At 36.0% G+C, this 144,179-nt stretch overlaps 4 protein-coding genes and 1 long non-coding RNA gene across 7 annotated transcripts; 3 read left to right on the top strand and 2 right to left on the bottom strand.

The window, feature by feature from the left end:
* Positions 1-12,466: 12,466 nt before the first annotated feature.
* Positions 12,467-28,653, bottom strand: LOC127876828 (diphthine methyl ester synthase-like). Its single transcript, XM_052422306.1, has 8 exons — positions 28,394-28,653; positions 20,790-20,850; positions 20,102-20,165; positions 19,669-19,777; positions 18,718-18,838; positions 18,323-18,362; positions 12,951-13,063; positions 12,467-12,690 (listed from the first exon to the last, which is right to left on the bottom strand). The coding sequence occupies exons 1-8, from the start codon at positions 28,526-28,528 to the stop codon at positions 12,470-12,472; spliced, it is 864 nt and encodes a 287-aa protein (XP_052278266.1). The 5' UTR covers positions 28,529-28,653; the 3' UTR covers positions 12,467-12,469.
* A 3,384-nt stretch (positions 28,654-32,037) lies between these two features.
* On the top strand, positions 32,038-63,424 carry LOC127876827 (ubiquitin-protein ligase E3C-like). 2 transcript variants are annotated; one of them, XM_052422304.1, is made up of 21 exons: positions 32,038-32,232; positions 35,578-35,631; positions 35,957-36,031; positions 37,510-37,644; positions 40,291-40,403; positions 41,663-41,796; positions 42,302-42,455; positions 45,494-45,759; positions 46,815-46,951; positions 47,833-48,008; positions 48,434-48,520; positions 48,831-48,985; positions 49,142-49,353; positions 49,608-49,712; positions 50,127-50,300; positions 50,943-51,084; positions 53,044-53,294; positions 54,507-54,722; positions 58,711-58,809; positions 60,530-60,817; positions 61,712-63,424. In XM_052422304.1, the coding sequence occupies exons 1-21, from the start codon at positions 32,167-32,169 to the stop codon at positions 61,880-61,882; spliced, it is 3,210 nt and encodes a 1,069-aa protein (XP_052278264.1). In that variant the 5' UTR covers positions 32,038-32,166; the 3' UTR covers positions 61,883-63,424. The 2 variants fall into 2 exon arrangements, with proteins under 2 accessions (XP_052278264.1, XP_052278265.1); XM_052422305.1 differs by lacking the exon at positions 32,038-32,232 and adding an exon at positions 32,361-32,422.
* A 3,644-nt stretch (positions 63,425-67,068) lies between these two features.
* Positions 67,069-100,093, bottom strand: LOC127877955 (probable lysosomal cobalamin transporter). Its single transcript, XM_052424282.1, has 15 exons — positions 99,924-100,093; positions 92,858-93,034; positions 92,375-92,438; positions 91,962-92,056; positions 82,453-82,520; positions 81,877-81,968; positions 80,903-80,976; positions 76,686-76,811; positions 74,317-74,531; positions 73,890-73,995; positions 72,456-72,560; positions 71,820-71,963; positions 70,444-70,513; positions 70,033-70,136; positions 67,069-67,727 (listed from the first exon to the last, which is right to left on the bottom strand). The coding sequence occupies exons 1-15, from the start codon at positions 99,987-99,989 to the stop codon at positions 67,611-67,613; spliced, it is 1,623 nt and encodes a 540-aa protein (XP_052280242.1). The 5' UTR covers positions 99,990-100,093; the 3' UTR covers positions 67,069-67,610.
* Positions 100,094-100,179: 86 nt separating this feature from the next.
* On the top strand, positions 100,180-126,644 carry LOC127875948 (DNA primase large subunit-like). 2 transcript variants are annotated; one of them, XM_052420718.1, is made up of 12 exons: positions 100,181-100,414; positions 107,074-107,183; positions 108,290-108,381; positions 108,612-108,732; positions 110,094-110,186; positions 111,176-111,313; positions 114,297-114,440; positions 117,689-117,871; positions 121,169-121,295; positions 121,793-121,875; positions 124,052-124,208; positions 125,200-126,644. In XM_052420718.1, the coding sequence occupies exons 1-12, from the start codon at positions 100,261-100,263 to the stop codon at positions 125,358-125,360; spliced, it is 1,563 nt and encodes a 520-aa protein (XP_052276678.1). In that variant the 5' UTR covers positions 100,181-100,260; the 3' UTR covers positions 125,361-126,644. The 2 variants fall into 2 exon arrangements, with proteins under 2 accessions (XP_052276679.1, XP_052276678.1); XM_052420719.1 differs by lacking the exon at positions 111,176-111,313 and having other exon boundaries at positions 100,180-100,414.
* A 1,099-nt stretch (positions 126,645-127,743) lies between these two features.
* Positions 127,744-129,138, top strand: LOC127875949 (uncharacterized). Its single transcript, XR_008047525.1, has 2 exons — positions 127,744-128,090; positions 128,375-129,138. It is a non-coding gene; the product is annotated as an uncharacterized LOC127875949 (long non-coding RNA).
* The last annotated feature ends 15,041 nt before the right edge of the window (positions 129,139-144,179 follow it).

Genomic DNA, 144,179 nt, shown 5'->3' with positions numbered 1-144,179 from the left:
ACTACTACTACTACTACTACTACTACTAACAACAACAACAACTACGATTGATCATATGTGCTTTAAAACTGTATTGAGCTATTTCACATAAATCTTCAAAAGTCATCATAGCCTTGTTATGCCTTTTTCGCTTCTTAATTATTACATAAATCCTTCTTGAGTGGTTCTATGTACATGTATGTCTATAATTGTTCAAATTCTGTCTGAATAATTAAGGCAATTTGATCCAGTTTTAATATTCAGTTTCATTAAATCAAATTAAAAGCATTACTCCTTTGAGTCATTATCAATAAAATGTAAGATATACTGCGTTTATTCGACAATGTGTATTTGCTATGTTTTTGATTGGCGCTCAACTGAATGTGGAAATAATTTGTAATAAGAACAGTACTTTGAACGGTGTTTTTTCAAGATGCAAACGATAAAGTAGTTGAAGTGGATCGCACAGCGTCACCATGTATTATAAACGGCTTGCATAATATGCCAAATTTACAATGCGGATGCAAAATTGACTCTCATGCAGCTTGCAATATGTATTCGGCGGAAGAGGAACATGGTTGTAATGAATTGAGGTGCTGTGGTTTTAAAGACACAGTTGTCAGTTAAAGTGAATACGTTGAAGTGTGTTTCTCAGGTATCATTCACTCATTTATATAAAGTCTTTCCGACTTTGATTTTCTTCAAGTTCCTCAAGTTGCATACTAAAATGGATATATGTTTATTTTATTACAGCGTGTATCTCCATAGCACTAATTTATAACAACAGCACGGCAATATGACATACTGCACATACAAACATTTCAATTTAAATTAGTTTTACTACCAATAAGATTTCGATCTTTAAAAAAATAAACTTCATAAAATATATATATTGGTTTGTTTTGGTTCATTTTCCTCAAATCATCTATTTTGCTCTAGTTTGCATCCGATATTTGAATAGTTATATAATACTTAAATTGCAACGTGTTCCAACTAATTGCTGTTTGAATAGATTGTAATGCATTTAAGCTTTTTATAATTAAATGTTGTTTTTTTGTTTAATATATTATGGCCTAAATCGTGTGAAATACGTTTTGTTATTTTATTTAATTTACCCGTATATTTGTGTCTTTTTTAATTATTAATTTTGTTTCTTGCATTGCTTCTCTTAACCTTACTATTGATTAGCCAAGTTTGATGTTTAGTGAGTAGGGTAAACATGATTTAACATCATATTGCATCTGCCGTTCGCAGGGAGCACGTACATTTGTTTTTGTCTATGTTCGTGTTTGTCGTGTGTTTTTGTCATGTGGCTAATTGTTAGGCCATTAGTCACTTGCTATACAAATGGAACGCGCAGTTTAATCTAGAATGCTTCTCCTGCTGATGCATTTTGCTTATAAATTAATTCACTCAACTAGATATAAATTACGAATTTTTAACTTAAAGTTATGATCATATATTTTCAAAGCATTTGTTACTTGTTGTTTCTAACTTGCAGGAAACCAAAGTTTACACACGGATTTTGCGACCGTAAAATGTTCAGATATTGAAAGGACACCAGAGGTCATGTACTGGACCGTTGAAGATATGGCTTTAAGTAGCAATGATGACGAAATCGTGATAACGAAATTTGATCTGTTTAACATAAGTGTGATTAACGATCTAATCACAAAAGAAGATAATCGATCAATTGTTGTGTGCAAGTTAGAAGAAAATAACAGCGAAGAGTGGAGCACAACATTGATACGTAAGCGTATGTCTCAATGTGTGTTGTTTATCGATCTATTTTCCACACAATTTGTTTTAAAAAGATCTTCAGCCAGACTCATTTGTTGTATTATATTAAGATAATAAATGATTACGTATTGCACGTTTTCAGTTCTTAAGACGGCATGTGTCGAAGAACTGTTATACAAACAGTAATCTTCATCATCAATAAATCGTTCGTGTCCAACAATGAAAGGTAATCCAGCGATCACTCGAAAATTACTAAGAGTATAGCGATCCTGAATGTCCTTCAGTAAAAATAAAATCCACTGTCAACGTAACGCTTTGCGATGCTGTAAATAGGGATGATATGGGGGCAAGACTTTCGTAGGAAATAATATTGGTTCCTTCAAATTAGAGCTCCTTAGTGAGCATGTTTGCTTGTTATAAGTATTTAGAGCCTATAACCCATTTTCTTCCGACATATTGTTCAATGAAATGTGATGTGTTCATTAACGTCTTACATACGACTATCGCGACACGATTCAGAACATAAATATACGGTTGGAGAAACGATGTATTATATTTACAGATCCAGCGATTGTGCGAGACTTTTATATAGCTGAATTTAGAAACCAAGTAAATATTTCACTGAATGAAGCAAGAAAAGTTACGTTAATATGTGAAGGGAGCGGCAATCCTCCCCCAACAGTGACACTTGTGTCCAAAATCGTCCTATTTTAACATTAGTTCTTCACATTTGCGATACACACTAGAGCATACCTCACGTCATGATACCGGCGAGTATCTATGTATTACTTCTAATGGGCTTGGTAACAATAGTAAATCAATGTATGTGGATATCATAATAAAAGGTAAATATAACTTTTTATCTATGCCTATTTCTGATGATATGACCTATTAACAAGAAATAATGATATTACAAGCAATACACATATTCATAATACATACATAAAATGCAATAACCAAAATTCGCTAGTAAAATACGTCGGTGAGAAGCAACAATCGAGAGTTATATGCAAAATATTCGTTTTGAATATGCCACCCACATATAATAATCGCGTAGTCCATCTGTCTCTATGTGTGTCCGTCGGTCCGCCAGTCTGTCCTCGCCTGTGCCACATATCTCAGGTAGTGTTGCACGGATACAATGAAACTTCAGATAAGGTTATTAAGCAAGGAAAGTGTACAGTACAAAGACCATAGCCCTCTCTTCGGGATTGACAAATGAATTGATTTTAGTCATTTTACATGAACGAAAAAAAACTCGCTTAGTGTTGAATATGTTTCTATGAAAATTAGATTCAGTTATAGAAGACATTTAGTGCAATTGCAGCGTATAAACACCATAATTCACATCAGTATTTTTTTAGTAATTGTCATTTCTGTGATATGCCAAAGTCATTATCTTTTTTTAATGCGGATAATAACTCAAGAAGTATATTAAAGGGATTATACATAGTACGATGACCATCCCTTTGCCTTTATTATTTATCGACCAATTGCCGGCCAAAAATCAATATTTTGTGCGGAGTATTACTCCCCTCCTATTAAAGGCATTTGTGCAAATATTTTTTTATTGCCAAAGGACATTGAGTGTTTTTGCCCATGGCTTGAGGGTATAGTATGTTTCTCGTGTATGGCATAACTCTGCAAGTGTTGAATGTATTTAAACGAATCGTACTATAATTATAAATGGCTTATAGAAAATTTCAAAGTAAACGAACCACAACTCTCACACTAAGTATTTACAGAGTTTCTGCACTTTTTAAATGTCCGGAACATACATTCACGCGTTTTTTTTTAAATTTGTTACTTTTTCCGTTTTGGAATATTACACAATAAGTATAAAAGGGAATCTATAAAAAAAAATAGATAATGATAATACCGTTCAGATTACAAATATCATAACACTTTTATTCAATACTTTAGAGTTTGTTTTCATATTCTTAATTTGATATAAAAATGTGCCTTTTCCCATACTCGGAAGCTTAAGACTCAACGTTTATGTCGAAACTATACATGCTTGTATCTGACACTTACAGCAGTAATTATTTGTTTGTGTTCATTTTTTTATCTGCGTACTTTGAACGGTTCTTCGTTGTAAAGACAATGGTGATGCGAGTTACTCTATTCCCTCATCATTATATAACTACTTGAATTTTTAATAATATTGAATGTTTTTTGTGTATCGCAACATGTTACCAGGTGAAGAAGGGTCATCGTTTATAACCATTCCTATCTGTGTTGCAAGCGCCATCCTGATAATGATTGTTGCGATGTGTCTGATACGACGTCGCTGTATTGCTTAAGATTCGGCAAATTAAAGGTATTGTTTTGTTTAGCGTCAATTCTGTAGCAGTGCACTGTTTAATAATTTTAACAAATATCCAGTATTGACACTTATATAAACAAAGCGAATTAGTAATGAGTGAGAAAACATTGTTTAATAAACGTTGAAGGACATTCTATTTTTATTTGAGATATGTGAATTTAATAGTTATTAAATTATTGCACCAAATGTTTATATATAATTGGTATGGTGCGATATTGCAAGCTGCATGTTCATACTTTTAAATTTCAGTAAAATACATTTAAAAAACATCATTGTTTTTCAGATGCAGCCATTGAAATGTATGTACTTTAAATTAAAATAATTTAAGTTTTGTGCAGTATTTTTGAATACTTAGTTACAGTTTTTATTATATTTATTGATGTTTATATATATTATTTTGATAATTCTTGAATAAATAAAAATAGATATACCAGCCGTTTTAATTTGTTTTGTTTAGAGCTACTGTAGAAGCAGTTAATTTGCCAAGCAGTTCTCGTGTCAATAACGGTTAATTTGTACATTCGACGGCCGAAATCATTACCGGTCATTTAACATATAAATTTGTAATAAACACGCTTGAATTTCACAATTTATGGACATGCAATATTCGATATAACAAAAACGTAACGTACACGATAATTTTTGTTTTGCCATGTGCTTAGATTGTACTTATTGTGGTTTACTTTCCATTTGAGTTTCTTTGATATTCTGTATACTGTGTATTTGTCATAGCACCTTAGGTTTCGCTCTGTTTATGCTAGGCACCGGTAATGAAGAAGTATTTGGAAATACAACGCACCAACGAGTAAACATATCGATCCAACGTGTTCGCAAAACGCGTGGATTTTGTAATGAAGCGTATGTTAACTATAACCCTTGTCATGGAAAGAAGGATAACACAGGTAATGGTAACAACATTTATTTCTAATGCTTTTCACAAGTATGATTATTTCCTATATCTCCTCTATCTTTAAAAGTCTATATAAAGTGCTGATACCGGTATATTCACTTATGTTTTACAAGAATATCGTCGGATGAAAAAAAATGCTTTAAGTCTAAAAATTGTTAATGAATGGCTCGCAAAACAGTTCTCCTTTCCACTTAGTAAACGCATAACACGAAGCACAGGCTTTGGTGTAGCATATCGATATAAAATAGATTATTTTGTTCAAAAAGTATTTTGGGTAAAATTGGTTCAATCAATTTGAGTACAATTAACGCATACAGCGCATTCATTATCTGAAATTGATTTCAAGTGATAAGTTGTGTTATAATTGTTGAATGCTGCAAACAAGACTTAGTAAATATTAACATGAATATGGTTATTATAATAATATACAGACCCTCTTCCTTGATAAAACATATTGGGATACTAGTGTTATCAAGTACAGAATATGAAACTAAAATCTTAAATAGCTGTCAGTCAATGCCACTTGTTGTGAATGTATGGCCCGTCTATCTTTAATAAAAATCGTCTAACGAGTACGCTTACATGTATTTGAATTACAGGAAACACTCTTGATGGTAAGGATGGGAATAGACAATTAGTCACGATTGCAATCCATGGTCAAGGAATTTCAGGATTTTGTAACGAGGCATATGCTGATTGGGTCGAGACTTCACCATCACACAATGGCGATTTGCATAGGAAAGGTATTGCGAAAATCGTTTATTTACGGTTGGTAAAATATTATTTAATAATTATGTAAATGTGAGGGATTTTGATAAAATGTTCCATTTGCATTTTGTTGCGTAAGCATCTGTCATTTCTATTGGGTCAATAATATGCAAATTATGTATAATTTGTTTAGACGTATCCTTACGGATTTGTTCTGGTCTATTTCAGGTAGCTACAAAAACAAGCAAGGGTATTACTTTCTTTGACCATATATCGCGGTAAATAAGAAATCAATTAACCACTGCTACTGCTGCTGCTGCTGCTGCTACTGCTACTGCTACTACTACGACTACGACTACTACTACTACTACTACTACTACTACTACTATTACTACTGCTGCTACTGCTGCTACTACTACTACTGCTACTACTCCTACTACTACTTCTACTACTACTAGTACTACTACTACTACTACTACTACAACTACTATTATTACTACTACTACTACTATTACTACGCCCAAAACTAATGACTGCATTTTATCACATATTTCAGTGACGTATCTGGACATCTTCAAATATAGATTGGAGAATGCACGTACGGTGTTTTCATTAAACAAGCACGCACGACAACAGGTTAATACATTTTCATAATAATCGCAAAGAAATCTACACAACATTAGATTTGTTTAGGTTGAAAATGCAATCGTTCACTTATAGTAGTTGCTATTTGAAACACAATTATAACTGTTTTGTTTGAAAATGTACAGTTAATGTTAATGAAACTTATATTTATACAACGAATCATATATTGTAATTCAAATTAGAGTGTCTGAAAATTGGTAGCCAGTGTCCAAAATAACATTTTGGTACAAGCTAACACAACAGTAAAAGTTTTTTGTACTTATTGATTAGGTGAGTTCCGATTTGCCATTACTCGTTATTATGCATTTCAACTATCTTTATATTCCGTGTCTAAATTTTGACGTATTCTCCGACTTCTATAGATGTCATAACAAATACCCATATATGTACTTTTGCAGACTATTCTCGTCATCGTGCTATTGGGTGCGTACACTAAAATTTTACTGACATGGACTCGAATATGCTTAATCAGTGAAATTAGACACACATTGCAATAAAAAAAAACTTTAACTTAAAATGTTACATACTATGTTTTGGAGAAATCAGTAAGAACAAGCCTATGCCTTGTGAAATTTAACAAGTATTTTAATGACTTAATGTGCCGTTTTTCAGGAGTAACAAATACGGAACCGATGCTAATAAAGACTGCGTTTACAGTGTGGCAAAAGCGATCAATGAATGAGTAAAGACTAATAAAGAAATGAATCGAGCGTCAGGGATGACGGATGGTGCCTTTAATATATGTTTGTTTAATGTACTTGTTTTGGTTGTATTTGTTTCTGTCAATTGAATAAAGTTGTTCTGTAATTACTTGTTTAAACGGTTGCTCGTTAAAAACGAAAATTAAATTTACTTGAGAATGTTTTTGAAAGAGTGTCTTCGAAGTTCTTCTAAACCACAACAATGGGCTAATTGTGAATTATAATTATATCAATACTATTAAAATGTTTTACGATTTATTAACTGTGAAGACTTTATTAATGTACATATGCAAATTCACATAGATTTAGCAAACAATGCAATGCTGAAATCATGTCGTTAATGCTTCAATAGGGATGTGTCTGTATCTATTACTTTATTTTTCATAAAGGCTAAGATCGAATCATGTACTTCCGAGATCTTGGTCACAAGGTCAAATCTGACAACATCTTGCTACCACTCTAGAAGTCACATTTATGACTCAATCATGAGAAAATCTTGTCACAATGCTTATATTATAATGCACTTCAATATTCGAACGCAAACATCGATATTCCTTATGATATTCTTGTTTTCACGATTTGTTTATGCCAAATTTTCATCCTTCGTTTCGCTGCAACAGGCGAAATATATGTTCGCAACACCATTAAGCATTTGAAGGCCAAAGTTCTGAGTAAAAAGTCTTTTGGGTCAAAATGCATATAAACCAGCTCTCAGTGGTTGAATATAGATCACTGTCGTGACCTTCCGTTGACAATACGAAAATATATGTGTAACTTAAACGTGAATATTGAAGTCTCAGAGTCCAAGAAATTTAAAAGATTGATCAACTCCGACAACGCATTTTTGCCCAACTCATTAAGTATCAACCCCATACGATTGAACGCTCTCAATCACTTATCAGTTCTTCCGTTTGTATAACATTCACAAGATGTCCTTTCCAACTCTGTCTTGAAACTCGCCACCACAGTATTGATATATGCGTCATATCTGGCTCTATAAAGCAGGGACCTTTACAAACAAAGGGACCGTGCAACCTCGTGATGTTCTATAAAATCACGCGCAAAATACAGGTGGGGGAGAATTCCATATTTTTTATAAAGTGAACGCTTATTGAAACGATCATACGCCAAATTTTATCGAGCGCATTTGATTTTGCTTACATTTCAGAACTTTTTTTTAAATTAACTAATGTTGTTTGATTAAAAAAATGTCGTTTTTTAAAGCATATAATATCAATTGGTCGTGATGAGATGCGGTATACTTAATCTTTGGGCCCAATCCACGACCCCTCTGATTGAGATTATATTGATAATTAGTTTTGACAAGCTGACCTGGTCCGATCGGATTTCACAAAAAGGCGCATTTTCAAACGACAGGCCTTTTAATTTAACTTAACTTCACAAGATGCTACCTAAGATGAAGGAGGCCAGAGCCAAAGACAAGCGGTTGTGGATCGCGTTCGACACCCCCTCTTCGTCGACGGGGAGGGGGGGGGCAAGCCGCGATTAGGAAGACGACGGGTAAGAAATCGGCATTCTTTCTGTACTCACAACTTTGTAAAACATGTATACGCATATTTCAATAAACAAAACTGACAATAAGAAAAGATTATACAGCTTATTTAGTATATATACGGTATACAAGTTGTGAAACACTTGTAAAACAAAATTATACATATAGACATTTTGCTCTGTAGACAAGTTTGATAATTTAAAAGAGGCCACGTCAAAGTGATGAACTGTCCTTTCATGAAGAGTTAACATTGGCATATCTCAATAGCAGTACAAAATCGTACCGACGTGACGCATGGAGCCATTTTTACAATATAAAGCAATTAATGTCGTGTTATATGTCAGCTACGCCTACGAGTACACATTTAATGCTTTAATAATAGTCATGGTTATACAAGATGGTTTGTTTTATGTATTGTCAATTGCTGTTAAAGAATTAAGTTTCCGGTATAGCAAAGATCTATAAAAGAAAACAATAACTCTTCGGCTGATTAAGCACGGCGGAGAGGCAACAACTGCAGCAATGACGACACTATTTCAGAAATCTGGGAGGAAAACAAGTGGCCCAAGGAGTGGAACCAGTCTCTGATCATCCCCCTACCGGAAAAGGGCAACCTCAACCTTTGCGAAAAATACCGAACAATAAGGCACAATCAGACATCCCAGCAAAGGCATGCAAGGCTTCATCTGCAACTGATTAAAAACGTAAGGCCGAGAAACTGCTGGAAAAATAGTAGGCTAGATTCAGAGCTGGGCGAAGCACACTGAGACAGATCTTCAATTAGAGAGTCATCATTAGGAACACATGCAAAACCAACGTGAGCTTTTTTCACCACTTCATCGACTTAAAGAAAGCTTTTGACCATGTGTGGCATGATGGCCTATGACATATTCTGAGAGGCTTCAGCATTGACGAAGGGCTGGTGAAGTAATCCAACAACTTTACGGAAACACTAGCAGCGTGATACTTTTCAATAGACAGAAGGGTGACTTCTACAGGGGGCGTCCTTCAGGGATGTCTGCTCTCCCCCGACCTGTTTAACCTTTCCTTGAGAAGATAATGGTGAGACCCTCCAAGACCACAACACCTCTATCTCCATTGTTTGCAGACCCATCTCCTACTTGAAATTCTCTGATGATATTCACCTCATATGTTGCACCAGCAGTAAACTCCGTGACCTCACCAACAGACTCTATGAAAGGGAAGGACCGTACTGGATGGAGGTCAGCACGGAAAAATTGAAGATCATGGTGAACAGCACAACAACACCAATAGAGACATTACCATTGTCGCATAATTGGTGTATATTAGATAATAATACATGCCCTGGTTTACGTCAGTATGGCCGAAACTCATTAATTTGTTGACAGTAGAGGCACGGGTTCAGTCCGTTTAAAGTGTAGATCATGACAGGATTACTAGGTTAATAGATGTTTGTTTCCTTGTCGGTACAATTACCTTGCCCGTATGTGCATTGCAACAAATTGGTTTGACCCATCAAATTGACATGTTTATGTAACGATACATGTATATAAGCTATGCGTTTTGGACACTAAAGACAATAAGGATTTAACACATAGGAGAAGCGCTAGAGGTTTATCTTCAGAACCCAACCCAAGGTGGGGTGGGTGGAGTCCTATCAGGATGGATTTGAACGGATTTTGTCACGCCTTGGAAACGTATTTTGTTACTCGGAGAACTACATGGACTTATTGCATTAACAACTGATTTAAAAAATTATATGGACTTGAAAACTTTATGTGAACAACTGAATAAAGAGCAAAGAACTATCCATCGAGGTTATTTATATATGTGTCGCTACTACGGCACACCATGAACGGGAAGAAGCTTTAAGAAGTGACCCGAATAAGAATTGCCGTAGTGACTGTAGGGCCAGAGTAGGTTGTAGACAAGCAGCGCCATCAGCTTCCCCACCAAGTACAGGCTCTACAAGTCCGTCATACCCTCCATCCTACTATACAATTTTGAGACCTGGACGCTTCACGTGGACACAGAATGCAGAATACAGGCATTAGAACACAAGTGTGTCTTAAGACTGCTCTGCATCGCCTGCATACAGCACATGTCCAACGAGTGCGTCCGTAACGTGAGAGCAACACTTGTTTGCCTACATGAGCGCATCCAGGCGACCATCAAACGCTGAAAGCTCGCTTGGTTTTGACACGTCACCATCCACGACTAATGTAAAAGGTAAATCAAATAGGTGCTATTTATTAGTTTTGATAAAACCCTACTTATTAGTCTAGCTCAACTGTGTTGAAACCAAAGAAAAAATGAGACGGTATATAAAGTTTGTTTTCTGGAAATAATAAGTACATGGCATCTTGTTTTAAAGATCCTGACAATGTCTTTATTAAACATCGCACAACAAAGTAACGATAGATGTTTAAATACTAAGCATCAAACAATAACACATTCATGTCTGTAATTGTTTTCATTTTCTTGCGATCTTGCATGTGTCCATTACAAAACTAAAAGGGCTGTAGCTGTAAAAATTGTATGTAAGTGAAATGTGTTGCATAGTTATTTCAAGAAAATGTTCACGGTGTAAGCGTTCCAAGTTAAAATATACTTTACTTATTACAACGTGAACAACAAACAAATCAATTCAGTGCTACTTTAAGACAAGAGTAGTTGGGAGTTCATAGACAAATTTTGTTGTTTTTGTTGAAGTGTGTTTGGAACAAATCTCATGACAACTTCTTGATGAGTTCAAACAAGTTGTTTTTTTTAAAGATATTCGGCTTATATCCTTACTTTGAAGGTAGAAAAAGGTAAAAGTAGAGGTAAGGGTATAAAGGTAGATCTTAATTTTAGTTTAGTTATTGAATTCAAAACAAATGTTTAACAATTGTTTTGTTCTTTTTTTCACTTAAAAGTCGCATATCCACCACATGAAATGTGTGTCATGAAGTGCACGTACATGTATATTAAACCACATTACAGTGTTCGTACTACATGTGATCACATCATATGTGTCTTAACAAGGCGTATTATGAATTTATTTCTTCGTCATCAAAATATTTGATATTTTATTAAGATGCAGTTTCCTTTCCAAACATTCAAATAACACTGTTACATCCGCGTAATGCAAAAATTGGTCTTATGGCATATGCGGCCAGCATAGCTCAAGCTCAGTCTGCGCACTTCCGCAGTCTGGTCAGTGGCCATGCTTTCCACTATCAAAAGCACGTACGGTTTCGTGGTATCTTCTTAGTATGCATATCCGGAAGACTCTGAAGGCTGAAATGGAGTTACATTGGCATTATACATGTATTGCATAAGTCCCATTTTCGCATGATGCGGGTCTTTAAAAATCTCATTGCATCCTGTAAATGGACCAACACACCACAATACTTTCGGATAGAAAATTGAAGTCACGCTGTGTTATTTATAGCAAACTGGCTATTCTGACTTGTAGGAAAGATATTCAGACAGACTGACCGCGTGTGTCACACATGTGTGGCTAGATAATCAAACAATTTCCCTTTTATCATGGGCACTTCAGTATTTCGGTAGTTTTCTCTCACAATGCAACACAATTCGCATTTACAAATAGGATTTCTCTCCCTAAAATTCGTGTTATTTGATATCTTTAAAGCAGTACTTTGTTATCAAGATGAGGAATTCCGTCTTCCCCTGACGATTTACTGACCCAGCAATGACCCTTGGGTTGGATTCATCGGTAATGCATAAATTGTAACTAGTCCAAATAGTGCAGAGTGTAGTCCGGATTTCCCAACACTGATTAGTGTTACATCCCATACTACAAAGACGCGGTGATGTTGCCAATATTCCAGGGGATTATGCTTAAATCAGCCAATAGAATAAATGGTGTGTATTCATTAAGGTCTGCTGGCGTTATGTAAAGGTGCATTTACGGTGAAAAGCTGGGTTAAACAGCTACATAGGAAAAACACAAATTTTTAAGTATACAGTTTATTCAATATATCTATAACACACTGGTCAGTCGTGAACAGTTTGAGCATGTCCAGTTCGAGGGGGTGCATTTGACCAGGGATGACAAGTGAGTGAAGTGGACCCCCGAGGTCACATGAAACGATGCTCTTCAAGGTGGAGGTACAGATGGTCTGCGTCTCCGCTCCAACCCTCGCTACGCCTACACAGATACTGTCCTCATTTAGACCTGTACCAAGAAATGTTTGTTATTTTGACACATTAAAATATGTATTATTTCATCAAAGATTTGCATATCCATGTAGCTTATCATGTTTTGGCTGATAAATCAAGTTACACAAAAAATTGATGTACAAATTGAATAAAGGTATTCATTACAAATCTGACAATATTTTCCTTTTATTTTTAAGTTCAATACACACAATACAAAACATATAAACTACTTTTATCAATTATATAATATTGATAATGTAATGAAGTAATGCATACGTATATCTGCCTCTGGCACATTCTGTGATCGTCTGTTGTCGACGATTTCCAGTAGTTGCTCAGCTGCTTGTTTCACAGACATGTAGCGAGGAGGCTCAAATATCTTACGACCTCTAAAATAGCGGTTGGAATACATGTACATTATTGAGACCTGTACACGGCCGTTAATCACGCGCGCCACCTCTTTTTTGAGATGCATTAATAAATGAGCCAATGCAACTTCAGAGGTGGCGCTCAGGCCAGGATGTTTTGAAATTTAACGGATAAGTTAACAGGGTGATTAGGTTTAATATGATTTTCAAGACATTTCGCAGTATTTTAACAAATCGGCCAATGTAGTGCGATTCAGCGATTATAAATTCATCTAAAAATGTACAGAAACATTCAATCACAACCCATTTCAAAAAGTGAGGACCATTATAGACCAATTCATTGTTATTGTTTTGATTCCGAATTTTCGCGCATGCGCGCTGCGCTGGTAGGCAAAAGCACTGGGTACAGTAACGATAAACACTATGTCATATAAATAACGGCACGTGTTTAGTCAATATATCGAAAACATTAACAACAACATCATAACACCTAAATACTATTAAAGATATTGCATTTTTAATGTCAATATTGTTTAATTAATACATGTATTCTTATCTATAAAAAAATATATACTCGTTAGTCATTAGCATCAAGGTAAAGGTGGTCTGAAGACTAAACACCGACAATTTCACAAAACAAAGCTATGCATTAGCCGTTGTATTTCTTGCAGAAGGACTTCAAAAATTACAAAAAATAATAAAGCATCCCATTATATAATTATAATTATCAATTGTATGAGTATGAAAGTGTGGTAAAAAAAAATGAGTGAAAGAAAAGGGGTGCATTAAAATCTGACATACCGGTACAACAAAGCCCTATTAAAAGCGTAGTGCATGACAGTATTTAAATGTTATGATCATTTTCTTTTAAATTGGATGATTTGTTTTTAAGGTGAATAACACTATAGCTGAATCGAAATATACAACTGAAAAACACAACTTCACATGATGCAAATTAACCTGTGAATTCATGTATATTGAAATTCCTTTACAAGTGTATATGAGTGACATAGAGGATATTTGTTGGATCCGGTGGATTATCGATTTTAATTCACGAGTGATCATAGAAAATAATATTTTCACGAGTGGCGCAGCCACGAGTGAAAATATATGTTTTCTATGATCACGAGTGAATTAAAGTCGATAATCCACCGAATCCAACAAATTTTCTTTTTATTTAATGCATTTTTCACAGTTTATATACATTGTTCAAGAGTTTAACTAACGAATTTTGCTGGGATAATGACGTCATTTCGTCAAAAAAATGACGTCATTTCACAGTAAACAATGAAAATTATCGATAATTCTCACTGATAATTTTCACTGTTTGAAACAGTGAAATTATCAGTTTTAATTCACTGATATTTCTCTATAAACCACCGGAAAGCATTAAATAAAAATATCTCACATGTTATAATATATATCTACATTGTTTTTTATTTTTCGTAAATATTATTTACCCCGGTAGTCATACGTAATTTCTTGTTTTCATGATGTCGTTTGTGCATGGCCGTAACATTCAATCTTCAAACGGAATGACGTAGTTTTCATTAACCGGTACCCGCTAAATACGTTTAATGATTATATAGAGGATATTTGTTGGATTCGGTGGATTATCGATTTTAATTCACGAGTGATCATAGAAAATAATATTTTCACGAGTGGCGCAGCCACGAGTGAAAATATATATTTTCTATGATCACGAGTGAATTAAAATCGATAATCCACTGAATCCAACAAATTTTCTTTTTATTTTATGCTTTTTTTCACAGTTTATATACATTGTTATAGTGTTCAACTAAAGAATTTCGCTGGGAAAATGACGTCATTTCGTCAAAAAAATGACGTCATTTCACAGTAAACAATGAAAATTATCGATAATTCTCACTGATAATTTTCACTGTTTGAAACAGTGAAATTATCAGTTTTAATTCACTGATATTTCTCTATAAACCACCGGAAAGCATTAAATAAATGTACATTTACCATTTATTAAATACGTTTTGTTATAAATTATTGGCAAACAGGCTAGTATCTTCAAAGCGTACATTTTCTGTTAATATATACTGGACAAATTATTTTATTATTTTTTTACGATATGTAGCAAATCTAATTGAACAGTTGAACTTTGGCGGTATATTACTCAACCCCAAATAACTGCTCAATACTACTAGAAAGAGAAGACATGGTGGTATCATCAATTGTGTTTAATGACCAGACTTTCATATACCACCTGTGGTCAGGGACCTATTGTTTGTATAGGTCCCTGCTGTAGTTTATGACACTTTGCTGTTAGTTAAGTAGGGACAATATCTGATCAAAACGAGATAATCGGCTTGTGCCGAGCAAAGGGGGCAATTAAACACCGGAATACAAAGGCTAACACGATTTTAAGATTGATGCAAACAATCAAATCAAACCAATTAAATTAAATTAATTTAATGTGTCAAAGTGTTAGTTTTCCTAGACAGACAGACAATACTTTTTTTAGTAATTTCCTTTTTACTCCCATCGTCAACATAATATATTTTGTATATAACAATAAAAATACATATATGTTGCTTTAAGGTAGGTGAAACTATGTCACAAAGTATATTTACTTTTTTTTTTAGGGTAGGTGTACCCATTGAGCACAAAAAGCGCACAACGAATATACAATATAAAATTATGTAATTTATTTTGTAAAGTCGCGATTAATTCCTTTTGTTAAATTATATTATTTAAAGGACACAAGAAAATCTATTTATGGTGTTGTTTTTTTTTCCGGTTTGCCTGTTTGCATTTAAAAATAAAATATTTTGCCAATAATACTACCGAGTTTATAATGTGTGCATTGATGTAATCAGCTATAGTCAGATTACAGAATGATATGATTGTAAAATTTAGTTCAATGTTTTGGAAGACTTTTTTTAGTTGACTTGCACAATGTACCTCGTCAACATCACAGTCATGTGGTTGATATTGATACGCGCCAGAAAACATATTTCAACAAACACGAGTATGAATAAATCAAATGTATATTGGGGTACATAAGATGAACAATGGGTAAATTACGTTATACGATTTAACAAATTTGATCTGATACTCAAAGATTCCTTAACACATAAACAAATTGTTATTAGTTCAGACCCTGTTCTTTAGTTGCATACTTAATAACAGATGGATTATGGATTATCATAGTGGTAGGTTAATATATGCTGTGTGCATGGAATCGATCTATTTATTGTTTGTTTTTATTCTTATTTGTTTAAGTACAGTACAACAACTTTTGGGATGTTTAAATCTAAAATCTAAAAATGATCGTATACATGTCAAAATATATTAAATAATGTATTTAATATAGATGTAGAGCGTGACAATAAATATCGTGCTCGATATCTCCCCTTTGATCGTGTCTTTCTTTTGCCTACCAGAGTAGCACGGATAAAGATACGCAGGTGCGCGTGACGTCACGCGTGAATTGGTCTATAAGTTGTGGCATGGTAGAATTCGTAAATGCAAATCGATGTCTTTTGCCTGTGTGACGAGCAAATTCCCTGCCAATTAAATCGCTCATTACATAAAACGATTGCTTTAAACCTGTACAAGTTAGTGCGTGCACAAAAACGTCGGCTTCTAGCCGATCTAATAGATAAATTTATATTTTTCAAAAAGAGATGGAGCAAATGCCAAGGAGGTGGCGCTCAGATTAGGAGGTGGCGCCAATGCACATTTATAGCTAATTTGAAGCAAAGACCTATAGATTACGATGAAATCTATAGGTCTTTGGGTTTCTATTACGCTTACAGAACTTACATTATTTTTGTAAGTTGACTACTTCAGCACATTTGAGTCGCGTGCGTATTAATTAGAAAAAGTAGTTTTCTAATGATGTATTGATGGATTTAAACGATCGTCTTTGTAAGATAACAACATTTAACATGATTTATACAAATATGTTAACGGAAAAAGACCGAGCTATCTTCATTTTTTGGAGTTAATAGTTCGGAAAAACAACATAACTGAGCCTAGTTAAGATTTGTTGACCTTGGTCTTTTAGTAAATTAAGCATTTGGATTAACGGCCACAAATCATAGTTTCAAGAAGAAGTGTTATCTTATACTTATTTCGTGAACTTTCATACTGTAAACAAATATTGATGTCGATGAATTATTTTGATAATATTGAACATTAAGTTATTGGTTTGATTGAGTATTACAAATTGTTGGTATACACCGTACAATATGTTTCATTCATGTTGGTGACTTCTTAATTGAGTTGATCACTTATATATTTAAAAAACTACATTATATTTATAACATATTGTGTTTATGTTCTGTAAAGATTTGGGCCTTCGTATGTACGTTGAAAAATAAATTTAATATAACAAATATCATTATCCATCAAATCTACGTCATGTGATAATGTCATTGCGATACGACTGTTAATTGATAACATCCTGCATTGGCGCCACCTCCTATCATTAGCGCCACCTCCTAAGCATTGGCTCCATCTCTTTTGGAAAACTGCAAAATTATCTACTACGTCGACAAGAAGCCAATATTTTTGTGCATGCAGCATCTAATTTATGTTGGACGCAATCGTTTGATGCCGTTGGCGATTTAATTGGGTGGATATTTTCTCGTCACACATGAAAAACTCATCGGAATGCTTTTTAAACTCCACCATGCCACAGCTTATAAAGGTTCTCACGTTTTTAAATGGGTTGCGAATGCACGTGTCTGAACATTTTTAGACGACTCAATCTTCGCTGAATCGCACTACATTGCCCGATTTGTTAAAATACTGCGAAATATGTTGTACAAACATATTAAACCTAATCACCCTGTAAAGTTGTCCATGAAATTTCAAAACATCCGGGCCTGAGCGCCACCTCGGAAGTTGCATTGGCTCAGTTATTAATGCATCGCAAAAAAAAGGTGGCGCGCGTGATTAACGGCCGTGCTGTAGAGTTGAGACAAGCCTAGTTTTTTTAATTAGTGTTTCAGAAGGAAAAAAGAAACTTGACGACAGAATGTAAAACAATGTGTCCATAATCAAATGATTTTAAATTTAACAAACATAATAGTAAAACATCTGGTTTTTAACATAACATATGTATTAAACTATTATATTTAATGTGTAGTAACATGTGGACAATTAGAGTCTGATTACTAGCATTATCACAGTTAATGTTTTTTAACAATATTATTATTATAAAGTTTTTCAATTTTGTCACAGTTGAAATAAAATTATTTTATTAACATTATTTACCGGATCATTTTAAACTTATATACTCACTTCATAAGATTCTCAATGCTTTGCTCCTTAACTTTGATGTCTGAAATAGAATCACGTGTGCACTAACTAGTGTGATACAAAAAATCTACGCAATTATTTAAATATTATTATACAATTGTACAACATCTTCATTAAAATATGACAATGATCTACCTTTTATCTTCAATAAATGCTGAAAATTTGGTTTACTTATTTATATGCTTCCCATATATTTATGTACCATGTCTTGAAAATCTTTTTACTGTATATTATTGTATAAGGCATTATATTAAAACAGAAATGACACAATAAGCTGTGATTTGACTAACTGATTTTCTTTTATAACCCAGGTAAAATTATCTTAACAACAGATTACCTACTTAACGAACAAAAAGTGACATTAAAATCCCACTCACCTAGCAGACACAGTGAGTGCATTCTGCGGTTCAGGTTGGCACCGATCTTGTCATAGAAACTCTCAGGCCGCCAGCTCTCGTCCCAAAACACAATGGAAACAGTCTCCCCAAAGTTGTACAGCTGAAACAATGTCACAAAAATGACAAATTATACAAAATAAATGTTATTGTACATATGTTTTTCAACAATGTTAGAGCATTAAACAGTGTCGATTTCTAAGGGGGTTGCACTGCATTTTCATTGAAGTCCATAAAAACTGCAGTAATAATCTATTGCCTGTATTCTCGCACAAATACAGAAGAGTGTAAAATATTGTTGATATTGGCCTTATTCTTTAAAACTGGCCTTAGTGCATGTGCATGAAGAGTCATCCTAGATCAGCCTATGCATCTTGCAAAGGCTAATCAGGGACAGCACTTTACTGGATTTTCTTAAAGAAGTAACTTCCTTTACACAAACAATATCATAGAGCAAAATTGTTGTTCCTGATAAGCCTGTGTGGACTACACAGACTGATCTGCCAGGACACTGTAGGCCACAGCTCCAGATAAGGGTTTCCAGATTCTTGTCAAGAAAAATGACGAAATAGTATTAGTCATGGGTTTTAATGGGTAGTTGTATTTGCATTATAATTCAGAATGGAAAACCTAATACAGTAACTGTTTAAGAAGCTACATATATTTATTATAATTGCTGCAAATGTTTCTGTAAAGTCAGTTATACACCCTTCAATATCCAAGAACACGGGTAGTACAGTACTACCTGTATTTTTGGATATGGTAGTAAAGGTACTAATTGATTTTAAGCGTTACTCCTTTTTTTTCTGTCAGTGACAGTAACGTTACTTATTTCACAAATCCTTATCTGGAGCTCTGGTAGGCACATGCATACATTTGTAAAGCCCTATTTCCACAGAATGAGGCTCATATAATTAAACATCTTTATGTCACCTGTAGTCCACAGCAGCCAATGGCGTTCAAGATGGACGCGTTGTGCACCACCTGGTATGGAACTCCCTTCTGTCGGGCCCGCAATACAAGATCTGTGTGAGTAGTGGCACTGGGAAAATACAATGTGCATTTTTCATCATCAAGACGTAATGTTATCACCACCTGCTAAATGGGTTTTAGTGAAATACATAACATTTATATGAAATAACATTCTCTTAATAAAGTGCTTCTTTTTTTTTTGAGAATTCAAACTATAACTTGTTGAGAAATAGCACTGACATGAGACTGTGACCGAAAAATGAATAGACAAATGAACAAAGCTGAAACTACATGTTCTACCACAAAATTTAATCGCTAAATAGTTAAATTATTCCACTCTGCATTTATCCTAGGCTCACGAAGCACACAATTTTTCAAGAAGTAAGATATTAACCCAAATGGATCTCCAACAACCAAGAACGCAATGTCTTCCGTGGCTGAATCATCAAGCAGTGTGTCTGCAATAATGCAAAAAAAATAAAAGGTTGAAACTTCACTCCCTTTGAAATATTTTATGGTCATACGAGGTGAAACATAGCATTTTTTATGCTCATAATATTTCTTTTGTTCATATCATGTTAATCAATTCAAGAGATGTGATTGTCAGAAACACAATGCCACCTTCTGCGCTGCTTTGAAGCAATATATTTGACCTTTGGCCTTGAAGGATGACCTTGACCTTTCACCACTCAAAATGTGCAACTCCATCAGATACACATTCATGCCAAAAATCAAGTTGCTATCTTTAATATTGCAAAAGTTATAGCAAAACTTTAACCAAGGTTAAAGTTTTCCACAGAATGACAGACAGGCCAAAAACAATATACCCCCGATCATTCAATCCGGGGGCATACAAATATTTCAGCCACACTCTGGGGAAAGGGGACTTAATGCATGTGCACGAAGTATTGTCCCTGATAAGCCTATACAGTCTACACAACTGCACGGGCTTATCAAAGATGTCATTTTATGTAGCTGCATTAAGAATTTAAGACCCATTTTCCAAGAGCATGGCTTATTTACATTTGGTTGAAGTTGTTCACACCGGCTTTATTCTGTTAATTTGCATTATCATATTTTACCAGACTCTGATTCCACCAGGTGTCTGTCAGCCAATATCACAGGACGTCCATAAAATGTCTCCTGAAATCACATTTGTTGAAAATGGAAATCAATCTACAAATGTACAGTAAAACTGCTATGACGGTAGGTCACAGAGGGATGAAAGAAACACCAAAGCTATCTAAGGTCTTTAGTCATTGAGATGTAATTGATGTTTAATAAGTAATGTCATTATTTACAATGCCCAGTTTACCTTATTTTGTGTTTATACAAAAGGTTTGTATGCAGATCAACTGCTAAGTTGTCAGCATTTTGATTTTTATTACTGTACAATCAGATAATAGATTTAACAAGAGGGCCATGGGCCCTAAGGCGCTCACCTAAGACCCAAAGGAACTAAACTATTCTGAGAAGGTGGAGTTCAAAATAACAAGGGCTGTTTGTAAAACATGCATGCCCCCCTACATGGGCTATAAGTTGTAGTAGCAGCCATTTTGTGAATACGTTTTTTGTCACTGTGAATGGCGGTGGTGGTGGTGGTGGTGGTGGTGGTGGCAGCCGAAGTAGTATAGTAGTAGTAGAAGTAGTAGTAGTAGTAAGTAGTGATTAAGTAGTGTAGTAGTAGTAGTAGTAGTATAAAGTAGTAAGTAGTAGTAGTAGTCGTCGCCGTCAGTAGTAGTAGTAGTTAGTAGCGCTTCTTACGAAGTCAGTAGTCGTCGTAAGTAGTAGTCGTCTCAGTCGTATAGTAGTAAGTAGTAGTAGTCGTCAGTAGTAAGCCGTATAGTAGTGTCAGTAGTCAGTGTATTATTCGTCTATCAGTAGCATCGAGTCGTACGTAGTAGTAGTCGTATTAGGTCGTAGTAGTAGTAGTAGTAGTAGAAGTAGTAGTCAGTAGTAGTAGTATAGTAGCAGCAGATCAGCTGCTGCAGCAGCAGCAGCAGTAGTAGCAGTAGTAGTAGTAGTAGTAGTAGTAGTAGTAGTAGTATGCATTACAAAAATGCAGTAAGCCTTACATTTGGTAAAATTTAAATATATTACAAGGGAGGCAAATCTGTAACAATAAATTTAAACTTATTGCATTTGTTTCCCCTGTAGTGTATTACCTCCCCTGTCCTGCTTATATTTATATTAATTAACAAAATTAAACATTAACACAATATTTAACATACAAAATATACAAAAAATCTCATATTCTGATAATATTTTTACTGATTCACTGTATTTTACTAAAAGGATGATGTTTCATTGGACTGATAATTATAGATTTAGGATTACAGACCAGTTGCTTCAGTAATATTGTTCAGAGTGTGCCCTGTTGGCCGCGTATGCATTCTTAAATTATCATTCAAATGAAAGTTTTCACAAAATAGGCAAAAACGAATAAACATGCAAAGTTCAACGAGCTTCTGCGGCCATGTTTTTTGACTAATCAAATTTCTTTGAACAACTTTTTCAGGGGAGCCTTAAAAGGTCATCCCTGTGAAATTTTTTGAAAATCTGATGAGCAGTTTCTGACAAGAAGATTTTTTAAGGTTTTTACCATATATGGTCATGGCGGCCATCTTGGTTATGTGATCAAATTTTTTTTAACAATTCTTTTGTCCCATGACCTAGGGATGCTCCACATGAAATTTAGTTGAAATTGGCTCAATGGTTTAGTAGAAGAAGATGTTTACAAATTGTTTACGGACGGACGGACGCCGGACGCTGAGTGATCACAATAGCTCACCCCGAGCTATCGCTCAGGTGAGCTAATAAACAAGGAAAATAAAAATAATCCTATATGATTTTTGCACTGCAAAACAAATAAATTAATCCAATTATGACAAGTTTAGATTTGGATGATCCTACGAGTCTCAAAATTTAATCTGTGTTCTTGGATCTTGAAACCATTTTTCTATACAACTCTCAGTCTCCACAAGATCTATGTTTCTTACAAATAAAATTATCAGAAGGCCTTGATCTTTCAAAAGCACGCATCCCAGTTCTTCAAGATAAACCAATTGTCAAAGATTGACCAGGTGACCAATTGTGTGAATCTTCTTGAATCAAACTCAAGGGGGGGGGGGGGGGGCAAATTTATGATACTGCTGCCTGTGATTATACATGCTATAAATTCATGTAAAGATGACACACTGGTAAAAACTGGTAAAAACGTAGTGACTTCACCATCTATGTATAAAATGTGGTTCCCGACATAATTTACTCCTCTGTCAGAACGGTATCATTTAATGTTGGCCCACGATAAAGGCCGATGTTGACACAACGGGCTCCCCGCTGCATTGTTGAGAATCGATAAACGCTTATGGTGAAAAACATAAAAACATTTGACATCACATTTGATAAAACCCAAATCGCCCAACTTAAAGCATATAATTTATGCTTTCAGTTCATCTCTTGTGTGGCACTATGGAAAAACTTTTACATTCAAGCACTGTTTAAATGGCGCCAAAATACACATATAATAAACAAGTTTTGTGGGCCAAGCTTAGACGATTTTGATCGTGGCTGTACAGTGTGTGCTAAACAATGGCTTGCCAAATCAAGACGGAAAAAGAGATTAATGGCTGCTTATAAGCCGAGGGCAAAAAACAAAAAAATCACAATTAAATACAAAAAAGTGATTGCTTTATTGTGTACAAGACTGCTTGTTATAGCGAGTTAACATTACATGTGTAATTTATTATTAATTCTGATCCTTTGAACATAAATACTCCTTAAAATTATCGGATTTTGATTTTCACTCATCAAATAAAAATTTCATGAGTGAAATACCCCTCGGCTGAAAAAATTATCTGGAGCTCTGCACACATAACACAATTAAAACTTGGCAAAAACATTTTCAAGATAAACAAGAGATGTGTTTGTCAGAAACACAATGACCCCTACTGCTCCGCTTTGATTTATTTATTTAAAAAAAATTCATTTGGCAGGTAAACATACTTATCTCCCTTTAAAGCTTATTACTTTTCTTGGATTTGTTTTTTTTTACCTTTGACCATGAAGGATGACCTTGACCTTTCACCACTCAAAATGTGCAGCTCCATGAGATTCACATGCATGCCCAATATCAAGTTGCTATCTTCAAAATTGCAAAAGTTATGACCAAGGTTAAAGTTTTGGGACAGGACACACAGATACACAGACGCACACATACAATGACAGACAGGCCCAAAACAATATACCCCCGATTTTTCGATATGGGGGCATGAAAATGCTATAAAAGTTCATCGCAACTGAGCCATAAATGTGGCATTTTTATAAGATTTTTCTTAGAGATAACCTGGAGCTAGTTTACAATGTATTTACACATGTGACAAAGACTTTAATAAGAAACAGATACTGTGACTATAAACATTCAGACCAAGCTTCCATCAAGATCGAGTGTTACAGTGGCTTGTGGTGTTGTTACAAGGTTTTTCCACATTTATAACAAGGCAACCAAGTATTTTGAAAAACTTGACCCATATTCACTAGATATTTTTTAAATTAGCATTCTGAGCAAGTTTCATCAAGATTATGTCATGAATTTGGCTTCTAGAGTGGTTACACGGTTTTTACTAACATTTGACCTGGTGACCAAGTTTTTTGACATGCATGACAGATTTGAATTTGGCCTAGATATGTTGATATTTTTAGCGATTTTTTTAAAATCTAGCCACGCTGGACAACTTATGCTTATGGGAAGATTTTTCTACTGTCACCCAGATAGCTGCATGCATGGCAAGGGTATTTCCAGTCAAAGTCAGGACCCATATTGCGTGCTTCAGTTTTTTTAATGACCAAACTCGCAAAGAGGACAGGTATTTTTTAATAAATAAATATTGCCCACAATAGTAAACAGTAGCTCAATATAAAGTGGACCTGAGAATTCAAGAGGTGTTACAGGGGTTCCCATAAATATGTATATGTTGGTGACCTATTTCCAATGATTTTGTTTGCATTTAGAACGAGACTCTCGAGATGACGACAATTTCATGCGCTTCAAGTATTTTGTTTCATTACCAATACCACGATTGAAAAATAAATACAAATTTTAATACAACAAAAATGATGAACAAACATGTTTTAATGAATTTCTAAATTTCACTTCGACTAAATTATCAAAATTTATCCATACACTGATACAGGGTTCACAGCTTTTTGTATGAACAAAATTCCCTGATTTTTCCCTGATGGAAAATAAAAATTCCAGGATCATAATTTCTACCTATTTCTTGTTTTAGGCATCCTCAATAAATAGCAGTTGCAGACATAACTAAGTTACATGTGTACTACAAATCCACCATAGGCATGCAGAGGAATCGATTTGCTGTTTTAATCGTAGGGACTTCTCGACACAAGTCGGAAAAGTTTGACCTAACAAAATTCCCTGATTTTTCCCTGATTTTAGGAACTTTTTCCAAATTCCCTGACTTTTCCCTGACTGGAAAAAGTGAAAAAAAAATTCCAGGTTTTCCCTGATTTCCAGGTTGGCTGGGAACCCTGCCATATCACATAGATTATAACAATTTTTTTGGTCCCCTTCACGAAATTTCCACATATATTAAAGAAGCAGGCGAACCCACAAGTGTAAACACAACATGTTTATTGCCAATTGCAATGCCACCTACTTTCCCTTTGGTGTGACATCACTGTAGATAGGTCAATCATGCAAGTAGTGATTTTTGTTGCAGTGTGTATGAAACTATCGGCTTTGCTTGGTTAATCATGCTATGAAAAAGCTAATTTTACATGGATTTCACGGGAATTAAGTAATGTTGTTGCATTGTTTGCATTAGTTAAGGAATTCTGTAACTCTATTTTTAGTGATCCGTTATGTGGTCATTGAAGGATACCATACACACCATTCATATAGATGTACAGTCAAGTTACCATTACCGGATCAGTAGCGTAATAAAGTTGTTCTGGTGAAAAGCAATAAATGTTTTGAGACTTCTTTTACACCTGTTTGATTAAATATTACCTCTGCTTACTGATTCAGCACATTACACGTCTTATTTTAAACACAGGCAAAATGTATTTGTGATACCTTTTTCATGCCCCAGAATTCATGCATTAACGGATCAGTTGTAGTCATAACGGATCATGTGATCGAAACCACTCAGAGGGCATCTAAAACACTATTTGAACTGTCAAAACACAAACTGTGTTGTTTACATGTACAATGACCAAGTTTTAATACATTTCCAGTTAAAAATTATATTCATTTTTTTTGTTATTGATTGTTTCCTATATGTGATCTTGTATCTACACTTAACGCATGGTGTTCTTGTGTGAATTATCTGTTAAAAATCCTAAAAAGATCAAAAAGATATGGGCATCTTATAAACCATGTAAATTGTTTGAATCATATCTGATCATATCTGAAGTAAACATAGTCGTATACACATGTCAGCAAAACATACCGAAAAGTTAAACTAAGAGTAGCTCCGATTACGACTTAATCAATGCGCTTTAAAGAACAGGCCTTGAAGATGCTGTGTGAAAAATATCATCTAAAAATGTCAACTATTTATCGTGATACGCAGTCTTGAACATCTAAGTGATCCACTATGGGTAATTATCCGGTAATGGTAACTTGACCGTACTAAGTGTGGTGCAGTTTTTCCTCTAGGATTACTTTATTATTTACAACAAATACTGAAGGATCCGATAGTTATGTATGGGTGCTGGAGGTTTCGGTAAATGACAAGTTCGGTAAATTGATTTATAGAGTAAAAGCCGTGGAGGTTTCGGTAAATTGATTTTATAGAAGAAGTATACCTACAACGAGGTGTTAATGACACCTATTATCGGCTTACAATAACATTGGGGGCATTTATTTGCAAACTGTGGATTACTTTTGAGTTGAGTAATTAATGCTATGCCTAAGGTAAAGAATTAAGGGAAATGAATGAGCTACCTCTGAAAAACGAATTCTGTTAGGAAATTTCTAGTTAATTTTACGATTTAAATAACGCAATACTGTTGTTTGTTTTTTAAATTGGTGCTTTTATTTAAATAACATAATAGTAACATAAAAGTAATAAGAAATAATGATTTATGGCGGAATCAATGTAAGCTCTTCAATTAAGTTTAATGCTATTTTAAAAAGTTTCTTATGATTTAATAAAAATGATTTCATGTTGAATTTTATATTTATTTATATGTTTCATTATTTCTTTCTGGTTGAGAAAAACACAAGAAAAAACAATATATAAAATTTAATACGTGTACTTAATTAATAAAAAGTAATATAATGATACGCGTTATGTTTTATAATTATGTTAAGTGCGCGTGTCATTGAACGTTGAGTTAAGCGAAGAGATACACATAATTGAAAACTGATAAAAATGACATCTAACACAACGTCAGCCAAATTAATACACTGTGTAATAGCAAGCTGCCGTGATGATCATTATATTATCAAATTAATACACAGGCACCAGGCTACTGTACTGGAACAATGGGTTTTACGGCCAAAATAACTGATATCATTTTTTGCCTAAACAATGATCAATAAAAAAATAATAACTGACTTACTTTGTAATCCGTTTTCTTTACCATATATTATAAATAAGCAACAACTAAACCTTGGATACAATATATATATTTGAATATTTCATGTCATTTAAAAAAAAATGAGGGAGTAATCACATATTAATTAGATACTTTTTTGACGCACTACAATGTTAATAAGACACATTATTATCATTCAGATTTTCTAATACAAATGAGATACATGTACGACACTGTTCAATTTAATGTTACATTTCAACCATATTAGTCGTTCATCGTTCAAGACTCGTCGTCGTCGAGCATGTGGTGGACCGCTGTGGATGGTCCAAGGGCATTGATGTGGCTGATGATCCTCAGAAGTTCAGTGGTTGTCAGCTTCTCCTCTTCGTAGTCATCCCATGCTTGATGTAGTCTGCCGTGTATCGTAACATACTTCTTCCGTCTGATCTTCGTGAGAAGGTGCTGGCTCACCAGCCGTATATGTAGATCAACTGTCTCAGATTCCTCTCTGAGAAGGTTGGCCAACTTGTAAAGACCAAGGTTGGCTGAACACGCTCGTGCGTCGATGCGTCTATGCCATCCTGTGGAGGCCACCTCTTGTAAGAGCCACATTATTATATTTTTTTTAACTAATACTCTTTAATTAAGGTTTTTATCAACTAATTGTTTAAAAACATATATAAATTACAAAACGATCATGACCTTAATATATAATTTACCTCCATCGATTAGAATATTAATAGGTTGCAAGCCTGGATAATTAATAATAACACTTTGCGAACATCGTACATTTAAACAGATAATTTAATTAGTGCCAAACAACTCAATTAATGTACATCAAAATTAATCCACAGTTTGCAAATAAATGCCCCTAATGTTATTGTAAGCCGATAATAGGTGTCATTAACACCTCTTTGTAGGTATACCTCCTGTATAAAATCAATTTACCGAAACCTCCACGGCTTTTACTCTATAAATCAATTTACCGAACTTGTCATTTACCGAAACCTCCATAACCCTTATGTATTGTATGTTACCAAGCCTATCATATGCATTTTGTGTCCTTGTGTGCTCAACTGTATTACAATTTACTTTCAGCATGAAGCACTGTAAAAATACTAACCAATGCATCCTTTCCAACTGTCAAAATTGATGTGTACGCCTCTAAATAAACCCTTTTTGCATTTTTAACTATTTCTAGTCCTTTGACAGTTATGTCCTTCGCGTCCCCAAGTCCTAAACCAACTAAATAAAACATACTTAACAATGATAATGACTTTGCATACAAGTAGGGCGATACAAGTAACACATTCAATTTTTATACATTTCACAACTTTTGGTGTTTACACACGTGGGAAAAACTGGAACGGAAATGACATCTTTATTGACAGCAAAATCGGTAAAACCTTGTTGATTGGTGAACTTGTGTTTAATAAACCAATGAAAACGATTGTTACAAACTAGTTTTCTTTTGACAGTTGCGTAAAAATATGATAGATGCAGTTTAAACTATGGATTAGAAAACGCAGACTGTAAAACAGTGTGCACTACGTCATCAAACATTGAGAATTGTTGACTGTTGTATTTTCAGGAGCAGTGTTTCATTTTGTGCAATGAACCTTAATTCATCTGCGTCTTTACTATTTCGCATATCATGCGTTCAATTACGATAGAGAACAATGGAAGCCACATTAATCTTCTCCCCTTTATATTGATTCACATATGCTTTAATGCTAAATGGTGTTTATGCATTAAAGAAACATTGTAAACATATAGTATGCGTCAAGTCAACAAGGTGCATACGGTCTGTAACTTAAAAAAATAATAAACTTCTAATCATCTGCGTCAAAACAATCTTATCATGTTTTGGTAATGGTTTAGTTGAGACGGATATCAAATGAAGCCCTATCAATCTGCATGCGTTCCGACAATCTTCACATGGCGCTTATTCTGTATATACTTATTGTCGATCACTCAAATGGATACGCAGGATCTGTGGAAAGGTGACCGTTAGTTGCACGTTCTTCAGATTTCCGTATATCTTACAAGATACAAGATACAAACTTTTATTTCAAGTCGGTTAAACAATAAATAACAGTATAACATTAGCTATGTATAGCTATTGACCGACACATATAAATAGTAATATGGTTATGTACAAGGCATAAATAAATAAATAAATTTTCATATTTCTTGTTAAAATATCAAAGGCATATTTAGTTTACTAACAAAGCACATGATAATAACTTAGCAACTATAAAATAACTAAGCAACTATATAATAACTTAGCAGCTATATAAAAGATATAAACACATAAAAAAGTAAGCTTGTAATTAAAACATAATTATTTACTTAAAGGATTTACAATAGTTGTGATGAAAGTATATTTACTTAATAATGATTAAGCTTATTTATAAAAAAGCATATATCACAGTGTGCATGAAACATAAGAAACATGCAAGCAACAAGCAGCCAAAATTTTAGCAACTTAAACAAGCAAGCAACAAAAAGCCAAAATTTAAGCACTTACATATTCAATGAAAGTTTATTTTACTTATAATGATTTAACTTACATATTTATATTAAAATCAGGTTCGTTGCATGAGTAAAAAGAAAAGGGTATATCACAGTGTGCATGCAACACAAAAGCAAGCAAGCAACAAAATCTAAAAAAAAAAAAAAAAAAAAAAAAAAATGCATCTTGGTATCCTCCGCAAGGATCTAACGCCTTAGGTTGACGTGTAGTGGGCAGCAAGTGTTATGTTCCCAGTCTGACAGTGACACTTGTCTGACTGGCCAATTTTGAATTTGGTGAAGAGCTGGTGTTTCATGTGGTTTTGGCCTGTCTGCTGCCTGAATACGAGGACATACTTTTATCTTGAGAGCAGTTGGTATATAATGAGGTCCAATCATGGGTTTAATTGCAACAGAGATCTTATGAAGCTCTATTAATCCGAAATACGTAAAATACCTTCACTGGGCATTCCTTAGGTTATTACATTGGTTAAATTGACACGATATACCGGTAAGTATGAACCGTATTTATCTGATTGTTTCCGACGAGCATCACAGGGCGCTCATACTTTTAAATTAACTTGTATTGTCCCCTACCGGTTTCACCGGAGGGGACTTATGGTTTGCGCTCTGTGTGTCTGTCTGCCTGTGAGACTGTCTGTCTGTAACACTTTTCTGGATCCTGCGATAACTTCAAAAGTTCTTAATATTTTTTCATGAAACTTGAAACATGGATAGATGGCAATATGGACATTATGCACGTCATTTCATTTTGTTCCTATGTCAAAAATTCTGGTTGCTATGGCAACAAATAGAGAAGAAATACTGCTGAAAATGGTGGTTTTCTGGATCCTGCGATAACTTAAAAGTTCTTCATATTTTTTTCATGAAACTTGAAACATAGATAGATGGCAATATGGACATTATGCATGTCATTACATTTTGTTCATACGTCAAAAATTGTGGTTGCTATGGCAACAAATATATATAAAAAATCTGACAATGGTGGAGCCGGTAGGGGAAATATATTGCCTGGCAAAAGTCATGTTTTTGATTGACCTCTTATTATCGGCGCGTATATGCGTCTACGGCATTTATTGCATTAAATGCACACTAGACCCCTAAACATTTGCGGCCAACAAATTAAAGCAAGTTTCAATATAGGTATAAGCAAATGCTTTTTTAAAACCTCAATTGTAATCGTGTAAGCACTATGCAAAAGTTGCCTGGACGCTGATTAATGAGGTCTCATTAGTTCTTTAAAGGGGCCTTTTCACAGATTTTGGCATTTTTTTTAACTTATTCATTAAATGCTTTATATTGCTAAATGTAAACATTGGATCGTAAAAGCTCCAGTAAAAAATCAAGAAAAAAAATAAAAAAAAGGAAAAGAACATTGCCCGGAGCAGGTTTCGAACCAGTGACCCCTGGAGTCCTGCCAGAGTCCTGAAGTAAAAACGCTTTAGCCTACTGAGCTATTCCGCCGAGTACACATTCTTGATGTATTTTATACCTTATAAAAAGCAATCTTCGTAGTTTCACAAAATTTAACGACAAAAACAGAACTCTCCAAATTATTCAATCGTTTCGCGTTGCAACGCTTTATAATTTTTAGGTTTTAAAATCGTCAAAAGATGCATATAATGGCTATATTAGAGCATGGTTAATGTTCAGTATTACTGTTTCCTCACAAATATCATAACTGAAACGAAAACTTACGAATCTGAAACAATTTTTTTCAATTTTGTCAATTTACCAAAGCGTGAAAAGATCCCTTTAAACCCGTGTACGAACATGCAAACGCTGTACATAAATTAAGTTCATTTGTTATTTGATTCAATGAAAAACGTATAAGCACTCTCAATGTGTTGTTTCGACGTAAATTGATAGGTCTCAACAAATACATTTTTTATAGGTCTGAGGTCTCAATTAGTTCTACCGGTATATTTGTATTAAAACCGTATACACCACTGTCAAGAATTTCATGACTCAGATTAGTAAGGATCAAGTACTACACCGAACAATAACCGTTTAAGTCAGATTATGATCGGTTCATTTATTACTTCTGCACTATAACGACCTACTATTCTCCTCCGAAACATTCTTGACGATGACACAAAGCAAAGACCTATCAATGTATATTGATAGGTCTTTGCTCAAAGGGCTTCATAGAACACACGATCGAACCCGAGCCGCAAACTAAGCATATTTCCCTTTATATTACGTAGTACACACCGTACCGTATCAATCTGGACCCAAAAGCTATGATACCGCGTACGTCTGCATCTAATGTTTACCGAATGAATCGGCAAAACGACTAGATTCCTATCATAATAACATTGAAGTAAAGTGTTTTCGTAATAATCATCAAATAATATAATAATGTACAGTTTTGAAGGAGACTTTCGTAGGAAACCAGTTGTGTCTCTTCGGGGCGCTAGTAAAAAGGTAACACGAAATAGAAAGTAGCCTAGCATAATCTGGAAAGTGGAATTTCCCAAGAATATTTTATCAGTCCGGACATTTTTAGTCTGAATTAGTGAATACAAGTTTCGCGGTCTGTTTGTTTTTGTATTTATATGTTTTTATGTCACATTTCATGTTCAATTGAGGATTAATCTACAAATATTGCATCAAGGTAGAAACCAAATTTTTGTTAATGTTATGATTTTTTAGTTCTTTACAATTCGTAAAAAAATTGGATCATTTACAATTTTATGAAAAAAAGTACAGGCCTCTCTCAAGGATTGTATTTGATGCGCAGGGTCAAAGACCTGCAATAGCCAATATCTAACATAAAACACATCTTAGCAATTATTTAAGAGTGTTATTTCATCATGTCTATATATCATTATATAGTTTTTTATGAATAATTTGAGCACATGAGAAGTTACATGTTCAGAAATTAAAGTAAAAAATGTATTTTCACTTTCCTGGAAAGAGATTTTACTTTGAGCATCTACTGAACTTCAGTGAAGAAAGAATTGAGAGGTTGCCATGGCGAAGTGGATATTGTGTTGGCCTAGCAACCAGGAGGTCATGGGTTGTACCGTTTGATCCCCACAGTGGGAGCAGTCTTTCAATCTCCCTCAAATACATAAAGTACTGGTTATAAGTCCCATGAAACAGACTCAAGAGTGTTGCAATGCATCTAAGGCTTTCAATGTTACCACTACCAAGCTTAAATAAATAAGTTTTAACTAAACATAATTATCAATATTTGTTCATTATTATTTACAAACATATACATAAGAAGATGTAATTTAGGAGGCAATACAATTCATTAAAGTAATTAATGTTTATATGCATAATGTAAAGCAACTAAAAGAAACATTCATAAATATTTTGATTTCCCAATAATCAATTGTTAGTTATCTACATGAAAGTCACAGTGAGAAACTATGGTTAAAGAACGCTTAACTTCTGTAAGTGTGCTCAGTGGTTCAATTTATCCTGCTATGCTTAGGCAGACAATCTTATTCAACCACTACCATACATGCCAGACGTCCCAATCTCAGCGGGACAGTCCCGCTTTTGGGCCCTTTGTCCCGGCGTCCGGATATGAGACGATTTGTCCCGACAATCATAAAAAACGATGTAAGGTCTATAGGTTCCCAATAAAATTCGCTATTCAAGCTCTGTTTCGCTAACACTTACCACCGCTAATCCCTTTATTGCCCCCAATTAACAATCCGATTCTACTTCTCTTGTGTACCAGTGCTGTTTATGACACCTTATCAGCGATTTATCGGCTAGTTATTGATTTTATCAGGCATTCACACCATGGTGGTCTTCAAGATAGTGGTCGCTTATTGCTATCGATAGTTGTATTATAATGAAATAAATGCTGAAAATGTGTTTGTTTTTGTCTTTGTTTGAAACGGTTTACAAAACAATTGTTTTTTAAAATTAACTCTACGTCATTAATGAGTCTTTTACATTCAATGTTAAGTTCCAAAATAGCGGGATAATTCCGTGTCAAGCTGATGTAACTGTTCCGTAGATAGTTTACTGTAACCCGTACTTTCAGTGTACTGGATAACCTCCCCTGCGTTAATGTTTGCCATTGAAAGTAATATAATGAGTATTGTTGTCGTAATGTTCCAGATTTTGTACTCTAAAAAGATGAATATTATCTTCGTTGTTTGCTATTGTCTTAATATTTAATAAAATTGTTAGATTTCATGCTTCATATCAGATGTTTTATGTCTTAAATAAAAGTATCAACAGTTTTTATTAGTATTATACTGACTACAGTAAAGGTGGAATGATAGATCGTTTTAGGTGTCCTGCTTTTTGGTCAAATGTCCCGACAACTTTTTATGGAATGTCCCGCTTTGGACCTAAAAAATTATGGCATGTACATGTATGACCACTACTGTTTTTATGAGGTTTGAAAAGTATGTATGTCTGATTCTTTATTTAAGTGGTTTTGCTTTTTATTTCCCCCATCCACTATAGTGGGGGACATATTGTTTTTGCCCTGTCTGTCTGTTGGTTCGTTGGTCTGTTTGCTCGAACTTTAACATTTTGTCTACTGAATGTAATAAGTCATGTAACTGACATTTTTATACATTTTTACTTTTTTCCATTTTTATGTTTATTAAGGTGACATACATCAACTGTTAGAATATTAAGTCAACCTTTTTGGTAAAAATAGTGTTTTTACCAAATTTTCGAAATTAACATTACGAACAAATGTCATTTTCTGAATGTAAAAAGTAGCGTAACTGACATTTTGTTCAATTTTCAGGAGAAGCAAAAAACTGTTTTATTAAAATAATCCACATGTTTTCGTACTCAAATTTTCTGATTAGTATAATAATAACACTTGAAAAACGAAACAAAACTCCAAAATTGATATGCCTTTTTTTAAAACAATAAAAAATTAAGAAAGGGCCAGTTACCATAATTTCAACACTCAAATATTTTGAATGCAAAAAAACACATAAGTGCTCTTACTGTATTTTAGAAAATGTCAGAAAATATACATTACTGAACAATTCACAAAATGTCAGTTACCCTAGTTAATACATTCAGTAGACGATTTGCAATAACTTTTTCAATATTCAAGATAGCAACTTGATATTTGGTATGCATGTGTATCTCATGGAGCTGCACATTTTGAGTGGTGAAAGGTCAAGGTCATCCTTCAAGGTCAGAGGTCAAATACATGTGGCCAAAATCGCTCATTTTATGAATACTTTTGCAATATCGAAGATAGCATCTTGATATTTGGCATGCATGTGTATCTCATGGACCGCACATTTTGAGTGGTGAAAGGTCAAGGTCATCCTTCAAGGTCAAAGGTCAAAAATTATAAAAAAATCAATGCGGCGCAGAATGGGACAGTGTTTCTGACAAACACATGTCTCACATTTTGTGTGGTGAAAGGTCAAGGTCATCCTTCAAGGTCACAGGTCAAAATATAAAAATCAAAGTGGCGCAGAAGGGTACATTGTATTTCTGACAAATGCATGTTTTACATGCAAAAGAAAAAAAAAGATTTTTACTCGAAGTAGATTTATTAATGATAATGTCAAAAGAAAGACATTTGGAAAAAAAGGATCTTTCATAAATGACATAGCCTGATGGGTTACTCTGACATGGGTTATTGGACATCCGCTTAAAGAAAACCAACCATACATGTACATGGACTCCAAAGTGTGCGACAGCTGGAAGTTGGAATATCGCAACTAACAACATCTATATATTGATGGTTTGCTTTTTTGACTATGTTTATTTTGTGCAGCTTTTTTGTCAATATCTGAACATCAAATTTTTATTTTGTAGGAGGAAAGAACAACACTGTTAAAGCGAGCTCAAGAAGAACGAAATAAAAGAGAAGTAAGTGTAAACATTCCTTGTTCTTTATAGTCTTTATAAAGTTACTTGACTCTTCTAATACTATTGACCTTTTACTCTCTTGATTTATTGATTTGTTATATTAATTTTGATTATAATACATTTGCTGCATACAGTTAAAATTGTTTGAAAGATGAGAAGTACTTTAAGTTCTAAATTAAAAGTCAAGATTTTTTTCTAACAACAAATTTTTGTCTTGACTTATGAGGCAGTTGCCAATAATGATATTTTCTAAATTGTTTATATTTCAAGTTTATTTATGTCTTCTTTCTGTTTGATTATCAACATAATGTATTGTTCCTTTTAGGATCAAAGATTAAGACAAGAAAATGCCATAAAGATCCAGAAATATTACCGTGGCCACAGGATACGAATGGAACAGGTGACAACTTTTTAAGATTTTATTTACACAAAGTATAAAGTTAGACAATAATTACAACAATATAGTTTGTATTGGTAATGTTAGATATGAATTAAATGTTTAATGATAATAAATAATTAATGTTCTTTTATATATTTCACAAAGTTTATGTTTCACAAAGACAAGTGTCACTAATTTAGGTTAATTTCTATATCCTATGTTTCTACAATATTTAATATTTTTCACTTGTATACAGACATTGTTGTGTTTTTTTACGGCAGAGTTAATCTTGCCCTTTAAGGAAATTACAATATCACAAACATCACAGGATTTGTAAACCAACTGATCAGTGTTGTAATTAGCAAGCAAGACATAGCTATCATAGAACTAGGACAGGAAATACTTAATGTTAGGAGGATTAGCTAATGTTAAAGGGACCTTGTCACATTTTGATTAATTGAAAAATACGTTTCAGATTTACAAATTTTTTGGTACTTATGTTTTTTTCAAGGAAACAGTAATACTACAGTATTGAACACCTACAAATCTTTAAAATATCAATTATATGCATCTTTTGAGGATTTAAAAACCTGAAAATTATCAAGCATTAAAATCGCGAAATGAATATTTAATTTGCAAAATACTGTTGATATTATTATATTATTGTGACATTATGAGGATTGTTTATACTGTATAAAGAATTAAATACGAGTAATTTAATGAAAGTACTTATGGTGGAGAGGTCTAAGCGCTTGACTTTTACTCCAAGGGTCAGTGGTTCAAGCTCAGATGTGGTTTAATTTCTTTATTTTATTTTTGTTTTATTCTAGAACTCTTTAGTTCTGATGTTTACATTTATCAATATAAAGCATTGAATGACAAATTTCAAAACATGCGAAAATATGGGAAAAGGTACATTTAATGTAAAGCCACTTTATCATACATATAATATACCAATGCAAGTTGTAAAAGCACATGGTTAGCTATACATGATTAACCATTTTCTACTCAGAAGCAAACTTTGCTACTAATCAGTATCTTATGGTTGGAAATGAAGCCTTAAAAACTTGCATGAACATTAAGAGATTAAAATATTGTGGTAATTTGGTAACATACACATTTATAAAACAAGAAAAATCATGAATATATGTGCTTTTTTGCTCTGACAAATGTGCAGGGTAAATGAACTCCTTTGATATGCTAGTTTGTATCAGCACATTATTATTATCGGTATTTTATTTCATAGTACATGGTGGACATTTATTATTTAAACTATTGTACTATTTAGTATACTAATAACTATAGACTACAATACCATGTTTGGCTTGTTCATCATGCTGTTATTGCATGTTAATTAAAATTATATAACAAGTGTTTAATCTCTACACAACCTGTCTAGCATGCATTAAGCACACACACTTTTATCAGCATGGATATGGTTAAGTAGTTAACAGTTATGTTGGAATGGAAATTAAACAAATCTTGATTGACATTTTCAGAAAGGAGCCATGCAATTCCAGTTTGATAAAATGAAGACAATGGTGGGGAAAGGACCATACACTGAAAATACCCTACAAGAGTTTGTGAAGTTGATCTGCAAGTTTTATGCAGACAAGGTGGATGGTGAACGGCTGGTAAGGCAGGGAGTTATGTCAACAATGTAAAAACAACAGCAAGATCTCAAACTAAGTCTCAACTTTTAAGTCAATTTTGATCAAAAAAGAGTTTTATGCATGTGAGTTACATCTCACATAAGCCTGTTCAGTGTAAAGTATCATCTCACATAAGCCCATTCAGTGTAAAGTATCATCTCACATAAGCCTGTTCAGTGTAAAGTATCATCTCACATAAGCCTGTTCAGTGTACAGGGTTCAACATTACCTTTTTTTAACAGCAAGACCATCGGACAAGCTCCTCTTAAAATGTAATAGCCCGAATCTGATGTCTACTTAAATGTAAATGACATAGCAAATAAACACAACTGGATCATGTAACGGTTTTATCAGGATTTATCAGTAAATAATCAGTGTACACCAGAAAGTTATTTTGATGCATGGAGTAAAACAAATGAAACTAAAATATATTTTTAACCAGGTTTTCCGAAGGAAAAAACTGGTTATTAGATTGGCGAATGGGGGCGGGCTGGCGGGCGGGCGGAACAATCTTGTCCGGGCCATAACTATGTCGTTCATCGTCAGATTTTAAAATCATTTGGCACATTTGTTCACCATCATTGGACGGTGTGTCGCGCGAAATAATTACGTCGATATCTCCAAGGTCAAGGTCACACTTTGAGTTCAAAGGTCAAAAATGGCCATAAATGAGCTTGTCCTGGCCATAACTATGTCATTCATTGTGAGATTTTAAAATCATTTGGCACATTTGTTCACCATCATGGGACAGTGTGTCGCACGAAAGAATCAAGTCAATATCTCCAATGTCAAGGTCGCCACGACTAAAAATAGATTTAAAAAAAAAAAAATCAAAGGGGGTTAATTTTGTTTGTTCATTTCAAAAGTTCAGTTTGAGTTTTCTCCCTTTATCAGATTTTTTTTCACAATGAAAACCTGGTTTTGTGACAATTTTGTCCCTTGTTTGCTATTCTTTGTCAAATTCAAGCCATGGGAACCGACTCGATTTTCCATAGGATAAATTTGACGTTTTCGTTTTTCTTCATATTTACGTTTCCTGTCAGTTTTACCAGCGAAATCTTCTTTATTAACTGATTTATCGGACGAAAATTCGAACTTGAACAAAGCCATTCTTTAAATTATATTCTCTCGTCTGCTTCGCAAAAATGTTTACATTGACGATACCGATTTTTTTGATAGAAGTCGTAAAAACATGCTGTAAAGTTTTACGACACTGCAGAAAATCATTAATATTGATGACAACTTGACCAATGGAAACAAGCAATTCCTGCGGGAAGCTCTCCTTCGTGTCTAAAAATAGCAATGAATCATGTGAATGCTCCGGGTTTATTTATATTTGCTAGTTTTGTTCTGATGTAAATAACGGATACGAGAGTAATTTTACACATTAAGGAAAAAGGTTTTCACAGCAGTTAGTTATAGTCATATGAATCAGTATAGATTTTTTATGTACGACCAGTCGGACAAGCTAACCCGCAGTTTTACTAGCCCGACCAGCGATCTTACTAGACAATGTCTGTTGGACATGCCTTAGTGTCGAACCCTGGTGTAAAGTATCATCTCACATAAGCCTGATCAGTGTAAAGTATCATCTCACATAAGCCTGTTCAGTGTAAAGTATCATCTCACATAAGCCTGTTCGGTGTAAAGTATCATCTCACATAAGCCTGTTCAGTGTAAAGTATCCTCTCACATAAGCCTGTTCAGTGTAAAGTATCATCTCACATAAGCCTGTTCAGTGTAAAGTATCATCTCACATAAGCCTGTTCAGTGTAAAGTATCATCTCACACAAGCCTGTTCAGTGTAAAGTATCATCTCACATAAGCCTGTTCGGTGTAAAGTATCATCTCACATAAGCCTGTTCAGTGTAAAGTATCATCTCACATAAGCCTGTTCAGTGTAAAGTATCATCTCACATAAGCCTGTTCAGTGTAAAGTATCATCTCACATAAGCCTGTTCAGTGTAAAGTATCCTCTCACATAAGCCTGTTCAGTGTAAAGTATCATCTCACATAAGCCTGTTCAGTGTAAAGTATCATCTCACATAAGCCTGTTCAGTGTAAAGTATCATCTCACATAAGCCTGTTCAGTGTAAAGTATCATCTCACATAAGCCTGTTTGGTGAAAAGTATCATCTCACATAAGCCTGTTCAGTGTAAAGTATCCTCTCACATAAGCCTGTTCAGTGTAAAGTATCATCTCACATAAGCCTGTTCAGTGTAAAGTATCATCTCACATAAGCCTGTTCAGTGTAAAGTATCATCTCACATAAGCCTGTTTGGTGTAAAGTATCATCTCACATAAGCCTGTTCAGTGTAAAGTATCATCTCACATAAGCCTGTTCAGTGTAAAGTATCATCTCACATAAGCCCATTCAATTCGCAGAGGCTAATCAGGGTCGGCACTTTCCGATTTAATTGCATTTTTGGAAGTCTCTTATAACAAAAATCAAGACTAAGCCTTAAGTGTCGTCCCTGATTAGCCAGTGCATACTGCACAGGCTAATCTTGGACGACATTTTATGCACATACCATATGCCCTGTTTTCCCAGTGTGACTCATTTTTAGTGTGTTTTCCACTAATTAATTAAAGGGAACTTCATTCACCCAGCTGCGTTGATATTTCAGGTATGGCTGTGTCAGCTGCTGGTGAAGCATAAAGACGTCTACCTAAGAATTCTCACCAGTGATTCCACTCAGGGACACCTGCAGATCAAGAACATCCTGACACTTTGTCTCAGGTAAAGGAGTGTCGGATTTTTTGGTCATGGTTAGATTTTGTGATCACCATTTTTTTGTCGTCTGGTGTATGTTGTCTTATTCGAAGTCCTGAACACACTGCAAGCAACATAAATTGTTCAATCTTCATGAAATTTTGTCAGAACTTTTGTTCTGGTCTAGAAACTGGGTCACATGATGTCTAAACATGGTTACTAGCTTGGGGTTTGACAAATTTTAAACTCTCTGGTAGCCAACTCAGAGGTGGTAATCACGTGATAGTCAAGATTGCGACGCACGTGCAGAGACAGTTTTTTTAGCCGTCTTATACTCTTTATTACTTTGGTTTAATTTTTAAATGGCGCTCACTTTTCAGCCATATCAGTAAACATGTGATTAGCGTTCATTTAATATTGAAATTCGCTTTATATCTTGACTACTCCTCGCAAATTTTTTAAGTGGAGCTTGAATTAGGTCATCCCACTAAGAAATTTCGCTGCCAGTAAAGTCGAGATTAAGGGCAAATTTCAACACAAATAAAAGCTAGTAACTTTCTTGCTGATATGGCTGGACAGTGAGCGGCATTTAAACAATAAATACAAGTAATCAAGGGTATACAACGTCGAAAAATACCTGCCTCTGCATTAGCGTCGCCATCATGACTATCACATGATTACCCCCTCTTCAACTGGGCTACCAGACTTAATACTAATAGTACTAAAGACTAATAGTAGCCAAACTAATGGGCAAAAAAGTGCTACATTTATATTTATTCATACAGATACTACACATAGGAAACAAATGCATTAAAATTGGATTTTCACTCTCAGCGTAACAGTTAAAAGGTTTATTCATTTTAATTTTTTATAATACCGGGTTTCGAATGAAAGATATTTTAAGTAGCCTGCCTTGCTTGCACAAGCAATTTTTAATAGCTCAACTCAAATTTTTATATCCCATGGGCTGTGTTTTTTTACCTCGAATGGTTTATTTTAAGAAAATGCTTGTGTACACTCTAGAAGTCACTTTTTACCAAATTTGTTTAACTGTTAAAAACTTATATTTCAATATTATTTCGGAAATCTAGGGCCTTTGACCCTTTTGTATTAATGTTATTTTTCAAACCTTATTTATTAACTATGTAATTTTGTTGAAAGCAGAGAACTATTAACTTTAATAACACGTTTGTACTTGAAAGAAGTTTATTCTACAGTTTATTTGATGAAAATTGTGTGCATTGATTTTAATGTATTGAGTTTGAACCTGTCTTGTTTATATACAGATATCTGACGAGTATTGTTGACAGTGGACAGTCCATAGCAATCCCCATGCGTATGTTGGAGGTATTCACAACTCCTACCACTTTACAAAACCCCAACTTTCTTAAGACCCTGTGGCGATGTCTCATTGAAAAGGGTAAGCAGATTTGCTTAATGATAATGATTTTTTAAAGACAAAATTGGAATCAAGAAAAATGAAAAGTAGAGTACTGACTTAATGATAAAATTGGTAATTTACCATTTTTATTTAATGCTAACCATGCGTCAGCTGTAAATATCGATAGTAAGTTATTGTTTGTTTTCTTTTTGATGTAAATGAAAAATGTACAAGAACAGAATATGGCTGGTTCATATTAGCTTTGTTCTTTGAAAACTGGGCTTGATGCATGTGGGTAAATTGTCATCCCAGATTAGCCTGTGCGGACTGCACTCTCTGCCTAGACTGGATGTTTGTTTAGAAGAGGCTTCTTTTAAAGATGAATTGCATGCAACAGAAAGTATTGTCCCAGATTAATCTGTTCAGACTGAACAGGCTTATCTGGGACAACTCTTTATTCACATGTACTAAGCCCAGTTTTCCTTGTACAAGGCTGATATCTGTCACAGTGTAAAACATGATGATATGGTATTGTTCTGTGCAGGGTATTTTGAGTGCATGCGTCGCCTTTTGGAGCACAAGGTGCCAGGCAGCATGGAGAGGGGTCCCCAGCCCCCCACACCTGTGGCTGGCAGCATTCTTGACCTGGTCATGCAGCCCATCTGCTATGCTGCGCAGTGTAAAGACTCAGCATTCAGGTAAATAATGCTTGCTGTGGAAAAACTGGGTTTAATGCATGTGTGTAAAGTTTTATCCCCGATTAGCCTGCGCAGTCTTACAAATTCTGTTTGTGTATAGAGGGCAGTTTGATGAATATGCATGTGATTTCAAGTTTGTGTGAGACCAAAATTCTGGGTGCTATGGTTACAGAAATAATTGCAAAATAAAATCTGCATCCTGCCATAACAAAAAAGTTTTAAAAGCAACGTTTATGAAACTTATAGATATCCTATTCTTGATCTGACAATATTAACCCCTTAAGAGACCGCTGATTTGTCTGTGACAAACATCTTGTTATGTATTAGTGTTTACTGTTCTATCTCTGCAGGTGCAATTTTAAGAGGAATAGCAGCAATTTAATTTAAAAAAATCAATAATTCTGGGTCGAATTCATAGCAGCACAGTGTTTAACCCTTTTCCAGTCAGAAGCAAAGTGAAAGTGGCTCTATGCAATCAGCATAAAACCAGAACTGCCTGTTAGTTACTCGCAGTCTCTTAAGGTTTTATGCTGTTTGCTGTTCATCTGTATCTTGGGGTTGGAAATTACACCTTAAAAACTTGAATCTAGTAAAAATTGTCTTTAATTTCTTTTGATTTTCTAAGGTACAACAAACCTGTTAAAATGCGCAGAGGTAAAGGATTAACAAGTATCTGTCTATTACAGTCAACAGGTTCTGAGTTACGTTTGCAAGACGTTGTCCTGTCTATTACAGTCAACAGGTTCTGAGTTACGTTTGCAAGACGTTGTCCTGTCTATTACAGTCAACAGGTTCTGAGTTATGTTTGCAAGACGTTGTCCTGTCTATTACAGTCAACAGGTTCTGAGTTATGTTTGCAAGACGTTGTCCTGTCTATTACAGTCAACAGGTTCTGAGTTATGTTTGCAAGACGTTGTCCTGTCTATTACAGTCAACAGGTTCTAAGTTATGTTTGCAAGACGTTGTCCTGTCTATTACAGTCAACAGGTTCTGAGTTATGTTTGCAAGACGTTGTCCTGTCTATTACAGTCAACAGGTTCTGAGTTATGTTTGCAAGACGTTGTCCTGTCTATTACAGTCAACAGGTTCTAAGTTATGTTTGCAAGACGTTGTCCTGTCTATTACAGTCAACAGGTTCTGAGTTACGTGTGCAAGACGTTGTCCTGTCTATTACAGTCAACAGGTTCTGAGTTACGTGTGCAAGACGTTGTCCTTTCTATTACAGTCAACAGGTTCTGAGTTACGTTTGCAAGACGTTGTCCTGTCTATTACAGTCAACAGGTCCTTGGTTACGTGTGCAAGACGTTGTGCTGTCTATTACAGTCAACAGGTTCTGAGTTATGTGTGCAAGACGTTGTCCTTTCTATTACAGTCAACAGGTTCTGAGTTACGTTTGCAAGACGTTGTCCTGTCTATTACAGTCAACAGGTCCTTAGTTACGTGTGCAAGACGTTGTGCTGTCTATTACAGTCAACAGGTTCTGAGTTATGTGTGCAAGACGTTGTGCTGTCTATTACAGTCAACAGGCTCTGAGTTACGTGTGCAAAACGTTGTCCTGTCTATTACAGTCAACAGGTTCTGAGTTATGTTTGCAAGACGTTGTCCTGTCTATTACAGTCAACAGGTTCTGAGTTATGTTTGCAAGACGTTGTCCTGTCTATTACAGTCAACAGGTTCTAAGTTATGTTTGCAAGACGTTGTCCTGTCTATTACAGTCAACAGGTTCTGAGTTACGTGTGCAAGACGTTGTCCTGTCTATTACAGTCAACAGGTTCTGAGTTACGTGTGCAAGACGTTGTCCTTTCTATTACAGTCAACAGGTTCTGAGTTACGTTTGCAAGACGTTGTCCTGTCTATTACAGTCAACAGGTTCTGAGTTATGTTTGCAAGACGTTGTGCTGTCTATTACAGTCAACAGGTTCTGAGTTATGTGTGCAAGACGTTGTGCTGTCTATTACAGTCAACAGGTTCTGAGTTACGTGTGCAAAACGTTGTCCTGTCTATTACAGTCAACAGGTTCTGAGTTATGTTTGCAAGACGTTGTCCTGTCTATTACAGTCAACAGGTTCTGAGTTATGTTTGCAAGACGTTGTCCTGTCTATTACAGTCAACAGGTTCTGAGTTACGTTTGCAAGACGTTGTCCTGTCTATTAAAGTCAACAGGTTCTGAGTTACGTTTGCAAGACGTTGTCTTGTCTATTACAGTCAACAGGTTCTGAGTTACGTGTGCAAAACGTTGTCCTGTCTATTACAGTCAACAGGTTCTGAGTTATGTGTGCAAGACGTTGTCCTGTCTATTACAGTCAACAGGTTCTGAGTTATGTTTGCAAGACGTTGTGCTGTCTATTACAGTCAACAGGTTCTGAGTTATGTGTGCAAGACGTTGTCCTGTCTATTACAGTCAACAGGTTCTGAGTTATGTGTGCAAGACGTTGTCCTGTCTATTACAGTCAACAGGTTCTGAGTTACGTTTGCAAGACGTTGTCCTGTCTATTACAGTCAACAGGTTCTGAGTTATGTTTGCAAGACGTTGTCCTGTCTATTACAGTCAACAGGTTCTGAGTTACGTTTGCAAGACGTTGTCCTGTCTATTAAAGTCAACAGGTTCTGAGTTACGTTTGCAAGACGTTGTCCTGTCTATTACAGTCAACAGGTTCTGAGTTATGTTTGCAAGACGTTGTCCTGTCTATTACAGTCAACAGGTTCTGAGTTACGTTTGCAAGACGTTGTCCTGTCTATTACAGTCAACAGGTTCTGAGTTATGTTTGCAAGACGTTGTCCTGTCTATTACAGTCAACAGGTTCTGAGTTATGTTTGCAAGACGTTGTCCTGTCTATTACAGTCAACAGGTTCTGAGTTATGTTTGCAAGACGTTGTCCTGTCTATTACAGTCAACAGGTTCTGAGTTACGTTTGCAAGACGTTGTCCTGTCTATTAAAGTCAACAGGTTCTGAGTTACGTTTGCAAGACGTTGTCCTGTCTATTACAGTCAACAGGTTCTGAGTTATGTTTGCAAGACGTTGTCCTGTCTATTACAGTCAACAGGTTCTAAGTTATGTTTGCAAGACGTTGCTGTGTCCAGCCTACTCAGAGCAGGTCTCACAGTTCCTCATACCTGCAATGGCGTATGGCAAATACCCATTTCCCTTTGTGGATCTGATTACCACCTTGATCACAGGGAGCAAAGAACAAGGTGCTGGGAAGAACAAAGGCTCCGGCCAATCTTCTTCCGAGAAGCCTGCACCTATTGAAAAAACAGCATGGCTTCTGGGTGCATTTGTCACTCTTGGAGCTAAGGCACTGGGTAAGTTTCCCGCATGGCTTTTCCTTGCCAATTTGGGAAAATTGCATTTTATGAAAGCAAATTTGTATATGACTTTTTATAATAATTTAAATTTAAGATAAAATCTTATTTTTAACCAGGTTTTCCGAAGGAAAAAACTGGTTATTAGATTGGCTAATGTGGGCGGGCTGGCTGGCGGGCGGGCGGAACAAGCTTGTCAGGGCCATAACTATGTCGTTCATTGTCAGATTTTAAAATCATTTGGCACATTTTTTCACCATCATTGGACGGTGTGTTGCGCGAAATAATTACGTCGATATCTCCAAGGTCAAGGTCACACTTTGAGTTCAAAGGTCAAAAATGGCCATAAATGAGCTTGTCCTGGCCATAACTATGTCATTCATTGTGATATTTGAATCATTTGGCACATTTGTTCACCATCATGGGACGGTGTGTCGCACGAAAGAATCACGTCAATATCTCCAATGTCAAGGTCGCCACGACTAAAAATAGATTTTTAAAAAAACAAACTTACAAAGGGGGTTAATTTTGTTTGTTCATTTCAAAAGTTCAGTTTGAGTTTTCTCCCTTTATCAGATTTTTTTTTCACAATGAAAACCTGGTTTTGTGACAATTTTGTCCCTTGTTCATACTTTTTTTTAGATGTATTTGAAATAAAGATGAGAAATTATAATTATAAGACAATTATTTTGAAACAAACATCAAATAAGGAATATTTGGTTTCAAATTGGTTTTACAATTTTGCTTTGGGAATGGGTCACTTTAAAGAACCCATAGGACGCCAGGAAAAGGCCTGTTTTGCTAATGTTGCAGAACTTAACATATTTTCAAGAATTGTTACGTGGACATTAATGTTTGTGTATTCTAGAAGCACCATATTGAACAATAGTGCGAAACCATCTTCATATCAAAACTGTGCAATGTCACTTACCTTTTTAAAATAAGCTTAAAAACATCAGACAAATCTGTCATGATATTTTATAACATGACACTCATGTGTTTTGTGCAGACTCTTCTTTGCTACAGAGTTTTGATTGTTCCTTATTGTGTTTCAGATGATCTTCCCCACTCTGCAGTGTGTGGGTACCTGCAGGTGATACAGTGGTTACTGCCTTCATTGCCAGCAGCCCGTGATGATGATGATGATGACGATGATTCTGATGAGGAAGAGGACATGGAGACAGATGATGATGTGAGTTTCAGCTATGTTTTCATCTTCTTTAGTCAGAGATGGGCAGAGTTTATTGGTTTGCTGATATCTGTAGAACAATGAATAATTGTCGAGCTGTTTTAATGTTATCAGACACCGCTTCAGTAATATATGAGCCTTTCTTTGGGTGAACATGGTTCAATATATGTTCATAAAGCGCCGTTCTATATTAGAATGTGCAGTCTGCTCAGGCTAATTAGGGACAATCTGGATTGAAGAAGAGGCTTCCCATACGCGGAATAAAAAGAGCCAGAATCATATATAATGACATAATAACGAGATCAAATTTGATTACTCATCCATATTATTCCTGAATTGTGGAGTACTAGCCATTGGAATGATCTGAAATTGATGTTTCGGCCACTGCTTTGTACATGTTACAATCCTATCTTAATGCAAATGGTGTCATGATAAACTCTTATACGTGTTGTTTAATTAGCCAAATGTTCCAGGATTGTAGAGTTGTATAATGTCATATTCTCAAATACATGCTCCCCTGGGATTAATAGTTATTTCAAGTGGCCTTTTGAGTCATTTATAGTTTTGTCTGACAGTGTTTATCCCACTAAAATCAAAACGTTTATCTCAAGATTGCTTTTTAACTATTGGGGTTATAACTGTTTAACCAAGAAATCTTGTTTCAAAATTGAGCTGTTCTATAGGAAAACAGGACTTAATGCATATTCATAAAGTGTCGCCAAAATAAGCCTGTGCAGTCCACATTGGTACAAATTACTTAAACTCAAACATTCTTTATGGTGTTTGGTGTAAAGGACGTCTGTTTTTAGGGGAAATCCCATTTAGGCAGAAGGATCTTTTGATTGCTAATTGTTATTGTGACTCACTTTGTATGTTTCCCATAGAGTGAGCTGGCAGAGGTCAGGGAGGCGTGTTTGTCAGCCCTGGACTCACACACACACGTCAGCCAGATAGTGGGACTGGTGGGGAAGGTTCACTGCAAGGCACCCGTACTGCACGCTGTAGCCGTCATATGTCACTGTTTGATCAGCCAGCACAGATACTCCATCCATAGAAGAAGGTAAGAATAGGTGTGTCATTATTGGAACCTTGGAAAACTGGGCTGATCCATCTGCTTACAGTTTCATCCCAGATTAGCCTGTGAAGGGATAGCACTTTATGTGGAATTTTTAGTTACAGTCTCTTGGAAGACTGCACAGGCTCATCTGGAATTACACTTTATGTTAATTCATAAGGCCCAGTTTTTCCAGAACAAGACTTATTGTTAATGTAAATGCATGTGTTTTAAGAAACCAACACAAAAGTATAGCTGTTTGTTCAATTGTGTAAAAACTCGTCAGTGGATAAAACAAGTGATTGCATTACAGAATTAGGCAGAAACTGGTTTTAACATTACAAACACTTCATACAAGTTATTGGTACGGATTAATTTAACTCAAATTATTAAAAATATTATAATACTTTAACTTAATTTGTTTCTTTCAGAATGCTGTTCAGTCTTGCTTACAATCCGACATTTATAAGAAATCTGTGGAAGTTTTGTGTTCAAGAATCCACGGTCACCCACACCAGGTATGAACTAAGAGGCACCACAAATTATTACTAAGTAAACAAACTAATAATTACATAATATACTAATGCGATAAGAAATTAGTTTTTCAAAGCCTTCCATGTGTAGGAGGGTCCAAAATCAGGTCGCAAATGTAGGTTTTAGTGAAACTTACATATATATATAATTATTTAATAACAATGCAAAAAATGTTTTAGTAAAATTTCAGAAAATAGTAATAAATACAAGTAAATTTGATTGCGGATATTTGATTTTGCTCCTGATATACAAGTTAAACTGAGCCCTGCCCTGACAGTCTGCTGTACATTGTAGGGAGACCAAGCCCCTTATTCACCTGCTGAGCTGCAGTCAGGCTATGGAGGGGACCGACATGGCTCGTATTGTCCCATTGCTGTCTACATTCTGCTCCATGTTCAGCCATTCTCTCCACACACTGCACGATGCTGACTTTTATGGGGGTATCAAAGGTGGAGTGTTCAATTGCCAGAATTTATTTACCATATACATGCAACATCCTGTAACTTAAATTTAGTATGTTTTTTATATTTCAAATATTTAATATTTGTTATTTATATTTTGTTTACATTTCCCATATCTTTTGTCATTGTTAATTCTGGTCACAGGTCCTGGATCAAGTATGCCGTTTGAATTGAAAGAAGTAGAGAATATGTCCATGGCGTTGAGAGATGTATGTCTGGGCATACTAGAGCTGGCCCATCCAGACGCCAGGCCAACAGTCAATGATGACTACAGACGTGTTCTTGCTAATAAAGGCCAGAGGAAGGATACCAAGGAGTTGAGCAAGGAAACCAAAGAGTGGGGAAGTTTGTTTAAGGTCTGTCTGATGTTCAGTCATATACGTTTTTGAAAATGTAAAAAGAAGGTTAAACATGTTTGTAAAAATAGTGAAATTTTACTGTTATTTCTGACAATGTATCACAAATAAAATATATCATACAAATCATATGTTTATGTTGTATAATGTTAAATTTGAAGTACTTTTGTTATTGCAGTATTATTAAGTTAAAATGTGTTGATCTTTGTAATTCAATTTAAAGCTTGGAAACTTGCTCATTAATCTGTTTAAAGGTGGTTGCTGGCCTTGTTCGGCAAATATATACTAGAGACTCAAGAAAGTCATTCTGTGGCAAAAATCATTGGCTAACTGACAGGTTCAAAATCATTGCAGATGCAGTAAGTTGGTGACTTATATTATTTTGTTTTATTTTCAAGAACGCTATAAGGAAAAATTTATTTACCGCCTGCCCCTTTGAAGAAGTTAAATTATATATTGTTATTCTCAGCTGTGGGTTTATTGGTCTGCATCTGGATGATTGGCCCGTAGACCATTATGTTTCTGCACTATGTTTTGAAAACTCTTCGACCCATTATTATGCAAATAATATGATGGTTTAATGGAAGGAAAGAAAGACCCCTCTTGATTTTTAGGTCAATAGTCAGGGTCACAATATATAAAGGTTTCCATCTGATCTTCACCAAACCTAAGTTGAACATATCTGTTTAACAAAAAATAGTGTTCTTTAGCTTTTTGTTCATTAAACATACTATATTGCTTGTAGTATTTTAAAATGCACCCAATTTATTTAGCCATCACAGATCTACGGTTCTTCTATGTTGGTCCGTCGCCCATTTGTTACCATGCAGTCGTTGACCCGTATCAACGCGGAGGAAGGCGGACCACCGCTGTCAAACAGGGACGTCAAGAACCTTGTAATTCTCACTGAGCTGCCCTTCGTTGTAGCTTTCCATGAAAGAGTGAAGGTAGGAAGGATTGCTCTCTACAGTATAATATACCTTAATATACACTTTAAAGGTATGTTTATTGTCCCCTACCGGTGAAACCAGAGGAGACTTATGGTTTGCTCTCTGGGTGTCCGTGAGTCTGTCAGTCAGTCTGTCACACTTTTCTGGATCCTGCGATAAAAGTTTTTCATATTTTTTCATGAAACTTGAAACATGGATAGATGGCAATATGGAGATTATGCATGTCATTTCATTTTGTTCCTACATCAAGAATTCTGGTTGCTATGGCAACAAATATATAAAAAATTACTGACAATGGTGGAGTTTCACCGGTAGGGGACCATATTGCTTTGCAATCTCTTGTTAAGTTAGTGAGAACCTTCAAGTGATATTTTACAGGACATCCACGAAAACTGTGTATAATGTGGATAAATATTATATCACTTAACATAGAATTTAGTTTATCATGTGATTTATATGCACTGATAAAGTATTTTATAATAGAATACTATGGTTTTGTTCATTTTAAATGAAAAAACATTTGTCAGTGGTATGTTCCGAATTATCATTATTTTATATTTATTATGAATGTTTATCAAGTTACCACATTAAAAGAAAGCAATATTTGTTCCTTAGATGACAGTTATATTTGTTCCACAGATATTTCACAAGTTTCTGCAGAAGGACAAGGAAGAATTCCAGACCGAGACCAGTCAGTTCATAGGCACCCGATCTGTCAGTGTGATGATCAGGAGGAACTATATCTATGAGGACGCCTTTGAAAAACTATCACTAGACAATGGTATGGTGTAAGCCATAAATTAGTTGTACACAATTTTGCAGAATATGAAAAATAGTTAAGCTATGATCATACAGATATTATTGTTGAAATTTACACACTATTGTACCAACATTTTTTTCCTTCTTGATTAAGTACCCGTAAAAGGTACTTTCCCATTGAGGAAAAATGAAAAAATTCCCAATTTCAATTTAATAAAAAAAATCCCCAAAATAAGAAAAATTGTGTGGATTTTGTTCCAAAAGCACATGAATTAAGCAAATACTCTGAGCACTGGAACTGAACATTTCAATCAGAAAGACATGTAAAACAATATCTGAATGTGGTTATGCTATTAAATACCAAGCAATTGAAAAGACATAAACTTCCCTATCTGAAAATTTCATGACGCCAATTTTTCCAATTTCAGCGGTTATTGCGCTTATTGTCCCCAACCGGTGTCACTGAAGGGGACTTATGGTTTGCGCTCTGTCTGTCAGTCCGTCAGTCAGTCACACTTTTCTGGATCATGCGATAACTTAAAAAGTTCTTAGTTTTTTTCATGAAACTTGAAACATGGATAGATGGCAATATGGACATTTTGCACGTCATTTCATTTTGTTCTTACGTAAAAAATTATGGTTGCTTTGGCAACAAATAGACTAGAAATACTGCTGAAAATATTGGTTTTCTGGATCCTGCGATAACTTAAAAAGTTCTTAATACTTTTTCATAAAACTTGAAACATGGATAGATGGCAATATGGACATGTCATTTCATTTTGTTCCTACGTCAAAAATTATGGTTGCTATGGCAACAAATAGAAAATGAAAATTCTGACAATGGTGGAATTTCTGACAATGGTGGAGCCGGTAGGGGACTATATTGCTTGGCAATAGTCTTGTTTTTCCCAATTTGCATGGTACAGGCAATATTCCCAAAAAAAGAGGTGTACTAAGTAACTTAATATTACAAGTGAATTATTTACATGAGATTGTTAATACAATATGATGTTTTATAAACAATTTTTCTCGAATCACTTATTGTATGTAAATTTTATAACAAATTGCTACGGATTTAAGTATAAACCTGTAATCATTCAATAATTATACCATTACTTCATTCAGTGGTTAGTTTTTAATGAAAAACCCCCAGTTATATAAATGAAAAAAAACAAGGGTTTAGGGCTATTATTCAGAATACTGTAAACGTATAGAAATTCGTCGGTATGAAATTTCGTGGTTTAATAAAAAACAACTAATTCGTTGACACATAATTTTGTGGATTTCAAATTTTCGGGGAAGATTAACAGTCATAATCATTAAACTTTTCTTAAAACAACCAGAGTAATAACGAAGAATAATCTGCTAATGTGTGTTGACAGCAAGGCTTGTGATTAATGTGCACTGAAGCATAAAAGTGTTGCCGATAATTGTCGATAAGAGCGAATAAGCGCCGATCTTGTGAGTCCCCGCTCGCTAATTGCCATCAATGTTGTTTTGACAATATTTGCAATTCTCTGCTCAATTGGTCCCCTAGTAGTAACAATTGGGTAATAAGGTCCCTAAAATACAGGTGTGAAAATCGTTATGTCTCTTTTAACTTTAATTGGCACTGATTGACATATGTGATAAATCTGCAAACTGTTAGTTTGACGACGTCACGTAAAAAGAGAACAATCGTTGATGTACTGTTTAAATTCCGTGTTTGATTTAAAAAGTATTATTACCCAAACACTTATCAAGAAAACAACATATTGTATTACCTAGAATATCTCAATCAAATATCTCAGATAACCGAAAACAATAAAGAATGTCGGCAATCACATTCGAAAAGGACCGAGTTCGGATTAAAAATGTTCAAATAATCATTGGTACTTGAATTCGTGGTTCAGCGGAACAACGAAATCCACGAAAATTCGTACCACACGAAATTTAGTTGTTTTACAGTAATTGTTTACAAGTAGCCAATGTTTCCATTCAGAGCCCAACTTGAAGTACAAGATGCGTGTTCAGCTGGTGAATGCAGCAGGGATGGATGAGGCAGGTATAGACGGGGGCGGCATCTTCAGGGAGTTCCTTGGACAGCTGCTGAAGACTGGCTTTGATCCCAACCGAGGGTTCTTCAGTCAGACCACTGACAGTGGCAGACTTCTGTTTCCCAACCAGCAGTCTGCTCTACTGGTGGATAACTTTGAACAACATTACTTCTTCCTGGGCAGGATGCTGGGAAAGGTAACATTTTACCTGTAATTAAATACCTAATATAATATTTGATAAACATTTTATTTGTCAAGGTATGCTACTTGTGGAGATTTTAATCAAATATAACATGTACTTCTGTTTGTCTGTTAGTAAACATAAATTAATCCAGAAATGTTCTTCTTCACTTGTCTATGTTCAACTTTCAAATTTGCAATGATTTTTATTATAATATGACATTTTGTATATGCGATTTTTTTAATCTTTAAAAAATGGTGTTAGTTATGTCCCTTTTTCAACCTAAAATGTCCATGTTATTGCTAAAGATTTTATTTGTAAAATATGCATTTTTTATACTTAAATGTCCAGATGCGTCATATATGGAAGGGAACATTGTGTACTTACCCTCTATGATGAAGTTGTAACAAATCATGACCTTGGGTTGAAAATTCACAATACCCAGTAGATCAAATAGTTTATATTGACTTAAATATAAAAATTACTTTAACAATTGTATCGTATGAAACCAGAAAGCCCACAGGTTTCATATTTGGTATTAAAAATCGAACTGTGGTTCTCTAAAAACTTTGTTCAAATAATGCCCTGGGGTCAAAACTGGCCTGTCCCATGGTCCAGTTTTAGCTCGGCTGTTTTTGGAGAAACACGAGGTATTGTCATAGCCAGCTGGTTGTCCGCCGTACGCGTCGTGCTAAAACCTTAAGATTTTGAACATTGGCTCTAAAATCAAAGTGCTTCAACCTACAACTTTGAAACTTCATATGTAGCTGCACCTTGATGCCACACCCATTTTGGGGTCACTAGGTCAAAGGTCAAGGTCACTGTGACCTCTAAAAAATAATCAGACAAGCTTTCATTTATTCAAAACTGCACCCGCAGCTGAGCGTGGCACCCGTTATGCGGTGCTCTTGTTCATTATTGCAACTCACTGCATATATCAGCATACAGCATCCATGGATACTCTTCAAAGCTGTGAGAATTTCTTGTTTAAACAGGAGTTTTGTTAACCAATTTTAGAATAGCAACAATAAAAAACTCAATATTACATGTTGAACAATTATCCTAGCTGACATACAATATACTGATCATAACTAATGCTTGATAAGTAGGTGTTAAGTTTGTTGGTCTTTACTATTCACAAAAGCTTTTGAGAAGGAAAGAAACTTGTTGATTAGTATTGGCCAATAATTTCATATTAAAATAAGTGCCTACTTTCTCCACACCCAGGCAATCTATGAGAACATGCTGGTTGAGCTCCCAATGGCGTCCTTCTTCCTGTCTAAGCTGCTAAGTCGTCACCTCGGCAACTTGGACATTGACCACCTAGCCTCCCTCGACCCAGAGATCTACAAGAACCTGCTCTTCCTCAAACACTACGAGGGAGATGTCAGCGATCTTGGCCTCGACTTCACTGTGGCTGGTGACGAGTTCGGGAAAACAAAGGTAACATCTTTTGTGTAACATAGTTTAATTTGTCTTATTGACGCTAGGCTAGGGGGTTTATAATTACCCCTGCTGATATCTGTAAAAAAATTCGGTCCTTACTTGAATCTTTCCCCTAGAATTTTATCTCAGTGGTGCCAAACTTTCCTTATTATGCCCCCTTCAAAGAAGAGGATTATATTGTTTTGCAAATGTTGGTCCGTCCTTCCGTATGTCCGTCCACCAGATGGTTTCCGGATGATAACTCAAGAACGCTAAGGCCTAGGATCATGAAACTTCATAGGTACATTGATCATGACTCGCAGATGACCCCTTTTGATTTTGAGGTCACTAGGTCAAAGGTCAAGGTCACGGTGACCCGAAATAGTAAAATGGTTTCCGGATGATAACTCAAGAACGCTTATGCCTAGGATCATGAAACTTCATAGGTACATTGATCATGACTCCCAGATGACCCCTTTTGATTTTCAGGTCACTAGGTCAAAGTCACAGTGACCCGAAAGAGTTAAATGGTTTCCGGATGATAACTCAAGAACACTTATGCCTAGGATCATGAAACTTCATAGGTACATTGATCATGACTCGCAGATGAGCCCTATTGATTTTCAGGTCACAAGGTCAAAGGTCAAGGTCATGGTGACCCGAAAAAGTAAAATGGTTTCTGGATGATAACTCAAGAACGCTTATGCCTAGGATCATGAAACGTCATAGATACATTGATCATGACTCGCAGATGACCCCTATTGATTTCCAGGCCACTAGGTCAAAGGTCAAGGTCACGGTGACTCAACTTAGAAAAATGGTTTCCCGATGATAACTCAAGAACGCTTACGCCGAGGATCATGAAACTTCATAGATACATTGATCATGACTCGCAAATGACCCCTATTGACTTTCAGGTCACTAGGTCAAAGGTCATGTGACGGTGACTTGACACAGTAAAATGGTTTCTGGATGATAACTCAAGAAAGCTTATGCCTAGGATCATGAAACTTCATAGGTACATTGATCATGACTCGCAGATGACCCCTATTGATTTTCAGTTCACTAGGTCAAAGGTCAAGGTCACAGTGCCAAAAAACATATTCACACAATGGCTGCCACTACAACTGACAGCCCATATGGGGGGCATGTATGTATTACAAACAGCCCTTGTTTCTAAATCCTTATTGCTATGAGATTTAAACAATTATTATACATTGTATATCTTATACCAAACAATATGTGTATCACAGGAGTTGACTTGGGCTTACTTAAGAACCCACCTCAGCAGTCTTTGTTGTTGCTTTAGCATTATTCTTGTAATAACCCAATCTAACTGTGTGATGGGCTGACATCTGTCAATCAAATTTAAATGTAAAATTTTATAAGATTGTGTATGTTAAGTGGTCATCATCATGCGGTTTCCACTCAATACTTAGCACCACTTGCCAGAGGCCAGGGGGGCTTATGTCATGGTCCTGTATCCGTCGTGCGTGCGTGCGTTAACTTTTCCTTAAAACATCTTCTTCTCCTAAACTACTGGTCTAACTCTGATGAAATTTTTCAGGAATGTTCCTGGGGTGAACCTCTTTCAAATTTGTTCAATTATGCCCCTGGGGTCAAATTTGACCCTGCCCCAGGGGTCACAAAAATGAAAATTTGCTTATATAAGGCCTATTTTATGAAAACTTTCAAAATCTTCTCGTCCATAACCATTATGCCTAGTGCTATCAAATTCGGTATGTAGAGACATCTAATAGTCCTCTACCAAATTTGTTCAAATTATGCCCCTGGGGTCAAATTTGACTCGCTCCGGGGGTCACAAAATTGAACATATGCTTATATAAGGCCTATTTTGTGAAATTTTCAAAATCTTCTCGTCCATAACCATTGGGCCTAGGGCTATCAAATTTGGTATGTAGAGACATCTAATAGTCCTCTACCAAATTTCTTCAAATAATGCCCCTGGGGTCAAATTTGACCCTGCCCCGGGGTCACAAAATTGAACATATGCTTATATAAGGCCTACTTTGTGAAAACTTTCAAAATCTTCTCTTCCATAACCATTGGGCCTAGGGCTTTCAAATTTGGTATGTAGAGACATCTTATAAATCTCTACTGAATTTCTTCAAATTATGCCCCTGGGGTCAAATTTGACCCTGCCCCGAGAGTCACAAAATTGAACATATGCTTATATAAGACCTATTGTGGGACAACTTTAAAAATCTCCTTGTTCATAACCGTATGGCATAGGGCTACCAAATTTGGTATGTAGTGACATGTAATAGTTCTATTCTTAGTTAGTTCAAATTATGCCCCTGAGGTCAAATTTGAAACTGGCCCGGGGGTCAAAAAATTGAATATATGCTTAAAAAGGGCTTATTTTGTGAAAACTAAAAAAAAAATCTTGTCCATAACCATTGGGTCTAGGGCTACCAAATTTGGTTTGTAGTGATATCTTATAGTCCTCTACCAAGTTTGTTCAAATTATGCCCCTGGGGTCAAATTTGACCCTGCCCTGGGGGTCACAAAATTGAACATACGCTTATATAAGGTCTTTTTTGTGAAAACTTTACAAAACTTTCTTGTCCATAAACATTGGGCCTAGGGCTACCAAATTTGGTATGTAGTGAAATCTTATAGTTCTCTACAAAGTTTGTTCAAATTATGCCCCTGGGGTCAAATTTGACCCTGCCCCGGGGGATCACAAAATTGAACATATGCTTAAATAAGGACTATTTTGTGAAAACTTTAAAAAAAATGTTGTCCATAACCATCCAGCCTAGGGCTATCAAATTTTGTATGTAGTGACATCTTATAGTCCTCTACCAAACTTGTTCAAATTTTATCCCTGGGGTTAAATTTGAACCTGCCCCGGGGGTCACAAAATTGAACATATGCTTATACAATGCCTATTTTGTGAAAACTTTAAAAAAAATTCTCGTCCATAACCGTTTGGCCTAGGGCTACACAATTTGGTATGTAGTGACATTGTATAGTCCTCCACTTAGTTTGTTCAAATAATGCCTCAGGAGTCAAATTTGACCCTGCCCTGGGGGCCACAAAATTGATTATATGCTTATATAGTGCCTATTTTGTGAAAACTTTAAAATTCTCTTGTCCTTAACCATAAGGCATAGGGCTACCAAATTTGGTATGTAGTGACATCTAATAGTTCTCTACCAAGTTTGTTCAAATTATGCCCTTTGGGTCAAATTTGACCCTGCCCTGGGGGTCACAAAACTGAACATAAGCTTATATGGGGCCTATTTTGTGAAAACTTTAAAAATCTTCTTGTCCATAACCATTGGGCCTAGGGCTACCAAATTTGGTATGTAGTGACATCTAATAAACCTCTACCAAATTTGTCCAAATAATGCCTCTGGGGTCAACTTTGACCCTGCCCTGGGGGGTAATAAAATTGAATAAACGCTTATAAAGCGATTATTTTGTGAAATCTTTAAAAATCTTGTTGAAAACCATTTAGACTATGGCTACCAAATTTGGTATTCAGTAACATCTTATAGTCCTCTACCAAGTTTGTTCAAATTATGCCCTTTGGGTCAAATTCGACCCTGACCCGCAAGTCACAAAATTGAACATTATATACGCTTATATCTTGCTTATTTTGTGAAAACTTTTAAAATATTCTTGTCCTTAACTCTAGGACCTAGGGCTACCATATTATGTATGTACATGTAGTGAGATATAGTAGTCCTTTACAAAGATTTCTCAAATTATGCCCCTGGGGTTAAATTTGACCAAGCCCAGGGGGTAACAAAAGTGTACATGTGCTTAAATAGGGCCTATATTTAAGTATTTGCACATGCAGAGAATATTTGTTTCAGCCTTTTTTCAGCAGTGGAGCAATACAGGGCCATCATGGCCCTCTTGTTAAAGTTGAGGTGGGGTTAAAGTTAATGGTATGAAATTTGAGGCATTGGTAGCATACATGCAAACCTTAAGTTAAATAAATTGTTAAATCTTTGTTATATATTTTTTGAAGGTTGTAGAGCTGAAACATGGTGGCCGGAACATACCAGTTACAACCAACAATCGCATAGAATACATTCACCTGATGGCAGACTTCTATCTAAACAAGCGGGTACAATATGTTTATGTTAAACCTTTTAAAAATTGCTGCTATGAGATATTAAGTACATTAAATAAAAATAAAAGTTGAGGGTTTATGTTGTGGTTTTGTGCAAGAATAATAGATAGATGCAAAAATATTTGTAACCTTTGTCTTTTTCATATACAGTCAATCTTGTATTAAGAGACCACTCAAGGGAGTAATCAAAAGTGGTCTCTTAATAAAACGGTCTTTGAATACAAAAGGCCATTCTGGAAGAATGCTTACCCTCAATTTTAATCTATATGAAGGATTATCTCTTTTATCCACAATGATTTTAACTTTTATAATAAAATGAATATAAACACAATACATAAACAATATTTTACTTATAATGAGTTTTATTTTTCACTTATTATAAATTATCATTTATTATAAATAAATTGTGTGTACATATTTATTTGCAAAAACAACATAGACAAGGAAATATTTTTCCTAAGAACAAACAATTTTGCTAAAAATGTGTAACAGTCTACATATACATGTGTACAGCTAAAACTAGAAATAAATGTCAGCCAAAAGCTATGATATATTATCACATGTATTTCTCTTTCCGTTTCTATATTGCGCGTTTTTTTCACCTGACACATTATTTTCCACGTCTTCAAGCACCTCGGCTTTACGCTTAAGAATGTTCTGAATTTGGGTTTTTCCGACTCCAATCTCGTCTGCGATTTTACGTGCACTTATACTCTTTGACAATTCCAAAACCCGAATTTTCTCGTTCAACGTTAACACTTTTTGTTTTGACATTTTAATTTCTGCATGTACGCTTAAGGAAATCTAACTCGATTATGATACATAATGAGCTGAAAAAATTAAAACACGTCAATTGAAAACAAACAATCAGACCTGGTTGGAAAATTTATTAAGTAAACAACAATGTGATTGGCTTACAAATATCTACTAATTAGCATTATTACAAATTGGTAATGTACGGATTTCGACAGATGTTGCCGATTAATAGTTTATTTTCCGCACTTCTCAGGAAATGTTTGTCGCGTACAGTGCATTGTTTCTGCACCTGTTATCTATACTCGAGAAAAATCGGCATTGTCTCTTAACGATCCACATAGTAAACTATTTAAGCTGTAGACTGTGCGTAATACGTTCCTCTATTATTCAACTCAATAAATTAATACGCAGTCTACAACAATACCGGTCAGAACCGGTCAACGAGACAAAGCATAATCATAATGGTTGTGAAAACAAAGCAGAGGTGTAACAGTACATCTTATCGGCTTAGATAAACAATTAACACGGATTTGTCCCTGAAAGATCGATACATTAACCACTTTTACCTCCTAGTGGTCGCTTAATACAAGATTCGGACATCAAAATACACACATATCAGCGGTCGCTGGTCGCGTAAGACAAAAGTCGCTTAATACAATATCATTATATAGCGAAAAAGCTCCGTGGGATTTCAAAATGGTCGCATAAGACAAAGGTCGCTTAATACAAGTGGTCGCATCCACAAGATTGACTGTACTAAGTTTAAAAAAAACATAACAGTTTTGGTTTTTAGTTTTTACCTGTATAGAAAATAACCACGATACCCTTTTACCATTGCCTTGTTAACTTATGCAGATTCATCGTCGGTGTATGACTTTCTGTTACAGTTTGTCAGACCTGCTGAACCTTACCTATATGACATGAGACTAGATTGCCATTCCCTTGTTTACTCATACAGATTCACAAGCAGTGTGCTGCATTCCGTAATGGTCTGTCTGACCTACTGAACCTGGAGTGGCTGCGGATGTTTGACCAGCAGGAGTTACAGGTGCTCATCTCAGGTGCGGCGGTACCCATCGACATAGACGACCTACGCACGTACACCAACTACAGCGGGGGGTATGCGGCCGACCACCCGGTCATCAAGATGTTCTGGGAGATAGTGGAGGACTTTACAGATGAACAGAAGAGGCAGTTACTCAAGTTCATAACAAGCTGCTCTCGACCACCTTTGCTGGGATTCAAGGTCGGGTGATGTGTATATCCCTTATTATTTACGTGTTGGAATTTTAGAATAATTGGATTTGTGGTATGTTGTACTTACTTTTCATAATTATATTTTATGAAAAAGTTTAGGAATATCAAATTTTATATAAAAAAAATTTCCTAAAATAAGGTATGAAAGGAAGTGACCAATCGTGCTAATCACATGCATTTAAACTAACTGAACTACTTTTGAATCTACCAAATCCTATAAGCTTTGTACTGATGTGACTCATTCATGTTTTAAAAAACTCATTTCATTAAAAATATGCATTTGTTCTAAAAATATATTTTAATATGAAAAGATGAAACATTTTTCATTATTTGTGGTCTTTGTGTTACAAGGCAAGAAAGGCATGTCATGTGACAATGCGAGTTTCATGTATAGGTTCACTCATATGTGCCTCCATCCATATCTTGTTAAATAGCTTTTTTGCGAATTGTCCTGACATGATTCAGCTCCATAACTTCCACATGCCTGGATTTTCATTAAACTTTAATTGGTACATTGCCCATATTGGCCCGATAATTTATGTGGTACATTGCGCATGCTTGTCTGGATAAGGTTAATATCATTATGTGCGAATAAAGCAATATATGGTAATGGTCACTTCTAGTTAAATTAAAAAATGTTAAATATTCATTCTTTCAAATAAATGTTAAAGTATATGTGTCAGTTTCTCCCTGATTGACAAAGTTTTCCATTGAGATTTGATACAACAAAATATGACCAATTACTGTAATTGAAATATGTGCAAAATAATTAAATTATCATATTAAATTATAATTTTTGTATGTAGGCAGTTTCCATCTAACAATACAAGTTTACAATTGTTATACAAACATGTTCAGTACATGATGCTGTATTCCTTAACAGGAGCTGTATCCAGCCTTCTGCATCCACAACGCAGGCCGGGAGGCAGACCGACTTCCTACGGCAAGCACCTGCATGAACCTGCTCAAGCTCCCAGAGTTCCATGACTATGGAATGCTTAGAGACAAGCTCCTGTACTCCATTGAGTCAGAAGCAGGCTTTGAACTCAGCTGAGAAAATATGAGATAGATAAATTAGAAATATTTATAATCTTCAATAAGTCCTGAGTAACAGAGGTTTAGCTCTGACTGATGCTCCAGATGTGGATAGAAGATAGAACTGGGGGTTCATCTTAGATAGGACCATACCACTGTTGTTTCATCATGATAAACATAACGTGTGTGGTGTTTTTGTCTAGGGCAAATTAGCGCAGCTCTGTGCCTGTTTTTTTTTGTCCAACACTTAGCTCTTACATAGGAAAATAGTGCAGTGTCCTTTAATCAACTGATATATTGTCCTTCACAAGAAATTTCGTATTGATCATTAAATATCAATTCGATACATACATATAAATACAGCTGTTAGTCTAAATTTCACCTGAATCATCACCATTGTAGAATAAGTATAAATATAATATAAAACTTATTATACACTTGTCTTTTTGTAAAAAATCTCCAACAAGTAATCAATTTTTGAAAAAGTTTTGCTTTTTAGGTTCATTTCGCATTCAATTTCATGATTTTGACTATCAATTAAAATTATTTACTAATAATAAAGCATTGTGTTTAAAATTATAAATTTTGGGGGAGCATATAGTCGCCGCTTCCTCTGTCCGTGCGTGTGTCCGTCCGTGCACAATTTTTGTCCGGGCTATTTCTCAGCAATTAATGACCGGAATTCAATTAAACTTTATGGGAAGCTTCACTACCAAGAGGAGATGTGCATATTATCAGCTGGTTCTGGTCGGATGATTTTTCACAGAGTTATGGCCCTTTGAAATTTTCCATTAACTGTACATATAGTGCAATTCTTGTCCGGGCTATTTCTCAGCAACTAATGACCGGAATTCTATGAAACTTTATGGGAAGCTTCACTACCAAAAGGAGATTTGCATATTATCAGCCAGTTATGGTCCGATGATTTTTCACAGAGTTATGGCCCTTTGAAATTTTCCATTAACTGTACATATGGTGCAATTCTTGTCCGGGCTATTTCTCAAGCAACTAATGACTGAAATTCAATGAAACTTTATGGGAAGCTTCACTACCAAGAAGTGATGTGCATATTATCAGCCTTTTCTCGTCAGATGATTTTGAGTTATGGCCCTTTGAAATTTTTCATTGTACATATAGTACAATTCCTGTCTGATCTATTTCTCAGCAACTTATTACGGGAATTTAATGAAACTTTATGGGAAGCTTAGCTACCTTGAGGATATGCGCATGTTATTTGTGGGTTCTGGTTAGATGATTTATTTAGAGAGTTATGGCCCTTTGAAATTTTTAAGTTGCTTAACCATCCATCGTATTATTTTGTCCAAAGTTATGCCCCTCAAGACGTTTTCTTTTATCTGAATATATAGTGCAATATTGTGACCAAAAAAACCTTTGGGGAGCATCACCCGTCTCCGACTGTTTCTTGTTTTCTTAATCCACACATTGCCAATACTGAATTTATCATTAAAAAATACTTCTTATGGGTTATCTTTATTTTCAATATTTCAATATTCAAAATACTATGTTTTTTTATATCAAATACATTAAATGTATTTGTATTCTTGTTGTCTTGTGTGTTCATTTGATATCTTGACCATTAGATGATATACCCTTTGTTTCTAAAACTGCATCTGGGGTAATACTTAAATTTGACGAGGTTTTCTTAAGTATACTTAAATGTACCACAGGTATGGAAAATATTTTAACACATACCTGGCAAATTTAGACAGTACCCGAGTTTTATTCCAGCAAAAATCCAATCTTGTACAACATGCTACAGAATACCAAACAACAAATCCTGCCTCAACACCTGTCTCAACATGCTTTTATGAGTAAGAGTTTCATTTTACAGAATATTGACATAAATATAATCATAATTAATTTGAATAAAATAGCCGACAACAACCAATTTAGCGTTAGAATGCCCGGTTAAGTTTCAGTATATTTTCCGTACAAACGGTACAGTTAAGTATACCTGAGCCAACGTTGACCAATCAAGCCTTACTAACCATCTGACTGACAGACAGGTACCAACCAATGTACCCTTCTTTTTCAAAGGGGAGCATAATAAGTAAATAAAACATGTACACTTGGAGATACTTCTAACGCATCACTTTTCAATCTTGAATATCTCAGTTACGAGTAAAGATATTGATTTCAAATTTAACATACGATAATTTTACTACGTTCTATGCAAGCTCACGATAAAATCATTCATCCGTGACAATTGGACGCTTAAGCACGTGGGGTAGGTGTGGTTCTATATTTTTGCACGTGAAAATGTTAAAACGCGATTTAATTCTAGTTTTATTTCAATTTAATTATTTTAGGTGGGTTCTTACACAAGGAAAACATAAAACTAATTTACAAAACAATATAGCTTGTATGAATGTTCAGGAGCGCAATCGCGCACTTTACATTTTACAGGCTACCTTTCCCACTTGCTAAAGCGTCCGATCGTCACTGATGAATGATTTTATTGTTAGCTTGCACAAACTGTAGTCAAATGATCACATGTGCAATTTTAAATAAAAATATTTACTCATTACTGAGATATGTAAGTTTTAAAAGTGTTGCGTTAGAAAAATCACCAAGTGTAGTAAAAGGCGATATACATTTTATTCCAATTAAATTTCAATTTCATAATTCTAGGTAAGTGTTTACACAAGAACAACATAACATTAATTTAAGAAAAACATTATGGCTCCTATGAATATTCAAGAGCGAAACGGCTCAATCGGCATGTTGCAGGCCGGTCAGTTATTAAGACGTGTAAGTTTATGCGTTTTATTAGCTCATCTATTTTTTGAAAAAAAATTATGAGCTATTGTCATCACCTTGGCGTCGGCGTTGGCGTTGGCGTCGGCGTCCGGTTAAGTTTTGCGTTTAGGTCCACTTTTCTCAGAAAGTATCAATGGTATTGCATTCAAACTTGGTACACTTACTTACTATCATGAGGGGACTGGGCAGGCAAAGTTAGATAACTCTGGCGTGCATTTTGACAGAATTATGTGCCCTTTTTATACTTAAAAAATTGAAAATTTTGGTTAAGTTTTGCGTTTAGTTCCACTTTTCTCAGTAAGTATCAATGCTATTGCATTCAAACTTGGTACACTTACTTACTATCATGAGGGGACTGGGCAGGCAAAGTTAGATAACTCTGGCATGCATTTTTACAGAATTATGTGCCCTTTTTATACTTAGAAAATTGACAATTTTGGTTAAGTTTTGTGTTTAGGTCCATTTTATTCCTTAAGCATCAAAGCTATTGCTTTCATACTTGCAACACTTACTAACTATCATAAGGGGACTGTGCAGGCAAAGTAATGTAACTCTGACTGGCATTTTGACAGAATTATGTGCCCTTTTTATACTTAGAAAATTGAAAATTTGATTAAGTTTTGTGTTTAGGTCCACTTTATTTCTACAGTATCAAAGCTATTGCTTTCATACTTGCAAGATTTATGAACTATCATAAGGGGACCGTGCAGGCAAAGTTATGTAACTCTGACTTGCATTTGGACGGAATTATGGGCCCTTTATACTTAGAAAATTGAAAATTTGGTTAAGATTTATGTTTTGGTCCACTTTACCCCTAAAGTATCATAGATATTGCTTTCATACTTGGAACACTCACAAACTATCATAAGGGTACAGTAAAAGGACAAGTTTTATAACTCTGGTTGTCATTGTTACGGAATTATGGCCCTTTTTTGACTTAGTAACTTTTAATATATGGTTAAATTTTGTGTTTCGATCCACTTTACTTCTTAAGTATCAAGGCTATTGCTTTCAAACTTCAAATACTTACATGCTATCATGAGGTTACTGTACCTGGCAACTTGAATTTTACTTTGACCTTTGAATGACCTTGACTCTCAGGTCAAATTATTAAATTTTGCTAAAATTGCCATAACTTCTTTATTTATGATTAGATTTGATTGATACTTTGATGAAACTACTCTTACCTGACATACCACAATAGACTCCACCCAAACCATCCCCCGTGCCCCTCCCCCTCCCCCCCCCCCCCCCCTCCCCCCCCTCCCCCCCCCCTATTTTTTTTTTTTTTTTTTTTTTTTTTTTTTTTTAAGAATCATCTCACAAATGACCGACCACACACCCCTCACACTATACCCCCACCCACCCCCCCCCACCCCACCCCCCCCCCAATTCTTTTTTTTTTTTTTTTTTTTTTTGTTTTTAAGAATCATCTCACAAATACCACCACACCCTACCACACTATGAACCCCCCCCCTCCCATTTTTTTTTTTAAACTGTTATGGTTGAAAACCGTCCCAACCATCGCACACAAAACCCCCCCCACTTACACCATCGCCCCCCCCCCTCCCATTCCCCCCCCCCCCCCCCCCCCCTCCCCACCCCCAAACCCCCCCCCCCCCCCCCGATTTTTTTTTTTTATTTTTTTTCGCTTTTTTGGAAGATAATGTAATAAATGTCCACAACCCCACACTATACACCCCTCTTCACTCCACTCCTCCCTCCTTTGTGATTGAAAATGAGAGTCCCTTCACCTTTAAAAAGAAAATAGATGAGCGGTCTGCACCCGCAAGGCAAAACACAAATATTTATTTTTATTATTTTATGTTTGAAATACCGGCAAAACCATCGCACCCAAAAATCCCCCCCCCCCCCCCTCCACTCCCCACCACCCCCCCCACCACCCCCATTTTTTTTCGTTTTTTTTTTCCGCATTTTTGGAAGATAATGTAATAAATTCCACACCCCCACACTATACACCCCTCTTCACTCCGCCCCTCCCTCCTTTTAAAAAGAAAATAGATGAGCGGTCTGCACCCGCAAGGCGGTGCTCTTGTTTTCACATTGTTATTATTTAACGTTGTACGAGTTTGCGAATTTGACTTTTGAAGTGACGTTTTGAATTTGTTAAGTTTTACATTTTGTTGTTTTTCAATTTCAATTAAATTTTCAGGAGTTATCAGATATGTGTTGAATTATTCTTGGTCCAAATTTCAACACAATCCGATCAAAAATAAGGGAGCTATATTGATATGATTAAGTGATGCGTTAGAAGTGTCTCCAAGTGTATGTTTATCACATAGAAATGTGTACACAAATATAAATTGACCATAATTTTCCAATGCCATACACAAACCAGCAAAATTTGCCAAAGGATGGCTGACGCAAATTGTTACATACTGAAAGGAAAACTAGAAAATAAAGTTCATTCAATTTTTATTACAGTTTTCATTCCGCCAAATAAAAGCCATTGAATTACCAGATCTTTTTACAACTATCATAATTATTTATTCACAATAACATGACATTCACAAACCATTTTCAAAGAAAAGCATTAACAATAGAAAAAGCTAGAAATCCTTTGTCACCAAAACCCCATTCTGCCAATGGTTAAATAAAAAACATGAAATAAGGATTATTGTACTACTGTATAAAGTTAAAAAAGAAACACATTGAATTACTAAAAAGGAAAAAAAAACATTGTTTAGGGATTTGTGTCCGAGTATTTATAATTCTTCAAAAAATGTTACATTAAGGACTTATAATAAGGTTTTTAGTACAACACATCATTATCACAACTTATCAAAACATTATCATATATATGTTAAGACAAGCACAAACATTTTGTTCAGAACAATGCACTACAACCAAGTATATCCTAGAGTATCTTGCTGTCACATGGTGTGTCACATGGTGTGTCACATGGTACGTCACATGGTATGACACATGCTGTATCACGTGGCATGTCAGTGCTGCAGGAGCTCCTCATCGCTGCTGTCATCAATGTCATCTGCCTCTACCTCCCCGTCTATGGCTGACTTGGACTTCTTGCAGATGGCCACAACGAAACCAACCAGAATGAACTGAAAGTGAAACAGAAACTGGTCAAATAGCAGTATGTTAAACACAGACCAGATCTCAGGCCATAATGCTGCCTGAAGATTACTTTTTCATCACCACCAATGCCTTTATCACTCAAAAAATAACAAGAGCTGTCTCCATCAGATGACATGCCCCTGAAAAAAGCATTTTCGAAACCAAAACGCAGATTTCGAAACCTTAACGGGGACCCTAAGTTCAAGGTCAAGGGGGTCAAAATTTGTGTACGTATGGAAAGGCCTTGTCCATATAAACATGCATACAAATATGAAGATTACATCTGAAGTGACAAAAGAGGTTATGAGCATTTTTCGAAAACCGAAACGCAAAAGTGTGACGGACAGAAAGACAGACAGTGCATTCACCATATGCCCACCTTTGGGGCTTACAAAATTCCATAGGCCAGAAAAATCACTGTTCAGAATATACCTACACTACAGATTTTTGTGTAGCCAAAAGCACCTTCGTTTAATTGTCTTCTTACATCAGATATTAAACTTGATGATTAAAACAGAAAACAACCAGGATTAGACAAAGGCCTTTCTTTTCCAGAAGTGTTCATTCATTTTAGTTTAAGAATAATTAAATTTACAGTGAATTAAGCTAAGAGGTAAAGAAACAAATGTAGCTTACACAAAATAGGTCATGCATTAACAGCAAACAGTGTAAGGTTAAATACCAGTAATTACAATTTAAAGTAACCACTTCAATTTGCAGCATATAAATTTCACACATTGCCAATAATGGAAATAATTCTGGGGTCTTAAATTCTCATCATGTTAATTGGAAGAAAAGTTTTGTTTCAACAATTAGAATCCATCAACCAATGTAATGCCCAATCCTGGAAGGCCTTATGGCAGCATAAAACACATGTATTGGTCGGTACTGTATTAATTGAAAAGGGTCAGTGTCTCTATTTTGTGATATAAAGGGACTCATTATTACACATAGATCGCAAATAATATGTTTCATATTGTGTCATACTGACAACTTTTTGTATATTGAATACAGTCATTATGCTCCACACCGGGAGTGCAAATTATTAACTCAAAACGTCAAATTGTGAAAACAGTACATACAAAAAATGCCAAACATACAATTACAAAACTTGTATGCAGAAAATTAGGTCTCGATGTTCTCTACACACATACATTTTTATATTGAAATAAAAACTCTCACTTAACTGTTCATGTCAGAAAGTTTTGTGAGCGTTTTTATTCCCAAAATAAAGCGTTACAAAACCAAAACCTACATTTTGATTGTAAAAAAACACTTGTATGTTCCTCGTTTGAGCAGTAAGATCATGATAGGAATACTTTACATTAAAACAAATTTAAACAAGGCTATTGTCAAGCAATTTGGTCCCCTACCGGCTCCACCATTGTCAGAAATTCCACCAATATCAGAATTTTTTTGGGTTGCTATAGCAACCACAATTTTTGCCATCTATCCATGTTGCAAGTTTCATAAAAAATATTAAGAACTTTTAAGTTATCGCAGGATCCAGAAAAGTGTGACAGACAGACTCACAGATAGACAGACAGACAAACAGACGGACACACAGAGCGCAAACCATAAGTCCCCTCCGGTAAAACCGGTAGGGGACAATAAAAAACAGGGTATTTTCTTGTGTTTTAAACTTTGATTGCAATTTTAGAACATTTTGCTGTTTATATGAGTGAAGGTGAACAGCCAAGACAAAGATGACAATATTAAATAGCTAACTATTATTCCTGTTGTCATTAATTGGTCAAATGGTGGGAGGATGAAAATTTACAAAATAACCAGAATTAGTGGTTCCACAGTAAAAAGGTTAAGTAAGCTATGATGGTTCAATACTATATTTACCATGCCCTGTATTGCAAAACAGTTATAATATAAATACACTCTGCATGTCAATGACAGTTATTGACTATTGTACAACAAATAGAGACTACATGACAGTATGACTGCCATTCATCTGGTCTCATACAGCAGGAAGAGCCATGTGGCCAAGTTGAAAGCAGCATTGTGAGGTTAATTAAAAGGCCTTGTTCTGGGAAAACTGGGCTTAATGCATATGTGTAAAGTGTCATCCCAGATTAGCCAGTGCAGTTCACAAAGGCTTATACGGGACAAAACTTTCTGCTTTTATGGGAATTTAGGGTTTAAAGGTCTCTTAGCAAAAATCTAGTTTAGGTGGAAAGTATTATCTCTGATTAGCCTGTGCAAACTGCACAGGCTAATATGGGATGAAACTTTACGCACAAGTATCAAATCCTTGTGGCTGTCACAAGGTGGGTTTCATACCAGTAGGAAGAGCCATGTGGCCCAGTAGTAAGCAGCACCAAAGAACCACATCTTGTAGAAGAACCGAGACAGCAGCATCGACATGCGGGACTGGATACATTCATCTGCGGGACAAGGAAAATAAGGAGAGATCAGCTGAGAATCTACCCAGCTTATATAGTAAAACACATGGCAAGTGTTGAACACACCATTGATGTATGCAGAAAATGATGAAAAACTTCCTTCAAGTGTAGGACACATACATGCTAATGATTCAACTAATATAAGTTATTAAGCCATCACTTTAATAAAAAGTTAAGCATGTAATCTATAAAGCCTAATAAAAACTACATTTTAACATAAATCTGCACGTGAATAGTCTTTATGTTATAATTGATGTAATTATTTCTTATGTGAACTGTCAACACTTACCTTTCAACACCTGCGCTTGCATATCAAATGTGCATTTCTCTAGCGATGTGGAGTTTGGCCCAGTCACACCCTACATTAAATATTTATGTACAGGTTCATATTTTGGTACCAGAACAGTTAGAGTCTGGATAATATTGATCAAGTTTAATGCTGATTTAAATTATTTCATTGAAGTTATGACAACAATAGACTATTTAATTAATTGCTTCAGGTGATCTGGCTGATTATCAAACTTAGCCAATAAAAGTTAGTATACCCACAAACATTATCACCAAGTTGCATAATGATTATATTCAATTTTTTAAACTGATTGATTTTGAGAGGGTACACATTTAATTTGGCAACAAAATATTGTCACCGCATTTCCTGATGATCCAATTTAAATTTTTTGAGTTAGCGAGCAGACCTAGTTCTCCCAGACGCCACCCACCTAAACCCTTGTCCACAGCAGGTGTTCCCACAATATATAAAGATTTTTTAAAGGGTGTAAAATATACTTTCATTATTATTATCTTGTTAATACAAGCATGTATATTAGCTCAATAGTTTGGCCAATATGAAAGGCTGTTTCACATGGCATTTTATAATACTTGACAAACAAGAGGGCCATCAGCAGTGGAGTTAAGAATAAGAAAAGTACTTAATGGAGCAAAAATATTTAATATCTTGGCACATTTTATTTTCAAACTCAGTTGAGATATCTTTAGAAGAAATGTTTTGACCAAGTTTCAGAAAGGTTACTGCCCTGCCCCCGGCAGCCATGTTTTTTTTTCAACATACACAATCCTTTTCAAACTTAGCCAAGCCATCATAACAACCAATGTTCTGACCAAGTTCCATGAAGATTGAACAACAAATGTGACTTTTAGAGTGTTCACAAGGTTTCAGTGTATAAGAAAAATTGCCATGGCCCCTAGTGACCTTGTTTTTGATGAACCTGATCCTTTTTCTAACCCAACTGAGACATCACTGAAACAAATTTTCTGACAAAGTTTCAAGAAGATTCAACTATTCATGCAACTTTTAGATTATTAAGCTTTTTCTTTAATTTGACCTTGTAAACTAGTTTTTGACCTCATACGACCCAGTTTTGTACTCAGCCAAGATATCATTGAGACAATGCACTGACCAAGTTTTATGAAGATTGGAAACAAATGTGGCCTCTAGAGTGTTCACAAGCTAAATAATGCTGACGGACAATGAATGACTAACAAATGGCAATCACAAAAGCACATCATGAGCACATAAAGCTCAGGTGAGCTAAAAATAATCCATAACTTGATCAAATGACCAAGTTTATTATACCAGATAATTTTGTTGCTTTGATAAAACAAATGAGCAAAGAATTTCAAAGAACTGATTCCTGCCAGCCATACCCAGAACATCTGGTTGCCGAAGGACGTGTACTGCGGTGTGAGCTCATACAGGATGATGTTGATACCCAGGAGGGCCAGCATAAGTATCATACACATCATGAGCACACCCTGGGGCCTAGTACGATGGGGGCGCATCTTGTACATCTGTAAGTAAAAAATGTCAGCTTGTACATCTGCATGTAAACAATGTCAGCTTGTACATCTGTATGTAAACAATGTCAGCTTGTACATCAGCAGGTTAACAATGTCAGCTTGTAGATCTGCAGGTAAACAGTAAGGTTGCACATCTGCAGGTAAACAGTAAGGTTGTACATCTGCAGGTAAACAATGTCAGCTTGTACATCTGCACGTAAACAATGTCAGCTTGTACATCTGCAGGTAAACACTGTCAGCTTGGACATCTGCAGGTAAACAATGTCAGCTTGTACATCTGCAGGTAAACAGTAAGGTTGCACATCTGCATGTAAACAGTCAGGTTGTACATCTGCACATAAACAATGTTGGTGTGTACATCTGCAGGTAAACAATGTCAGGTTGTAATCAAACAATATCAGGCTGTACATCTGTAAGTGAACAATGTCAGGTACCTGATGTCACCACGCACCTTCATCAACTGTAAACAATAGACTCACTCACCTTCAGACAGAAGAACCAGATGCCTATGTTCTTGATGCCTGCCATGGAGCTGAAGACAAGGTAGAACGTGAGCAGACCAAACAGCACATAGTCCAGAGGAAACGCCTGCCAAGGGATAAAAAGTTGTACTTAAAGCATCAGAGTAGTTAGATGCATGTATGCAAAATATCAAGCCCATTGTCAATAATTCTAGTAATTATTTAACGAGCTTCACCATGTTCATGCTTAACCTATGACCTATAGTGTAACCTTGACCTTTGCCAAAGAGACTCAGGACTTGCAGATGACATGTCTTCTCAACATGGTAAACATATGTGGTAAATTTTACAATTGCATGAGGAATGATGTAATTTAAGTCCAGACAAAGTGTATTAAGATCGAATAGCACATCTGACCTTGTGTGACCTTGACCTTGGACACATGTGATATAGATGATAAGCAATCTGCTCAAAGTGAACATTTTTGGGAAGTTTAAAATGTTAAAGGGACTGTCAACCATGACGACGTAGAAAAGAAAAGTTGTAAAATACCGCATTTTTTTACAATTGTTAGTTTATATTGAATAAAATATCAAGACTGTATATTACACTACTTGAAAAAAGTTGTAAGGTTTTCAGATTTTCAGTATATTTGGTAATACATTTTACTGGGTATGTCTACCGGGTGACAACCAGTTAGATATAAATAACGCCAGTAGATTGATCATCATTGTCACGTGGTAAACCCAGGAATGCAAATTGTGCATGCGTAGTGAATTGTATAAATCTAATATAGATAATGCTCAATTAACTAGCGTTATTTATAGTGTGTATATCGTTATGTCACCTATTTTCGCAAGTACTTTCGATTTCACATCGCGAATATTTATTACCAAATATACTGAAAATATTAACTTTTTTCAAGTAATGTAATATACCAGTCTTGATATTTTAATCAATTTAAACTAATAATTGTAAAACAATACGGTATTTAAGAACTTTTCTTTTTCTACGTCGTCGTGGTTGACAGTCCCTTTAAAATAATGGAAGATGAAGTTGCAATATGAATAAGTTCAAATTTGACCTTTGACCTCTAAATGAAACATGGACCTTGGCGCTTTGGACATTGGTCATACACACAACATCCAGTCTCCACATGGAGACAATATTTGGCAAGTTATTTTGCATAAAAGTAATGAAGTAAAAGCTTGTACCTGAGCCGTGACCTCTTATTTTGGTCTAAGCCTTTGAAGGAGGCATTTGTTACACATGACATGCTTTCTAAACAGCTTTTGAAGATTTTTAAAAAGTCAAATACAGTCTTGACAAGGTCAGGCCCATTAAATATCATATGATATCACATAATTACATATGAAAAGCTGCTTATTAACAAGCACAACTCAAAACATGATACAGAAGTTATATCCCCAGTGTCTGGCTGGCAAGCACATAGTACCTGTTGACAGAAGACCAAGATGATATCCACCACATTGGGAAGTGTGCGCTTCTTCAGCATGTAACCACTCTTGGGTCCAAGACCATTGGCAAGAGTCTTATCAATGCTGGAACAATATAAACAGCATGCATGCAAGTCATTTAGAATATTAAACACTGATATGGTGCACATAGAACAAAAAGCAAATCATGGCAACCATAAATTTTATTACAAAATGTAGAATTATGAGCCCTCAAAAGTTGTAAGACTTTCTTCCATGCATTTGTTGTAGATGATGTGGTGTTTAAACAATTGAACAGCTAATTAAGAAACCTTTGATTAAGTTTGAAGACCAATTTTTCTTTTTCTAAGTAAGTCTATGAAGGTTAAATATATAGAACTCATTTATGCTCAGTGCTGATGTTGGACCGTCCATATACACACTCACTTGGTCAGTAGCAGGGACAGGAACACCAAAATGGCTACCAAGATGAGCAGGATTCCAAACACGATGGCAAATGGTCTCAGAACAATGAGACATCTCTGACAGCAGGTGTCCCTCGCTCCCAGGTGGCGCTCTTGGCGCTCCATCAATGCCTCTGATTCCTCGAGCGTAGCAATTGTTGAGGCATCACGATTTGACATCTTCTTGCCGCGGCCATACTGATACATGGAATGAAGAAATGTTATCACACAAATTGTCTGTAGGTAGCAATCATGCACTAGCACCAACTAATATTTGTATGTGCTTGAGAGTAAAAGGATTATTGCACTGAAGAAAGAGTTTATGCAGATTACTGTTATAACCAACATGACGTGTATCATATTCATACATGATTTCAAGCACAATCCCAACTTTGCAATATGACATATCTTTTTTTGAAAAGTATCTTAAATTCAACTACAAACAAGAGCACCGCATAATAGGTGCCACGCTCGGGTGCGAAAGCTTGTCAGATTTTTTTTTTTTTTTTAGAGGTCACAGTGACCTTGACCTTTGACCTAGTGACCCAAAAATGGGTGTGGCATATAGAACTCATCAATGTGCATCTACATATGAAGTTTCAAAGTTGTAGGTGGAAGGACTTTGATTTTAGAGCCAATGTTAAAAACCTTTACAAACCTTGACACGGATGGCAGACACGACAAGCTGGCTATGACAATACCTCGGGTTTTCTCCGAAAACAGCCGAGCTAATAAAGAAAAACCATAAAGGGAGGTTTATATGCATGCCTAGGACTTGCAACAAAGTTGTTCCTGTGACCTTGATCTCTTGATTTGAAAATTATTACGGGGTCAAGACTTACCAGAATACTAGGGTTATGATTCAAAGCATTCCCTCAAAATTGTGTGGAAACAGTTTTTATAGCACAGATAGATCATCATAGGTCTAAGTGTTATCTAGACATTGTGTGGAAACCCCATCATTATACAAGAGCTGTGACTGTGACCTTCGACTTCGTGGCCTCAAGGACAATAGGTTTCTTCCTATTTACCTTAGTAACCTCTAAATCAATTTGCTTGATTGTAGGTCCAGGAGTTCACCAGATATTGTGTCTTTTTGTTCACCCCTGTTACCAGTCTAAGATCGACCAACAGAACAACATACTGAAGGACAGGAGCAAATCAATTTAGTTATGATATACAAACTTCAAAAACAAACTGATAGAACGTGAAGTCAGACAACATAAAGCTTATTACTTATGTCAAAGTTTTAATTTATGCTAGACAAAAGTTTTATAACAGACAAAACAGCTGTCCTCTACAGGCTTAATGTTGCCATATTTCAAACCGGATCTCTAGTTTTATTAATTTTTATTATCCTATCTTAAGTACTTTTTATTTATGGCAGGATGCAGATTTTAGTTTTCAATTATTTCTGTAACCATTGCAAGCACAATTTTGGACTAACAAATAAACTGGCAAGAACATTAACCATATGTCCCAATATCCACAAAACAAGATGTATAAACCTAGCTATAGTGCTTTTGAGTTGTTGAACAAGCAGATATTACTTAAACTTATTTCTGTTACTGTAGCAACCTATTTTTATCTAACAAAAAATAAATAGTGTGCATATTCCTCAAATAGCTCTCTATCCACACACTGAATGTCATAAACTTAGCTTTAGTACTTGTTACTTATCACAGGATCCAAATGTTTTGGACAGACAGACGGACGGACATAGAGACAAGACTGAAATAAAGTTCCACATATGCCCCTATATTCACATACTAAGTTTCATCATAAACCTAACTTATTTTCTTTAAAAGTTATTGCAGGATCCAGATTATACATTACAATCATTTCTGTAACCATAGCATCTGCAACCATTGAAATCACACTTTTTGTCTGAGAAAAGAACTTCAATAACTTGAATATTCACTAATAGGACCCTCTTTCCACATACCAAGTTTTATCAACCTTGCTTAAGTACTTAAGTTTGATTATCACAGAATCCAGATTCCGACCGACAAGTGGACGGGGTTTCAAGGGTAGGGGACAAACAAAATTGCACACATTACAATATTATGAAAATATTTTGTAATATTTCTCTCAATGCTATCTCAAACAGTTGATTCGACATAACATCTGAGTTAACCCTTTGCATGCTGGGAAATTTGTCGTCTGCTAAAATGTTGTCTGCTGAATTTCTAAAATTAGCATTTTCTTCGATTTTTTCCATAGAATACTTTAAGAATAGCAAACAGTTTGGATCCTGATGAGACGCCACATTCTGTGGCGTCTCATCTGGATCCAAACTGTTTGCAAAGGCCTTCAAAATTCAGTTCCAGCACTGAAAGAGTAAACACCGACCTTATCCCTGATGGCCTTTATCTTCTGCCGGGTCTCCTCCTGCCTATTCTGGATATCTCCACGCTCCAGTCTCACATTCCTGTGTCCCTTGATGAGCTCAATAGGCAGCGATGCCATGCCATATGCCTACAGATACAGCAGAAATAAGATGAACAGGTATTATGTAAATATTTGAATACAGTTCTGGGAAAACTGAGCTCAATGCAAGTGCGTTAAATGGTCTTTAAATATCAGCTTGTGCACCCTGCACAGGCTAATCAGTGACACCCTGCACAGGCTATTCTGTGACCCCCTTTCCACGTTTATCAAATTGTTTGTTAAAAGGTAGTCTCTTTTGTAATAAAGAAGTGCAGACTGCACAGGCTAATCAGTGACACCCTGCACAGGCTATTCTGTGACCCCCTTTCCACGTTTATCAAATTGTTTGTTAAAAGGTAGTCTCTCTTGTAATAAAGAAGTGCAGACTGCACAGGCTAATCAGTGACACCCTGCACAGGCTATTATGTGACCCCCTTTCCACGTTTATCAAATTGTTTGTTAAAAGGTAGTCTCTCTTGTAATAAAGAAGTGCAGACTGCACAGGCTAATCAGTGACACCCTGCACAGGCTATTATGTGACCCCCTTTCCACGTCTATCAAATTGTTTGTTAAAAGGTAGTCTCTCTTGTAATAAAGAAGTGCAGACTGCACAGGCTAATCAGTGACACCCTGCACAGGCTATTATGTGACCCCCTTTCCACGTCTATCAAATTGTTTGTTAAAAGGTAGTCTCTCTTGTAATAAAGAAGTGCAGACTGCACAGGCTAATCAGTGACAACACTTTAAGCACAGGCACTTAGCACAGTTTTCCCAGGCTAATCAGTGACAACACTTTAAGCACATGCACTTAGCACAGTGTTACCAGAATGAAGTTCATTTCAACTTTGTTTAAACTGATTTATTTTAGCTTAACAGCATCAAAAGCCTTATTGAACATACTTGAGCCTGTTTCTTTGGAAACATGAGTCCTTGGCATTTAAAGACGATCTTCAAAATAGTTCCTGTAACACGATCTCACGATTTTTTAGTTGAAATATCTCAACAAGTCCACTAAAATCTTTCGAACTTGATATTGTGCTAAATATTTAGATATTAATTTTATAAATTTAATATTTTTATTACATTTTCATCCAAATTGTTTTGTTTTGTTTAATGAGAAATTTAGATTACATAAAACCATAATAAACAGCTGCGCCATGAGCGCATGATACGCCCGTCGTTCGCCAATGAAGTAGTAAGGTAATAAATAACCCTTTGAATCATTTTTTTACTTCAGTTTATTTGTATTTGAATACATGGTTTATTTTATAAGTACATGAGCATGGAGCGCCGTCTCCTTGACATTCATACCATATTTTTTTTTGAGTATATGTATGCATTTCTTTAGAGGATATGGAGTTGAAGTAAACCTGTTATAGATATTTTGACCAATAATAAAAGAGAAATGTAGATGGGTAAGTGGTAGTGTACAATCGGAATAGAAAAAAGCTCACCTTGTTCAATTTTTCAGGGATACTAAAAAAAAAAAAAAAAAAATCCATCGAAGGATATTTGAGCTACAGTAGGACATTCAATGAAATCACGAAATTTTGACGAACAAAGTCCCATAACTCTGGAACGACATTCATACCATATCTTTTTTTGAGTATATGTATGCATTTCTTTAGAGGATATGGAGTTGAAGTAAACCTGTTATAGATATTTTGACCAATAATAAAAGAGAAATGTAGATGGGTAAGTGGTAGTGTACAATCGGAATAGAAAAAAGCTCACCTTGTTCAATTTTTCAGGGATACTAAAAAAAAAAAAAAAAAAATCCATCGAAGGATATTTGAGCTACAGTAGGACATTCAATGAAATCACGAAATTTTGACGAACAAAGTCCCATAACTCTGGAACGACAATTCAGAATTCCGTCAAAAACGAAAGGGGATCAGGGTTTATCAATATTAAGATTGTGTTGAAATTTGAAAAAAATCCATCGAAGGATATTTGAGCTACAGTAGGACATTCAATGAAATCACGAAATTTTGACGAACAAAGTCCCATAACTCTGGAACGACAATTCAGAATTCCGTCAAAAACGAAAGGGGATCAGGGTTTATCAATATTAAGATTGTGTTAAAATTTGAAGAAAATCTGTCAAAGGATATTTGACGTAGCGTACGACATTAACAGACGGACGGACGCGGGGTATACCATAATACGTCCCGTCATAGACGGGCGTATAAAAACCATAAATAATTATTCATAAATATTTACTATTATACAAATGAACTGTACATATCCTTAAATATGTATGAATACAAACTAAAATGTGAAGTCTACTCTTTTAATGATATCAGCAGAACCAAACAATCTCCTTAAACATTCATTTCCAATTGTGACTTACTTCTTTTGATTTACTTTTACATATAAATCAACTTCACTATTCTGGCTTTACCATACATGCACACTACACAGCCACTACCAGTGACCCCAGCGCTGAGGCTCTCTTCACTTACAGTGTAAATGGCTTTACCATACATGCACACTATACAGCCACTACCTGTGACCCAAGCCCTGAGGCTCTCTTCACTTACAGTGTAAATGGCTTTACCATACATGCACACTATACAGCCACTACCTGTGACCCAAGCGCTGAGGCTCTCTTCACTAACAGTATAAATGGCTTTACCATACATGCACACTATACAGCCACTACCTGTGACCCAAGGGGCGAGGCTCTCCTTACTAACAGTGTATATGACCACGATCGGGAGGCCTAATAGACTGATGACACTCATCACTTACAGTGTATATGACCACAATCAGGTGGCCTAACAGACTGATGACACTCATCACTTACAGTGTATATGACCACAATCAGGAGGCCTAACAGACTGATGCCACTCATCACTTACAATTTATATATGACCACGATCAGGGGGCCTAACAGACTGATGCCACTCATCACTTACAATTTATATATGACCACAATCAGGGGGCCTAACAGACTGATAACACTCATCACTTTCAGTGTATATGACCACAATCAGGAGGCCTAACAGACTGATGACACTCATCACTTACAGTGTATATGACCACAATCAGGTGGCCTAACAGACTGATGACACTTATCACTTACAGTGTATATGACCACGATCAGGAGGCCTAACAGACTGATGACACTCATCACTTACAGTATATATGACCACGATCAGGGGGCCTAACAGACTGATGACACTCATTACTTACAGTGTATATGACCACAATCAGGTGGCCTAACAGACTGATGACACTCATCACTTACAGTGTATATGACCACGATCAGAAGGCCTAACAGACTGATGAAACTCATCACTTACAGGGTATATGACCACGATCAGGAGGCCTAATAGACTGATGACACTCATCACTTACAGTGTATATGACCACAATCAGGTGGCCTAACAGACTGATGACACTCATCACTTACAGTGTATATGACCACAATCAGGAGGCCTAACAGACTGATGCCACTCATCACTTACAATTTATATATGACCACGATCAGGAGGCCTAACAGACTGATGACACTCATCACTTACAATTTATATATGACCACGATCAGGAGGCCTAACAGACTGATGACACTCATCACTTACAGTGTATATGACCACAATCAGGAGGCCTAACAGACTGATGACACTCATCACTTACAGTGTATATGACCACAATCAGGAGGCCTAACAGACTGATGACACTCATCACTTACATTGTATATGACCACAATCAGGAGGCCTAACAGACTGATAACACTCATCACTTTCAGTGTATATGACCACAATCAGGAGGCCTAATAGACTGATGACACTCATCACTTACAGTGTATATGACCACGATCAGGAGGCCTAACAGACTGATGACACTCATCACTTACAATTTATATATGACCAAGATCAGGAGGCCTAACAGACTGATGACACTCATCACTTACAGTGTATATGACCACGATCAGGAGGCCTAACAGACTAATGACACTCATCACTTACAGTGTATATGACCACGATCTGGAGGCCTAACAGACTGATGCCACTCATCACTTACAGTGTATATGACCACGATCAGGAGGCCTAACAGACTGATGACACTCATCACTTACAGTGTATATGACCACAATCAGGAGGCCTAACAGACTGATGACACTCATCACTTACAGTGTATATGACCACAATCAGGAGGCCTAACAGACTGATGACACTCATCACAAGGGACAGGCTGTTCTCAACCCCTGAAACAACAACAACGATGACTCGTATCCCAGCAATACAGGTTACTCAAACTTTAAAAGATCTCATTTTAAATTTCTATACATCAAGTCTTGGTTTACAATACAGTTTACCTGCATGTAGTGACAACAATCATAAATGTAGTTTCTATGGCTGTAGATAAATTTGTTTTTAGTTTAGACTTTTTTCCATTATTTATTCAAAATAACTTTAATATATAAATATACTAACTACTGTCAACTTCCGATGTCTAAAAATCACTTGCCAAAACAAAGATTCCAGACACAATTGAAAACTTTATATCGCAACAACAAAAAGCCATGTCCAGACATTTGTAATGCTTATGACTGTGTACATCGGTGTGCTTATTCATACATATGAAATACTATACATTCATTTTGATTATTGCTGTATCAAAGTGTGTCAAAACTTTTTATATTTGTAACCTGTTGCTTATTTTGTTATACAACGTAGGTTACAAATGGATGAAAGTTTTAATGGCTTCAAATTTTGATCCAGTCCCAGTGACTTTGAGCCACTGATGGTCAACTGTAAATGTTATAAATGCACTTTAACTGTTATCTACTTAGCAAAATTGATAATGCTTATTTAAACATGTCGTCTTACTTGAAATCATTTCAAACTCACTTACCGATGTATTTTTCGTATAAAATAAGGCACAAAGAAGTTTGGAACTGTTTCTTTTTAAGGTTAGAACATGTTTCTTACAAACTGAACATTAAAGATAAAGTCAAGAACATTATTTAAACAATTAAACGCCAAATACATATGAACAGTAGTTGATAAATGATGAATTATTTAAATAATAATGGGAGATTTTATTTAAGACATTTTTAAAATAGTGCTCTAAAAAAATGAGTGGTGACCACTAGGCTACTCACAGTTGCTCTCCATGTCAAACAGGCCTGCCAGCTTTTCAATTTCTGAGGTGGAGTTGTTTTGATTGGCAACCTGCTTTGTGTGCACAAGGGCCCTGGCAAATACAATCAGGTAGGATTTTATTTCCTACTTTATACACTACTAATGGACCTAACGTCAGTGCACAAAAGTAGTATATATTGTAATATTTTAGTGAATTATGTAATGGATTAGTTGTCAGTCAGGTGACCATAAGGTCTGGGATTGGATCTACACCCAGGGGGCAGTCTCAAGATCTTTTCAAATACAAGGTATTAAATTTAGGCAATAAATTCTGATGTAAACTTAACTTTAGTTTGTAAAAGTTTCATAAAATAAACATGTATACAGACAAACTAAGGTAAAAAAATCTGGGCTACATATAATTTGTATCCATATACCGGTATATTTACTTTTATTCAGTCAGAATATTAAAGATCTCACTGACAAATATATATGTTAAATTTGTCCAATAAAGGAATTCAAACTTCTTTGCACCAGCCATATTTGTGTATACAAATTAATGCTCATACATAGTAGATGTAGTTTCATCTTCTTACCCAATTAAGAGTAGAACAAACATCATGACAAAGAAGGCTACAGAGTACTTCAGGGCACCACAGAATCTCTGAAAAGTAAAAAAACATACACTGTACACTGTATCCCACTGACATACACTGTACACTGTCCCCACTGACATACACTGTACACTGTACCCCACTGACAAACACTGTACACTGTCCCCACTGACATTCACTGTACACTGTACCCCACTGACATACACTGTACCACACTGCCATACAGTGTACACTGTATCCCACTGACATACAATGTACACTGAACCCCACTGACATAAAATGTACACTTTACTCCACTGACATACCAGTGCTCCAGCTAGGATTTGAAAAGGGCAGGGGGGCTTTTTTGTCAAAAGGGCACTTTTGATGCGCAGTATTTTTTTAAAAGGGCACTTTCGACGCGCAGTATTTTGTGAAAAGGGCACGTTCGAGCGCGCGGGTGTTTCTGGAATGCTTTCTATTGCATGTTAATTTATATGTTATAAATAATTGTATTATTCCCATTATTATTAAAACATTCAAATATAATGTCTACAATAAGGATTAAACTAATTACAATGTAATAAGAGATTTATGAATTATCATATGTAAAAAAAAAAAAAAAAATTTTTTTTTTTTTTTTTTTTAAGGGGGGGGGGCAGGGCGGAGGTTCGGGGGGGCAGGGCGGAGGTTCGGGAGGGCAGGGCGCGGCGCCCTTCGATTTAGGCCTAGCTGGAGCACTGCATACAATGTACACTGAACCCCACTGACAAACAATGAACACTGAACCCCACTGACATACAATGTACACTGTACCCCACTGACATACACTGAACACCACTGACACACACTCAACCCCACTGACATACAATGTACACTGAACCCCACTGATATACAATGTACACTGTACCCCAATGACATAAACTGTACCCCACTGGCATACAATGTACACTGTACCCCACTGACATACAATGTACACTGAACCCCACTGACATACAATATACACTGTACTCCACTGACATACAGTGCAAACTGAACCCCACTGACATACACTGTACACTGAACCTCACTGACATACAATGTACACTGTGCCCCACTGACATACAATGTACACTGTACCCCACTGAACTACAATGTACACTGTACCCCACTGACATACAATGTACACTGTACCCTACTGACATACCATGTACACTGTACCCTACTGACATACACTGTAAACTACTGACATACACTGTAAACTACTGACAAACACTGTACACTACTGACATACACTGTACACTGAACCCCACTGACATACAATGTACACCGAACCCCACTGACATACAATGTACACTATGCCCCACTGATATACAATGAACACTGTACCCAACTGACACACACTGTACATTGTGCCCCACTGGCATACACTGTACACTACTGACATACACTGTACACTGAACCCCACTGACATACACTGTACACTGTACCCCACTGACATACACTGTACATTGTGTTCCACTGACATACAATGTACACTGTACCCCACAGACATACACTGAACCCCACTGACATACACTGTACACTAAACCCCACTGACATACAATGTACACTTTACCCCACTGACATACAATGTACACTACTGACATACAATGTACACTGAATCCCACTGACATACAATGTACACTGAACCCCACTGACAAACAATGTACACTGAACCCGACTGACATACAATGTACACTGTACCCCACTGACATACACTGTACAGTGTACCCTACTGACATACAATGTACACTACTGACAAACACTGTGCACTGTACACTACTGACATACACTGTACACTACTGACATACACTGTCCAATGAATCCTATTGACATACACTGTACCCCACTGACATACACTGTACCCTACTGACAAACAATGTACACTGTACCCTATTGACATACACTGTACACTGTAACATACTGACACACACTGTACACTGAACCCTACTGACATACACTGAACCCCACTGACATACAATGTACACTGTACCCCACTGACATACAATGTACACTGTACCCCACTGGCATACACTGTACACTGTAACCTCCTGACATACACTGTACACTACTGACAAACACTGTACACTGCTTACATACACTGTACACTTATAACATACACTGTACACTACTGACATACACTGTACACTGTACCCCACTGTACACTACTGACATACACTGTACCCCACTGACATACACTGTACACTGAAAACTACTGACATACAATGTACCCCACTGACATACACTGTACCCTACTGACATGCACTGTACCCCACTGACATACAATGTACCCTACTGACATACACTGTACACTGAACACTACTGACATACACAGTAAACTACTGACATACAATGTACACTGAACCCCACTGACATACAATATACACTGTACTCCACTGACATACACTGTAAACTGAACCCCACTGACATACAATGTACACTGAACCTCACTGACATACAATGTACACTGTGCCCCACTGACATACAATGTACACTGTACCCCACTGAACTACAATGTACACTGTACCCCACTGACATACAATGTACACTGTACCCTACTGACATACCATGTACACTGTACACTGTACCCTACTGACATACACTGTACACTACTGACAAACACTGTACACTACTGACATACACTGTACACTGAACCCCACTGACATACAATGTACACTGAACCCCACTGACATACAATATACATTGTGCCCCACTGATATACAATGTACACTGTACCCAACTGACACACACTGTACATTGTGCCCCACTGACATACACTGTACACATCTGACATACACTGTACACTGAACCCCACTGACATACACTGTACACTGTACCCCACTGACATACACTGTACATTGTGTTCCACTGACATACAATGTACACTGTACCCCACAAACATACACTGAACCCCACTGACATACACTTTACACTGAACCCCACTGACATACACAGTAAACTACTGACATACAATGTACACTGAACCCCACTGACATACAATATACACTGTACTCCACTGACATACACTGTAAACTGAACCCCACTGACATACACTGTACACTGAACACTACTGACATACACAGTAAACTACTGACATACAATGTACACTGAACCCCACTGACATACAATATACACTGTACTCCACTGACATACACTGTAAACTGAACCCCACTGACATACAATGTACACTGAACCTCACTGACATACAATGTACACTGTACCCCACTGACATACAATGTACACTGTACCCCACTGACATACAATGTACACTGTACCCCACTGAACTACAATGTACACTGTACCCCACTGACTTACAATGTACACTGTACCCTACTGACATACCATGTACACTGTACACTGTACCCTACTGACATACACTGTACACTACTGACAAACACTGTACACTACTGACATACACTGTACACTGAACCCCACTGACATACAATGTACACTGAACCCCACTGACATACAATATACATTGTGCCCCACTGATATACAATGTACACTGTACCCAACTGACACACACTGTACATTGTGCCCCACTGACATACACTGTACACATCTGACATACACTGTACACTGAACCCCACTGACATACACTGTACACTGTACCCCACTGACATACACTGTACATTGTGTTCCACTGACATACAATGTACACTGTACCCCACAAACATACACTGAACCCCACTGACATACACTTTACACTGAACCCCACTGACATACAATGTACACTTTACCCAACTGACATACACTGTACACTACTGACATACAATGTACACTGAATCCCACTGACATACAATGTACACTGAACCCCACTGACAAACAATGTACACTGAACCCGACTGACATACAATGTACACTGTACTCCACTGACATACACTGTACAGTGTACCCTACTGACATACACTGTACACTACTGACATACACTGTACACTACTGACATACACTGTCCAATGAATCCTATTGACATACACTGTACCCCACTGACATACACTGTACCATACTGAAAAACAATGTACACTGTACCATATTGACATACACTGTACACTGTAACATACTGACACACACTGTACACTGAACCCTACTGACATACACTGAACCCCACTGACATACAATGTACACTGTACCCCACTGACATACACTGTACATTGTGTTCCACTGACATACAATGTACACTGTACCCCACAGACATACACTGAACCCCACTGACATACACTGTACACTGAACCCCACTGACATACAATGTACACTTTACCCCACTGACATACACTGTACACTACTGACATACAATGTACACTGAATCCCACTGACATACAATGTACACTGAACCCCACTGACAAACAATGTACACTGAACCCGACTGACATACAATGTACACTGTACTCCACTGACATACACTGTACAGTGTACCCTACTGACATACACTGTACACTACTGACATACACTGTACACTACTGACATACACTGTCCAATGAATCCTATTGACATACACTGTACCCCACTGACATACACTGTACCATACTGAAAAACAATGTACACTGTACCCTATTGACATACACTGTACACTGTAACATACTGACACACACTGTACACTGAACCCTACTGACATACACTGAACCCCACTGACATACAATGTACACTGTACCCCACTGACATACAATGTACACTGTACCCCACTGACATACACTGTACACTACTGACAAACACTGTACACTGCTGACATACACTGTACACTTATGACATACACTGTACACTACTGACATACACTGTAAACTGTACCCCACTGTACACTGAACACTACTGACATACACTGTACCCCACTGACATACACTGTACACTGAAAACTACTGACATACAATGTACCCAACTGACATACACTGTACACTGTAACCTTCTGACATACACTGTACCCCACTGACATAAAATGTACCCTACTGCCATACACTGTACACTGAACACTACTGACATACACAGTACACTACTGACATACACTGTACACTGAACCCGCCTGATATACACTGTACACTACTGACATAATATGTACCCTACTGACATACACTGTTCACTGAACCCCACTGACATACACTGTACCCCACTGACATACACTGTACACTGAACCCCACTGACATACACTGTACCCTACTGACATACACTGTACCCCACTGACATACAATGTACACTGAACCCCAATGACATACATTGTACACTGTACCCTACTGACATACACTGTACACTGTACCCTACTGACATACAATGTACACTGTACCCTACTGACATACACTGTACACTGAACCCCACTGACATACACTGTACACTGTACCCCACTGACATACACTGTACACTGTACCCCACTGACATACACTGTACACTGAACCCAATTGCCATACACTGTACACTGAACCCCACTGACATACACAGTACTCCACTGACTAACACTGTACCCTACGAACATACACTGTACACTGAACTCCACTGACATACACTGTACCCTACTGACATACACTGTCCACTGAACCCCACTGAACCTCACTGACATACACTGTACCCGACTGACATACACTGTACCCTACTGACATACACTGTACACTTAACCCCACTGGCATAAACTGCACACTGTACAATACTGTCATACACTGTACAGTGAACCCCACTGACATACACTGTACCCTACTGACATACACTGTACACTGAACCCCTCTGACATACACTGTACCCCACTGACATACACTGTACACTGAACCCCACTTACATACACTGTACACTACTGGATTACACTGTACCCCACAGACATACAATGTACACTGAACCCCACTGATATACACTGTACACTACTGGCATACACTGTTCCCCACTGAAATACACTGTACACTGAACCCCACAGACATATACTGTAAACTGAACCCCACTGACATACACTGTACCCCACTGACATACACTGTGCACTGTACCCTACTGACATACACTGAACCCCACTGACATACACTGTACCCTACTACAATACACTGTACACTGAACCCCACTGACATGCACTGTACACTGAACCCCACTGACATACACTGTACACTGTACCCCACTGACATACACTGTACACTGAACCCCACTGACATACACTGTACCCTTCTGACATACACTGTACCCCACTGACATACAATGTACACTGTACCCTACTGAAATACACTGTACCCCACTGACATACACTGTACACTGAACCCCACTAACATTCACTGTACACCACTGACATACACTGTACCCCACTGACATACAATGAACCCCACTGACATACAATGTACACTGTACCCAACTGACATACACTGTTCACTGTACCCACTGACATACAAAGTGCACTGTACCCCACTGACATACACTGTACCCCACTTATATACACTGTACACTTCTGACATACAATGTACACTGTACCCCACTGACATACACTGTAACCCACTGACATACACTGTACCCCATTGACATACAATGTACACTGTACCCTACTCACATACACTGTACCCTACTCACATACACTGTACCCTACTCACATACACTGTACCCCACTGGCATACACTGTACCCTACTGGCATACACTGTGCACTGTACCCTACTGACATACACTGTACCCCACTGACATACACTGTACACTGAACCCCACTGACATACAATGTACACTGTACTCCACTGACATACACTGTACCCACTGACATACACTGTACACTGAACCCCACTGACATACAATGTACACTTTACCCTACTGACAAACACTGTACCCCACTGACATACACTGTACCCCACTGACATACACTGTACAGTGTACCCTACTGACATACATTGTACACTGTACCCTACTGACATACACTGTACCCCACTGACATACACTGTACACTGTACCCTACTGACATACACTGTACCCCACTGACATACACTGTACACTGTACCCTACTGACATGCACTGTACACTGAACCCCACTGACATACACTGTACACTTTACTCTGCTGACATACACTGTACCCTACTGACATACACTGTACACTGTACCCTACTGACATTCACTGTACCCCACTGACATACACTGTACACTGAACCCCACTGACATACAATGTACACAGTACTCCACTGACATACAATGTACACTGAACCCCACTGACATACACTGAACACTACTGACATACACTGTACAATGAACCCCACTGACATACAATGTACACTGTACCCCACTGACATACACTTTACACTGTACTCCACTGACATACACACTAAACTGTACCCCACTGACATACAATGTACACTGAACCCCTATGACATACACTGTACACTGTACCCCACTGACATGCACTGTACACTGAACCCCACTGACATACACTGTACCCCACTGACATACACTGTACCCTACTGACATACACTGTACACTGAACCCCACTGACATACACTGTACACTGTACCCCACTGACATACACTGTACCCCACTGACATACACTGTACCCCACTGACATACAATGTACCCCACTGACATACAATGTACCCCACTTACATACAATGTACCCCACTGACATACAATGTACCCCACTGACATACAATGTACCCCAATGACATACAATGTACCCCACTGACATACACTGTACCCTACTAACATACACTGTACCCTACTGACATACAATGTACCCCACTGACATACACTGTACCCTACTGACATACAGTATACCCCATTGACATACACTGTACCCCACTGACAAACACTGTACCCCACTGACATACAATGTACACTGAACCCCACTGACATACACTGTACCCCACTGACATACACTGTACCCTACTGACATACACTGTTCACTGAACCCCACTGACATACACTGTACACTGTACTCTACTGACATACACTGTAACCTACTGACATAAACTGTACACTGAACCCCACTGACATATACTGTACACTGTACCCTACTGACATACACTGTACACTGGACCCCACTGATATACACTGTACACTGAACCCCACTGACATACACTGTACACTGTACCCCACTGACATACACTGTACACTGTACCCCACTGACATACACTGTACCCCACTGACATACACTGTACCCTACTGACATACACTGTACACTGTACCCTACTGACATACACTGTACACTGAACCCCACTGACATACACTGTACACTGTACCCCACTGACACACACTGTACCCCACTGACATACACTGTACACTGAACCCCACTGACATACATTGCACACTGTACCCCACTGGCATACACTGTACATTGTGCCCCACTTACATACACTAACATGAGCCTTGTTCTGAAAAAATTAGGCTCAATGCATGTGCATAAAGTGTTGGTCTTGATTTGCCTGTGCAGTCCCCACAGGTTTACCATGGACAACACTTTCCGACTTAACAGGATTTTGGTTTTTAAGAGAATTCCAATATAGCAAAATTCCATAAATGCGACAGTGTCGTCCCAGATTAGATTATTTGATTTTCCTTAAAAAAATGTGTTAACACAGTATTTCTGTTATTTGTTTTGACTTTTGAAATTGTATATATGTAATTTATATTACTTCTCATAAGATAAAGGTTGAAATAATTATAATGCACAAAGAGGGTCAGCTCCCACTTCGGGTTTTTAAAAAGTAAATAAATCTATTTGAATTGAAGCTGAGAATCAGATATTTAGGAATTAAACTGCAAGGCCAACAGACATTGTTCTCCCTTAGCAACATGCAAAAATGCAAAGAATTGTACGGTTGCTAATCAACAATAACAAGACTATTGCCAAGCAATATATGTCCCCTACCGGCTCCACCATTGTCAGAAATTTTATTTTATTTTATATATTTGTTGCCATAGCAACCATAATTTTTGAAGTAGGAACAAAATGAAATGACGTGCATAATGTCCATATTGCCATCTATTCTTGTTTCAAGTTTCATGAAAAAATATGAAGAACTTTATAAGTTATCGCAGGATCCAGAAAAGTGTGACAGACTGACAGAAAGACAGACAGACAGACAAGAGCGCAAACCAGAAACCAGTAGGGGACAAAAATGCAAGAAATTTTAATTCTAACATGTTCACTCATTATGCAACATTAATGCAACTGAAATTAGGACTATCGTTTACAATGCTGTCCTTAGGGTTGAACTTCTTTCCTTAATGTTTACTAGTAAATAAATTATGATTTTGAACTTTGTCTACATAAAGATAAGTATCATTTGAGTCTTATTCTTTGAAAATAGGGCTTAATGCATGTGCCTGTGTGTCGCCCCAGATTAGCCTGTGCAGTCAGCACAGGCTTATCAGGGACAACATTTTTTCTTGTATGGATTTTTTGTTTCATGAAAGTGTCTATTCTAAACAAAAATCCAGTTTAGGCCAAAGGTGTAATCCCTGAGTAGCCTGTGCAGTTTGCACAGGCTAATCTGGGATGACACTTAACGCATGTGCATTAAGCCCTGTTTTCCAAGAATGAGGCTAATAAGATAACACTGGTTTAGTTACAGTTTTGCATGTGGCTTCCTCCTCCCTCTCCTCATAGTAAAAGTACATGAAGGGCAGCAGCATGAACAGGCAGAATGTGATGAGACCGTACATGGCTGAAATGAGAACATACACAGCCAAACTCACACCAATGCTAATGTTAAGGAAAAGTAACCACTTAAATCGCGACAATTAATTTAGCCACATTTCAACTATCAATCAAATCTTTTCCGTTGCTCAAATTGTAATATCAGTTATTTAGATGCAGTTCAAATATATTACATTGTTAATTGTTTTTATGGACAATGCAATCAGTGCTATGTTGCAAAATGACAACCAAATTCAATTTTATTAAATAGCAATGCTGTTTTGTTGATTACTCATAAGTTTAATTTGATGCAGACACATAAAACAACAGAGCCTTTGAAACTTACTGTAATATCCAACCAACACCGACTGCTCCAGAGACTGTCTGGTGTCATTGTTCTGTGCCCAGTCCTGATTGAAACAATGCATATAGATAGCTGAGACCATGAGTCATCATTGTACATAACTATTTTAAACACAATTGCTAAACATTTAAGGCAATCAAAACACAGTCAAACAATCAAATTTTATATGTATTCACCAATCAAAACTTGATACAAAGCTTTGACTAATCTTGTTTGAGTCAGTTAAGTGTACAGTGAAAACACTTATAAAGTAAGAGTTCATTTTGTAAAGTATGTATTCATTTATTTTTACTATTTAATTGAAAACATTCATCTAAAGTTCATAAAGGCTAGCAGTATATTACTTGGTAAGTTTTTGTTTTTAAGTGATAAAAAAGGCAAAATATATTTAATATGATAACATCACTCATTTATTTCAAATACAAACGTACATTTAACAATTCTTTTACTTTATAAACTGCTTACTTTAAATGTTCCATTTGATGTCTTCATGAAGGACACCAAAAATACGTCCACAGGGATCAAGGCCATTGTCATCAGGGCCACACTCATGGATATTACTGCACTGATAACACTGGACCATTCTCTGTCCTTGCGACTTGTGTAGTACAACACATAAACACCCGAAAACACCAGGATCAACTATAATGAGTAAAAATATGTCTTTGACACATCAAAAAACATTTATAACCTCCCTTTTACATGAGTTCCCTTCAATTTTAGTAAATTGTAACAAATACGAAGGATTATACTTACACGAATAGTGCTCCAGCAAGGATTTAAAAATGGTAGGATGAACATTCTTAAAAAGGGAACTTGTATGGGTGCTTTTAATTCTGCAAGGTGTAATAAACCAAATATGTATTACTAAATCATGTATATGTATATCTATGACTAAATCATATAAAACTGAAATGTTGTCTGCTTCAGTGTTTAGTATAGATTTTTTATCAGCTGGTATCAGAGTCTAATTACATTATAGTTTTAGTTTGAGGTTTATGGATTGCTGTAACAAGGATTTTGATTTCAATGCACAACGTGAGCCTGCTGTTGTCACTCGATATCAAAATTTAACTTATGTCTTTGATAAAAGAAGAAGAGATGTGTTTGTCAGAAACACAATGCCCCCTAATGCGCCAAATATCAAGTTGCTATCTTCAATATTACAAAAGTTATTGCAAAAGTTTAACCAAGGTTAAAGTTTGTGACAGACAGACAGACAGACGGACACAGAAAGACACAGACAGACAGACAGGCCAAAAACAATACATGTATACCCCCGATCATTCGCTCCGGGGCATTAAAAAGTATGGCAGTATAAAGGGAAAAAAGGGATTACATTCTGCTAAATACTTTTCATAAGCTGGAGCCCTGAGAAGAGCACAATTATAGAAATATGGGATTTGGAGATCTCGTACGACAAAAATACAGTAAAACATCATTACATAATATATCATTATCACTGTTTGCATAAATTGTTTATTAGAATTCAACATTTTAACAGTTCACTGAATAGCCACTGATTGGAATTTTTGAATTGTAAAGGATAGAATGGTCCTAAGAGTATACACCACCAATATAAACACATCAACAAATAGCACATTTAATTATGAGTATGTGCATCAAATGCAACAAATGAATTAATGATGAAATGGCAATAACCAAAGTCCAATAGTAACAAACAGTCAAAGATAAATTTATTAAGTGTTAATATTTCCATACTTAAATGCTGCAAAATTTAAATATTTCACCCAATTTAGTATTTATCAAAATATTTGTGATGATATTATGAAAGACACCCTGACATTTATAAAAGAAATATTTGTACCATGTATGGTAATAGGCGGGCAATATACATTATATTTTATGGTGTTGCCCCCCCCCCCCAAAAAAAAAACAACAACAACAAACTCATCAATATTTAGAATTATTAATTAGCAGAATGACTTATTGTGGTGTGTTTTCTTAGTCCTTTATGTTTCTGTCCGAAAATAGTTTTGTCAGAGTATAATCTGTAAAATCACATACAAAGCCAGTTCTAAGCTCACAGATTTTACAGAGGAACCAAAAACACTAATAACATGCAGAAAAACGCATGCTGATCCGTAGTAAGGTCAACTGCAGAATATACTTCAATCATGTCTGACCCTATCTTCACAAAGATATCAAGAAGCAAAATATATATCAACATCTGACTGCCAGATGCATATCAGGAGACTACACATCCTGAAAACAGTGCTACTCAAGAAAGAAGAAATATGGCTCTGCTGACATTCTTCTACATTCTTCTCTGCAAGGTTATGAAATAAGATTTTGTACAATTTTTACATTCTTTTTAATTTTTAGTGAAACAATAGGGGTGGTAAAACTGTTTTATCGATAAAAACTTGCTTGGATAAATTAAATATACCATTTTGGAAATTAAGTTTCTTTTGTAAATAAGTTTGTTCTTAACACTGGTTCTTCACTTACCGTATATATTTTTCCATATGTTATTAAAGGAGTTTACAATTCGTTATAATTTGGACTGATTAACCATTTTGCATTAAGAATATGAGAGTAATAGACTTGATAAAGCATATAACGGCTTAGTTGGCTAAAATACAACATGGGCCAGTTAAATTAGTTAAGGTCTAATACAATTAAAAAATTACAGGACATCATGTCAGTTGGAACTTTTGTTTTATTTGCATGGGATGACTGTATACTCAAACCTGGTTAACCCCGGGGTCAGGTTAACTCGCTGTATTTCATAAGTGCCCGCTAGATTTTGTTTATAAACAAACCTGCGTAACCTACTTGGCAAATATGACAAAAAACTTCTTTCGCTGCCACGATGTCTAGAGCCGTGGAATATTAACACTGTTCAAAATTTCAAAATGAAAATGACAGCAAAAATAGTGTGTTGAAATATCGGCATGTTTTTTTTAAGTTGCATGCAAAGGATAATACCTGGATACCTGGATGGTAGGGCCATAATTTTAGCTTTGAAGCTATCTTGGCCCGTCTTGTAAAGGTCTTCTTGTAAATTTTCTAACAAATTAGTATTTTACTAATTAATTTCATTGTGCGCATAACATGATGGTACAAATTTTTTGACGTTCCAATTTTCCTTGTTCAGTCGGGTTTTAAAAAGGTTCACATTATTTGCAGAAATAGTTTCTTCACTCAGACTGTTCCAAAAAGAAATAGCTCTTATTGAGAATGAATTTAATTTGATGTTCTTCTTGCACTTAGGTGTTTGGAGTTTCAAGGAATGTCCACGCAGATCATTTTGTGAAAGAGAGAAAAGTTTATCCCATTTCAGACTGTCAATATTGTGCATGGATTTAAACAATTGGATCATATCAGCTCTGTCACGTCTATACTCCAAGGTGACAAGACCAAGTTCCTTCAATCTCTTAGTGTAAGGAAGGTGATACAAGTTTGGCACAAGTTTGGTAGCTCTGCGCTGAATATCTTCAATTTTCTTAATATGTTTTTTTAAATGTGGAGACCATACACTTGATCCATATTCCAATGTGGGTCGCACAAGCGATTTATATAAATAATTAAACATGTCCTTGTCAAGATATTCAAATGTTCGGTGTATCAATCCCAGAATTCTTTGTGCTTTACATGTGATGTTAGAAATGTGTTGATCAAAATTGAGCTTGTTATCAAAAGTTATTCCCAGATCTTTTTCATTTGACACAGATTCTACATATACAAAATTTCCATCCTTCACTCTCATAGAGTATCTGAACACTTCTTCATTACTTCCTATGTGCATGACCTTACATTTATCGGCATTAAAGGACAATTTCCACTTTTACTCCAATCACAAAGTTTGTGAAGATCAGTTTGAAGCTTTTCACACTCCTCAATGTTGGGAACTTGTGAATATAATTTAGTATCATCAGCAAAGATTTTCACTATTCCAGTGACAACATCGGGCAAGTCATTGATAAAGCAGAGAAATAAAATTGGTCCTAGTACGCTTCCTTGGGGTACTCCGCTTACTACATTAGCCCATGATGAGACAGATGAACCAACCCATACGCACTGTGTCCTATTATGTTAAAAGTCTTTCACCCAGTTGAAAAGTTGACCAACAATTCCCAATTTGTTAAGCTTAAACAGCAGCAAATCATGAGATACACGGTCAAACGCTTTGGCAAAATCAAGATAGATAATTTCTATTGGTACTCCAGAGTCTTGCATATTTGCCCATTCATCAAAAATTTCTAGAAGCTGAATTACACAAGAACGTCCTGACATGAAACCACATTGAGCATCTGCAAAAAGTTTATTGGAAATCATATGAACTGTTAATCTTTCCCTAATCAATTTTTCACAAAGTTTGCATACAACTGATGTTAAACTAACAGGTCTATAGTTCGATGGGTCTTTTTTGTTACCTTTTTTGAATATAGGCGACACAATGGCCTTTCTCCAATCATCTGGAATAACTCCTTCATTCAATGATTTATTGAAAAGCAATGTTAATGGTTTAACCAACTCATTTGAAGCTTCACTTAGTACCTTAGGATGAATACAGTCCGGTCCTGGTGACTTTTCTGGGATTATTAACTTCAACACTTTTAAAACTTCAATTTCACTAAAAATTATGTGATTTAATATTTCAATATCATCTGTGATCTCTACATGTTCATCTGTTTCAATCTCTGTTTCAACAAATACACTGCTAAAAAAAAGTGTTAAGTACATCAGCTTTATCTTCATTCGTTTCTGCCTCCGAATGATCAGGCTTGGTCAATGCAAAGTTTTTCTTTTGGAGTTCACATACCTCCAGAAGGACTTATTATTATTTTTAACTTCTGAAGCTACTTTCTTTTCGTAAGATTTTTTACTATGTTTTATTGCCTTTGCACACTCTTGTCTGCTGCTTGCATATTTCTGATAAGCTATAGGTGATCTGGAGTATTTATACTTTTTCCAATACTTATTTTTCTTCTGTATTGCTAATCTAGCATCTTTATCCAACCACAATGGTGTCTGTGCACAACGATCATTTTCAAATTTACGTGTTGACTTAAGTGGAATATGTTTAGATGTTACCTCTTCCATAGTAGTTTTAAATAATGTCCATGCACTGTTTGTATCGCTGTTAGTAAAAAATAATTCCCAGTCCACAGAAGAAAGATCAGCCCTTATACTTTCGTAGTCGCCTTTGAAATATTGACGCCTTTCTTGGTGTTCTGATTGATTATCTGTATATAAACACAGTTTGCAGAACACAACAGAATGATCACTTTTACCAATGGGCGCTGTAACAACAACTGAATTGTCCAGTACTATAGATTCATCGGTAGTGAATAAAAGGTCCAGACAGCTGGGATTATGACCCTCTCTAAAACGCGTACATTCCTTTACATGCTGATACATAAAACAATCCAACACTGTATCAAAGAATTGATGACCATCTGAGTTAATGACATAGTTACATTCTAGAGTTGTCCAATTAATGTCTTTAAAATTAAAATCTCCCATTATAACATGATGTGAATATTTTAATTTACAGACTTTGTTGATTAATTCAAACAGTCTTAAATTGTTGTCACAATTAGAGTTGGGACTCCTGTAAATCATTCCAATTAAAATATTGTCTTTCCCTTTTAGTTTCAAACCACACCAGACATGTTCAGCAAATTTATTTGAATCCAATGCAACAACACTTGAAGCTTTCAGTATTTTTCTTACTAATAACATTACACCTCTGCTTTCATCTGTTATTGGGCAAAACACATCATAGCCGGAAAATTTAATGTCATTTACACTCAGTTTCTCATGTGCAAATTTGGGAAAAATTTCACATATACCGAAAATATCTGGATTTTCAGTCGCTAGGAATACTTCCAACTCTGCAACCTTATTTGACAAACTGTCAATATTTGTAAAGCCAATTATTAATGAATTCACATATGAACTTTTCGTACCTACATTTACATTTGTTTTGTCTGTACTAATGCTAGAGTCAGATGTCTCAGTTACAAACGACAAAATACTATCTGTACTTTCAGTTAAAAATGATAAATCAGAAGGTAATGAAGAACAATTAACTTTAGAACTATGAAACTGTTTAACATTAACTGTGTTGAATAATAAATCCTCTAGTTGGCCTTCCCGTCCCCAGCAGCATCTGTGTGGGTAACTTTTGGTAGCTCAACTATTTTATCCCTTCTAATCCCCCAATTCTTATTCGGGTCATCCTTCCTCTTAATTGCCAATTCATTCCTTAATTCACGATTAGTTTCTCTTTGTTTGACAGTAAGGTCCCTTCCAATCCCAACTTTGCTGAATTGTTCATTGTTTTTCATACAAAATGCATTTCTGAGGATCGCACCTCTAATATCCCTATTTTCGATTCTCACTCTTAACGGTCTGACCCTCACTGATTTGTTGTCAAATTTTCCTAATCTTGTAATAGACGTTGCGTCAACATGCCCAATTGCACCTGGTAACCCTAATACTTCTTCAAGAATTAATTTTAAAGTATCCTTATCGGTGCTGATGTTCCCATTATCTTTTAAGTTAAAAAAGATCAGATTGTTCACCCTAGCACTTTCCTCATGTTTCTCATCCAAAATATCCTTAACTTTGCCTGAGATCACACTGTGTAGGTTTGCTTTCAAATCTGTTATGTTGCCATTACATTCCTGGACATTTTTAGAAAGATTTTTCATCTCGCTCTCAAGCTGGTCTTGCCTTTTATGTACCAAAGTTAGCATTTTGAATAAATTTTGGGATGCCACTTTACAGCTTATACAAAACCATTGAATACTGTCGTCAGACTTGATAAGAAAATCGTAATAACTTACGCTCACTCGCTGACATTTTATGTGAAACCAGTTATCGCACAAACTGCACACAAGGGCCTTATCATCAGATGATACCTCTTTGTTACATTCCTCACACATTTCTTCAGAATCAGACAAAGTCTGGCGCTTTTCCTTCCTTGCTTTTTTAAAATTGCTTTTGGCGGCCATGACGCTTTGAGTTGAACGCACATGGTCGTGTAATGTTTCAACAAAGTCACTCAATAAACACATTTCACTGTGCTTAATTACACCACCGAATCCTAAAGAAACACTTGCTAACACAATAAATGTTAATAAAAACCACTGAAACATCTATATTTCTATTAATGTCCGTAGTTATTCATGGCTTTCCTTAATTGGTAACAAACGACATCTGTTTAGTGATTCACATGAAATCTGTGTGAAGATTAGCAATTGTGTGTATGAAGGGGTGCATATAGGAGTAAATTTATATGGACTAGCTACAAAGGTGGATCTTGCCACCCAGTTTCTATGACCCAAATAATGGGAAAATGTCTCATCACACACACATTTTAAGTGTAACAAACACAATGTTGCACAAAACATCATTCACACGGTTTATATAAACTTTGAATTTTCAACAGACAGCTTAAAAGTTAAATGGAAACCTCGACTGCGTTTTTCCCGTGTCCTGGACTTTCGTTTCAACTAAGCTGTTTCCACAACAACAATAAACATACAATACTTACCACAATAACAATTACAAATGGAATCCATCCTGCCGCTAACACCGCGCTAGGAATACCCACAGACATGTTCACGAACTAACAGCTTTCATAATACGCACAAAAAAGAAATTCTAGTCATTTGACAGTTGATCACCCGAAGATTCCAGACGCTTTTAAACATTAAGCGTTTATGAAACTCTACAAAAATTTATTTGGATCCAAAGAAAAATATATACAAAAAGTAAAACTGCGATGTTTGGTTCCCGACGCCATAAATATTCATATGTAAAAGACGGGAAAAAGTGTGAAGTAAACATTGCATTACCTTAGCGCGGGAAGAACAATATAAATTCTAACAATGGATTTCAGAAATATTAAAAGAATCAAACGAAAAGCAAATGGGAACACTGCATTAGATTCTTATTGCAGCAGGCTACAATTGTATAAGGTCCCACCCACTGACACAATATCTTTGTACGAGTTTGAAGAATATGCTATTGAAAGACTGAAAGGTAGACAGTTTACTCCCTCCTTACAAGTTATTTGTAACTAATGAAAATATATTTGGTAAACTTGTGTTGCCCATACACATTTTTAAACAAATATTTAGCTGCATTTTTTTACAAACAGAAATTTTTAACGATTTAAAAACCCGAAAATTATAAAGCGTTACAACGCGAAACGAATTCATTATTTGGAGAGTTCTGTTGCTGTCGTTATATTTTGTGAAACTACTAGGATTGCTTATATTAAGTATAAAATACATCTGGCATTGTATTCATACATGCCATACGTCCCGATCTCGGCGGGACAGTCCCGCTTTTGGGCCCTTTGTCCCGCCGTCCCGCCATGAGACGATTTGTCCCGACATTCGTAAAAAACGATGTAAGGTCTATAGGTTCCCAATAAAATTCGCTATTCAAGCTCTGTTTCGCTAACACTTACCACCGCTAATCCCTTTATTGCCCCCAATTAACAATCCGATTCTACTTATCGTGTGTACCAGTGTTGTTTATGACACCAGCGATTTATCGGCTAATTATTGATTTCATCAGGCATTCACACCATGGTGATCTCTAAGATAGTGGTCGCTTATTGCTATCTATAGTTGTATTATAATGAAATAAATGTTGAAAATGTGTTTATTTTTGTATTTGTTTGAAACGGTTTACAAAACAATTGTTTTGTAAAATTAACTCTACAGTACGCCATTAATGAGTCTTTTACATTCAATGTTTAGTTCCAATATAGCGGGATAATCAGAATGTGCAATATACCAAAATCGCAACAAACAGTCCAATAAGTGATACCCATCCTGTCTAGTGTAATTGGGTGTAATTGTAATAAAAACAACGAGGTGCTATGCATGGCAGTTTGACCCTACTCCAATTAAGCTAAAAACAACGAGGTGCTATGCATGACAGTTTGACCCTACTCCAATTAAGACGCGACAATTGACAAGTAATAAACTGCGCATGGATACATGCCTAAAAAACATCGCATCAAACAGTAAAAGTGGTACCCATCTTGTCTTGTGTTATTGTAATAAAAACAACGTGTTGTTATTCATGACAGTTTGACACTACCCCAATACAGCGCCTGACAATTCACAATTCACGCTGTCAATCCCGCATTCAAACGCCAATCCTGAACGTTGTTTCAGCGCACTGAACAAAATTCAGAAAGAAGAAAGAGAAAATCTGGGCCATAAAACGGTTGAGGCATTGTTGAGAGTTAAAATGAACACCAAAACGGTTTGCTTCCAACAAAACCCTACCTCGGAAATGTGTACGGCCGCGCATTCCGTGTGTAACTGATGTAACTGTTCGGTAGATAGTGTACTGTAACCCGTACTTTCAGTCAACTGGATAGCCTCCCCTGCGTTAATGTTTGCCATTGAAATTAGTATAATGAGTATTGTTGTCGTAATGTTCTAGATTTTGTACTCTTAAAAAGATGAATATTATCTTCATTGCTTGCTATTGTCTTATTTAATAAAACTGTTATTGTTATGTTTTCATGCTTCATATCAGATGTTTTATGTCTTGAATAAAAGTATCAAGAGTTTTTGTTAGTACTATACTGACTATAGTAAGGGTGGAATGATAGATCGTTTTAGGTGTCCTGCTTTTTGGTCAAATGTCCCGACAATTTTTTATGGAATGTCCCCCTTTGGACCTAAAAAATTATGGCATGTATGATTGTATTAGGAAGAATGGTCGAGTGGTTTAAGTGGTAAACTTTTTACTCCGGGACTCCAGGGGTCAATGGTTCGAGCCCTGCTGAGGGTTACTTTTTTTTTTTTTAATTTTATTCTTGATTTTTTACTGGAGCTTCTTGTATCCAATGTTTACATTTATCAATATAAAGCATTTAATGACAAACTTCAAAACATGCCAAAATCTGTGAAAAGGCCCCTTTAAATCAGCCTGCTGAAACATTTTCTTATATTGGGATCTAGACATTGTTTTATGGATATGTTTGTGTGGTTTTGAACAAGGATAAGATCAATGTTGGAATCTTTGTTAAAATATGTGAGCTTTCTTCTTTGAATGTTTATGGCCTATCTTTTTATGCCCGCGGATCAATAGATCAGGGGTATATTGTTTTTGTCCTGTCTGTCTGCATTTTGTCCCAAAACTTTAACCTTGGTTAAAGTTTGATAACTTTTGCATTATTGAAGATAGCAACTTCATATTTTGCATGCATCTGTATCTCATGGAGCTGCACATTTCGAATGGTGAAAAATTAAGGTCATCCTTCAAAGTCAAAGGTCAAATATCATTGTATTTGTCTTTCCTAAAACTTAAACCTTCATTAAAGTTTTGTCATAACTTTTTTAATATTGAAGATAGCAACTTGATATTTGGCATGCAGGGCTTACTCTGTCATTAGCCAATGGCTACAAATTGACCTATTTGGCTAAAGAAAATTCTATTTGGCTGCAACTTTTTCTTCATTAAACCTAATAAAGTAGCAAAAAAAAAGATTTGCCAAAGCACGGTGAATTTGGCTAAAGAAATTTTTTAGCCAGGGGAAGCCCTGCCACGATGTGTATCTCATGGAGCTTCACGTTTTGAGTGGTGAAAGGTCAAAGTCAAGGTCATCCTTCAAGGTCAGAGGTCAAATTTATGGCTTCAAAGCGGCGCAAAAGGGGGCATTGTGTTTCTGACAAACACATCTCTTGTTGAAATATGTCTTGGCAGTTTTGTCTTCTTTTTTTTGCCAGTTTCCTGATATATACAGAAACACAGCCCCCCGGAAGCTCAACGATTTTAGTGATTTTGAAGGCTTTGACAACCACTTCCTAGAGCATGTCACGCCTTATGTACTTTCATCAAAGTACCTTCTTAGAATGCCATAGTGCATAGTTTGTACGTAATACAGATGGATATAGCTGGAAGACATGCTTTAAAGAAGAACACACTGATTGTTATCAGGCTTGTCAAAGTCTTCTGCATTTTCGCTTGTTTTGGTGTTGACGAATCCATCTTTGTTGACATAAAATGCAGCGAAACGAGAATCATAGTGAAAAAAGGGATAAATCAGAAGCGCAAAGTTTGACTTGAAAAACCGGGCGAGAGAGAGTCTAAAGTTAAAAATTTAGCGATTGTCTGATTAGTGGGAAATGTTGTGTACGAAAAAGAAGAGAAATGAGTTTAAATAGGTGATTTCGATCTATTAAAGTGTGAAACATCAAATGAATTAACTGTACTTTGGCGATTTTAGATGGGTTGTACGCCGCGTCGGCCCCCCTTTGATCCGCCTATGAACACTGTATGTGCTTTATTGGTTATTGCCTATTTTAACAAGTATTACTCGATATTTTGACATTGTATTAAGCAACGTTGTCTTATGCGACCAGCGATAACTGATTTTCGAATATTTTTATGTCCAAATATTCGATTTAGCGACAACACTTTGAAAATCTATGGATTGTTAAGGGACAAGCTTGATCGCCGATTTATCGTCAGTTTGACGTAATCAAAGGAGAGCTGCTTCATGTCAAGAAGCCATAAAACAACACTTTCTTGTCAATCAAATTGGCTTCCTTTGTCTTCCTTTGTCTTACTAACATGCTAAACCAACCATGTAATTGCACGTGCATAGCTCCAACTTATGAATCTTTTACTGAAAACAAAGGTGGTGTTTACGGTTAAGAGCTCTAACCAATGGGTTGATATTGAACACGTGATTCATACATGTTCAGTCTCAATTATTTGCAATTGTAATTATTCGGCATAAGCTTTGAAACGATGAATACATTTGTCTAGGCTCTCCCCAAAAGGCCGAGTAGTTCCAATATGCCCACTTCAAGTACATTTCCCCCCAAAAATGTTGTTTACAAAATTCTTAAAAATCATTTATCGTAAAAAACGGCAACAGTGTTTTGTTAGATTATTAATAGGGCTTTTTCCGCTCCATTTTGGGAAAACGCCACACTGGAATTTTGGGAATTTCGCGTCGTAAAAACCCCCATTTTGGGAAAAAAATAATCGCAAAATTGGGAAAAATTATCGCATGTAAAGATTGTTTCTTATATTTCAAAGAAGCCGTTAACTGGTAAACTACTATTTTGATACCTTTTTATTAAAATTTTACAAAATATCATGAACATGTGTAATAAGTGCAGGTTTTTTAATCTGAATTTGGGGAAAAGGCCTGACCTTTTTTTTAGGTGAAAAAAATCGCGCGAAGCGCCGGATTTTGAGGAAAATAAGTAAAGTCTTAAATAATCATTAACATATTTTACAGTTTTTAAAACAAATTTAAGGCAACAAATAATTTAATTATGCAATACTTTCTATTTTCTACACTGGATCAGGTTAACTCGTATATTTTAATGTTAAAAAAAAAAAAAAAAAAATTTGGGGGGGGGGGGGAATTGGGAATTTTTTTTTTTCAATTGGAAAAAAAACAACCAGATTTGCATTGGGAATGGGGCCGAATTTCTGACCCCTGGCATAGGGCGGAAAAAGCCTGTTAAAAGTTACAAATTTGCAAGGTAATCATATGTTTAAAAACACTAATACAGGGCTTGCACTAAGCGGCGTATGGCCGTATTTTACGCCCCATAATTGTTTCCATACGCCAATAACAAAACCCCATGATGTCCATTGTACTTCCTAAAAATTGGTCATACGCTAAAAAAAGCAACCCATGACGTAAGCTTTCAACTAAAACAATGCTTCAATCAACACTGCTTTCTGCAGACTCAATGTGTTTTGCACACGTCTCGATCAGTCTTAAGTCCGCCTCCTTTCCAATACAATTGGCGCAGACTCACAGTAGACACTTGTGTATTGATGAATTGTAGCAGACAACAATCTTAACACGTTAGCTGTTCTCGGTTAGGCGGACTGCCCTTAATTGGAGTAAGTGCTTGTTGATTGTCACGCTGTTTTGATAACAATAACTTGTGAATGTCCGCAAAGAAGTTGAGACCCGTCTTTGACTCTGTTTGGCCAAAAGTTGTTAATTGTTGTAACAGTTAGTAGGCCTGCACCATTGTTTCAATTAAGAACATTGCGACCCGTTTGTAACTTGTCAAAATATTTTAATTGGTTAACACAGATATGAATTTGACAAAAATATTGAACTTGTACCACTTTATATCATTCGTGTTCAGAATGTCGCAACGTACGCTTGCCAATTTGGCATTCCACTTTCGACGAAATGTAAATTAGAAATTGATAAAAATGAATTTAATCAGAAAACAAAAAAAACAATGCAATTGAAGCACCAAAGTTGCGTGTTTTTCAAACGACTTGGTTAAAGCAGTTTGACTGGTTGGAGTTTTAATAACAAAAAGAACAAACTTACAAAGGTCCTCATCAACTGTCACAATATGGACTTCCCACTCTGTGCAAAACTTTGTAAAATAGAAATGTGTATTCCAGTGAGTAGTGTTGTCTGAGAGAGAGGAATAAGTCTGCATGTGTATTCCAGTGAGTAGTGTTGTCTGTGAGAGAGGATTTAGTCTGCATGTGTATTCCAGTGAGTAGTGTTGTCTGTGAGAGAGGATTTAGTCTGCATGTGTATTCCAGTGAGTAGTGTTGCCTGCAAGAGAGGATTTAGTCTGCAGAACAGGATTAAAGTGAAGTCACGCACATCTCTTAACCCTGAAAACCTTCAGAACCTGATGAAAATTCTGCTGGACCTGGCCTTGATAGCTTCCCCTACAATAGGGCCATCAAGCACTGGAGAACACAGAAGAAGAGGAGACTTGCCCATTTTACCAGGCCACTTTCTCAAAGGATAATAAGTAAAATGTTCAGAAGAGACTCAAGAGTAATGTCTTATTCTTTATGCTTGTTTAAGCAACAATGCAGTGACTGTATTGATGGCAGATTTCTACTAATTTGAACGACAATGACTTGTTTTGCTACTTGAAATATAATTTTATTACTGGTGATACAATTTGAAATGTCTGATGAATATTATTAACTTAAGCGATCAACTTAGATATATCAAACAGTCTATGTGTGTTATTATGCATTGTGTGTTTCATTGTAACTTTTTGTTGTTGACTATTTTAAATGCTTGTGAATAAAGAAAAATAAAATTCATCCCTTGTATGATATATCTAGTTACTCTTACAGATGTACAGTTACCCAAAATGGATGGGAAGAGTTTGTGATCATTTACACAGTTGGCATTCCGTTAATATCACCATTTAAGTTGTTTGGACTTCCAACATTTCTGATTGGGACTTCCATAAGTAAAGCGCAGGTAGTCAGGACTTCCAAAATTTATTACTTAGTTCAAGCCCTGACTAATATCTTAATTATTTCATATAATTTAAACGTTGAAAAAGATAGTTGTGTCACAGAATCAGTCTATGAATTTGATAATGACGATGATTTTACTTTTTTTCATAATGTTTTTTTTATATTTGAAGACCATTTTATCAAGAGACCACTTTTGGTTACTCCCTTTTGTGTTCTCTTAAAACAAGATTGACTGTTCATACTTACATCTAAACAGCATGGATAAGTCACTTCCAATTTACGAAGTTTACCAACAGATCGATTTTCATTGAAGAGGTCATCTTGCCCTTTTTATTCCCCTTGTCAGTTTTTAGACTGGCTTAACCGCTAAGTAAAAAGGTTAACATATATGTAAGGTAAGGTGAGGCAGTGTCTTGACCAACTACCTCTCTTCATTTCAGTTCTGAAGGCCATTGAAACTGCTAGTGAGAAGTATGTGAAGACATCAGACGAATATGACACCTTTATGTGGGGACAGCTAAGAACAACACAGTTTGCCAAACTCACTAAGGTACGAAATAAAGATAAATATAAGATTTTTTTTTAATTATTTGATCTAAGCCTTTATTGTTTGGAGTGAATGCCCATGTATGTTTGTTGACTGGGGAAGCTTTTACAGCAGTCGATCGGTTGCTGTGATGATAAACTGATATCATAAGGAGTGTCATCGGTGACTTTATGACACTTGAAAATAGAGTATTTTGAGATGCAAAAGGTGAAGAAAAAAAACGGTTATGTAAAAAAAGAAGACAAATTCGACTTCTCCTTCATGTTATTTAATGGTGATGTTATTATGTCCCAGGCGAAGTTATTGCCCACGTCGCTCTCACGGCCGAGTCCTGAATTAAATTTAGTAATAACATTAAATGGTAACTCACTGTTTAGTTGATGTTAATATTTTGTCAATTATTTTCCCTCAAAATATTATACAGATGTTGAAATTATACTTATGTGTACATGCATTATTGGAAGCCAATAGTAATTGCCATTGTGAATATGAGAATATTGTTAGCCAGTAAATTAACAACCCTAAATATTTAGTTCTTTGTAAAGATCTACAATTAAATACATAGTTCTATCAACATACATTCTTACCATAATCTAACGACACTTTCCGCTTTCATTGTTGTTTTCTCACCATATTGGGAATGGGGTGGGGTACCTTTGGAGTAGGAAAATTCAAGGCATTTTGACAAAAATTCGGAAATTATTGTTGTTGTTTTGCTATCATATCTGCTAAGGTTGAACTTGTATAGCTGGATGTGAGATGAAAAAATTCTGAGATCTAAAAACAATTTATTATTTTTAACCTTCATTTGGGAATTTTAAGGTCCCATTTGGGAAGAATATATACTTGTTTGTTGGGAATGGGGCTTAATACCGGATCCGAATTTGAACAAAAAAACACACACTGGCCTTTATGGAATTTTTCGTTAAAATTAAGTCTCTTTATTAAGTCCATTTGCGGAGACAAGTGTCGTTCTAACTAAGCTTGTTAACCTTGGACTGTACAGTACTTTATGCACATACATTCAGACTGGTGCACTGAGAGTGGCTCATTTATATCAGACAGCCTGACCGTAGTAAGCTTGAAAGCTGCATATGCGTGTCTTTCAGAGCCACAAGTCTCAGACTGAGGATGAAGAAGATAACTTTGCCAGGCTGGATCACATCTCACACTTTATTCTCAGACTTGCGTACTGTCGATCGTAAGAATTTTTACTAATAAATTACTTTATTTTGGATAGAACACACTAAGTAACTTAAGTTGTACCTTAACACAGAAATTAAGTAACAAATTAATTTCTTCCCTTTGAATGTATGTAATTTCAATGATCAGAAACTTATGAATTTGTTTGATTTGTTAATTTCTTTTCAATGTTTCTTTGTAAAATTGAGTCATCACCATTCAGTAAGCTCTGATCATATTCTGTTGTAGTGAAGAGTTACGGAGATGGTTTATGACACAGGAGTTGGATTTATTCCGGTTCCGCTTTAAGACGACATCTGATCAGGAGAAGAGGCAGTTTTTAGAACAAAATGATCTCCATTATGAATCAGTGAGTGGTTAAAGTAATATTGTTCAATTTATGTATAACAATAATTAATTTAATGCTCTCTGTGGTTGATAGGGAAACATCAGTGATTTAAATCAAGTAATTCACTGTTAACAGTGAAATTTTCGATAAAATTATCAATACATGTTCTTTTCCCTGTGAAATTCTGTAGTTATTTTGAAAAAATTGCACGACTTTTCCCCTCGAAATCACCAGTTTTACTTTTTGAAATATGTGTAAGTGGTGAAATGCTAAATAAAATTATACTGTGTTGGTTTTTACTATGTGTGAATCGTGATGTTATAGAATGTCTTACGAAAAAGAGGTTAAACTTTTGTAATGTTTAGCATAGAGCGATAAATAGCGCACGTGCAAAACTTCATATCATTAGAAACAATTATTACTAGTTTGAATGTTGTATGTCGAAGAATTGTTTCAAAGAACGACTGCCGACAAGTTTGAGTCTGTTAGTTTATGGTAATTTCAGTATCATGGCCTTAACTCTGTGCCGAGGGTAGCAACATTATAACTATGGGATTCCAGTATCATGGCCTTAACTCTGTGCCGAGGGTAGCAACATTATAACTATGGGATTCCAGTATCATGGCCTTAACTCTGTGCAGAGGGTAGCAACATTATAACTATGGGATTCCAGTATCATGGCCTTAACTCTGTGCCGAGGGTAGCAACATTATAACTATGGTCAATAATCTTTGTCTTAATGTGATAAAAATCGAATAAAAACCCTACATAACAACCCACATTGTTTTAGGCATGTAGCCAGAAAGAGACCATTTTTGTTCTGGCCTAATTTATTTTAAATCATAAAAAATATATTATTTTATGTTATCACTTTTAATATAAATGGCTTTTTACCAAAACCAACACATGTCTTTTTGTATATGCTACGTTTATAAACATACTAACAATAATAAGGCATTGAATTAATATGCCTTGAAATATTAATAAGCAATTAAAATATTAGTTCAGTCAGCATCTTTCAGGTCAGAGTTCAACTTGTCAGACTGCATAACAGGTGATTGATAAATAGTAATTTTGTGGAAGGTAGTAATGCTAAGAACCCATTTATACCACTTAGATACGTATTTTGACGCATTTGTAGTCCCTTTTAAAGTTACATTTAATTAACTACCTTTCTTACTAAATTTAAGTTTTATAGGCTTCATTTTTATCCCTTAGTTACTGATGAGCAGCAAACAGGATAAAACCTGAACAGACTGCGAGTTACTCGCAGGTTTTATACTGGTTGCAAAAGTCATTTTCCCTTTGGGTCTTATGGGGGAAAGGGTTATAATACTATCCTATCTAAAATGTGAATCCTGTACATGTCTGATAATTGACAGCTCACGCCCGATGAGCGTAGTTCCATTTGTGAGAAGCTGGCTGCTGCCTCCAACACAACATCAGCAGTGGTGGAGACAGTAGAATTCTTCAAGGTACTAATTCTCTGCTGCTAAAAAAACTGTTAAATTCAACCCTAAAACATTTACATCAACCAAAATTGAGGTGGTTGTATTCAACCTAAAACATTCACATCAATCTGAATCGCTGTCTTGTGCTTTAGTTTCTTATTTCTGTTGTGAAGACATAATGAAAGTTAATACAAGTGTATGTAAGATTTTAGATATTGTTAGTTAGTACAAGCGATTAAAATAATGGTTTTGTTATGCCCCCGAAGGTGGGCATATAGTGATCGCACTGTCCGTCCGTCACACTTTTAAAAAATGCTCATAACTTCCCTTGAGATATAACCTTCATATTTGGTATGCATGTGTATATAAACAAGGCCTTTCCATACTCGCAAAAATTGTGACCTTGACCATAACCTTAGGGTCCGTTTTTAGGTTTTGAAATCTGCGTTTTCGAAAAATGCTCATAACTTCTATGTCCCTTGAGATATAACCTTCATATTTGGTATGTGTGTGTATATGGGCAAGGCTTTTCCATACGCACACAAATTTTGACCCCTGTGACCTTGACCTTGAACTTAGGGTCTGTGTTTAGGTTTGTAATCTGCGTTTAGGTTTCGAAAAATGCGCATAAATTCTATCAAGCGTTTATAGGCGGCATATGTCATCCTATGGTGACAGCTCTTGTTTTAAATAAATTTTTCACAAATGGCATGGCTTAAAATTACTTATTTGAGTCTGATCTCAGTTCATGATTGTATTAAAAAACTCTAAAATAATGTATAATTTTTTTATTAAAGGAATGAAGTCATAAAACAAAAATTGTGTCCAACTGATTTATTCTATGTATAAGCATGTAAAGTGTTCACAAATTAAAGCAAATATATATAGGAATGAGCAAAAAAATTCTGTTCAACTTCAATATTAATACTTAGTCTCAGGTAAATCATTTTAAGCCATAAATTACTGTACATCTTACATCAGTATGTATACCGCTGCGTGTGTTGCCGTGACAGGTTCATTTCACAGAGGCCCTAGACTTGGTTCAGCGCAGGAAGGTGTATGTTTCGAGGGGCCAGGCGTATGTGCAGTATGACGACATGATCTCCCTGCTCACTGGCGTCTACCGCTCACACCTCTCTCAAGCACTAGCAGTATGCTCTTCTTTGTGGGATTACTTTGACAAATTTGATACACTTATTTTGAACCTTTTTTTAGCTCACCTGAGCTTTTTTAATAACCTTTTGTCCATCCTGTGTAATCCATCATCAGCATTTTCCTTGTTAACAAACAAAAAGCTTGTTTATTTCCAATCTTTACAACAATTTGTTTCCATGATAAATAGGACACTAGGTCAAATTAAAGGAAAAACTAGGTCACAATTTACCAATGTTCATAAAACTTTGACAGAAAGTTAACTGGGGCGATTTTGAAAATTGTTCAGATTGGTTGAAAAACATGGCTGCCAGAGGGGCATGGCAGTTTGCCTTATATGGCTTTAGTGAAACATTGTTAACAATCTGGAAGTCACATCTTTTGTCCAATCATGATGAAACTTGATCAGAACATTTGTTCTTGTGATGTATTAACTGAGTTTAATCAAAGTACTGACAGTACTGGTATGACGATGCTTTTGAAGAGGATGGATATAAAAACATCAATTTAAGTTTATCCACATCACCACAATTGTGTATGTGGTTACGAAAATTTTGGGTACAAAAAAAATGGGTACGAAAATTTTGGGTACTAAAGTTGTGCCAAAAACAAATTGGGTACAAAAAGAAATTTGGTTAAGAAAGAAAATTTGAGTACGGAAGAAAATTGGGTACGACAAAAAATTTGGGTACGAAACAAATTTTGGGGGTACGGGGAAGTAGTACCCGTGGGGAACTTGACCCATTCAGCAAACTGGGAGGCGGGTTAAATTCTCCATCAAATACAAAAAGAAATATCTTTAAAAAGATATTCAATGTGTATTTTCTGTACCACTATTGACTTATCTTAAAAAAAGGTTCTGTTACAGTAAACAGTTTGTGGGTTATAACATTACGTTACTTAGAAGATATATTCAAAACTTGACATGCTCTTTAATTACACCATGCTCTTTAATTTCACATGTATATCATACCAAACTTTATTTTTCGTTGTTTCATTTCCTAAGTTAATGATGTTATGTGTACGAACGTGATTTCACATGCCCATGTGCATTAACATAAAAAAAATTCTCTTTTGATAATTGTTTTTTCTCAAATTCAATAAGCTTAGGCATGTTTGTTCGTTTAGTACAGCAATAATTTCATGATGATTTCCGAAAGTAGGTATGAGCATATAGTCAAAAACGACTTGAATACGTGAGTTCGCCCATGAACACATGGCAAGGTTAACTAAATCTCCGCAATATGACCTAATATGTGTTTAAAACAGCAAACAATACCCAACAAACGAATGAATTATCAAACAAAGCATGTGCACTGGTGTGGCTCTGTAATTTCTGTTTGAAAAAATTATTGAATATGCAAAATGAGAAAGCGCACAAGAGCGAGTTTCATAGGTATCGTATGGCTATTATGCTGTTTATATACCATACTCGCTATAACGTTTACAAATGGCAGGTTCGAAATAATTTGTTTTCTTTACACTCATGATCGCGTTAAAATTTTCATTCGCAATTTATTTACAGAATCACGACAAATGTCAAATACAATACAGAAAATGCATTGTTGTTTCATTGATCTATAAACATATAATGGATTGAATATAACTGATTTAAAATTAACGTTTTCAAACTAGTATTAAATCTTTTCCCCAATATATGCTGTCTTATTTATAGCTACCTTCCTTTACCTTTATCAATGATAATCAGCGAGGTTTGCCGATTAGAAAAATCGAGCTTTCTCAATCGGACTGGCTTGGTCTTTTACATAGGTCGCCATTGTGAAGAATTTTTTCATGGTATGATAACTTAGAAGAGCTGCTCTGCAGCATCGTCAAAAATGGTTCTGGTCGTCTGAAAAAATGGTCGCCATGGGCAAGCAGTTTTCTTGTAATAGATAATCTACCAATTATTTTGTACATCTCAGCAGTCAGAGTTTAATTGTGTTCTAAAAACATTTCAGTATAGTTCAACAATGGTTCAGGGTAAAAAGCAAGGTCAGAGAAAACATTTATAAGACATAATTAAGAAAAGCATAAAACAGTTCTTTTCCCCTGGGTCTCAGTTTAGCTAGCTAAGGAATTTGTCCTCTTGTTTTGAGATGTGTTTTGTTGAACAGAAATTTAATATGAACTGAAATGAACAGTTTTGAAATTACTTTCTCTACTAATATTTTGCTTGGTATATTTCTTAGTGCAAAATGTAAATTAAGGCTTATTGTCCCATACCAGTTTCACTGGAGGGGACTTACGGTTTGCGCTCTGTGTGTCTGTCTGTCAGTCCATCACACTTTTCTGGATCCTGCGATAACTTAAAAAGTTCTCCAGATTTTTTCATGAAATTTGAATCATGGATAGATGGCAATATGGACATTATGCATGTCACTTCATTTTGTTCCTACGTCAAAAATTCTGGTTGCTATGGCAAAAAAAAATGGAGCCGGGTCGGGACATATATTGCTTGGCAATAGTCTTGTTCTTTGGTCATAATACATTCAGAATATTACACAACTGGATTGTTCCAAAAAATAGCATGTATTAGTGGAGTGGTTTGTATTATGACAGGTCTTATCAGTGGCAGAGCCTCTTGAGTATGATGCAAAATAGAGCGAGCTGTAGTGCTGGAACAATCAACTAGGAAAATATTACTTTTATTTATATGGGCATTCCTCTATTTTCTATAGATGTTGACTTTTTTATGTTGATACATTAAAGTTCACTTTGTAGTGAAATGACAATATCATATGTAAAAAAGAAGTCCGTCTGGTATTGTAATATGGGATCAGAAAAAAGCGAGGAGAATTAAACAGATTATTTATTTCACTGATTGATAAAGCCTGAACAGATATATAACATATATGCAATGTTCAAGAAGGTATTGTTGGTTTTAAACCATTTATTATACCGATTGTGTTTTTAGAAAAAGTGAACATGTCATGTGTATTGTGTTGATTGTTATTCCAAAGTTTGTTGGTGTTTGTTCAGAAAACTGCACGTGCGTTGCCCCACCTGGAGGAGGATGAGCGTCTGCTGCCAATGTTGTCGGGACTGAGCAAGCGCTACCTGGGGGCAGACTACAGCATCAAGAAGAACAACGTAGGGCAGATCACTGCAGACATGATTGATATGGTGAGTGCATAGTGACTGCATGAGGTGATATGATTGATATGGTGAGTGCATAGTGACTGCAGGAGGTGATATGATTGATATGGTGAGTGCATAGTGACTGCAGGAGGTGACATAATTGATATGGTTAGTGCATAGTGACTGCAGGAGGTGACGTGATTGATATGGTGAGTGCATAGTGACTGCAGGAGGTGACATGATTGATATGGTGAGTACATAGTGACTGCAGGAGGTGACATGATTGATATGGTGAGTGCATAGTGACTGCAGGAGGTGATATGATTGATATGGTGAGTGCATAGTGACTGCAGGAGGTGATATGATTGATATGGTGAGTGCATAGTGACTGCAGGAGGTGACATAATTGATATGGTTAGTGCATAGTGACTGCAGGAGGTGACATGATTGATATGGTGAGTGCATAGTGACTGCAGGAGGTGACATGATTGATATGGTGAGTACATAGTGACTGCAGGAGGTGACATGATTGATATGGTGAGTGCATAGTGACTGCAGGAGGTGAATGCAGGTCACTGCATACATGATTGATATGGTGAGTGCATAGTGACTGCAGTAGGTGACTGCAGATCACTGTAGACATGATTGATATGGTGAGTGCATAGTGACTGCAGGAGGTGACAGCAGATCACTGCAGACATGATTGATATGGTGAGTGCATAGTGACTGCAGGAGGTGACTTCAGATCACTGCAGACATGATTGATATGGTTAGTGCATAGTGACTGCAGGAGGTGACTGCAGATCATTGCATATATGATTGATATGGTGAGTGCATAGTGACTGCAGGAGGTGACTGCAGGTCACTGCATATATGATTGATATGGTGAGTGCATAGTGACTGCAGGAGGTGATATGATTGATATGGTGAGTGCATAGTGACTGCAGGAGGTGACATAATTGATATGGTTAGTGCATATTGACTGCAGGAGGTGACATGATTGATATGGTGAGTGCACAGTGACTGCAGGAGGTGACATGATTGATATGGTGAGTACATAGTGATGGCAGGAGGTGACATGATTGATATGGTGAGTGCATAGTGACTGCAGGAGGTGACATGATTGATATGGTGAGTACATAGTGACTGCAGGAGGTGACATGATTGATATGGTGAGTGCATAGTGACTGCAGGAGGTGAATGCAGGTCACTGCATACATGATTGATATAGTGAGTGTATAGTGACTGCAGGAGGTGACTGCAGATCACTGCAGACATGATTGATATGGTTAGTGCATAGTGACTGCAGGGGGTGACTGCAGGTCACTGCATACATGATTGATATGGTGAGTGCATAGTGACTGCAGATCACTGCAGATATGATTGATATGGTGAGTGCATAGTGACTGCATGAGGTGACTGCAGGTCACTGCATACATGATTGATATTGTGAGTGCATAGTGACTGCAGGAGGTGATATGATTGATATGGTGAGTGCATAGTGACTGTAGGAGGTGATATGATTGATATGGTGAGTGCATAGTGACTGCAGGAGGTGATATGATTGATATGGTGAGTGCATAGTGACTTCAGGAGGTGACATGATTGATATGGTGAGTGCATAATGACTGTAGGGGGTGATATGATTGATATGGTGAGTGCTTAGTGACTGCAGGAGGTGACATGATTGATATGGTGAGTGCATAGTGACTGCAGGAGGTGACTGCAGATCAATGCAGATATGATTGATATGGTGAGTGCATAGTGACTGCAGGAGGTGACTGCAGATCACTGCATACATGATTGATATGGTGACTGCATAGTGACTGCAGGAGGTGACATGATTGATATAGTGAGTGTATAGTGACTGCAGGAGGTGACTGCAGATCATTGCAGATATGATTGATATGGTGAGTGCATAGTGACTGCAGTGGGTGACATGATTGATATGGTGAGTACATAGTGACTGCAGGAGGTGACATGATTGAAATGGTGAGTGCAAAGTGACTGCAGGAGGTGATATGATTGATATAGTGAGTGCATAATGACTGCAGGAGGTGACATGATTGATATGATGAGTGTATAGTGACTGCAGGAGGTGACTGCAGGTCACTGCAGATATGATTGATATGGTGAGTGCATAGTGACTGCAGGAGGTGACTGCAGATCACTGTAGAAATGATTGATATGGTGAGCGCACAGTGACTGCAGGAGGTGACTTCAGGTCACTGCATACATAATTGATATGGTGAGTGCATAGTGACAGCATGAGGTGACATGATTGATATGGTGAGTGCACAATGACTGCAGGAGGTGACATGATTGATATGGTGAGTGCATAGTGACTGCAATAGGTGACATGATTGATATGGTGAGTGCATAGTGACTGCAAGGGGTTACATAATTGATATGGTGAGTGCTTAGTGACTGCAGGAGGTGACATGATTGATATGGTGAGTGCATAGTGACTGCAGGAGGTGACTGCAGATCACTGCAGATATGATTGATATGGTGAGTGCATAGTGACTGCAGAAGGTTAAGGCTTCAAGTTTGACCTTACCTGCTCAGAAGTAAAGTGAAAATGGCTATGCAACCAGCATTAACAACCTGTAAGAAACTGGGGTCTGTTCAGGTTTCATGCTGTATGCTGCTTATCAGTATCTTAGGGTGTGAAGTGAAGCCTTTAAAACTCAAATCTTTTAAGGAAGGTCTTCAAGTTGATTTAAATTCCAAGGACTACACAACAGTTCATAATGCAGATCTGAGAGGTCAAGGTTTAAGATGTGTGTGCTCAAGTCTCACATGAGGCTTGTTTTTATAATGCTCTTATTCTAATATACTAATTGTTCTTACATGTACATACTAGTTATTCAAAATGCAGTTAAAACTTGCCTTGTAGTTGAGCAATCATGATTTTGAATAGGAGTTGAGGGTTAAGATGTTCAAAAGTAATGGTACCTCACAACTCGATACTGGCTTGCCTGTAATCTCAAGGGGTAACAATGTATTCTAAACAAACACTACTAATTGAGCTTTTATCTGAAAAACGAGGCTGAAAGCCTGTGCTTAAAGTGTCGTCCTAAATTAGCCCATGCAGTCTGCACAGGCTAATTGGGGATGACACTCTCTGCCTAAATTGCTAAGTCGTCCTTTAAACAAAATTTACAATTAAAATGAAGATGTAGTCCTGATTATCTGGTTCATGCTGCAAAGGCAAATCTTGAGCCTGCTTTTCCCGGAGTGTTTTTAAAGTAAAATGTCATAGTCACGTATTAATTGCCCCCTGTTTTCAGTTATCCAAGAAAGCGTTCCCCCTGTGCATGCAGTCGCTGCATGTATCCCTGCGTCAGAGCCACCACTTGAAGCACGGGGGCCGACAGCAGTACGGACTCTTCCTGAAAGGCATCGGCCTCTCACTTGAGGAGGCCATGAAATTCTGGAGGATCGAGTTCTGTAAACTTATTGATGTGGACAAGGTGAGTCAGTGTATTTACGTGTAGGGTCAATTAACAGTCATTGACAAGGTAAGTCGCTGTAAACTTTTCGATGTGTATAAGGTCAGTCAATGTTATCTCATTAATGTTCACAATCAGGGTCAATGTATAATCAAGTGTAGCACATTAAACAAGTTAATGTTTGTTATGTTGTGAAGGGTTTTTTCTAGCCATTTTGGGAACAGGAGTCTGGTCGAATTTTGATTTTTAGCTCATCTATTTTTTGAAAAAAATTATGAGCTATTGTCATCACCTTGGCGTCTGCGTCGGCGTCAGGTTAAGTTTTGCGTTTAGGTCCACTTTTCTCAGAAAGTATCAATGCTATTGCATTCAAACTTGGTACACTTACTAACTATCATGAGGGGACTGGGCAGGCAAAGTTAGATAACTCTGGCGTGCATTTTGACAGAATTACGTGCCCTTTTTATACTTAGAAAATTGAAAATTTTGGTTAAGTTTTGCGTTTAGGTCCACTTTTCTCAGAAAGTATCAATGCTATGGCATTCAAACTTGGTACACTTACTCACTATCATGAGGGGACTGGGCAGGCAAAGTAAGATAACTCTGGCGTGCATTTTGACAGAATTATGTGCCCTTTTTATACTTAGAAAATTGAAAATTTGGTTAAGTTTTGTGTTTAGGTCCACTTTATTCCTACAGTATCAAAGCTATTGCTTTCATACTTGCAACACTTATTAACTATCATAAGGGGACTGTGCAGGCAAAGTAATGTAACTCTGACTGGCATTTTGACAGAATTATGTGCCCTTTTTATACTTAGAAAATTGAAAATTTGATTAAGTTTTGTGTTTTGGTCCACTTTACCCCTAAAGTATCATAGATATTGCTTTCATACTTGGAACACTCGCAAACTATCATAAGGGTACAGTAAAAGGACAAGTTGCATAACTCTGGTTGTCATTTTTACGGGATTATGGCCCTTTTTTGACTTAGTAACTTTGAATATATGGTTAAATTTTGTGTTTCGATCCACTTTACTTCTTAAGTATCAAGGCTATTGCTTTCAAACTTCAAATACTTTCATGCTATCATGAGGTTACTGTACCTGGCAAGTTGAATTTTACCTTGACCTTTGAATGACCTTGACTCTCAAGGTCAAATTATTAAATTTTGCTAAAATTGCCATAACTATTATTTATGATTAGATTTGATTGATACTTTGACAAAACTACTCTTACCTGACATACCACAATAGACTCCACCCAAACCATCCCCTGTGTCCTCCCCCCCCCTTCCCCTCCCTCCCCCCTCCCCCCCCCCCTATTTTTTTTTATTTTTTTTAAGATCATCTCACAAATGACCACCACACTCTCACACTAAACCCCCACCTCCCCCAATTTTTTTTTTTGAAACGGTAAAAAAACACAAATATTTATTTTTATTATTTTATGTTTGAAATACCCTCCAACCATCGCACCCAAGAATCCCCCCCCCCCACCCCCCCCCCCCCTCCCCCCACCCGAATCCCGCCCCCCTAATTTTTTTTATTTTTTTAAGATCATCTCACAAATTACCACCACACCCTCACACTTTACCCACCCCCCACCCCACCCCCCCAATTTTTTTTTTTTGAAACGGTTGAAAAACACAAATATTTATTTGTATTTTCTTATGTTTGAAATACCGTCCAACCATCGCACCCAAAAATCCCCCCCACTCCCCCCCTACCCCCCCACCCACCCCCCTCCCCCGAATTGTTTTTTTTTTAATGTTTTTTTTTCGCATTTTTGGAAGATAATGTAATAAATTCCACACCCCCACACTATACACCCCTCTTCACTCCGCCCCTCCCTCCTTTGTGATTGAAAATGAGAGTCCCTTCACCTTTAAAAAGAAAATAGATGCAGGCTTTTTCCGCCCTATGCTACGGGTCCGAAATTCGGCCCCATTCCCAATGCAAATCTGGTTGTTTTTTCCCAATTGAAAAAAAAAATCGCAATTCCAAAAAAAAAAAAAAAAAATTTATTTTTTTAACCTTAAAATATATAAGTTAACCTTATCCAGTGTAGAAAATAGAAAGTATTGCATAATTAAATTATCTGATGCCTTGAATTTGTTTTAAAAACTGTAAAATATGTTAATGATTATTAAAGACTTTCCTTATTTTTCTCAAAATCCGGCGCTTCGCCCGATTTTTTTCACCTCAAAAAAGGCCAGGCCTTTTCCCCAAATTCAGATTAAAAAACCTGCACTTATCACACATGTTCATAATATTTTGTAAAATTTTAATAATAAGTTATCAAAATAGTCGTTATTTACCAGTTAACGGCTTCTTTGAAATATAAGAAACACTATTAACATGCGATAATTTTTCCCATTTGAGCCAAATTTGCGATTAATTTTTTTTTCCCAAAATGGGGGTTTTCACGACGCGAAATTCCCCAAATTCCAGTGTGGCGTTTTCCCAAAATGGAGCGGAAAAAGCCTGAGATGAGCGGTCTGCACCCGCAAGGCGGTGCTCTTGTTATTTTATATCAACAATAGACCAAATTGGGATTTTTTTTATCAACAAATATTGACACAACAGATCTTTACCTGGCCATTTTTAGGAAAAAATCATATAAATTATAGTCATATATTTAGTTAGATGTTTAAGAAGTAAAATTGAGTTATAGAGTCTAATAATCATAAGACACATCTTTCTAAAAAAAAAGGATTTTTAAAATAATTTGTTCAATATCCGTCACAACTAAGTTTCAGTTCAACAAGCAGTATTTGTACAATATCCATCACGACTATGTTTCAGTTTGACAAACAGTATTACAACATTATCAGTCACAATTATGTTTCAGTTAAACGAGCAGTACTCGTACAATATCCGTCACAACTATGTTTCAGTAAGACAAGCAGTATTTGTATAAATTATAATATCTATCACAATTATGTTTCAGTTGAAAAAGCAGTACTCTTTCAATATCCATCACAACTATGTTTTAGTTTGACATGCAGTATTAGGACAATATCCGTCACAACTATGTTTCAGTTTGATATGCAGTATAAGAACAATATCTGACACAACTAGGTTTCAGTTTTACAGCAGTATTTGTACAATATCTGTCACAACTATGTTTCAGTTTTACATGAAGTGTTAGGACAATATCTGTCACAACTAGGTTTCAGTTTTACAAGAAGTATTTGTACAATATCTGTCACAACTATGTTTCAGTTTGACAAGCAGTATAAGGACAATATCTGTCACAACTATGTTTCAGTAAGACAAGCATTATTTGTATAATATCTGTCACAACTATGTTTCAGTTTGACAAGCAGTACTCATACAATATCCGTCACAACTATGGCAAGGAGGGCAAGCGGGCTGACTACACCCCGTACAGCTGTATGAAGATCATCATGTCCAACGCCCCAGGGCCTGGGGACTCACATGGTCTGTACACAACTTAACTTTCACCAGGTTAAGGCTTAGCTGTAGTTGATATGAGGTGCAGTTTGGATACATCGCAATGTAGCCAATGCATAAAACTTAAATGGACTTCAGGAATAATAGAACCAGTAATTATAATGAATTAAAATTATTTGCAGAGAGGAGTTGTGTGAATCTAAACAGGTTCATGATCATTGTTCATTTATTTATCACAATACTAATTATTTTCTGTTTCCTGCAATGACACAGAATCTAATACCATTATGCATGCATAAGACAAAACAAGAAAGTATTCTACAAAAAACAATTAGCATAATTATAAATATTTGGTTTGTATACTACATGAATTGTTAAATTCCAGATTGCTATTAGAAATTTAATTAATTTTCCTAAATGCCTTTAAACTTTTACCATGTGATAATGTGTTTTAGATGTAGAAAAATTTATTGCTAGTTGTTGTGTTGTGTTGTGTTAATTCCACACTGGTTCCCATTCTGTAGGTTGCCCATTCAAGCATATAGACCAGGACCTTCTGAAGCAGCGGCTCAAGACGATGAACATTGGGGACCAGTATCTGGATAAGGTGAGGGGGACCTGGGAATCAAGGGGTCATGCAGGGGAAGCTTGCCTAAAATCATATCTATTTATGAACAAGTCTTTTTATCTGAACCAACGCAGAAATGTTGTTTTTTTTTGCGGGTTCACACAGATCTGATTATCCTCAAGACAATTTCTGAGATTTATGTAAATCCTTTTTTTAAACAAGGGCTGTTTGTAAAACATGCATGCCCCCCCCATATGGGCTGTCAGTTGTAGTGGCAGCCATTGTGTGAATACTTATTTTGTCACTGTGACCTTGACCTTTGACCTAGTGATCTGAAAATCAATAGGGGTCATCTGCCAGTCATGATCAATGTACCTATGAAGTTTCATGATCCTAGGCCTAAGCATTCTTGAGTTATCATCCGGAAACCATTTTACTTTTTCGAGTAACTGTGACCTTGACCTTTGACCAAGTGACCTGAAAATTGATAGGGGTCATCTGCCAGTCATGATCAATGTACCTATGAAGTTTCATGATCCTAGGCCTAAGCGTTCTTGAGTTATCATCCGGAAACCATCTGGTGGACGGACCGACCGACGTGCAAAACAATATACCCCCTCTTCTTTGAAGGGGGGCATACAAAAATAGGGGTGAGGATGATACCACCTTATCTGCAGCATATTTCATAAGAGGCGCAAAAATAAATCATTTTAAACCTAACCACATATTAAACAGGCAGAATTACTAGGATGTTTATGATAAAACTTTTCTGTTTTATGTATGTTTTATAAGTTATTATTCAAATGTCATAAATCAAGCAATAATACATTTTCATTTTTATAACTAAACTGATGCTCAAATTCAAGTTTTACTTGTGAAAGTCATATTCCCAAAATTGCATTTAAAAACCCGTGTTTTGCTATTATTTTATTTGAATATGTCTCAGATCTGCTATACCGTTGTGATCACCACTCCCAGGTCAAAAGAATCTTGGCAGGGGATATCTGTCTCTTGGACTGCCTTGTTTACTATCATTTAAACATTGAGTGTATCATTATTTTGACCTTGTTTTCAAACCATAAACAATAGATTACTAAGGAATTGTGTACAAATAACAGATCATTTTATCTATTGGTACACTTTCTTGCAAACCATGACTTTATATGGGCATGGATATTGAAGATTTATTTACAAAGAGGGGATTGATTTAAATTGAACCCTGAAAGGGGGGAAAGGGAATTTCCAACCCTGAGGTGGTTCTTAAATCACACCCCTTACAAACACCCTGATGTACACGGCAGCTAACTTTCCACACAAGATCATATTTGAAGAAATTATTGAATTTTTTTTTTGCAAACCAAAGCAAGGTAATGACACATGGATATTGAAGTTTGAGTTTTATAAAAATTACCCAGCTATACACCCAACCTATACATGCCAGCTATTTTTAGCATAGGTACGTTTACGCACCTATGCTTATGGTATATACCACATTTCGAAAATCCACATCGATCGGTTACCCATTATGAAGCCTTACCTGATCAAAAATCAGACGAAATATCTATTTAATTTAGTATATGGTCATTCTTACAATTTTTTTTTGGGAAACGTTTTTCTAACGTTTTCTTCCAAGAATATTGCTGACACCGTTTTTAGTGTATTTTTCTAAGACCATTTTGTGTCAAAAAATCTTCTTATAACCTAAAACAAATTTCGTTCGTAAAACAATTCTATCTGCACTATAAATCTCAAACTCCTACGCAGTGGCCTCCCTTATACGAGAAGTTACTGACTGGGCGAAGCAAGGGAAGTAACTGCTGTGAGGAGTTTCTATAAAAATCTGCATTCAGAAATCTGTATTCAGAACTCAATCTGTTGTGCACGTCTGCATCTAACGCTTACCAAAAGTTTTACGACAAATTCTTGGCGCAGACGAATAGGGTAGCGTCTATTTTCATTTGTGAAAAGAATAGTTCGATACAGATCTGTCCGTGCTTAAATTTTGAAAGGCTTGGGTAATTATTTTTCATAAGCGTTTCAAACACTGATGTAAATGGAAAGATTATCTATTTAAATAGTCGGAAATTGTTTGTAATTATTGATTTGAGAAATTCGCGGATGGCGATATCGAACTACATTATACCACGTGACGCCATTCTTCCCTGTATCTTGCACGTATGCTTTTAACGCCATCGGCGCTCTCGTTCCTCACCAGATCGTGTCTGAGGTGAAGACTGGTCGGTACAACGTGGCATGCACGCGCTACTTTGAGGCCACACACAAGCTGCCACTGGAGTACCAGGCACAGGCTATCAGTCATCCCAACCAATACTTCGAGGAGAGTCAAAGAGCAAGCAACGGGGAAAGTAAAGGTCAGGCTTCTAGGGCTTAGTGCAAAACTATCTTAATCAGAAATGTAAAGAAGATGCTTCATTTTTATGCTAGACCCTCTCCATGTACATTCAAGACTTGTTCTTGGTGGATCTAATGCATGTTGGTAAAACGTCGTCCCAGATTAGCCGATGCATTCCGCACAGGCTAATCAGGGACAAAACTTTCTGCCTTGACTGCATTTTTATTAAGAAGAGGATACCTGTAAATGAAAAATTGCATAAAAACAGAAAGTGCCGTCCCTTATTGGCCTTTGCAGACTGCACAGGCTAATCTGGGACAACACTTTAAGCACAAGCTTTGAGCCCAATTACTTTAAAACGATTATCATTTTGCGTAACTCCTTGATAAAAAACATCAATTCAATATTTTACATATGATAGGTGCAATACATCAATGTATTTTCAATTTTGTTACTGTTTTTCAACATATACAGCTTCAACAAAAAAGTTGCAAAAGCAGATAATATATGCTATCATGATATAACATTGTAATCTTGGGTCTGACAAGAATTCATACTTTTTTTTATACCCCCAGATCGAATGATCGGGGGTATATTGTTTTAAGCCTGTCTGTCTGTCATTGTATGTGTCTGTCTGTCCCAAGACTTTAACCTTGGTCATAACTTTTGCAATATTGAAGATAGTAATTTGATATTTGGCATGCATGTGTAACTCATGGAGCTGCACATTTTGAGTGGTGAAAGGTCAAGGTCATCCTTCAAGATCAAATGTCATTCTTCAAGGTCAAAGGTCAAATATATGGCTTCAAAGCGGCACAGCAGGAGGCATTGTGTTTCTGACAAACACATCTGTTGCTTATGTTTATAAACAAATTAATGACTGGGAACGTTTTTACAATGTATTTGAGCATAAACTTATGCACAATTTCCAAACATTTTATTTACTCACAAGATTAAAATAGTCTTTCCTGTATTGTTTTGATACTAAGTGCCCTGATCTCCTTTTGCAGTCCCTGTGATAGGGACCCCAAGGCGTGTAGGCTCCCAGGGGGCCTCCCAGGCCACACAAGGGGCCAAGGGGCCAGACGGGAACACCACCCGGGCACCTGCCAGGGATGAGATGGACGATGACTTTGATATCACAGACGCAGAACTCTCCATGCAGGCTTAACATGCCAAGTGCTAGAACATAAGACTGTAAATCAAAGTTCAAATGTGTTTTGAGTCTTTACCGTCTTAAAGATTTAGCCAAACAGTGATAGTGATTATAGTGCTGCAAGATAACATATAATTCAAAATGTGAAGTTTGGAGTTTTTACACTTTACCACTCAGATACACATTTAGACTGGTTTGTTGTCTCTTCCACTCATATACACATTTTGACTGGTTTGTTGTCCCTTCCACTCAGATGCACATTTTGACCCATTTGTTGTCCCTTCCACTCAGATGCACATTTTGACTGGTTTGTTGTCCCTTCCACTCAGATACACATTTTGACCCATTTGTTGTCCCTTCCACTCAGATGCACATTTTGACTGGTTTGTTGTCCCTTCCACTCAGATACACATTTTGACCCATTTGTTGTCCCTTCCACTCAGATACACATTTTACCCATTTGTTGTCCCTTTAAAAATCAAAGTAAATTAAAGATCTTTCTAAATAGATTGATGTTTAAATGGGTTCTTTTCAAACCCTAAGATAATTATGAGCAGCAAACATGCAGGCTCAACATGCCAACTCTAAATAAGTGCTGGAACATAAGAGATGAAAAATGTAATGTTTTTTAGCCTTAACCCTCTACCAGTCAGACAATTGAACATTTTGACCAGTGTTTAGTCCCTTAGAAAATCACTTATATTAAAGACCTTTCTTAATAAATTCCAGTTTTAAAGGCTTCATTTCCACTCAAAGGGAGACTCAAGAGCAGCAAACAAGATAAAACCTGGACAGACTACTAGTTACCCGCAGGCTGTTCTGGTTTAATGCTGGTTGCATATAGCCATTTTTATTTTGCTTCTGAGTGGGAAAGGTTTAACATGCCAACAGTTATAGTGCTGGAACATTAGCATATATATCAAAATACAAATGTGTTATTTTCAGTTTCCTTTTTTTTCAAAATTTAATAAAATGAGCAAATATTATCATTCGTTCAATAAAACTTATGTGTTTACAGATTAAAGATTTGTTTTCTTGCTATAGATCAATATTAATATATGAATAAAGTGTTATTCAAAATAAGTAAATTTCAGGTGTTTAATATCTAGATGTTTCTACATCATAATGTACATTTTCAGTGCCGATTTGTTATCTTATTATCATACAAAAATACTTTGATTATGCCTTATTTTGAAAAAACAAGCTTGTTTATGGATTCCACCATATTGCATGTGTTCATTGTATGATAATGTATGTAATAATTTATATTTATTTTAAAATAAATACCAACATATTTTTTGCTGGGCATGGTATTTTATTTAGGTATATACTATATTTTTAACCAGGTTTTCCGAAGGAAAAAACTGGTTATTAGATTGGCGAATGCGGGCGGGCTGGCTGGCTGGCTGGCGGGCTTGTCCGGGCCATAACTATGTCGTTCATTGTCAGATTTTAAAATCATTTGGCACATTTGTTCACCATCATTGGACGGTGTGTCGCGCGAAATAATTACGTCGATATCTCCAAGGTCAAGGTCACACTTTGAGTTCAAAGGTCAAAAATGGCCATAAATGAGCTTGTCCTGGCCATAACTATGTCATTCATTGTGAGATTTTAAAATCATTTGCCACATTTGTTCACCATCATGGGACGGTGTGTCGCACGAAAGAATCACATCAATATCTCCAATGTCAAGGTCGCCACGACTAAAAATAGATTTTTTTTAAAAACAAACTTACAAAGGGGGTTAATTTTGTTTGTTCATTTCAAAAGTTCAGTTTGAGTTTTCTCCCTTTATCAGATTTTTTTTTCACAATGAAAACCTGGTTTTGTGACAATTTTGTCCCTTGTTTATGAATTTCATCTAGATTTAAACACATTAACTAATGTTTATCTATTCATCATAATGAAACATATTTGTAAGTACGTGCACAGCATATTGGACATGATAACATGCATAACGCTGCGTGTCTGACGCTCCGTCCTTGTGATTGTAGCGTGCCTTACTTCTTGCCTCGCAGTTTAAGTATATTGCACATGCGGCCTTACACGCAGAGCTCCAGATTAGGATTTAGTCGAAAGGTATGTTACCCCGTGATATTATTGTTAAAGCGTATTTTACCTCTTTGTTTCAGCCATAAAGGATACTGAGGAATATTGGGGGGGTATTTTCTACTTACACAGATAACTGATATATTACATGGCGTGTTTAATCTAGGAATATTATTATTGGTTATTATGCCCCCCTTCGAAGAAGAGGGGGTATATTGCTTTGCTCATGTCGGTCGGTCGGTCCGTCCGTCCACCAGGTGGTTGTCAGACGATAACTCAAGAACGCTTGGGCCTAGGATCATGAAACTTCATAGGTACATTGATCATGACTTGCAGATGACCCCTTAGATTTTGAGGTCACTAGGTCAAAGGTCAAGGTCATTGTGACCCAAAATAGTAAAATGGTTTCCGGATGATAACTCCAGAACGCATACGCCTAGGATCATGAAACTTCATGGGTAGATTGATCTTGACTCGCAGATGACCCCTATTGATTTTGAGGTCACTAGGTCAAGGTCACGGTGACCCGAAATAGTAAAATAGGTCTGTCTGTCGGTCGGTCCGTCCACCAGGTGGTTGTCAGACGATAACTCAAGAACGCTTGGGCCTAGGATCATGAAACTTTATAGGTACATTGATCATGACTTGCAGATGACCCCTATTGATTTTGAGGTCACTAGGTCAAAGGTCAAGGTCACGGTGACCCGAAATAGTAAAATGGTTTTCGGATGATAACTCAAGAACGCATATGCCTAGGATCATGAAATTTCATGGGTAGATTGATCATGACTCGCAGATGACCCCTATTGATTTTGAGGTCACTAGGTCAAAGGTCACCGTGACCCGAAATAGTTAAATGTTTTCCGGATGATAACTCAAGAACGCATACGCCTAGGATCATAAAACTTCATGGGTAGATTGATCATGACTCGCAGATGACCCCTATTGATTTTGAGGTCACTAGGTCAAAGGTCAAGGTCACGGTGACCCGAAATAGTAAAATGGTTTCCGGATGATAAATCAAGAACGCATACGCCTAGGATCATGAAACTTCATGGGTAGATTGATCATGACTCGCAGATGACCCCTATTGATTTTGATGTCACTAGGTCAAAGGTCACGATCACGGTGACCCGAAATAGTAAAATGATTTTCGGATGATAATTCAAGAACGCATATGCCTAGGATCATGAAACTTCATAGGTAGATTGATCATGATCGCAGATGACCCCTATTGATTTTCAGGTCACTAGGTCAAAGGTCAAGGTCACGGTGACCCGAAATAGTAAAATGGTTTCCGGATGATAACTCAAGAACGCATATGCCTAGGATCATGAAACTTCATAGGTAGATTGATCATGACTCGCAGATGACCCCTATTGATTTTGAGGTCACAAGGTCAAAGGTCAAGGTCACGGTGACCCGAAATAGTAAAATGATTTTCGGATGATAACTCAAGAACGCTTTTGCCTACGATCATGACACTTCATAGGTACATTGATCGTGACTCGCAGATGACCCCTATTGATTTTCAGGTCACTAGGTCAAAGGTCAAGGTCACAGTGACAAAAAACGTATTCACACAATGGCTGCCAGTACAACGCACAGCCCATATGGGGGGCATGCATGTTTTACAAACAGCCCTTGTTTATATAAATACATGCAAAGGAAAAAGGTTAAACTGATGATATGAACTGACTTTCTATAAAATATTTTAATCGATTAAAAATACGTAACAAGATTTGTATTGCGTAATTTTACGTACCTGGCTGATTTTTAATGCGTTTTTTAAATGCATAAATACGCAGATACGCGTCTTATCTGGAGCTCTGCTTACACATACCGGTATGTCCGTTACACCATGCTGATGTTGATGTTTGCTGATTACATTCAGCTTAAAATTACAGGCTTTCCGTGAGGATAGAGCATGTTGCCGAACTTTCAGAAGTCCTTCAGCACGAACCCCGTCGAATTGTAAGATTCAAGCTCACGTGACATGTTCAGAACATGCGTGTTTATTGGTTTTGGATGTGTTTTGCAATGTAGAGCGCGTAAAATATGATTGTCACAGATTATTTTTAAGATGATGGTTGTAATACACGTACGTGTATATAAATGTGCAGTATCAATAGTAAAACCCTACGTGTTTCCTACGAATTTAAAGAACTTCCGGTCGGCGCCTGTATGTGTCTCGACTGGATTATTTTTGTACCGATGTGGATTTCATCACAATGTGAAAGTCAAATCAGTTTCGACAACTGTTTACTGGCATCGTCGAAAAATCATATGATCCGACGCAAATGCCGCACCTTACTTAATCATTTTGGAGAGCGCAATAAATTGCAGGAGTGCGAAAAATAATTTACACGGGCTATCGGAAAAACTAAAGGTGACTAACAGTAATACATAATATTAATCTTAGGAAGAAGCATTAGGGACGTCATTTTGAATTACCCGAGGATTTTGAAAACAATACAAATATTAAATAACTATATCATGGGTCATCTGTTTAAATCTGAAATCTTATTTTGTAGATGTGATGGTTTGTTGACCATTCTTTTATTTTTCAATAAAAAAACGCTCTTTTCATCAGAAAGGTGCAAAACTCCAAGCATTTCGCAAATGACTGTTGAAATATGTGTTTGCCCTTTCCTTAGTAAACATTATTCTATGAAAAAGGTTTAAAATATACAATTCTAAATAATTTTGGACCATGATATTTTTCTTGAGTTGTGTCAGATACTATATAAGATAGGATGTGAATTATGCTAATTCATATTTATTTTACATGAACAGCTAAGCATATAATTAAGTTGCCCATTCTGGCAATCTCTTAAGTATCGATAAGGTTGTTTGATTACAATTCGTGACTAGATAAGTATTTATGTTTATGCAATTATACAGATAAACGCCCGGCCATAAATGAAATAAAACAATAGGTTTGGCTCAATTAATGTTAACAAGAGAGACATACACGCGTTCAGATATTCTATATATATACTGGCTCAAATCAAACAGTAGGCAGTCTAAAACAACTGAAAGAACAGTACACACTAAAAACCATGGAGTTATTTTTTTAGTAACGGCACCCGTCCCGTGTAAAGGTGGGTTTCCTTTCGCATGTACAGTGTACGGTCTTTTCTACCACTGGTCTTTTTTCCCCCTTGGACATTTCTTCCCCTAGTCTTTTCTCCTCCTAATACCCTAGTCTTTTCTCCTCCCAGTATATTTCACCCTGGGGGATTAATCTGCTACTTTTAACACCTCTATTGATATACTTGATAAGTCACTGATTGAATTATCGCTGTTAATTCAATCAGTGACCAATCGAGCGCATCACTAGAGAAAGGAAGTTTATCATTGCTTCATTTTCATTATTTGTCAATGAAATAGATTGAGGCCGTTTCATCTCACTTCCACTTTTTAATGTTAAATTTATTTAAACCGTCTTTTCATTTATTTGAAATTGAGTATTTTTATGTTGTTTCTTTTTTTTAGCTCACCTGAGCACAACGTGCTCATGGTAAGCTTTTGTGATCGCTTTTTTTTCCGTCGTCCGTTGTGCGGCGTCAACATTTGCCTTGTAAACACTCTAGAGGCCACATTTATTGTCTGATCTTCATAAAACTTGGTCAGACGATTCATCCCATTAATATCTTTGACGAGTTCGAAAATGATGCCGGTTGGTTGAAAAACATGGCCGCCAGGGGGCGAGGCATTTTTCCTTATATGGCTATAGTAAAACCTTGTTAACACTCTAGATGCCACAGTTATTGTCCAATCTTGATGAAATATGGTCAGAAGATTTGTCTCAATGATATCTTGGATGAGTTTGAAAATGGTTACGTTTGCTTGAAAAACATGGCCGCCAAGGGGCGGGGCATTTTTCCTTATATGGCTATATAAGGCGATAGTAAAATCTTGTTAACACTCTAGAGGCCACAATTATAGTCCGATCTTCTTGAAACTGGGTCAGAAGATTCATCCCAATAATATCTTGGACAAGATCAAAAATGATGCCCGTTGGTAGAAAAAACATGGCCACCACGGGGGCGGGGCTATTTTCCTTATATGGCTATAGTAAAACCTTGTTAACACTCTAGAGGTCACATTTATTTTCCGATCATCATGAAACTTTGTCAGAAGATTTGTCCCATTGATATCTTGGATGAGTTCGGAAAATGGTTTTGGTTGATTTAAAAACATGGCCACCAGGGGCGGGGCATTTTTCTTTATATGGCTATAGACGAGTTAATTGTTATTGTTTATATTCAGGATTTTCCGCGAATGCGCACTGACTGGTTGGCAAAAACACTGATTACAGTAACGTAAAACATGTATAAAGGGCTTTTGTTTAGTCAATAAATTGATAATAAAAACGAAATAAACATTAAAACTCTTTAAAAAAAGCGCAAATATAGCATATTTAGTACCATATAAATGGGTGTCCAGTCATTACACCCCCTGGACGTTACACCCCTGGTCTTTACACCCTCTAAGCCTGGACATTACACCCACCAAGATATTTATTAGATTAGAAAGGTGTAATCAACTTATGAACCACTAATTGGATTTGTCATGTAAGATGACACTGATGAGATTAATGGTTGCTCAAATTATTTAATTGAGCAGCCATCATTTAAAACATTAATTTTTATTTCACCAGAATGACTGTAACAATATGCATCTAAATAATAAATACTTTTTTTCAAGAATATACAGACAGAAAAAACTTGAAGAAATAAAAATAAAGATAAATAAAATAAATAATTATGGAAACGGCCTCAAATACATAAGGACTAAGGCAATATCTTTATCTCAGTGTATCACATCTGTTACTTAAGTTTTATTTCTATTGTAGTAACCATAGTATTTCACTTATCTATAGATATATCTATTTGATAAGCAGTGCATAAGATGCATGCAGTGTTATGTCTCTGATATTGACAATGAAGCAAATCTGCCCTTAGGCTATTTCATATCACTCAAACAAAAGGAGGTAACTTGCTATTAATTTAAAGCAAGTATTAATAAAGTAAAAATATCCTATATCTGTTGGTTTCAGTGAGTTTGTTAGATATTGAAATAGAAGTAACATATTGTCACTGTATGATATATAAAATTTTACTGCAGACTTCAAAGTTCATTAATTACAATATCATTAAACTTTAAAGTCAGAATTGATAATGAGGGATCATTGAAGAAATACTTTTTTATATTGAAATACAAGTAACAGGAATCTGTCACTTACTGTAGCAATCAAAACATGTTTTCACAGTTTATGGGAGGGCCCTAATTGGCACTAGTCTGTGTATCTTTTATGGCCCCTAATAAACAGTTAGAGGGTCTTTGTCTGGCCCTAATGTGGCCCAAATAGGTCCAATCTTTTATCTAAGTGGCCCAGTGTTACTGTTAGTTTTACAAACTGTGTTTCATAAATGATGACACAAAACTGTGTCAATGATTTAAAACACTAAATTGGGGCATGAGTCTTAATGCAACATAAGATCAACTTAATTATTTGAATGATAACAAAAATATATATTACATGTATAATCCCTCATGTCTCTACCCATTTCCCTTTTCCTGCATAAATACCATTCTGTTACATATCATATCATATTTTTAGAAAAATAATATTTTTGTTAATAAAATGTAAATCATAAGACCATTAAATTGAATTTCATTTATGTAAAAATAAGAAAGTATTATTAGTATTCCAAACTTTCCACATGATGTAGTTGGTTAATATGTAACAAATAGTTTCTAATTATTAATAATTAATGGTATGTTTTTATAGAGACTAATAATTATATAAGTTATATAAACAGATAAAACACAGATACCAAGTTATACCCAGTATTGTCCATAAGACCATTAAATTGAATTTCATTTATGTAAAAATAAGAAAGTATTATTAGAATTCCAAACTTTCCACATGATGTAGTTGATTAAAATGTAACGAATAGTTTCTAATTATTAATAATTAATGGATATGTTATTATAGAGACTAATAAATATATACGTTATATAAACAGATAAAACACAGATACCAAGTTATACCCAGTATTGTCCATAAGACCATTAAATTGAATTTCATTTATGTAAAAATAAGAAAGTATTATTAGGATTCCAAACTTTCCACATGATGTAGTTGATTAAAATGTAACAAATAGTTTCTAATTATTAATAATTAATGGATATGTTTTTATAGAGACTAATAACTATATAAGTTATATAAACAGATAAAACACAGATACCAAGTTATACCCAGTATTGTCCATAAGACCATTAAATTGAATTTCATTTATGTAAAAATAAGAAAGTATTATTAGGATTCCAAACTTTCCACATGATGTAGTTGGTTAATATGTAACAAATACCGGTAGTTTCTAATTATTAATAATTAATGGATATGTTTTTATAGAGACTAATAATTATATAAGTTATATAATTGTGTAGGTTAAAGTTTATAAATGAGTATTTACAAAAATAAATTGGTCAAGAATGGCGCAGCTAATAAGCTTAAACCAAGTTGGTGTTTTAAATTATTTATCAGTTACAAGACCATTTGATAACAACGGAAAATGCCCTAAGGTCCAAAATCGCATGATGTCATGGAGCTCAAATTATATAGATCTACAATGTTTATAATAGGAAGAAGAAAATCTAATATGCTGCCATAATCCACAATTATCACATGAAACAGCATTGGACAGACCCCCATTAGACACACATTAAAGCAGAAACATCATTAATCAAGTGAAGTATGCCCCATGGTAGGTGTGATCACACCTTAGTAACCTAATCAATTATGTTTACATCTTGGTGGGTGTAATGTCCAGGCTTAGAGGGTGTAATGACTAGGGGTGTAACGTCCAGGGGGTGTAACGACTGGAAATCAATAAATGTATATTCACAAATAAAATTTCCTCTTCATAAAAATACGAAGTAGTTATTAGCATAGAGTAAACGTGATCGGAAGACTTAATACTGACAATTCCACAAAACAAAACAATAAATTAGCCGTATTCTTTCTGATAATAAGACTTGAATAAATTATATTTAAACACTAATAAAACATATATTAATTGTATTATAATTTTAAGTGTGGATAGTGTTTTATTTCATCAGCGATCGATAGAGTTGCATTTAATCAATTATAAAAAAAGCCCTAAAAAGCGGAATACAGTACTATTTTTAAATATTGTGGTAATTTTCTTTTACATTTAATGAATTTACGTTTCGTTTACATTTAATGAATATAAATTCAATTTACAATACAAATGAAAAAACCCTGCATATTAATTACGCAAATTTAACTGTCTTTGCACGTATATTGAAATCTCTTTTAGTAATAAGGAGTGATAAAAATATAGCATTTTATGATTAATGCATATATTTAATTTATCTAACGGCCCCTTTTGTGACTGCTTATGTTCATGATCGTGTTTCGGACCCTGCAGTAATGTACAATATTTACACATAATAGCGGAGTTAACTTTTGACGGTACCTGTTAAATACCTTAATTGCATAGCAGTAAAATTGCACAATATTTAAATGTATATTTATTAAACAATGTATTATTAAGTTTAACTGGCTAATAAATATATACACTCGTTTCCGTTAATACATTTCCGACAAATGTCTTCATATTTGTTAAAATGTTAAAATATTTCATTTTAAAATTAACTTATCAGTATTTTTAGCTTTAAAATGTGGCTTAAATGATTGCTCAATATGCCAAGAGATGACATTGAGGTATCGTGACTTATGTTTACTGACCAGACACTCGTCTGCAACATGTGGTTTATGCAGGGGCACAAGTATAGGTCCCTGGGTTTATGACACCATGTTTTCTTTGTAATTGTCTGGACAGTATCTGATCATAACGAGATAATCGGTTTGTGATAACAAAGGTGCAATTAAACACCGGGATATAAATGCTGCAACAAAGAGTGCCAAAATTAGTGTGAACAATTAAATAAAACAATTACATTCAACAAAAGAATTTATTGAATGTGTAAGAAGGTAAGTTTTTCCAGACACATAAAGGTTCAAATCAGTTACCCTATGTCGCGTACATACAATTGACCTATTCGTTGTTTTTTTTATCCTTATTTGTTTTCGTTCATTAAATTTAATTTATTCTGAAAGAATTTCAATTTCTGAGAAGTTTTTAACTAAAAATGGTCGCGATGAAGTGCCAAGTAGAGAGATTTTTGTTTAACCACATACCGAGCTCTTAGATTGTGTTCCACTCCCGAGTTCGTTGTCAGTAAAAACAAATAATAATAACAACACTATAATCGTTCCAAAGATGCATTTCCTTGCATGCTAATGTTTTATTCAGACATAATTAGTAAAATTATATTTGATATTGTGCATGATTATCATTAAAAACGAAGATTTCGTCAACCTTCTCTTTATGCGCTTATATTAATTGCACCTCTTTTGCCAACCAGTGGGCGGAGTCTAAACTTTGCAGGTGTGTGTGACGTCACGCGTTAACTCGTCTATATATGACTATAGTAAAACCTTGTTACCTCTAGAGGCCACATTTATTGTCCAATCTTCATGAAATTTGGTCAGAAGATTGGTCGCAATGATATCTTGGATGAGTTCGAAAATAATTATGTTTGCTTGCAAAAAATGGCTTCCAAGGGGCGGGGCATTTTTTTTATATCGCTATAGTAAAATCTTGTTATACATACGGAAATGACCGAAGATTGACACATACGGTAAACAAATATTCGTGTCCGGTACGTATAACCCGAGGCTATTGATTTGTTGATCCAGGTGGCTGCCTATTTAAGATTGCATGAAATTTGGTACAAATGTCGATAATTATATAAATCCTACAATGTCCCAAATGTGCGTTTTGTGTGCGTTATGTTACACAGGATATAGAACACGGGCAGGACGATTTGTGATTGACAACTGTACATATGCAGGAAATGAATGGACGAAATAGAGAAAATTAAAATCTAACATAAGAAAGGCATCTGAATCCATAGATTGATTATAAACTAACATTTATGATTCGTCAATATTTTGTTGAAAACTCTGATTTATTTCCAACGTTTTGATTTTATCATACCATGTGTATTATACAAACATGTAACGTATTATAACAACATAATCATATTTTGGTTTTGCTTTTTAGAAAGAGGGAGATGTTCTATTATGAAACGTTCTATTATGAAATAGACTATAGCTACCAATGTTTATATTGTGAAACAGACTACGGCTCCCGCCAACCTTGACCCTGTACCCTGTTTTCTGATGCCGCACTTCTATATTAAACGTCTAAACAGTTGCACGTGTTATGTTGTTATTAACATTAGTTAATGCTCATTAGAGATGACGTTTATATAAGTCACAAACACAATAGTGTCATAAATATAAAACAATCTACATGGCGTAAAGACATATGGTCCGTATGGTTCGCAAGTCTGGGCCGTATCGTCCGCAAACATGGGCCGTATAGTCCACTAATCTGGGCCGTATGGTCCGCTAATCTGGGCCGTATGGTCCATATAGTCCTTATACCCTTACCGTAACCTCCAATGATGTCGATTATTTTCTGAATTGGTCTGGTGAAAACATTACCCAGCAATTGAAATATAACATATTCAGGAAATGTCAACATGGTACTCGCTCTAAATTCGCTCTTAAGTTACTAGCTTTTACCCGCTTCGCAATCAAAATGGCGTCGTCCATATTTTCCTTCAAGTCTCGCGAAATCCCGTAACGTGTGAGAACTCGGCAGTGCGCTATAAACTTTAAGAACCGACCTGCTTATCTCTGTTATCTACGTCTCTGGTAATAATAGTAATAATCAATAATAAAAAACACTTTGGTGTACAAATAATATAAGTATAATGATACAAGGTAATACACAATAATGCACAATAATGAGTCCTTTCCTGGTACGTCTATGCAAAACGCTTCGTCTCTGATATAAATCTTTGCACTTCAGTAAAAATAATGACATTTTCTTCGTCGTTCAGTGATTGTTTTCCATGGAGAAGAATATCGGAATTTAAAGGGTGAAATGAACGCAATGCATTAAATAGAAACCATTCAAAACCATAATGTGAGGCATTTTCTATCTCGCTGCCACATAAGCAAACAGGCGAAGCAGTCAAATGGTTTTGAAACAAGTCGGAGTTAAAGTCTCTGCAATTTTTTCTTAATCTTGCATGTAATATGGAGGATTTCCTATTCCCAGTAAAAAAATACTGGGGAATCTTTTCGCTAGCGAAAAGTACGCGTTTCAAGTTTGATTTAAAATGTGAAATAGTATTTCTGTTACGAATATTTATGTCTAAGGAATTCCATAGATCTATGGCAGAGGGTAAAAAGGAACGGGAATATAACTGTGTCCGCCGTGATACAATGAAGTAGTCGTCTTCGTTGCGTAGAGAGCATGATGATTGTTGTTGAACTGTGGGTGGGAGAAGATTTGCCAAATAAGTAGGACTATGACCATTATGTATTTTGTACATATTAATTAGTTTTATATACTGTCGTCTTTTATCAAGAGACGGCCATTTTACTTCGTTGTACAAATTAATGAGTGAAACAGATCTGGTAAGACCGGAGACAATTCGCACAGCTTATCGTTTTGAATTTTATCTAATAATTCCTTTTCGTATAAAGAGCATCCGTCCCAGAAAACACATGCGTATTCAAGTATTTGTCACGTAATTGTGTATCGTTCGTGGAAAACACACAGTAACAAAGTTCATTTCCGTTTTCATCGTGATTTATTTCTCTTGAATATATTCTAACACAACGCTTACTATTGTTCGTGAAATACAATTTTACAGCGCGGCGGCCAACATGGCCAACACGTCAAGAAGACGTGACAACTCTCAAAGTTCTTTTCCAAATCTAACCGCAGAAATCCCCCGTCTTACCACAATAACACAGCATTTTATTCCAAGGTACATAAACATAAAATTTAGATAATTCCTATCCCATTCTTGATTGGTTGACTGTACTTTCCCCCCGATTTTCTAAACCCACCCCTTCGAATAACCCTTGTTGATTGGATGGATCACTCCTGCCTCTACCACATGTCACAGTAGAAGAGTGCAATACACAATTATCACTTTGGGAACAGGAAACCTCATTTCATTAAGCATACTTGATCATATAACCAGATGTTATCTATGGACAAATCTCATTGGTAATATGAAACCTAACACTTCTATAATCAATTATTTAAACCCCGATACACATTCGATTCACATTCAATCTGAACTTGTATCTGTTATGTACCTTGGGGAATTGGAATTACCCTTACATAATCAATTATTTAAATTTCATTATATACCATATCTGAAATGGGACTCGTTATGTATTGGTTTGAAGTAATACGAGCCAAATTGTTAATCAAGGACTAATACAAATCAAAACGTGTTCCCGATAAATGAACTACATTGGAGAAATGAAACCATACTTCCATAATCAATTTTTCAAACTTCATTACATGTCCCATCCGAACTGACATCTGTTATGTTAATTCCTAAATACTCGCAACATACAGCAACGTTACATACTCAAACATATTGTTAAAATATTTCCCTATTATTAAATATATCTGTACTTAAATTTCTATCATAAAAATAAACAATAAGCATATACCGTTATATGATATAATAAACAATAAGCATATACCGTTATGTCACACAACCCTCCCTCTTATTTTGATTTTTTTGCATTTTATGATACAAAAAAATCTTTGAAATTAAATTATCAAATTACGAAGTACTTGAAAACATAATTCATATAAACACATCTATGATGGGAAATATGTGGATAACAATAATATTTTTCTTTACAAGCGTCTCGGCTGAAATAGATATATTAGGTATTGTTATACAATGTCAATCGGGATGTATTGGAGCACATCATCTGTTGATCGTTGGTCTTCAGTACATCTGTTGTCGTCCATGTAGTTTGAAGTTGCGGCTCGCGGCAAATGAAGTCACTTGAAGTCGGACTGGTTACTGCCGTCGCGGAGATTAAGATCGATCCGTCTTCAAGTTGTGTAGGCGAATCGGGTCTATCCCTGTTGCTGTGATGATTAATATAAGCCGATCGTCAGGTCGTCCTTGGCGATACGCGTGCGTTTGGTGTTCCTGATCTTATTTCTGCTGTTCATATTGCGTCATATATTTTCGTTTCCGTTGTTGTTGTATTTTCGTTGTTGGTTCCAGCGTCTTCTTCTTTTTCCTCGGGACATTAAGATCTTCTATTGGCCATAATGCTCACAAGGTATTAACTATAGCAGTGTTCCCTTTGATGTCTTAAGCCTCGGAAGTACCATTCCGAATACGTTATCTACGCATGTCAAACAGTTGAACGGCTGCATCTAACTCTACAGTGTTTAACGTCACAAGTATTTTGTCCAGTGTTGCGTCACTTGTTGTCCTTCGAAAACTTCTGGCGTTGGGTCTTCTTTTAGCGATAGAACCATGTGTTCACTTTGAGAGTAAACCCAATGATGTTCCATGCTAATCACGTTGTTTATTCTTCGATTCGTTGTGAAAGGCATTGTCTCGCGAAGTCGCTCTTCTTTTGCGTGGTCTTCAAATCTCCATTTTTCATCTGCGTTGTGTTGATATAAGTATCACTTGTTCGAAATCATGGCAAAGATTTATAAACATCCCCTTAAGTTACTCTTAAATACAGTCATGACAACTTACTAGAAAGACTTAGTAAACACAACCTTTATTACACCAATTGCTATCGCAACACTCCCTTAAACATTACATAACAGCTCGATATTTTACGTACGTGCTACAAGTAAATTTGTGACAGGTATGCGCTTCTTTATTTACCTAGAGTATTATTGAAATTTAAACAGACATATCGCGTTCGTATCTTAACATCACAAATCTTTATACCATAATAGTTTAGGTATTTTTCTATCGACATATGACCCTGCTCGCTCTTAAATACGCGCGTTGGTCTAAAAATGTGTGTAAACTTTTATGGAAAGGGCAGACTTTTATATATATGCATTAATTATACCAGAACATTTATCGGTATACCTCAAAATTCAGGTCTTCGCTCCTAATCGAACTACTCAAATAATTCTTGTGCGATATCGCATCTTCTGTCCATAGCGTAATTTGCTTCGATGGCAAAGGGATAAATTCTCTAACTCATGAGGACGCTAAGGTTATCAGAACCTCGGGCTCGGTATGTCCGAACGCTGATCAGTCAGCCGTGCTCATAAAATATAATTGTAACCCTGAAACAATTATATTAGAAATTTAATGCGTACATATCGTTATATTTTAACTGCGCTATACGCGTCAGATCGCATTAAATTCTTACTTAAAATTACTCAAGACCTTCAATATTACCGATATCCTACATATATTTGCAATCAACACAATGGCGTATATACATATTTACATAATATTTTTTTAAGTGTCTGTCCTTAAAAAATTCATATTCGCACTCAACATTATTTCTCGTATAAATGTGTTTACCCTCCTAATTTCTTTATTTTATAAATGCATAAAACCACATACAATTAGTCAAGTATACTGAGTTTTTGTGTACGTCTCTAAATTCCCATTTATGTGCAGGTTTCTATTTCATATCTTATATAAAATGACGTCAAAATCGGATACTCTCTAATTTTTATTCCTACCTTATTAGTTCCTTTAATATAATATCAAAATATTAAACTGCCTTCAAAAATCCCTAATTATAAAAACGTATACGCCTCATATATCCGTATTCCTATAATGTCAAATTAATGAAACATTCTTCAAATATTCTCATTTCCTCATACGTTCTAATTTCATGAAAACTTGCAAAAATATCAACAATTAAAAAAAAATACCATCAATTACAAATGTATTTATATTATGCAAAAATGTGTCCCTACATAATTATATATTCTAATAATACAAAAAATATAGAAAATTCTATAAATACCCTCAATTATTTGTGCGCATCTAATTTCAGTATTTGTATAACTCATAAAATTATGTAAATTTCAAATACTTTATTATTCATTTATTTTATACTCAATTTACCGATATTTTAGAAAAAACTGATCAATGAAAAACTGTATTGATTTTGATACTTGCATAATTTCTCCGTACATGATTAATTATTTCTTTAACACCTAACTACGTAAAATTCTTAAAAACAATTCTTAAAAATTTCGTTGTCATGACGCCTTTTACTTTTTATTTCTTACTTGATAACATTTGAAATAAACCCCTGTTTGCCATAATTTATGAAAACACTGACCGTTTTTTCTATCTGCGTTTTTTTTCTCCGTTGGCCCGTGAAAGAAGTGGCACTTCAGGTTGATCCTGACACTGCGCACCATACAATGTACTGTGTCACGTAATTATGTATCGTTCGTGGAAAACACACAGTAACCAACAAAGTTCATTTCCGTTTTCATCGTGATTTATTTCTCTTGAATATATGCTAACACAACGCTTACTATTGTTCGTGAAAAACAATTTTACAGCGCGGCGGCCAACATGGCCACCACGTCAAGAAGACGTGACAACTCTCAAAGTTCTTTTCCAAATCTAACCGCAGAAATCCCCCGTCTTACCACAATAACACAGCATTTTATTCCAAGGTACATAAACATAAAATTTAGATAATTCCTATCCCATTCTTGATTGGTTGACTGTACTTTTCCCCCGATTTTCTAAACCCACCCCTTCGAATAACCCTTGTTGATTGGATGGATCGCTCCTGCCTCTACCACATGTCACAGTAGAAGAGTGCAATACACAATTATCACTTTGGGAACAGGAAACCTCATTTCATTAAGCATACTTGATCATATAACCAGATGTTATCTATGGACAAATCTCATTGGTAATATGAAACCTAACACTTCTATAATCAATTATTTAAACCCCGATACACATTCGATTCACATTCAATCTGAACTTGTATCTGTTATGTACCTTGGGAAATTGGAATTACCCTTATATAATCAATTATTCAAATTGCATTAAATACCATATCTGAAATGGGACTCGTTATGTATTGGTTTGAAGTAATACGAGCCAAATTGTTAATCAAGGACTAATACAAATCAAAACGTGTTCCCGATAAATGAACTACATTGGAGAAATGAAACCATACTTCCATAATCAATTTTTCAAACTTCATTACATGTCCCATCCGAACTGACATCTGTTATGTTAATTCCTAAATACCCACAACATACAGCAACGTTACATACTCACCATATTATTAAAATATTTCCCTATTATTAAATCTATCTGTACTTAAATTATTATCATAAGAATAAACAATAAGCATATACCGTTATATGATATAATAAACAATAAGCATATACCGTTATGTTACATATTGGGCGCAAATGAGTGACGTATATAGTGTTTAAGCTTTTTCTGGAAACTTTAAATTTAAGAGACCTCATTATTCCCAGTACGTTCGATGCCGATTTCAGAATGTTAATAATATGATAATGCCATTTGCCGTCATGTCCTAAAGTTAGACCAAGATGTGTATGACTTTCAACAAAATTAACCGGAATGTTATCAAAGAAAAGTTGAGGTAATCGAACTTTTTTTGGGGTTGTAAATAAAATTGCTTATGTTTTCTGTGGATTGAAGTCAATCAGCCATCTTTTGGCCCACAAGTTTATCAGATGTAAATCATGATTCACTATACCCTCAAGATCACTTAAATTGGATGTCGTACAAGATAAAGACGTATCATCTGCGAACAAACGGGTGATGCTAAGAAGATTATTGACAATGTCATTAACGTAAATTATAAAAAATAACGGACCAAGGACTGAGCTTTGAGGAACGCCAGCTTTTACTTGCAACACATTGGACATATAGGATCTCACAAATACTTTTTGAGTTCGGTTAGATAAATAACTCTCAATCCATTTTAACAACTTACCACTGATCCCATTTTCTGTAAGTTCGAATAAGAGGCCTTGATGCCATACGCGATCAAATGCCTTGGAAATATCACAAAAACCATACAAGTAACTGTTTTATGTGTTTATCGTCAAGAGAACGAGCTATTTGATCGAAAAATATCAATAGGCTGGAAGACAGTAGAGTGACCTCTAAGAAATCCCGACTGCTTACAATATATAAGGTTATGCGAAACAAAGTGGTTATACATATGCTTGTAAACAACTCTTTCCATTAATTTACCAAGGCAGCTTAAAAGTAAGATGGGACGATAATTCGATGTTGTATTTGCATCTCCTTTCTTAAATAAGGGCATGACCATTGCTTTCTGTCACGGTGCAGGAAATGTGCATTCTTGTAATGATTTGTTAAAGAGCAAGCAAAGTGGTTTTGCTATTGAGGAACACGCACGCTTAAGAACTAAATGACTGATTAAATCTTCACCAACCGCTTTATTAGTAAATAAAATCTTAATTATATCTTTTATTTCAGATTCATGAATTGAAACTTCGTCTAAGCAATTAAACGCAAAAAACACTAGAGTCAGGTAGAACTCCGGAAGACGTGTCAAGCGTTGATATTGAAACGAAATAATTATTTAGACAATTTGCCTTTTCTTCGTCAGACATATACATATTTACATTTCCATCAGGTTAAAAGCTGGCGTATACAGCTACGCCGAAAAAAATTGAGAAAGAACTAGGGTTTGGAAGGAGAAAAGACAAGAGGAGAAACGTTCAGGGGCAGAAAAGACCGGAAACCGCATGTACTAGTGTCTGACTCGAGTACTAGTATCTTGTTACAAGTGAACTA

This window comes from Dreissena polymorpha, chromosome 4 (genome assembly GCF_020536995.1).
Source record: "Dreissena polymorpha isolate Duluth1 chromosome 4, UMN_Dpol_1.0, whole genome shotgun sequence".
Classification (NCBI taxonomy): Eukaryota; Metazoa; Mollusca; class Bivalvia; order Myida; family Dreissenidae; genus Dreissena; species Dreissena polymorpha.
Note: the sequence above shows the minus strand (reverse complement) of the source record. Positions and strands in the feature narration are given on the sequence as shown.

What these genes read in the sequence shown, in the direction of transcription:
- LOC127876827 (XM_052422304.1), top strand. Translation starts at nt 32,167, where the DNA reads ATGTACAGTTTTGAAGGAGACTTTCGTAGGAAACCAGTTGTGTCTCTT. An exon ending in TCCACGGTCACCCACACCAG is followed by an intron (nt 48,521 to 48,830) that starts GTATGAACTAAG and finishes TGTACATTGTAG; the next exon opens with GGAGACCAAGCCCCTTATTC. An exon ending in CTTTTATGGGGGTATCAAAG is followed by an intron (nt 48,986 to 49,141) that starts GTGGAGTGTTCA and finishes TTCTGGTCACAG; the next exon opens with GTCCTGGATCAAGTATGCCG.
- LOC127877955 (XM_052424282.1), bottom strand. Translation starts at nt 99,989, where the DNA reads ATGTCTGTGGGTATTCCTAGCGCGGTGTTAGCGGCAGGATGGATTCCA. An exon ending in TTTGTTCTACTCTTAATTGG is followed by an intron (nt 81,969 to 82,452) that starts GTAAGAAGATGA and finishes TGTATTTGCCAG; the next exon opens with GGCCCTTGTGCACACAAAGC. An exon ending in CCACATGGCTCTTCCTACTG is followed by an intron (nt 67,728 to 70,032) that starts GTATGAAACCCA and finishes TTTCACTTTCAG; the next exon opens with TTCATTCTGGTTGGTTTCGT.
- LOC127875948 (XM_052420718.1), top strand. Translation starts at nt 100,261, where the DNA reads ATGGATTTCAGAAATATTAAAAGAATCAAACGAAAAGCAAATGGGAAC. An exon ending in AGACTTGCGTACTGTCGATC is followed by an intron (nt 108,382 to 108,611) that starts GTAAGAATTTTT and finishes ATTCTGTTGTAG; the next exon opens with TGAAGAGTTACGGAGATGGT. An exon ending in GGGACCAGTATCTGGATAAG is followed by an intron (nt 121,876 to 124,051) that starts GTGAGGGGGACC and finishes GTTCCTCACCAG; the next exon opens with ATCGTGTCTGAGGTGAAGAC.
- LOC127876828 (XM_052422306.1), bottom strand. Translation starts at nt 28,528, where the DNA reads ATGTTTTATTTAGTTGGTTTAGGACTTGGGGACGCGAAGGACATAACT. An exon ending in TTGGCTGCTGTGGACTACAG is followed by an intron (nt 18,839 to 19,668) that starts GTGACATAAAGA and finishes ACATTGTTTCAG; the next exon opens with CTGTACAACTTTGGGGAGAC. An exon ending in GCACTCACTGTGTCTGCTAG is followed by an intron (nt 18,363 to 18,717) that starts GTGAGTGGGATT and finishes ATTCTATTTCAG; the next exon opens with ACATCAAAGTTAAGGAGCAA.